This window comes from Thunnus maccoyii, chromosome 4 (genome assembly GCF_910596095.1).
Source record: "Thunnus maccoyii chromosome 4, fThuMac1.1, whole genome shotgun sequence".
NCBI lineage: Eukaryota > Metazoa > Chordata > Actinopteri > Scombriformes > Scombridae > Thunnus > Thunnus maccoyii.
Genome location: NC_056536.1, coordinates 19,668,633 through 19,812,018, shown reverse-complemented (window position 1 = coordinate 19,812,018; position 143,386 = coordinate 19,668,633). Strand labels below are relative to the sequence as shown.

Sequence of the window (143,386 nt, the reverse complement as noted above, 5' to 3'; positions counted from 1 at the left end):
TTTGCTTCTTTTAACTGCTTTTCTATCACTATAACAGAGCAAAAAAGCAAGACTGTCATCCTTCTCGTAAGTGCGCAACATCACTTGTATCTTTTTAAATACAATGTGTTCATTAAAACATTTCCAAAGAAAATCACAAGTCCTGACTCATATATACATTTATCTTGTGAAATATAATAGGAGTAAATTAAATTAGAATAATTGATATATACATGTAATTCCAACTCCAACTTCATACAGCATATTAATAAAGGATTTGAATTGTCTTTTTTAATCCGAGTATCTTTTTTTTTTTCCCCATTTACTTTTTATGCACTGTATTTCAATTTCATTCAAGTGTGACTCACGCACCGTAGAGAGTTTACACAGAAATAGCAATAAAAGTGGTTTAAGTGATTTGATATCAGGCTTTATAGCTTCCATGAAAATATATCAAACTGTCTTTTAGGCTGTGTGTGGGGGGAAAGCAGAGAAAATAAAGGTAATATCATTTAAACAAAAATAATAAAACACTTTTACCATGTAATTTTACCATGAGTCATATTTCAATATCAGAATATAAAGGGGAAACATTTGTGAGCATTATAAAAATGAATAACTAGTGGGTGGGAAGTGTCATGATCAAACTTGTAATGTTGTTTGGGGTATATTGTAGGTGTATTCTTCCACTCTCTCCACCCTATCGGACCAGTATTCCATGTCCTTATAAATAATTCATTTTTTAATCTGATTTCCCAGAGCGATTCTCAGTGTGTTAGTCACATATTCAATAACAGAGCGCGGTGAATAATCTGGCTGTGTGTTTCCGTGATTTCCCCCTATGTTCTGTGGTGGGGTAGGAGGCGTGCGGGGGGTGGGGGGGGTCTGTCGGAGAGCTGAAAGTGACTGTGGAGCAGGAGGAGGAGGAGAGGAGTCAGGTGCATCATCAGTCAACATCCCTACAGGTTGACAATGGACAGATGCATGCACTTCTACTTCACATCCATGTTTAGGATTACTCGTCTCTCTCATCTGGAGCTGGAACATCGGTGCTGTCTTTCCCCAGCGCTCTCACAGCCAAACATCTGGGGGGGGCCGGGGACGACTTCTTCAATGATTAAACAATTTCTTAATAGATACTGAGAGGTAGGAAATTATCAAGTTCAAGGAAAATGTGGAACATGCAGGGTATTGATTAAATATTTGTATATATCGTAAAGGAGGTCTTTTATAGGTATTATTTCCCCCCTTTCTCTAATTTTCTATTCTTGAGGAGTTGTAGGAAATAAAAAATGGATGTATTAACAGGAAAAATCTAAATAAGAAACACACATAAAGACATCTTATTTTCCATAGTTTAGAATTCTGGTTCTGGGAGTATTTCCAGTGTTTCCTCACAAAACCAAAAATGTGGAAAACAAGGCAAATGATTTATAGTGGAATATCATTTATGGAAGAATTTGTCTTTAATAATATAGGGGAAATATTCCATGGCAAAAAAAAAACAAGCTAAATATATTGTGGATTTTTTTCTTCTTCTTCTTCAAAGAACCACAATTGAGAGTGTGACACAAATATTTTGAGTGGTAGAGGGGTGGAACTGCCTCACCATAACATGCCAGTGTCCTTTCCCCCCATAGTGCCCTGGGCGCTGTTTCTTCTAGCCACACTGTCTGGCCACAAACACACAGACAAACATGAAACTGCAGTTCACCAAGACTTCACAACGCAGGCTGATTTCAATATGTTGCCATTTTGTAGCTCTTTTCAAAAATAATTTACGATCATACTGATATGATATTGTTTCAGCCGTAGGCAAAAGAGAGGCCCACAACAATAGAGCTGAAGGTCAATGAGAGGGTTTGTGCTGTGTCAATATAAATGCAAGTAAATGCATCAGATGCCACGAAGATGGAAAATTCCACAAAAAGAAACGACGTGACTAAACAGTGTGCCCGTGAACTTCCACACGAATGTTGTGCTTCAATGAGAACTGTGAGCAGCTACATCGCACTGCATTTCTGCTAAAGGCTGCATGATTGAATGACTGTCTGTAATCTAATCTTGATATTGAAACCAACACGGCCGGCACAGAGAGTTAATAGGTCTGAAAACCAGGATTTTTTTTATTTTTTTCCACTCTGCTTTTAGTGTGTTGAAACTGAGAAGACGCATCTCAAACCTTCTGAATTAGTGTCGTGTGTGTGTGTGTGTGCACAAGGGACAAAAAGGGCAATAGGTGCATCAATAAAGACTGAATTAGTGCAACTTGCTAATTCTGAAATAGCCTCAACAAGACTAAAATGATGTCTCTCAAATATCCAATTAGTGCATTCACTTACGTCCACACAGCAGGTTTGTTCATATTCAGCAGCATTAAGTAACTGACTATAAAGTGATGGAACCAACTCCTGAAAAACCCTCATCTATTAACTCTATTATCATGCAATACTTTGTAACTAAGAAACTTAACCTCTGACCGTTCAGTGTCATAAACAGAGACAGAGAGTTAATGATAAAGAGGTCTTGTGGTAGGATGTGGTGTGATTGTAATGGGAGAAAAGGAAGAATGACTCTTGGCTTCAAATTGGATCGCCCTCTGGACAGCAAGTGCACAGGATGCACAATGCTTCACATGTGCATGCACACCAACACACTTAAACACACACACACACACGCACACGCACACACGCACACACACCTGGAGCTGTGAGCAGTTCAATCTCAACAGTTGGCTAGACAAACCTAGAGCACCCCCTAGTGTTGTTTTTCCATAATCTACAGCACCACAATGATCAACATAGAAAAATGTGTTTTTGACAATAACACACACACGCGCATCAAAATGCTGCAGGTCAAAGTGCTGCAACAGAAGGAACATATTATTGCTATCATAAATAAAAACTATAAAAATAAAAATAAAACTGGATAACTACATGTCTCCTCTATGCAGCACAGAGGAACAGATTTCCCAAACAACTTTAATATTTTGGATTTTTGTTCCAACTAAGCAACGAGTACGTTTTTAAATTATCAGAAACTGCAGGAGAAGTTTATGCTTTTTATGCAGCTTCCCACAGGCCATCATTCAAAATATGTCCGTGGTCCAATCCTGGGAGATCAGATTGGGATGATTTAAGATGCATTTCAACATGTTTAATTATTTTTTGGGAAGTAACATTTCTATAAATCAGTGAGTTACAGCACCCCAAACGAAGGCCGACCTGAGGTCTTTCTCTCAGGCTAACGGGCAAAGTTCCCAGTTAGGTTTTGGAGCGTTGAGAGCGATCCGAGGCCTTGCCTGTCCAAAGCAAACCCTTGGCTGAAGCCTAATGTCTCTTTCCATCTAGGCTCATGTAAATGTTTGTGATTAAAAAGGGGAGATATGAGAGCCGAAGCGTTTCTGCAATCTTGCACATCCTAATTTGGTACTGGGGGAGTTAACACACCTGCCAGCTTCCTGCTGACGAGGGTGATTTCTCAACTGTTGTTGTTTGCGCCGTCAGTTTAAGGAGAGGCGAAGACAGTAAAGGGAGAGAAGTCCGGGCTGGGCAAGACAAAGCAAACACACACACACACACACACACGCACACACACACAGACTAAGGTTCCCTGGCTGCTGCCAATAACAGGCAATCCTAACATGTGAAAATGTTGACTGCTTGATGATTGATGGTAGTTATTTGTGGCTTTCTAACCCTCCTCCTTTGCCTCCACTCCCCCCTCTTCCTCCTCTTTCTTCGTCTTCCTCCTCCACTCCTCCCTCTCATCTTTGTGCTGTTGCTCTCCTTCTCCCCCTCTCAGACAATGTGAATATGATTAATAATGTGTAATGTTGTGTAAGCGGCCTGCTGTCCATCATTCCTGCCTCGTCAGACATTCTTCAAAACGTGAACTCGGAGGACAGAGATGTGCACTCCGAGTGCTCAGTTTCAGGTAACATGTCGGACTCAGGACACACACTTGATATAAATGTAATCAGGATATATATAAATCACATAACCACACAGTAAAATATTAACTTCTAACATATACGCATCTCTGAAGACATTAACAATGTAAATAATTTTGTATTTGTGTATATCATGCACAATAAGACCCATAAACCCATTTTAAAACGTTTAAGTTTCACACTTTTTGTAAGAAAAGGTATATTTTTCATTATAAACATCTATATTTAGATGTTGGTGTGGCGACAGACATAAATGTAGATGCGCATAAGGAGACAAATTAATAAGTGGCAGTGTAGTTCTGGGTGTCTGCTATTACTGCCACACTGCCAGCTCCCCATCCATCACTCGCTAACACTGTGCATCTGAGAGTGTGTGTGTGTGTCTTCGTGTGTGTATGGAGGAGGAAGAGGAGGAGGATAAGGATGGAAGAGGAAGAAGAGAGGACATTGGAGGCCACAGTGCAAGTTCCTCATCCATCATTCTCTGAGACCAAACTTCAGAGGCAAAGGAAAGGGAGAGAGGGAAAGGCAGGGAAGAGATGTTTTCTCAGAATGATTCTTTGCTTCCTTCCCCTTTTCCTCAAGTAATCAATGAAGCAAGACGGTGCCTGCGTTGTTTCTACAGCGTGGCCAGGAATTCCTCCGTTTCTTTGACTCACCCTCTTCAACCAACATTCATCCTCTTTTCTGCCTGACCCTCTTGTCTATTCTTCCTTTGGCTGGTCTACAGACAGACGGGGAACAGAGAGAAGGGAGGGAAGGGGGGGGGGGGGGGGGGGACAAGACAGGACAGGGCCTTTAGTCTAGAGATCATTACCTTTACATTATTAATGTACGGCCAAACCACAAAGGACATTCACAGGCAATGAGGAAAAAGTGACTGCTTCTCTGCTCTCTATAGTGAAACTATGTGGTGTGCACATAAGACAACAACTGACCACATAAGACCACCGCTGGACGGAGCATTCAGGGCTAAATGTTTCAGTGAATACTCAGTTCATCTTAACCTCATAAAATAATAACTGCAATCCCTTTTTTTGGACCAAAATGTGCCCATAAAGATTTCCAAATACCAAAAGCTGGCATTGATTGTTTGGTCAGATTTGTTATCTTTCAGATTTAAATAACAATTTAGCCAATTTTAGACAATTTTATTTTGGCAAAGTTCTTGTTTGACTACTTGTGTTTAGACAATATTTGAGAAGTTTGGCTTAATTGTAACATAAAAAAAGGGTTCACAGGAAAATATGTCTCTATTTGTCAATGTAATGGGAAAAAGTATCATGATGGTATTGGCACTGCTACTGTAAATTTTCAAATGATACTCAGCCCTGTTATTATTATAATCATAACATTGTCACATTTTGTACACATTTTCTACAAAGTAGTTAAGGAGGTACTAATAATATATTATTAATAACACTACTAATCTATTCATCAAAAGATGTACATATTTTGATGGACAAATAATTCCACTATTTATCAAAAGATAAAGTGATTTTTGGAATTAAATTTAAAAAAACAAATGTGTGAAAAGTAAGCATTTGTCTGTGTATGTGTTCACCGGGCATAAAGCAGGTTTGGCAGACACTTTGGTGAAGCTGAGAGCAGAATTGAGGAGTGTGCTGTATGTTTCATTAAATGCTCAATATATCTTGTGTTTTCTGGATCATTTAAGCCCCATTACAGAACAGTGGCAATGCTTTAATTTCTAAAGTGCCTTTCAAAAGGCATCACCTCAGGCGCTTACTCCTGCTCTCACATACACATCTGCATGTACACATGTGCGTTAAGTCGTACACACACTGGCATGCACACAGATGCAAACATGCAAAAAAATGCCAGTGCCCACAAACCTGCACAGACACGTACAAAGCCTAACTCCATTACCTCTGTGTGTTCTTATATATTTAAAGCTTTATTTCTCTTGTTCTCTACACCGTGTCTGCTTGTGTCCCTCTGTGTGTCTTTCTTCTTAACAGATGACAGCAGCCTTGCAGTGGCTGGGGCCGCTGTCTTGGCTGCCGGACCCATTTGACTTGCCAGCTTGGCCGGAGGATGAACCCCGGGACTAACTGGAGCCAAGGTCAGATTCCCTGTAAGTGTGTGTATGTGCGTGTGTGTGTGTGTGTAGACACACAGGGATGCATTTGTCCATTTAGTTCAAGGTGTTAGTGCTGATGAAGTCTGCATGCTTGGTTACAGTATATTCACGCTACTGAACATTACAGGAAAAATCCCTCTGTGCATTTGCAAATTTGACCGTGAGTGCTCGCATGTGAAGGTATGTGAGAAGTGTGTGCTGAGCCAGCGGCAGTTTGAGGGAGGTGGAGGTAAGGGGATTGTTGTTCGGAGCAATTGATACATTGCAAATAGAGTGGGCTTCCTGTCCGGGTTTTGTGGCTAAGGTGCTAAACGCTTCAGGAAACCAGATACACTTGCACATCCTCTAAAGAGATAGAGCAATAGGGCGGGAAGGTGGGGGAAACATGAGGGGTGGAAGTAAAAGAGCAAGAGTAAGGTAGAGGAAGAGCCAGACACACTTACTGGGTTTTTTTAGGAGTCTGACTTTGTTGTATTACCATAGCGCTCCTATACCTCCCTATAATCTGAGATTATTCAAACTGTTGGAGCTACAGCAGCAGTGATGGCGGTTTGAAATCAAGAGAAGGGTTCATTTCTCAGAGAATGCCTTTGTCGTTTGTTCTCTCGTTCTCCTCTCTAATGAGATGGAATGTGGCTAAATTAGCAGCTGAGAGGCAAAGCTTCATTTACAAGACAATCAAATGATCCTTTACAAAACACACTCAATATGCATTAGATGTCGGCTTTGTGAATATAGGATGGCCTCCTTATGCACTCAAATGGGGAGGGGGGTTGTATTTGGATGTTGCACGGTGGTGAAAAATGCCAAACTGAAATCATCCATCACAATGCAATAAAAGGGCCTGCAGCGCTCTGAGTGGGTGAGAGGAGTGAGATGTTTGTATTGGCCCACTGGGTTTCCCTCTGTGAAGGAGGGAATGTGTAAATGAACGTGTAAATGTTAAAAAATGTTCTTTTTATTAGACGAATTGCATCATTAAATCACATTATAAAAACAAAAAATGCACCATTAATTTCCTCCCCAAACAGCCGAAGTACATGTCTCTCTGTCCCTGTGCCCATCTCTGTGTACCCCCATGGGGCGGCAATTCCAAAGCTATTCCATTCCATTATACAGATCAATCAGGTTGGGGAGATCTATGAACACATGTTTGGGGCTGGATGAATCAGAAGGCAAAAAAAAAAAAACCCAACAACTTCCTAATTGTGAGTGGGATTCTCTCTACAGGCTAAACAGAGGTCCCAGCAAACAGGTAGTGTCTCCTTTACACTTACACTTTGCCCTTCCGCCATCAGGACATGAAAGGTAGCATGAATAATAGATGAGGGAGGTGATGAGATCAATCAGAGGCTATCAGTCTGGGAGATAGGAGTGGACAGAGTAGGACGTAGATCTGCGCTGGACTAGAACAGCAGACCTGCTGTCAGAGATAGCAGCGAGAGGTGGAGATAAGCATTGCTCTATAGACCGGGGACAGCTGGACTAGAGAGGCCATAGTGAAAATACAGTTTATGTACAAAGAAGATTGAAAATTATTGGAACCTACTAGAAGCCCACAAGCACATGAAGAACCATCTCATCATAGGCTTGCATCCACACACATCCCTGCATGCATTGACCCCCTGCACCTCTGCTTCACACGTACTCACATCTGTGACAATGCCACCGCAGCATGACAAATGCAAACAAAAGGTTCACCTATTCATCACTGTAGCGAAGAAGGTGGGGCTAATTATACAACTGTGAAAATTATGACTTTCTGTTGTTTTGTTTGTCCTCCAAGAGATTACAACGCTGAGGATGGAGGTGAAGAGGGGAAAAAAATAGCCTCGCAGCTTCTCTGTGAGGGGGCACATGAAGGTGCGGGCACACACACACACACACACACACACACACATACACACACAAATACAGTTTGTGTCCCTGCCGCTTGCAGGCATGATTAATCCTGAGCGGAGTGGGAAGATTTTGACCCTAAACAGAAAAGTCCTGTTGAGACTGTGAGAGGCACTGATTTATTTAGGTACCACTCTGTCCACATTAATTATCCCCATGCAGGTGCAGGCCCAAATTCCTCTTCCCCCAGCTGTAGCCATGTGCTGTGATACACACAAATACACACATGCGTACACACAAATAAATAAATAAAGAACGCACATGCAGCCTGCCCCCGTTGCCTTGCCAGGCTGTACTTACAGTGTCTGGGTGGCACAGAGAACACCGGCTGTCACGGCGGTGAAGGATTGCACACCCCGATTTAGCACAAACGCAAACAACAAACCGATAGCAAACACAAATACACACTTACAGTTCGTCCTGCCATACCACAATGGAGGAATATTCTATTATCCTTTACTCTATTTAAATATTTAATTAAGTAGAAGTTGACATGTTCTAGAGCATTAAACTGGGACCAAAAGTATTTAAGGACCCTTCTTTTTATCTCATGAGTGTAAAATCTTCATCTTATCTTAAATGTAAGCAGCAACTGTAGCTGTCTGATAGTTAGACTGGAATAAAAACTGGGGTATTCCTCTCTGAAATGTACTAGAGTAAAATTATAAAGTGCAGTACACAATTAAATTTACATTTTGACTCCCCACTTCTGCTCCCAAATTAAACTGAATGCGCCAAATTCATCTTTCACCTTCTCCTCCCCGCTTCCTTTCCTCCTTTCCTTTTTGTTTTTGCTGTGACGTTACCTGTGTCCCCAGGTGACACCAGGCTGGGAGTTACACTTGTGTTTGTATCTGCGTGTGTGTGGTACAAGCAGCAGCTCCACCACTTCGCTTCCCCCTAGAGCTGGTGGTGTGTGATGTGTCACTGAGAGCTCCACTCATTATGGCCTACATTAGCACCCTACCTCGCCCTGATTAGTCCCCCACTGAGCTCGAATCCACAGTGCAAGTGTGTTTTTGTGTGTGTGTGTGTGTGTGTGTGTGTGCGTTTGAGACAGGGAGAGCGAGAAAGAGAGACAGAGGCGGTGGAAAAAGAGAGAGAGATACCTCACTCCTCTTTAGGATGAACATTGTCTCTTCATCTCAGTGACAGCTTCCTCATTTCTCTAATACAAATGGCTGTCGGTGCTGGTCGGCATGCATCAGGAGCTTGGGAGTGGGCTCCATCACTGCTCCACTGTCGCTCTCATTTATTACCCAGTTTGTTTGCACTCTTATCCACGGCCTTGCCCTGCCAGCCCATCCATCAAACACACACAGACACACTCAGGCTCACATATACACACACACGTCTGCCCGCTGACTGTCAGCACCTTGCCTTCCTGGACATTGAGACACACATACTTACATACTGCTTTCACGTTTGCGTAAACCTTCACACACTTATCTCTACACCCACATATGCTGCCCTAACAACACACACTTACACATGTAGTTCAAATGGTGAATTCTCCCACACTTCTTTTTTCCTGTCAGACCACTCCATCATTGTCGTCTGTTCTTTGGCTCCATTTCTTCCTGTACTCTTATTTTCATTCTGTAGACACTTCGCCCACTCACAAATCCCCAAGAGGACACGTGTGTATAAGAGGGTGGCATTGATCAAATCCTCATTCATCAATATCAGTCAATATGCATAATCTGATAGATTCATCAATCGATACTTTAACAAATGACTGGCCACAGCCCGTGCTATTCCTCAGGGAGGTTGTGAACACACAGTACAGAGGAAAAGAGAAGAGTGTGTAAATAAATAAAGAAAAACTTATCACAGAAAAAAACACCTTTATTTCACATTAACCCCTTTACGTTAATCTGATGCCAATTTAACAGGTCAGTCTCGTGTCCGAATAAGCACCCCGGTCACTTTTACATTAAAGTCACAATTGCTATGTTACTACTGTAGGTGGGTCAGACTTAGTAACATTTCCATAACACTTTCAACACAGCACCACGCAACTGAATACCGTCAGATTAACATAAAGGCTGCAGCAGCACAGTAAAAAAACATGGAGAGAGAAATGCGCAAATTGTTTCCCTTTCTATCCTCACTAATAAATTTAATATCTCAACTCTTATGCACAAAATCTGTTTAATAAACTTGTAAACACTGTTGCTGATCTTCTCATATCAGATCAGGGAGCTCTGGGTGCAGGCAACATGGAGGGAGGTTAAAAATTGTTTATTTGCATGTACTACTCACATTGTAATGATACAATGCTGGTTGAAATATGTTATGTCTGAAAAGGGCTTTTGTTTAAGTAGCATAGCTGTAGTCATTTTGCTGGCAAAGTCAATTGTTTTAAAGGACACAGACATCACATGTAAAGAGTTTAAGCTGTAAATTAAATATTACTTTTCAAATATGCAAATCCTACATTCACTCAGTGTGGAAGCTTTAAAATCCATAATTTTCAATCTCAAATTGAAAGCAGTTTTGGGGAAATGTTTATCTGCAAATAAGCAGAGAATATCCAGCACATACAGTACATCAGGGTTTAGTTGCTGTATTTTCAAGCATTTCAGTGTGGAAGGTTTAACCAGAATGAGGACTGGGCAGAGCGGATAATCTGTACTACACCGTATGATGCGTCATGCAACAAGATCATACGGACTATTACAAAAACCAACACCAGCAACAACGCTAACACCAAATAACCTGACAGACCACTGGCCATGACAACGGTGGGTTTACCTGTTCAGTGCACCTCTTGTACCAGACAACACTCAGACCACAGCATAGATTTTTCACACTGTCTCAAGGTCACATCACTGACCAAAACCCCATCACCTTCCTGTAAAATGCTACTTCACTAAAGCCATATTTTTCTTTTCCAGGGACGGGGCAGCCAGAGATAATCAATACTGTTAATTGTGTTTACCGGAGGACTCACTTATATTGGCACTTCAAGAGGGAAATGATGTAAAAGTAAATGTTAACATGTTGAGTAAAACAGCTTGCCAAACCATTCAAGATAAACTTTGTTATGAGAAACATCAATTTACAAAAGTAGTTTTTAATATGCACATTAAAATAAACACGGGGGCATAAACATATAGATCAAAATACGGATCAGATTCATAATGCAATAAGATATTTTTTACAAACACTAAAATAAGAAGTCCTCACTCAAACCACTGTGTGCCCACACACACGCAGGCTCACACAAAGCATGTTTGGGGGCCAGCTGCCAGCAAATGAAGGATCTCCCTCCCAATTCACTTGTTATTGTGCTGTCTGGGTGACAAGTATACCTATAGAGTGAGTATTTATTTCCGGAATGTTTTGTTCCGTTTTCCTGCAATGATGAATGTTTCTTTTATAAATCCATCGCCAGGCCTTTTAAACCATAAACAATATTTCTCCAGCCCAGATTCCTTGTGCAGCAGTCTTGGGGAACCTTGAGATTTCCAGACTCTGATTTAATGGCTCGTAATTCTTGAAAGGCAATCCTTCTTCACCCTGCGACGCTCAGATGCACCATCCTTCCGGCAGCCCACCACGCTCGGCCTCTGCTCCCCTCTGGATCCCCAGGCCAGTCCAAACGCCAGTTAAAACTACTCAGTTGGAAACAGCACCACGTCCCTTTTGTCACTGGCACTGGGCTCTCTGCAGTGGGCTGACAGGACAGATTTTAAACATATTGAAAGATTTTTGTACGTTTGTAAGTAGTGGTAATAAGACCCAGGTTTGCTTTTAGGAGAGTTCCAGGATCAGTGCCAACAGGAAGATATTATTTGGAGATGTACAGCATGTTCTAAGGATGCTTGTATCCTCTTTTATTTGTAATATTGATGAGAAAGATTTCAATCCACATATCTTTGGCCCAACAAGTCCCCCAAATTAAACAACAAAATTGTTTTTCCATGCACTCCAGAATGACACGTATGAGCATTTTCTGATCAGACGCCCAAATTGGCAGTATGACATCATTTGTCATTTGCTTTCCAAGCCTGTTACAAAACACTGCTGAAAAATAAATTAAAAGTTTTATGAGGTGACAACGCTATGGTTAGGTTTAGGTACAATGTTAAACATGGTCAAAGGTCCAAAACTTGAGAACATATGTAAAAATGTTCCCTGAAAGTCAAGAGCCCAGGTTTCAGCCTGCTCAGAATGCTTCGTTTGAAATGTTACCTCTACTTCCTCCTTGTGATGACATGAGATTGTTCGCACATGCCGACAAACAGCCGTCCCTTCCATAGCCTTTGCTGCTGAGGCTGTTCGCGTTGTCCACACGCATATTTCAGACACGTTCGTGAACATGTACAGATTTGTTTCAATTTCAAGTAAAGAACGAAAAAAAGAATTGAAATCCTACTAGCCACCGGAAGTCGGTCGAGACGCAGCTTTCGGAAGCTAACCAATCAGAATAGAGTGGGCTCATCATGAGGGGGGGGCTTAAAGAGACAGGGGCTAAAACAGTTTGTTTCAGACAGAGGTTGAACTGAGGGGCTGCATAAAGGGCCAGTATAAGATAAGTAAGGAGTTTTTAATCATGCAAATAACCATCAAATATATTCCAGTTGAGCCCCAGAATATAAATCTAAATCTGGAAATGTGCATGTGATACGTCCCCTTTAAGGTTAAGGGAAAATCACGGTCATGGTTTTTAAATAAAAAAACATTTTCATGTGGTTGGAAACAGGAACGAACAGCTGTCTCCGGTGTTAAAAGTCTGATGTCCAAGTATGGAGACAGGTCATAAAAAAGATGAGACAAGTTAAGGTCTCATTTTACTAGTTGGTCTTCATTCAAACCTTGACCTGAGGAATTCAGGATAGATGGTAAACAACATGACAGCATGGAAACATTTGGGCAAAAATTAGGTCTGCAGATTGGCTGGCCGTTCATAAGGCATACACATTAGAAATCCTGGAGGAGTTAAGCATCGTTTTCTTTGCAACTGGGCTTCAAAAAAGCCAACTGAAGTGGTTTCGATATCTTGTAAGATAAGGTGTAAGTACCACCCAGATAACTCCCACTGGAGATACAGTAAGCACAACTAACTTGGAAGAGACTATGAGGTAAATCCATGACAGACTGGAAGGACTAAATATGCCAGACTGCCCAGTAATGTCTTCAAGAGGAGCTGGCAGGATTCCTAGAAGGTCATTATATCTGAACCAGATAAGAAATGTTTTACTGTATGATTTGCAACTTAACATTTATTTTTTGAATGGAGATCATGATAAATATAAGCTAATGAATGAATAAAGATTATATTTACACTTTTCCAACAATGGGGAAGTTCAGTGCAACAGCATTGCAATGAATGCTGGTCCAAGGTCAAATCTTGTAAAAAGTTACTTAAAATTAACTTTAACTTAACCACCTTTATAGACAGATGGCTGTGTGACGGCACACTGAAGAGGTTAATCTCATTTTAAAATGTCCAATAAATGTACCAGAGCAAGTCAACTAAGTACAAGGGAGAAACAACAGCAAGTTAAAAAAGCAATCATTAGCCTGGTATCTCTAATTGTGTTCCTTCCTCTCCTTATGTATAATCCCTGGTTCCTCGCTTTGCCTTCATTAACAATGGATGAATTAATTAGAAGCCTTCATAGGATTTCTGCACAGTGAACCCAGGAGATAAAACACATCCTATTCCTCAGACCTGCTCCTTTCCTTCTGTTTTCTTTTTTTCCCACTCTCTCCTCCCTCTGCTCTTAATTGTATTGTTTGCTTGTTGTGTCGATAGCAGGATTAATTTCACTATAGATCAGGATTATTGACCTTCTCGTCAATGTTATTTCATTTCTGTAAGGTGCTAATTATAGGGAACAGGGGAAAGCAAATTGCACTGTAACTTGCCCCACTTGCTTTCCAATAAAACAGAAAGAAAACAACATTAATTCCCCTTTAGCTGCCCTCTCTGGTAAGGTAAATTCGCACTATCTCACTGTCCATCTATGGCATCTACAAGGGACATTAGCCAGGTTTCCATCTAAATGTCAAGCGAATTTTAAGCAAACTTTTGAAATGTAGCAAAAAAGAAAATGCAAATTAGGCACATTTCCATCAACTGGTTTGGAGCGAATAAACTAGGCTATGCAAAGGGTAGTTTCATCAGAAGTTGGCGGTATAGGCTACTTTACGCATGGCTGTAATAAACAGAGTAGAAGGAGCAGAGGCTGTGAACCGGAAACAAAATCAGTCGTCATGGCCACCTACTAGAGAAAAATGAAGAGAGGTTTTCAGGGATTAGTTTCAACTGGGCAAGTTGTAATTGTTCTTTCATGTCAACTAGTATTGGTTGCCTAGTTGCTATTACCAGCCATGTTTTTGCACATTATGGGAATATCAGGGAAGACGCCAACAGCGGAAACAGCTGATCAGTCATGTGAGTTAAATGTTCACTGTCAGAACTTATTCAGCAAAGGTGTTTCCATTTCCCTTTTAGCACTTAACTCTTTTTTGAAAAAGGCAAAACCCCCCTCAAGTGAGCATAAAAACGTTTTTTGCAAAATTGAGGAAGGTTTTTCAAATTTTGCCATTTCCATTTCCTAATGCAGTACTTCAAAATGCGCATAAAAATATGTTGATGGAAACACAGCTCCCATTAACGACTGCTTGTGTTTGATTGGTGGACTTTACATTTAAAACACTATTGACTATTCTGACCCATTCCCCCCCCACCAAATGCCATTCTTGTCACACTCGATGCTCTTTCCTTGGTTCCCTCACTTCATTTGAGAGAGGGGGAGGGCACAGTTCATAAACAATTAACCGGCTGGATAAGTGATACACTCAAGCGCTAACAGACCTGAAAAACATTGTGTTATAAATTCTGGTAATTGAGTCAAGGGAGGTGAACATCAGGCCACTAAGACTGAGTAGGCACCATCTTAAAGCAGCGTTTCAGCAGTTGGTGGAAGATCAGGTGGTTGATACTTTTGCATCATCATCTCATGGAATATGAGAGCGGACTCCTTTGAAGGACTGTATCTAAGTCTTTGAATAGACAATCACAGCCAACAAATCAAAAAAGCTTTACAAGTGCAGTCATTTCCCACCATTATGTCCTTTTTATGATTGCATCTTCTTCCAAAAAGGTCTCCGCAAGTACAAGTGAGCCCTAAGACCCTCTTATTCACCCTTTTCTCCCTCTCTCCGCCCCTCCCTTCTCCCGCAGTCCTCTAATGAACTGAAAGGTCAGAGCACTAATAAAACTATTAGCAGAAATGAATCTCTCAGATGTGTTAATGCACTTTTAATTCCTGTTAGCAAATTTCATCCCCCAGCAGTTTGCTGCCCGCTAATGAGAAATAAAACGCCCCGCTCTAGGGAAGGGGGATGGGGGAACGGGTCGATGCTCCGGCTAGTCCACAGTAGACTCCATACACACACACACGCACATAAGTCATATACACTAACATTGTACCTTACACACACCCTGGATGTGCTGGATGTTATTCACGGACCGAGGCCTGTTTTCAGCACTGTGATTCTGCAGGGTTAATTAAAGAGCACATCTCCATCTGTTCTCATTCAGCCTCAGCTCAGTCTCTCCCCATCAAGCACACAAGACACACACACACACACAGATTCACACTTACTCTTCCTCCTCTGTCGCTCTTTGTCATCAGCGGTGGGACAAAAACCTTGACAGTGTAGTGTTCACAAAGATAAACATGCTCTGACTTGAGGACATGATCTGGCCTCTCACCCAGTTTGTCTCATGACCTGACTAATGAGGTACAGGCGGGTCTTGACCCTGATGTCTAGAAGCCACCAGAGAATATCAAGTCATTGCCATGCAAGACGCTCACTGTGTTTGTGTAAAGGCGTCTGTCAGCTTGCTGTCACATGTGACCCTTCAGGGAAGTCAAGGTTCAAAAAGTAGTTATGCCCAACTTTTTCCACTCACACAGCACACACGACAGTGGAAAAAGGAGGGAATTCCAGCAGCTCAATTCATTAGTAAATAATTCATGTATTACTGTTCGTACCAGTGCAAGTAGTAGAAAATGTTTTGTAGCTGACAGAAGTCTAATGTCTAGAATATCAGCAACTAAGTTATTTTCACTATTGATCATTTTTAAATCTATAAAAAGGTATACATTGTCGAAAATAAAAGCCATTATAATTTACCAGAGCCCAAAATCCTGTCTTAAAATTGTTTACTTGATGTGACAAACAGTTTTTTTTTTTTTTTTACATATATATAGTGATGTGAAACAGAAAATCATCTCTCAAAAAAGCATCTCTACTTGATAAAGAGCTAAAATGATGAATGAAAAGTATAACTTATTGCCTCTACCTTCCTTCAATAACCACATCTGATTTGTTTATTCCAAAGCACTTACAGTAAAGCATTACTGCTCCACAGCCAACAGTGAAAAACCAAACAAACAGTTTGGAAGTGACGCAGGGTGCTGTCAGTCAACTTCACGATTCAAATGCAAAAACTAAATTGTGTGATTGTCTGTAATTATTTGTAACTCCACATAACTACAGCTCCTTGCATACACTGATTGTCTTCAGTTTTTAGTTTAGCTGTACAGTTGAAATACCTCAGCTATAGAGAGGGAACTGAAAAAACAGAAAGCAAAGAAAGGCCCAAAGGGGAGGGGCAGAGACATTCTATTACCAAACTAAGCCTTTTAATCAATAAAGAGATAAAAGATATTTTAATCAAAGACATATTTCCTTGTTTGTCTAATGCTTCTGCCGCCACCGTGCACATAATCTTTAAATGCTGAAAAGGATGCATAATGCTCTCCCAGAGAGCCACTCATCCATATAAACACAAAACAGGAGCAGTCAGCAGAAACACACACCAGCCCGGCCCAGCGCACAGACACTCCATAGACGCCAAATTACATTAGGATGGGCATATTAAGGGGAAATTGCATCCTGTAAACTAGAATATTATTTCCACACAGAAACACACTGCTTGCGCACACACACACAAACCATTTTTCAACATCATATTCCCTTGCCCTGTGCTCACTATTCAGTAACGGACCCATACATGTATTGTTTTGTGCATGTGCATAAACACACACACACACAAACCATAAACACAAAGCATGGAGCTATTAGTGTGTGGGCTGTTTGTCGGACATGCAGGCATCCGCTAGCCGCGGCTAAAGCGTTCCAATGAGATTAGAGGGGTAACCGGAGCCCCTCCAGGCCCAATGAACTGAGCTCACACTGGGCTAACAAGTCCAAAGGTGGTGGGCAGGCTGGATCAGGTTCCAGGAGCTAATGGGTCAAATACCAACTGACACTTAATTGAATGATAAAGTGTGCACATTTAGGTGTGTCTGTGTGTGTGTATTTGTTTGTGTGATGGCGGGTGGGTGTGTTTATGTGTGTGACTTATCTTTACATTCCTGTATATGAGCAAGACTTGTTTTACACACTATGTTGTGTGTGGTCTAGACCAGTACATTGTTTACGGTGAATCAGAGTTTGCGCATGTCTGCCAAGTACTGAGGAACAAACAGCAGCTCCAGTAATAGTGATTCATGCTTTCCGTCAGGCCCCCTGACAGGCTGGGTTCGATCCCCTGTTCAGCGCGCTGTAGCAGCAGTAACAGCAGCAGAGGCAGGCGCAGGACCACGAACATCATCATAACTGCTGAGGGAGGGTTGGACTGCTGACATATTGATCGACCCTCAGTTAGGAGATTTGATAGATTGACCTCGGAGTCTTGATTTTAAACAGGAAAAGGAGGAAGGAAAATCGGGAAGTCAGGGAAAACAATTGAGGCAAAAGGGGAAAGGGTAGAGGTACTAATAACAGAGAGTAGCCCAGTGACCTATGTTTCATTTAAGGCTTCCCTTGTTAATTAATCTGCCCATTAAGAGGAAAATTGAAAATAGCAAAAAATGACCATCACATTTTCCAAGAGCCCAAGGTGACATCTTCAATTAATTTGTTTTTTCTAACCAACAGTCCAACAACACAAAGATATTCACTTTACAAAGAGTGAAAAGCACCACATCCTCACATTTTGAGAAACAGAAAACAGCAACTGTTAATTTTTCCTAGATAAATCAAACAATCATTATAATTGTTGACGATACATTTTCTGTCAATCAACTAATCAAGAAGTCCTTCCAGCCTTAGTTTCATTTAGTAAATGTGGCCCTCTCCTAGGATTTTTCTTTTCCTTGACCCCTCAAGTTATGCATATGATTTTCTCTTTGTACAAAACAGACTTCTGTCACAACCTCTCATCTCATGCCAAAATAAAATTATTTGCATATGGAACAAGAAAAAAGGCAAACTAAAATCCATGAGGCAAAACCACTGAGCCAGTTTTCATCCCTGCCCCCACACCAATACTTCCCAAAGCCCAACAACTCATCAGACCGTCAGGCTAAGCCTAACCTCAAGCCTCCTTTGGGCCCTGTGGGGCTCAGGGGCCAGGAAGGACCAGCGAGGGTACGAGCTCACACTAACGATGGAGGAAACCGTGTCCAGTCGGCTGGAGACTGAGATGGAGCAGAAGACCCTGCACCATTGTTCTGCCAACACAATGACAGCCGGTGATTTAGGACCGGGGCTGCCCAGGAGCGTTAGGGGAGGGACAGGAGTGAGGGAGGTCAGAGAGAGGCTCCACAGGCACCCTTCAACAATCCTACCCGAATCCCTCCATCCATGAGATGGCAGAATGAATCATGGCTGACCCAGCGCAAGGCCTGGGCCTGGCCTGTCTCCACCACCCCTTCATCGACCCCCTCCTCTCCCTGGACAAACATGACAAATCTGGTGTTTATTTACTTAAAAAGACCTGGAGAAAGAGCAAAGGGGGGCAGATAAAAAACTGTGTAAAATCAATACAGAGTTAGTAGTTTTTGCCCCACTACTGCTCTTTCCTGTCTGTGCGGCTGAAGAAACCTAAGCTTGGGTCTAATAAGGACCCCAGGTGGAAAAGGGACGCAGGTGGCTTCAGCAAGCTGCACATAACTGGAGGGAAATGCGGAAAAAAGGCCAGCAGAGAATGAAGAGTTGGTACAAAATGCACCTAACATGTACTTTGATACATATCTAATCAATTACTACCAAACAGGACTTTACTACTACTTAATTATATTGACCATCTATAATCACAACCATCTCTGAATAAGTTACACATGCTGAGCGTTGAATGGTGACATAAAAATGAAAACACAACAGCCAACGTCTAAGCTGCGGGTGATGTATGTGCATAGTCGGAGACATGTGAGATAAAATTGGTCTCCAAGTTAGAGTCCAGACAGTGGAGCATTGAATCTACAGAGCCTCTGCTCTCACCACATGACAGGGAGAAAACAGATAAGGCTTGCTCTCAGGGGAAAGGGAGGGTGGCCATCAAGCCAACCCCCTAAAAAGAAATAGCAGCAGCGAGCTGTCAAGGTTTCTGTCATATCCTACATCACGTCAGCCGCCCATTCCATCCCATCGCTGGCAAACCATGCACGCCGTTGTGGCCAAGGATGAAAGTGCTGGAAAATGGGAGTCATTGTAAACCATTTTCTGCCCTGGAGCCCCCACCGCCGCCACCACCATCCCCTCCATCTCCACCCCTCTTCTTCCCGACTCCTCTTTAAGACAAATGGGTCCAGGGCAATGACAGAGTGCCTGGTCCACAAATCACCAGCGGCCGGTCTACACGTCCACTGCTTCCTCCTCCCCCGCTGCCTCCCCCCTGCACCCAACCTCGCCCCTCCCCGTCCCCGGCCCTTCCATTAGTCATGTGCGCGCGGGCAGCAGCCAGCAGCCGTAATTAGACAAGGACAAATCGCCAGCCATGGACACGGACGAGTCCGGCCGCTAAATAAGGCCCCGTTTCCATACCGACCGGTGGGCGGTGAGTAGGGCCAAGGAGAGGACTGGGGTGTGGGAGAGAGAAGCGGGGAGGGGTTGGTACTGTCCAATACACCCTGCGATCCTCTTGGCCTGGCCTGGCCTGGCCTGGCCTGGCCTGGCAACTCATTTATTATCCTACAGGCCCATAGCTTGAACCCTCTCACCCATAAACCCCCAAACTAAACCCCTACTCCAACACCAGCATACCCCTCAACCCCATTCCCAGTTGGAACATGGTTGTATTCATGTCCAGACTAGTCTTACTGTAGTTACTCATCTTTCTCACACTATGGTTTGAAATGAAAAGGTCTATGATACACTTGGCGTAGCTGAGATTGGAAGGCTGTCATAAACAGATATTAATTTCATGAATATTTAACTTTTTACACACTGTCAAAGTGCTGAAAGTGTAAAATGATAACTGGTCTAGTTTTCTATACAGAATCTGAACACAGTCATTCATTTTTCAAGGCAAGGGCGAGACAGAAACCTCATACAACTCTCCATCACATTCCTGTCAATGCAACACCACTACGTCACTTGTTTTTGTGGTGATCAAACCAACTCTAAATAAATAAATTAAGTCAGTAAAGCAAAGCTGGAGCAATAAAGAGCAATAAAGAGGTTTCAGGGTACATTAGGTGTAACATTAGAAAGATGGAATTAGCAAAAATGAGAACCCATAGAATCAGATTACACACGGACGAAGAAACCGGCAGTCAACAAAATATAAATTACAGCCATATGAGGGTAGAGCAGACTGAATCCACAGAGGAGTATCAGTAACAATTGCTTTGGCCAGGTCAGTGCTGCAACACACTCCCTGAGCAGAAGGGGGTCGACAAGAAACTGACCGCCACACACACACACACACACACACACACACAAACGGCATGCTCCACCAGAGCAAACCTTATTGATCTGCCTCCTAATTTCCTAATTAGTTTTTATTGGATTTCATAATCGTCATCAGGACACATCAAAAGAAACTCAAAACCCCAGCAAGATTTTCTGCCCTCCTCAACATAATTTTTTTAAACTGTGAAAATGAAGCCATGTATTCAATTGCAAGTCCCCAGCTGTGAGAGCGACCCTGTTTTGTTTTTTATTTTTTTTAAACTTCCCCACCAGAACTCCTTGGACAGCAAACACTGCACAAACACACCATTTCCCCCATGTGCACTAACTGATGTTTAGCATTGCACATTTTCTGCATGATCTGCTGCTATTTGTCACACTTCTGCTCTCTCCTCAGTTGCCTCTCACTTGTAGCACTTGTTAAACATACTGCAGGATGAGGAGGGCGCAGAGAAATGTGAAGATAAAAGAGAAAACACTGTCCTCAGCTGATGCTAATTGCGGTCATTGGGTGGTCAGTGTTTCCTTTCGTTTCTCGTAAGTCTCCCATGGCCCATGTAACCTCCGTGTGCTGAACAAAAACTCTTCAACTATTCAGATTTTTTTTCTTTATGCCCTTCACTGTCCATTTGACACCGCTTCTGAACTACACTAGCCAGGAAACTTCTTTCTAAATCCTGTGAATTGCATTGCTGCGCCCACATCAACATGCTGAAAGATTGAACATCCAGCAGCGACCAGAACTTTCCAAGAACTACAGCAGCTGGCCAGTGGCTATTACCCGCTAGAATGTTTTTGTAGTGTTATGTGTGTGATGTTGAGAGATATACTGAGTACAGACAGCAAACACGGTCTAGAGGGGGTTCAAAGACAAAGAACATCCAATGCCCTCATTCACACTTGGGGACAGTTAGCCCGCTGACATCTGTTTATAAAGTACTAATAGCATACCAAAACAATGGAGGAGATTTTCAAATTACTGGAATGACTGTCCCTTAGGACTGTGGGCCTCAACTACTCTGTTAGCACCTCTGCTATCATATCTGTTCCAGAGATTCCTTCTTGCACCATCTGGTGTGCAGTAAATGAGGAGAAAACAGGAGAGAAGCTAGGAAGGAGTTAGAAAACTGGTCTATACAGAGATATCCTGCCTATTTACACCACTGCTCTAATGCTAAAACAGAAGTAAGGAACAGGAATAGTACTAAAAACCCTCCTTTCCTATGCCTTGCTACACTCATTAAAGGCCTACTGCCAGATGTTTAACAGCTGCAACAACTGATTTTCCAGTTTTTTTCACTCTGTTATGGCCCATTTTGAGACAAAACCTCTGGCACGACGACACCAACACAGCAGCTTTTAAATGAGGGCAGATGAATATAAAGAGGAATGGAAAGTGAGAGATGTCGCAGGATCCTCAATGTTATTGACAATCACTGACAGCAGAGCACCAGTAACAGTTGATGAGGCATACCTAAAAACTTCAAAAAGCAATTGTTGTGAAGTAGCTATACAGACCCCTTCACTTTTCACATCTTTGTTGTTTCAAATTCAAAACAATTTTGCTATTGACACAAAATCCCATAATGAAAAACTGAAAATATGTTTTAATGTTCATATTATTTTAAACACATGTATTAATGTGGGTTACTTCATAAATGTATATAAATTAAATATTCCCTCCAGACGTGTTTTCAGATGTATATAGAACACTGTACTTTAAATAATGATGTGTCTAATAGTTAGTAGTTCCACAAAAAAAGTTCAATTATCTTATTAAAAATCATTAAAATGACATCTACTCCCTCAATAAAAAGTCCAGAATCTATAATTATGCAAATATTTTTCATTTCAAAAGTTTAACTACTGGATGCAAAATGTCTTACTGTCACTACTTCGCTGTAAAGTCTATTCTCAGTGTTTGTGCACTGGAGGCTCCAAGTTTCCACATCACACTTTTGTAATTTACATATCGGACCATGACTGGCTCCAAACAAGTTGTGATGTCACAAATTGTGCTCAAAGGTACTCACCTTAAACTCAGATTTAAAAAGGTGAGCACAAAGCAACTTTCCCCTTTTAGAAGATGATTGTGCAAACAGCCTTCTAGTGTCAAACTGCGTATGCATCATTTTGCACAGAGAAGCTCAAACATCCAACCGAGGTAACAATAAACAAAACATTTTTGACTGGAGGGGGACTTCACATATATAAAAACTGAAAGAAATGCTTTGTTCTGCAGTTGAATTCATACACTAGTCACTCCAGACTGAGCCGAGGTGCATCCTGTTTGATGACGCATGAGGTATTGATTGTAACACACTTGTTGCAAGTTAAACTAGGGTAATAATTTAGAAAGTCCCACATCTATCTATATAAAGTTAGAGTTTACAGTGCATGTCAGAACAGAAGGCGGTCATAAAGACTGCTAACACGTAAAGGAGCATAGTGGGCCCTGTCACTGGAAATGAATCAATGTTGGAACAACAGTTACACTTCAGATTACAGCCTGCATTACACTTCCAGGAGACCTCTTAAGTAGGAGTCCAGCCCACTTAGACAAACCGCAATTAAATGGCTCAGAGTAAACGATTCTCTTGTCTGAGCCTAAATTTGGATTCATTGGCCTGAATGTAAAGTACAGTTTCTGGTTAAAACCAGGTACCATCAGCTGGTTGATATCATTCATTATAGCCAAACAAACAATTTAGTTGTTCTCATTAACAACTGCTACTGTACTGAGACCGTCTATCAAATCACTAACATTAATACAGTTAACAACAACACCTGTATTGTGTGACTGACAGTCTAAATTATTAGTGACAGGCCTCATCACTAATAATTTATTTTGACTGCCAGTCAAAGAGGAGAGACAAAGTTGCCATCTTAACACTGCATTTTTACACGTCATCATTTTTCCTTATCTACAAACGTGACACCAGTGTTTTCAGATTTATCTACTCTGAGAGCAGATTTGAAAAGCACAGTTTTAGGTTTTTAGGTTTAAGTCAGCTTAGTGTGATTTCGTAGTCTAAATAAAAGATGTCTGCAAACTAAGCCACCTCGGTTTGGACATGGTTTCAGGAGCAGGGACTGGGTCAGGACTGAGGGAAAGACTCACAAAGAGGTCATTGACGAAATGCTGCTTGAGTGCACATGCAAACTGGTGCTATTGCTCAAATGTCAGTGACCCAAAACACACAGCGGACACATCCATGAGATGCTTGGGGAGAAGTCTCTGAATGTCCATTAAACCAAAGCCAGATCTGAAACCAACTGAAAATATAATAATCCCTAAAGAACACACTCTACCCATCCAATCTGACACATTAAGAGCAACCAAAGGGAAAAATCTGACAAATAATATAAATCCAGGTGTGCAAAAAGGCGGTACAGGCACACCCAATAAATACATAAAGGTGTAGATTCTACATGATGAATAAAAGATCTGAATACCAGTTTAAATTATATTTCGCCACTGCACCAGACAGATAAAAATTACAATATAGATCAGGAAAAAAGTAGTTACATTTTAAATTAATTAAAGCATGTGTGAATTAAAGACCACATTTTCTCTCCCTGGTCTCGTTCCTCCAGTTCTCTCATCCAATTCATGCTTCTCCTACACTCTCTCTTCCACAAGTCCAGCCTAAAGGGCCTTTAAGTGACCCCGCCACTTCCATCACGCCAACCTTTGCTCACACTGAGGTGTGTTCGGGGGGCACAGGACAGCAGAACAAGCTTAAATCCCAGTGAAGATGTTTTTGGCCTTGATCACCGTGCACATCGATCCCTGGCTGATTCCCACTCAGATACGTCTTATTTTATTAGTGGCTTCGGCCTTCTGCCGCCCCATTCCGCTGTGATCAATACCAGCATGGGGATGGCCCGTATTTTTCTCACTTTTAGTGCCTTAACGCTGTTTAACCGTGTCACCTGATAAACGACAGGCCCTGCCCAAACACTGATTTCCTATTGATTTCTCCCTCATTCAGCCATCCCTCCCTTCGTCACTCTCCCATTGTTTTTATCTCCAGTTATCTCCTCTCACCTCCCTCAACACGTTCACCCCCCCCCCAACTTAAGTAGAGGATGGACCTGCCACCTTTAACTCGTTCAACCACAGACACCCATTCTGTTAAGAGTAAGCTTAAGTCAGACTAAAAGGGGGCCATTCTGCTGGATCATCATCTTTAAAGGAAATATTATCCAAAAAAAACCCTACCAGTTCACCTTGTTACCTGTAATATGTAACACATACCTAATTTCAAACCATGGGAGGTTTGTGCTGAAAGGTAGGTTTGTGTTTCTCATTTTCCATCATTACCCACCAAACGGCCCGGACACAAACAGTGGTGGAGACCTATCTGTGTGCACGCAAGCATCGACAGAGCAGGATACAGTGAGCACCATGCAACAGATGCTATGACAACCTGGAGGGAGACAGCTCCATCCATCATCCGTTGTAGTCCTGATGATCGAAGCTGCGTTTGGACTACGGAGGAGGATGCACTGGGAGTTCCAACAGGGCAACACACAATCCACTTAAGGGGCCTCTATTGAACTATAACTGCGTAAACACGTTTGATATGAGCACAGTAGATTGTGAAATTAATGTGGAAATAGATGAACAGCGGTGATTAAGATACAGGACTACGGCTGAAACAAAATGGGGGAAAATTATGTTGTGGACATTTGAGATAAAATTAAATGAACTGCAAATGGATATCAGAGAAAACAAATTATTAAAAAGGAGGATCGAACTGTATCTGCACTACCTCTATCTCCCTTTCTCTTCTCAGACGGCATGTTATTTATACAAAATTAAACCTGCTCCTATTCCTGCTTAGTCTGGCTCATCCACTCAGTTACCCCTTTATTGATCTCTCATCTAAGGCACTTCTGTAAATCCAGTCTGTTCCTCCCAGCCTTACTGCCATTAATGCCATTAAAATGTGGGTCCCTTATCACCAGATACTTTGAAGATGTCTGGATCAGCTGTGGCTGAGGTCATGATACAGTCTTAATTTTCTAATCCACAGGACAACACAATTATCTTATCACTGTGAAACTCCTGCGTCTATTTGAAGTTTACGTCCTGTAAAAACATTAGCTATTGAAATTCTCTGTGTTGTTTCGTACTTAAATTGCACACATTTCTCACAACTTTGCTGTTAACATTTTTTACCTGTTGTAAACAGATGAATAAAAAACAAATAATCCACTCTTGTAAATCTGGTGTTATCACACGCCAAGTCTGAATAAGTAAGCCGCCACTATGACCATCTGTTAAAGAATCCACTAACATGACCTGGCATCTTTTATTAGGCCTCTCACCCTTTAACAATGGGTTAAGTGATAAATTGACATTTACAGCACAGCCTGCCAAGTAACACTATGTACAGCGCATACTGAGAAACTGACCGAGAAGTAATAACGAGCAAGTGGGCAAGAGCAGAGATTTTCTATTAACACAAGGGGAGAGGAGTTAAAGGGGTTGTGGGCTATGAGAGGACTGGTTTCTTGAACAAAACTGCCCCGTTTTAAGAGGCACCCCCCTCCACCACCACCACCACAACACCCCTCTGCAAAGTTATCAAGCTACAGCCACGGAGGAGTTTGAGCACCAGCTAGTGGTAGTGGGGTTTCACTGCCAAGACGCCCCACACCAAACACATTAATCATGACCAGGGGAGTGTAAAATTCAATCGGCTCCTTCCATCCATTTCATGTGAAGCAGACTGAAGGCCGGCCTTGTAGTGCCTGAGAAAGGAAGGATGAAAAAAGGGGGGAAAAAAGAAAGAGGAGCTCCCTACACTTCATCAGAACCCCTACTTCATAACAAATGGAGTGTCTCTCTGGCGGAGGAGTGCCATCAGAAACGCGCGTTCTCTCTATCCATTTAATTCCGGCAGTGGAGGAAGGGTCAGGGAGGGAGCAGTGGGTGCGTGTTCTGCTCTCCGCTCGCCGCTTCCCCAGTCACACAGTAAACTACCTTTTAGGAATTGTTTCTCAATAAGAAATGATCAGTCCATTTATCTGCACCAGGCGGGCCTGTCTCCTCACCCAGACCTCCAATATTTTTCGTTTGACCTGATCAGGGCTATAAACTAGACCGAGACACTTTCAATTTGTCACCCGAGGAGGCCTCTGCGAGTCCCATGCTACTGATTGCATCCTCCCTCCCACATGTAAAAATTCCACTTCCATGCTTGAAATCTTTTTTTTTTTTCAATGCATACAGCTACTTGGAAAAAAAAGCCTCTAATTCAAGCTATAACACATGTTCTAAGACACAATAACCACTCACATTCATGCACATTTTCCACATCATAATGTGTTCTATTGATGAATGTAGTCAGGCAATATGTGGATGTGTGAAGAAAAAAAAAGATTTCTCATTACATTAATTGCAGGTGAATGCTAAAATAAAAATCTCTCTCCCTCTTGCTAAACACATATGTATCAAGGACACTAAATAACTACAATTTTTTGCTTATTTTTTCACTTACTAATAAGGAATTCCTAAGTATAAGTTCATATGTTATTAAATATAATGACTCTCATGCATAAAACTTGCCTATCACAAGGTCACTTTTCCAGTTTACAAGCCAAGAAAGATGTGCTTAACTGTCAGTGAGTTCAAGCAGTGACTCCTAATGTTAATGTGTTAACATTAACATCAAATCTCATGTCATGATCACACTAACATAGAAGTGGTTGATATGGGTAAGTATTGTGATATGGTTAATTTTCTAGAAAATCAATTGAGAATAATCTACGTATAAAACAAATTCTATATTGCTGTTGCTCATTGGTTTGCAACATTGCTCACAATGGCTCAATACAACCAAATATATAAAGAATACAAATTGGCTGACAAATTTATATCATCTCACAGTATAATATCATGCAATCCGACACTAACATCTGAAATTTTTACCATCCGTGTGCTACTAGAAATAGAAATCTAAGATAAAACATGAGCCTTTCAACAAACAGGACCATCCAAAAACTGGGAGCAAGCACTTACCACTGGTTGTTCATTGAGGGGAGAAATATTAACCATATTGTTTTCTTTCAAAACATGTACAAACTTTGAACAGGGGGTAATTACAATTCACACATGACTTGCTTTCCCATCAAACCCTTTAAAACAGTTAAACATTCTTTGAATTGGATGGAACATGTCAATGATTTTTTTGACAAACTGAAATATGGCGAGGAACACTCAACCACATACACGCAACCTGTTCAAACTGCTGCCTTGTCTGAGTCACATGCACACGATTAATCACTGATACCTCCGGCTGTCACCTCACATTTATGTGGTTACACAACACTAATGGGCAACTGAGTGGAACTGAAAAACACATGGAGAAATTTAACCTTTCTTCTCTTACTTGTTTGTGTCTTCCTTTAACAAGTTGGGCAGAGAAAAGCCTCCTTCCCGTCAGATGACATGACACAAATGCACCGTGGCTTCAGTCACCATACTTCAAAGGATCCCTAAAAGGCAAAACACACAACATAAACTCCACTGTGAGACATAGCAATGAAGCAAATCGTTGCAAAAATGGTGAAAAAATATAATTCACTGTTTCCAAAAGCCCAAGGTGACTTCCTCAAACATCTTTTGTCCTGACCAACCAAAGATGTCTATCACAGAAGACTAAAGAAAGACTCAAAATGATTTTTAAAAATAACGCAATTAATTTTAATTCAACTAATTATTAACTGATTAATAGTTGCAGCTATAATCAAGGTGCTTTGTTTAATAAACAGTGAATCAGTGTCTGATAAGAGACCCAGTTTGGGTCATATAATAAAAATTAATTGCTTAACTAATTAACAGACAGTGTCAACAGGATTTAAAGCTTTTGGTTGCTTACAGCATGGTTGTTATATTTTACCTGTTTAAATTTGTAGTGACAAGGATCATGTGCAATTTGACCCCATATATAAATAAAAATGTTATATCAAGAATGGTTCACCAAATTTTCAAAACACAAATATCTTTGGTCTTATTGTCAGAGAAAAACCAGTACGCATATAATAAATGTCACAAAGAATGTGGCTCAGCTTCATAAATAATGTAAAAAAAAAAAAATCAAAGACAAAGTAAATGTACTAAAAAGGTATAGTATGAAGTAAGAGTCATTTTTAGTCGGTGGCTCATATTTATCCAGTTCTGTGGCTCTAAACAATGTGCCTCTTTAAACCAGAAAACTCACGAAGGGTACTGCAGTCTTGTAGGTCATTCTGTAAGGTTGATGGGTTTTAGCTACATTTTTTGGTCCACACAAATTGAATTTATTTCAGACAGAATGAATCAATGTGACAGGGGCACGGTCATTCACATAGGCAGAAGCTTGTTTTTCTGACAACAATGAAGTGTAGACAGTGGCTCTAATGTGTATATCTCAGACAACTACAGTCATCATATGTAGGTACGTGGGACAGCATTGACGTAACTTTAGCTGATAAAATAATGGACGTACCCACCGTAACGTCACCCACTGGTTTGTGAACTTGTGTTATGAAGCCTCGAGTTTGGCATTTTGACCGTCGCCATCTTGGATTTTTGGAGCCAGAAGTGATGAGAAGTGATCATATTTGAACAAGAAGATGGAGCTAACCCTTACGCTAGCTGCTAGCTTGGTTAGCGCGGTGCATTTACAGTCTATGGTTAACTGTGATAATGCTAATGCTAATGCTAATTTTGGCTAGCGAAAAACAGGCTTAAAACCATCAAAACAAAATGAACTAACCGGAAAAACGGAACATCCGACTCCTTAGAAGGTCTTTGAGTAAAACCAAACGCTGAACAAGACTTTTTAGGCGACCAAAATATTACAATTAACTTTCATGGACTGAAAACACACTGAAGCAGCAGCTATGCTTACGCCTGTAGTCGGTCAATCTGGGGTTCCGCCATGTTTACGTAACCTAACCAACGTAGTCGCCATAGTAGCGACTTTATCGTCAAATTTAAATTAAATGGGACCATAATTTTCAAAATGAACATCATGCTGTATTGAAGAAGACTTGAAACTAACGATTGAGACCATAAACTCATTAGGAAATTATTTACTGAGGTAATAAATCAAGTGAGAAGTAGGGTCATTTTCTCATAGACTTCCATACAAACGGACTTCTTTTTGGAGCCAGTGGAGTTGCCCCCTGATGGCCATTAGAGTGAAGGCAGGATTAAGGCACTTCCGCATTGGCTTCACTTTTCAGACCCAGAACTACAGGCTTAGTTGACAGTAGAGGATTAAAGATGCCATGTCGTGGTCATGCTTAAATTTAGGCAGATTTTAACTTAAATAACCACAGCTTTATTGATTAACAGGTGACTCAAGTTACTAGATACAACTGCACATTTACACCTAGCACATGTAGGTTTGTGAGACTGACACCCTGAGAGAAATACAGTTCTGCCTGAACTAGTTGTGCAGTAGATTAGAGGACCCATATAAGGGTTGAGTTTTTGTTTGTTGCCTTGTCATGACAGGAGTAGAGAAGGATGTTTGTGTAGCTGTGTGCACATGAGCATGTTTTAAATTTGCAGAGTATTCTTAAATTAAGCTTAGTTTGGTTTAATTGTTTATTTGTTTGTTTGTTTTTTAGCTATGTCCACTTTTAGTTGCACAATGTAAATAAATCACCCTTCTTTTTTTTTTAGTCAAGACTAAGTCTTGTGATGCTGTCCTCTATTACCTTCCTAGACCCTCTACACACCATTGCACACTTGCGTCATGTTGCCTAGTGAAAAAAAAATTGCTGCACTGTGATGATAATCACATATAATAATACTTTTCTTTCTTTTTACTTTCTGTAAAATTTAGGTAAGTGTTTTTTTTCTTCTCTCTTCTTTCTCTGAATGCTTATCGCCACCTTCAGGGGAGCAAAGCCACAACAGCTTCATATCAATGTCTGTTCAGTGTGTTGGTTAGAGGGGTAGAAATGGGCATGCCACCAACACCAAAGTAGGTAACTCTGCCCTTGAGATGAGTAACCGTAAACTGGGGGAGCAAGGCTACATATCTCCTGAGATGCCCACTTATGTCAACCCATTAAAGGACAGGTTCACAATTTTTCAAGTCTTTCTTAAACAACAGTCAGGCTTGCTGTAATCATTCCTCCTGTTCATACTGGCCATTAGAAGATCCTTTCATAATGCACTTGATGGGAGCCAAAATTCACAAGCCTTTCTCTGTGCAAAAAATTATTTAAACGTTTATCTGAAACTAATGTGAGGCTTCAGCCATCCAAATCAGTCAAATCAAGTAGATATCTTTCAACATCACAGTCTTTTGGGTGCCAAAGTTGTTACTGTACCTCCACTGCAGCTCAATAGGGAAACACTGTCCAAAGAAACGCAAAGGAATTTGATGCAAAAAAGACTGTAAATGTGGCAGATATTCACTTAATATGACTAACTCAGACTGCTGAAGCCTCATATAAGCTTTAGCCCCCATCTTTTACATTGAAAGCACATTTGAAATGGATCTTTTAATAGCCAGTATGAACAGGAGGAATGATTACAGTGAGGAAAACCTCTTTCAGTGTTCATATGGGCACCTAACTGCTGTTTTAAGACAGACTGGAAAAACTGTGAACCTGTCCTTTAATGTTACCCTTTGGCAGAAGACCAGGGAGAGACAGACTGTCTGTAAACATTTTTCAGAGCAGACATTTTGATACGCATAAAAGCACAGGTGCAATTAATAACATCAGTGATGGCTGAATCCCATTTAGTTCTTCCAAATTCATGATGCTGGTATAGTGGTTCACCAGTATGGTCGTCATTAATGTTATCAGTTCCACCTGCGCTTTTCTTGCTATGACAAGTAAAAATTTCTGCTGTTGGTGCACTTGCTGTTTAGGACACATACCATATAGCTGCATGGATCATTTTCACAGCAGACATTTTGACTTGTCATAGCAGAAAAAGCACAAGTGAAACTATTAACATGAATGATGACTCTTTTCCATTAAGTGTCCAAGTAAGCCATACTGGTGAACCAGCATGCCCAACAGCAGGGCTAATCTAAATGGAATACAGTTGTTATTAATATCATTGATTACACTTGTGGTTTCCCTGCTTTGGCATGTTAAAATGACTGTTGTGAGAAAGGTATATTTCGTAGGCCTGGGCCATATATACTGGCGATAGACATTTTATAAATAGCAATATGACAATTGTTTGATAGAATGTTTGATAGTTTCATTGCATACATTAAATGCAAACCACCATGAAAGCACGTAACAAATACGTAAAGTTTGGTTGCATGAACAAACCCCAAGCGTGCTCCTTCCCTGGCTCATAAACAGCCTATAATATTCCTTAATAATAGAGAGTGTTACGAGTGACATGCAAACAGCCAATCATTTAACAGGTGTGTTGTTCGGTTGCACCATTGACTATGACTATAGGGCTGAGCTATATCGCCCAGCCCTAATAGTTCAGCCGCAGACCTGTGTTGCAATTTCTACCCCTCTCTCTGCATTTTTGACTACTGAGTAAAGGCAAAAAAGTTGTTTTGTTTTTTTTTAAACCTGCTGTGAAAATCTTTCACCTGGCTGGCTGCAGAAGTAACCAATACTCTAACGCTAATGGTCTCATGTTTAAATGGTAGTGCTGTCTTGTCAGTGAGTTATCCATGTGAATTTCATGACGCATATTAAAATGTGTGTCTGTAAAATCTTGCCTCTGAGAATGACAACAGCTGTGGCCAGTCAGGACTGCTACTGCAAGCCATGCAGAATGTACCCGTGCATTTATTTCTTCCACCAATTATACTATTCAAACTCTTTCTCAGTAAGCTCACTAATCCATTTTGTTATCTGAAAAGAAGGTGCTGCACTGACCAACAAATGAAGTGAAATTCTACAACAAAACAATGTCAAGGACAGATGATGGATAAAGGTTATTTGCCAATCTTAAAATGTCAAGTACACACTTGGCAGAAATTGGAAATCCCAAAGCCAGCTGGGGAAAAAAAAAGCCCTTCGTGCAGTCAGATGAAACAGCTGGGAATACTCTGTTGTGTTGTAACTGATGGCATGATCTCAAGTGCTTCTTGAAAGATTATCTGTTCACAAACCAAAAAATAATTGGTTGACACAGTGGAATCAACAGATACCTGGAGGAGACCATTTTAGGCCTCAAAGTTTACTCACAGAGAGCCATCAACTATTAAATCAACTTTTTTGGGCTCAAAAGAGGCTAAACACAATAAGAGTAATTTTCCATTAATCATTTTCATTACACCTCCTAGTTTCTGGGGAAGGTTTCACTTCATTTTATGTGAGAAGAACAGCAGCCCTCTTCCTGTTTTGAGCCATAGAGCAAATATAGTACTTTCCATTTATATGTACAGCACCAGTCAAAAGTTTGGACACACTGTATTTCCCATGAATTCTGACACAGTGCTGTACAGTCAAGTGTTAAGGCAAGTAACTTAACCTAAAGATTTATGCTTCAGGGTTTAACTTTATCACACCGAACAGTCTTGTTATATGTAACCTAGAGATAAATAAATAAAACAAGCAGCAGCATTACCAGTTTGGCTAGCATTAAGCATAAAATTATGGCTCGGTATCAACTTAATTAGTGTTTACCAGGTAGAAGGGAGCTAGCTAGCTGGCTAACTTTGCTGTCAGTTAAAAACATTTACAAACTTGCATAACTTACCATAAAGAACTCATGTAACACTGTGTTCAGACTAACATATTCAGCGTTTGGTAGCTACAAGGTCGCTTAACAAACAGTAAACGTTGGAAATATGAAATCACATCACTACAGACGTCACACTCTGGAAAATTGGCGCGTAATCCAGTGTTGCTTAGCAACCATGTGTTCAGTGCTTCCAGGGATGGCTGAAGGCTGTACTGCAGCAGTCTGCAACATGGATGTTTAATAAGAACTACTTCAACTTCCTATAATACATCCATAGTCTGTACTTAAAGAACCGTCTCTGAGAGCTTCACCTGCCATCCAGTGGACATGGCCGGAATAACCTGAGAATTTGGAGCTGCTTGGCTCCTATTATTGACCCCTCAGTACTGTCATTTAATCCTAGCAAGTATACTACACACATATAGTTATATATAAATAACAATAACATAATAATACATTTCATTTGTACCACACTTTTCATGAATCTCAAAGTGCTACAGAATTAAAACATACAACACACAGCATAAAGAAAATAAGAGTTAAGATGAAAAAGCCTTCCTGAATACAAAGGTCATTAAGGCCCACATGGTCTGTACTGGGGGCCCGTACCAAACTGAAATAAGTTAGGTCTTAAAACTATGTTGTGACACAGAAACACTCGGGGCCTCAAGATTAGCTAATATAAAGCAGGACCCACTTTTCAGATCCTTATCATGTTAGCTGATATTGTGCTTTAGTGTTACATATTTACACAACAAATAAATCAAACACGGTTTACACACTGCAAGCCTGGAGCTCACAAGAAGGTAGGTTGCTCACTTAACTTGGCAGGTAATCCAGCATTGCCAGTGGTCCTTTTCTTTGTTTGTTTGTTTTATAGTAGTCAGATAAGTAGTTTTATTATCAAAAACTATGCCTGTAATGGGGTGCTACATGGCCATAGCAGGCCATGATACATGGATACACACGACTAGGGGTCAACAAGTGAATCTTCCATTTATCCACCATTCAGCTTTTTTTGCATTACATTTTCTTGATTGGTTTGCACTGTGTGGTACTTATTCTCACATGAATGCAAAATATTCTTAAATTTTGACTGCAATACTCATGCAGTGTCAAGTTGGTATATTCACTGCAGTTAAGCCCATATGTGTATCATACCAGCTCTTTAAATGGGTAGATTGCTAAAAATAAGTCACTCCTCCTGCCCATGTGTGAATAGAAAAAAATATTTTAAGGTTACACACTTACCAAAGGGAGAACTAATACATACAAACTCTCATAAATGGCTTCATACTTTGTGATTTTCTGAATAGTTGGGGCTAAGCGTTGTTTGTGGTGCAACAGTGACACCCTCTGGCAAAACTATACGCTGCATAAAAAGTAGTGGTACAGTGAATAAAGGCTAAAAGGCACTGCATGACAATAAGGCTTTATTTGAGGATGTGAGGAGGAAATGGCAGGTGACAGTTTTTTATCTCAGAGGTGAGCAACTACACAGGTCTACAGATTACTGCTTTGGCTGCATACATATTCAGAGTGTCATCACAATTGATAATAAACAAGTCATTTCGCAAAAAGTTTTTGTTTGCAATAAGTCTAGGAGGTAATCTTAAGTGTATAGGTCTATGTCAGAGTACCATCTAACATGCAAGGGTACTTCACTTTTATATATCTAATTTTGTGTTGGTTTATCTAGCTACTGGATGGTGTGCTGTTTTGTGGTTTAATTAGTTTCACTGAATCTACAGTAGTAACCTCAAGAACACACTGTATGAAAAAAACATGCAGGCATAAGTAAAATTTGGTGATCATACTGGTTTGAAAGTAAGTCCCAGAGTAAAATGACAAACCTTTAATATACTGCTCACTGACACTTTCAGGGCCAAACACCTCTGAAAGAAATAAAACAGTAAAGTACAAATTTTAAGACAAAAAAATAAAAAATGTGGAACACAATATGGAATGGAAATCACAAATACTGTAACTGGCCATTTTACTGAACACCTGGTAGATGATGTTGATGGTAAACAGGGAACAAAAAGTACAATAAGGCTTCAATACTGAGACAAACCTTCAGAGGAAAAGCATATTATGATGAAACAGATGGTAGGAAATAGATAAATGCTACTGTTTGAGGCTTCGGATGCATGTCTGAATGCACTTTATGTTGTCACAGGAACACATGGCACTTTTTTTTGGATTTCACAGCTTTTCATTTACAATGCTTGGGTGTATTTGCACATTCCATTTGAAAGTGAAATGTGATATATAGGCTGATGAAGTGAATTGGCACAGAGTGGTGAAAAGGCCACTATGTCTGATCTAGACTGTCGTTAAGTGGCGATACAGAGTGGAAAACAAGGATCTAAAAGTAAAGCAGTCTTTTCACAGTATCGTTATTTCGATGCAAGTTGACTGAAAAAATAAAGTGATGTATTTCCATGGGCAGCAAAGTCCTGAAAATATGTACTACAGCATTCTGTGTGAAGGTACGGAAAGAAATCAAAAATAAATTGGAAGTAAAGTTAAACTAATTATAAACATAAAGGCACCCAGGTTATGGGGGAATAATCAAAAAACCCAAACCATAAATCTCTCAAAGGGAAACATCCTCGTATACAATACCATTGTCTTCCATTATTCATCATGCAAAAGGAAAAAAAAAAAAAAATACAGCAATTAAAAAAATAATGAAGCCTTGAACCAGGTATGAACGGGCCTGTAGCACAGGAGCCGCTCCCTGGACCTGAGCCTGCTCTCACTATGTACAAGTACAGATGAACTACATGACCATGTTTGAATGGGCACAAGTCAGGCACAGCCTGCGCTCGTCTCACATTCATCACCATTCACTCTCACAGGTCAAATATAAACTAGATCTCTGTTAACATGTTAACATCAACACTAAAAATATACCTCTAAATCCCATTCTAGCATGGCCACACAGTGCGGAGGGGTTGTACAGGTGGACATGGAGAATAAATATATATTACATCTTTATATACAATGAAATGGAGAGGGGCACAGTGGCTAATTGAGAGGGGTTTCCTCCTGTTAATTCAATGAGTCTTCTTGTCTTACAGTGGTGAAAAGCTGGTAAGATTTAGAGGACTCGGGATCTCTTGCTGGCAAGTGAACCGTGCTGAGAGAGAAAAGAGAAAAAACATAGTTAAAGTCAAAGTGATCCTGTTTGCAGGCTATTAAAGCAACCAAATAAATGGTGATGTCAGGAGCTCAGAGAACATTATGAACAAAACACAGAGACACAAAAACTCCCTCTCCACCTCAAAAATGTGTTTTTCTTCTTGTTCCTTCAATCCAGTTTGACGTTAGAAGGCTGTTTTCAAAGTTCCTCTGTGCTTAAATCTGAGTCCAGTATGAAACTTACAGAATTGTGATGTTTATACTTGAAGCCTCCAGTGCACAAACACTGAGAATGGATTTTTCAGTGAAGTAGGAAGCATCTTTTGTGTAGCAGTTAAACTTTAATGTAGATATTATGGATTTTTCAAAGAGGGAAAAAGAAGTTGGTGTAATTTTAAGACGTTTTAATATGGTAATTGAACTTTTTAATGGGAAAAACATATCAGATAAAAATTATAATCCAAAGTGAATTATATGTCTTTAAACATGTCTGGAGGGGATCTTTAACTGAACAATATGACTGGAGCTTTTCAGAACATTCACAACAGTTAGAGCCAAAGAATAACAAGCTGGAGTGTGGGGATTTCTTTCTTTGGCCTACCTTCGCCTGCTTGTAAAAGTGAGGGGCCAACTCAACCAGCCAGGACGACTCCACAGCAGTCACATCACGCATGTAGTATTTCGATGTCTGCACCACTTCATTGAAGACAACCCTGTAAGATAAATATAATTCTCGGAAACAATTTTCAAACAGGAGAAAACTAAAATGTCTGTGAATTATCTGCATGTTTTAAACTGACCATTTTGGAGGTTTCTCTCCAAACAGCACCGAGTTGGGGTGGATGTGAAGCTCGCGGTCGTCTCTTAAAGTCCTGGCAGGATGAAAAACATTAGACAGTGTTATATGTGATTTGAAAGTGTATGAAGACAGAAGTCATTTGCTGGGAATATTAGACATATAATAGAGGAGTGATAAACAGCAAAGAGCTCTCTCTCACCTGTAGGAGCCAGAATGGTGAATGCGGGCTGCATTAGCAAAAAACCCAGAAACAATGCACTTCAAGATCACATCAGGGTCACCTGTGCAAAAGAACAATGAATATGTACTTTAGTTATATTTAAGACAGTGATGCATGTTAGTGGCAGATGGCTTTTCCATCTGTTTTACTAAATTTCTTCAAAGTAGCACAAAACAAAAAGATGACCCGACATATTACATAAGCACAGAATCATTCAGTTACACATACCTTCACTGGAAGTACGCGGCACCTTAAACTTGTTCATGAGACGTCGGAGCTGCTCTCGTACGGTCACAGTGCGCAGCAGACCCTTGTAATTGAGAAAATGTTCCTGACACCACTGGGAGCTCTTCTGGTGCTGCAGATTAGAAAGAAAAAAATGTTTCACAGTCTTGATAAGCAGCAGATTTCCCTGACCTCCCCGACTTTTGCTGCATTCACAAGCCCTCCCCGGTGATGTGTTCACTGTCACAGACTGAGCTATATACATATGTACACACACAGTATACCTTAATGAATGCTTCATACACATTCAGCATTGTGAGGTGGTCTCCCTCAGCAACTGCAAATTTCCTGTGCTCACGGACCTGCAGGGTGAGATAGCAAAAACGGGATAATTGTTACGCTGACAAAGCATTTCTAGCAAATATACAACACGTTCCTTTTGAAAGCCTCTTTTCACTTACGGCAGCTTTCTTCTGATTGGGTGGCACGACAAATATATTCTGAATCTGCATCATTGCTGCTATGGTAACAATCTCTTTGGAGCAGCCAAAGTTTCCGGACTCTAGGAGCATCTTGGCAAACATGGGGCTGAGAGGAAACTCTGCCATCCGCACACCCATGGGATCAGTCAGACGGCCGTAATGGTCCAGACCTGCCAACAGACACGCAGCTGATTGAGATTTCTGTGTCACCTTAGCTTGTAGATGCTTGCGGATACATAATTTTGAATGCTAGTCTGGCAGTTGAAGGACAGTTTCCTTGCTTACTTTGCCACCCTGCTGACCCCCTTGTTTCTTACCTCCCAGAGCATAAAGCAGTTCCAGAGCTTGAACCATGGTCTGAGCCGGAGGAGGCTGTGAAATTGTAAAACATGAAAACTCATTTTAAGTCTAATAATAACAATATTTACTCTAAAAGACAGAATAAAGTGACAATCTGGTGTACTAAGTCTTGTCATTACATCTTTAAAAGCACAAGCAGAAAATGACTGCATTCATTTTATGGTTTCTATGCATTTTTATCCCAGAGGCCAGAGGCTATTCTTTCTAATTAAAATGTAAAAGTACACTTTCTTTCACAGTGGATGAACACAGCACAGCCACCCTGTGGATGCAAAGTGAGCTACTTACTGAAAGGAAGGAGAAGCGCAGCACGTTGTCAATGCCTAATGCTTTGAGCTGCAGGATGACAGGGGCCAAATTGGTGCGCTGCATCTCTGGCACAGTGGAGGCAGGCAGTTTCTCAAAGTCCTCCTCTGAAGAAAGGAACAGAGGTAATAAGAAACGCAGCGAGAGAAAGACAAAGAGTGACAGAAAAAAAACAGGCAAAGAGTGCAGAGGGAGGAGGATAACCAAGTACAGCACTTTGCCATAAAGGTTTACAATGAACAATTCCTCTCACTGACAACACTCTACGACACTTATCGTACTTCTATTTCTTGTAAACCCACACATACCTGTGTACAATCTAAAGCATTTCCCAGGCCGGTTTCGTCCGGCTCTCCCGGCCCTCTGGCTGGCTGAAGCCTTGGAGATGGGAGTCACCACCAGTGATTCAATAGCAGTGCGAGGATTATAGGCTCGCAGCTTCACAAATGCACAGTCGATGACAAATACAACTCCATTTATGGTGATGGATGTCTCAGCTATGTTAGTGGCCACCACCACCTGGAAGAAACATTAGACAGGAATAAGTCAAGTTCTTGGTAAATAGGCCTTTTTTCACAGCAGACAGTTTGACTTATCATAGTGACAGAGAGCCAACGTGCACAATGCCAGGACCCTGACACCGGAGCAGCTAAATGGAATTCAGTCATCATTCATTTTGATATTTAGAGCTGTGCTTTTCCTACTCTGACAAAATGTCTGCTATGAAAAAGGCCTTTTAAACTGTTTTCCCAGCTACTGTCAACACCTGCACTGTTTGTGTTGTGTGTTCACTCTGGAAAATCTCTGTAAGAACGGTGCCTTCACTTCCCTGTTTTTCACTAAATCTTTGACTGGCCCGCAACAGAGGTAATAAATGGATAAATGGAAGCCATGATTTTGCTTTATTTTGCAAGCTATAAATTAGCATCTTTAGCATTTGGTTATATAGTCCAAAAATTACCATATGAAATATAAGTGGGCTTTTCAAAAAAAAAAAAAGACAAAAATAAATACTGTGTCATGGTTTGTTCCAGCCATTAAAATAGATCCACTAGCAGCAACGCTACAACAAAATTGGCTTCTGATTTTATGCAAAGTGATACAAGGGCCAGAATCACCTCTATCAATACGTGTGTCATGATTTACAAAGTGAATTCCTCATTGTTAGGCTACTTCTAGATGCATTTTACTTACAGCTGAATGAATTACCAAACATATTTTTCTTGTTTTCACTATTCTCAATTAATTACATGCATGTTAAAACACATCTAACATGAGACGGATCCATTTGTTTTTTGATATTGATCCTAGTGAGGAACGATACTCAAAACAAGACTATCAGTATCCCCTCCCTTGATTTTTGATATTGGTTTCAAATTCCACTCATATTCCCCACAGGGATTTTGGAATATATACCAAATCGTAGAAATGTAAATAAGATAAAATTTCTCCTCTATGAATACACAAACACAAAGGCAGCATATTTACCTTGCGAACAGAGGAGGGCGTCCGCTCAAAAACTTTCATCTGCTCAGCGTACGGTAGACCAGAATACATTGGCAAAATTCGCAGGTGTTTCTTCATGCCGTATCGTGACAGAGACCTGGCCTGTTCCTGCAGAAGGGACACCACCTTCTCCACCTCTTCCTAACGGGGGACATTTACAGGTTACAACAATTAGAAGACGATTAAGACAAAGAAGCTCGACTTCACTACAATATAATCATAAAACGAACACATGTGATGCTGTTGCATTTATGTACAAGCCAAGCCAACAAATAAAGGTTGAGTAATGTTAAAAATATGGCCACCAACCTGCCCTGTCAGAAAAGCCAGGACATCTCCGTCATCTTCCGTCTCATGTATCTTCAACACTGTCTCCACTGTGGCCTTCACGTAGTCTGGGACAGGACTGAGAACAAACCAGAGATATTTCTAAGTTAAAAAGCAAATTACGCACCATTTCCTCAGACTGGATCATGTCGTTTGACTACCTGACAGTGTAGAAGACGTCCACTGGAAACGTGCGTCCCTCCACTGTCAGAATCCCACACGTGTCCTTGTTTGGATCCCCGGACTCGTTCAGGTTGAAGAACTCATGGAATTTCTTCAGATGATAGTGATATTATAATTAGTAATGAGTATACGTTTTACTATGTAAAAAGAGATCACACAGCTTCTTACAAAGTCATTGTGAAAAGTAACATTTACTGGTAAATAAAGTGAACATTTGCAGTGGAAGTTAATATCTTTTTATCAGCTGGTATTTTCCAGTAAAGTAATGAAATACTCTTGTTGCCCTCAACCTGACATTTAAAAAGTATGCATCGTACTACTGTGGTACGCCTAAATAATTTGCATGTGTCGATAAAAGACTTTTTAAACAGAAAGTAGATGCCCGATATGGCATTTCAGCTGACTTGCTTAACGCTGAGCGGAGCCGTGGCCTGATTGTGTCTTTCCTTCTTTCTTTCATCGCTGTATTGCAGATGTCGGTACAATGTGATCTGACCTGACATCAACTTTTCCCTCTACCCGTCTTTGTTTCCCCTTGTTTCTCACTACTCAAGCATATCTGTTCATCTTAATGATGCAGTCACCTTGGCATCCAGAGTGGCAGAGGCCACGATCAGCCGCAGGTCTCGCCGTTTCTTCTGAATCTACAGAAAGGAGACGGGGAACACGTAACAGCGGGAACAGAGAGGGAGAGTCAGCATAGGAATGGAAAACGAGTCACAACTTTCTAGGATGATTATAGATTGAAGTTAAATCTGAAGTCTGTCCTAAAATGATAGTCAGGTGCCCTAACGAACACAGACACATGTTTTTCTTGCTGGAATCAATCCTCCTGTTCATACCGGCCATAAACTTTTAAACATATTTTCCCTCATCACTTCCATCGTAAGCACCTTTGGAGGAGATCTTCTAATGGTCATTATGAACAGGAGGAATGATTACAACGAGAAAAACCTGTTTCAATGACTATTGTTTTAGGACAAACTTGAAAAGTTGTGAATCTATCCTATAATTTGTTCCAGTGAAACATTGCGCTGGCATTACCTTCTTTAGTAGACCGATGGCTATGTCTGTATACAAGGTTCTCTCATGTGCTTCATCTAGCATCAACACACTGAGGATGACAATACAGAACATTAGAGTTACAAAGAGAGACACCCAACACGTTTCAGCAATAGAAGCCAGTTTTTGCAGTTTAATGTGATAAGTACCTGTATTTTTTCAAAAGAGGATCCGCCATCATCTCTCGCACCAACATGCCATCTGTAAGAAACTGAAGCACACAGGCACAGATGAGCACAGAAAGGAGTGAAACACAGGGAAGCTCGTCATGAATACTGCACGCATGTGGCGGGAGAATACCTTGATCCTCGTAGCGTGGGGATCAGAGCAGTCATCAAATCTGATGGTGTAGCCCACCTCATGTCCTAGCAGGGCCCCCCGCTCCTCTGCGACACGGTTGGCTACCTAGCATCAGGGGTAAAGAGGGGGAAAATTACAGCATTTGAGGCCGGGCATGTCCTTCAAAATTAACAGCTTTATCTTGAAGCAAGATGACATTGGCGCGGTGAAATAGCGGGACATCAGCAGAGCTCTTACAGAGATAGCGGCCACGCGGCGAGGCTGTGTCACTCCAATCACCTTCCCCTCTGCTGCCCAGCCAGCCTCCAGCAGGTACTGAGAGCAGAGAGATGAAAAGAGAAGGTGGACATAAATAAGAGAAGAGCACAAAGGAGGTAGAGACATTGATGTTGCAGAACAGCAGAGTCTGCATAAATTAAGCCCTGGCTGATGTGGTCCAAACCTTGCTGAAAGAGGCTAATAATAAGCATCAAGACAAGGTCGTGTAAAGACCACTATGGGAGTTAAGCCTCATGAAGGATATCAGTCCACTGCCGCAATGCTGTGTGCCTTTTTAGCTGTTAGATTTGGTGCATGTGTGACTTTGAGGGTGTGTTTTTTTTTTTGTCCTTTACAAAGAAGGCTGAATCTAATCATTCATTTTAAACTGTTTTTAATGATGCCACTAACCTGAGGTATCTGTGTTGTCTTACCGCACCCGGTTTCACCAACTATGACAACAGTCTGGTAGCTTTCCAACAAGTACAAGATGTTGTTTCTGTGCTGGAGAGGGAGAAAAAAATACAAAACAGTTCAAACACACATCAAACATCAGTCATAAAGTACTTTACTAAAATCACTCAAGTGTGGGATGTTTGGGAGGAGGATTGAGGGGTAAAACCTTGAAAACGGGGAGTTTCTGTCGCTGCTTCTCGATGGAGAGGGCGGTGTGCGGGTTGAAGATGATGGGGGAGCCGGTGGTCTCTGTGTTGAGCTCCCGCTCCTCTGAGATCCCCGGTGCCTCAGACCCTGGAGGGGAACGGATGATGTTATTGAAATGTAAGCAGGTTGAGGATGTAAGAGGATTAGTGCAAAGCCATGACATAAAACGAAGGACTTATAGGTGAAGAAAGCCGTTCACCGTAGTGCGATTTATTAATTAATTGCTATTCATTGTACTTTGTGCCTTACAGCCTGAATGTTTAATGCTGGCAGGTTATACTTTGGTTCCGCAGAGCAGAGCCGAGCTGAGCTGAACAGGCTGCAGATAATCACGTAGCTGCTGCGTTCACGGCCGCATCCAAACTGTCTCACTTACATCAACAGCTGCTAATTAATCTGTATAAACCTGGAAATGTTTGCATCAAACACCTTATTCACGCTATTACTTACCCGGCTTCCAAAATTTCATCGTGGAGAGGGGAGCCGCCATCTTGGCTTCTACGTCACATGTGATTTTTTTTCTCTCTCTCGCTTCTGTGAGGATGACGTCATAATCCTGCCTCTCGTTGGGGGGTTTTTATGAATGATGTCAACGCGTTTTTAGAAAACAACTGCAACAGCAAGTTCAAGCTGGGTGAATTTCATTCTTCTACGGCAGGTTCACACAAAGTGCAAATAAATAAAAGGAATATGTGCAAATCAACTGACTACTATGAGGAAATATACATGTAGAAGCAAAACATGACAAAAAAAACCAAAGATCCCCTCCAGACATGTTTTAAGATGTATAAAAACACTCTGCTTTGAATAATAATTTGTCTAATATGGTTTTTCCACAAAGAAAGTTAAATTATCTCCTTAAAATGATATCTTCTCTTTCTCCCTCATTAAAAGTTTCACTACTGGACACAAGGTGTCTCCTACTTCACTGTAAAGTCCATTCTCAGTATTTGTTCGCTGGATGTTTTCAAGCTTCCACGTCACACTTGTGTAAATTGAGTATTGGACCAGGATTGGCCTTCAAACTAGTTGTGATGTCACAGATTATGCTCGTACGCCCACCCCTTAAAATTGGTTTTTCAGTGAGCTCAGAGAAACTTTCCACTTTCAGATCATCTTAAAAAATATGAATCTACTAATAGTACATTAAATTGTTAAAGATCCCCTTCAGACATGTAAGATGTATGAAAAAAAAAACAGTCTGCTTGGAATAAAAACAAAAAAAGTCAGATTATCTCATTAAAATCCTTAAAATTACAACTCATTGTCCCTCACTGAAAAATCCAGAATCTATGTAAATATTTTCATTTCTAAAGTTGAACTGCTGGACACAAGATGTCTCCTACTTCACTGTAAAGTCCACTCTCAGTGTTTGAGCACTGGAGGCTTCAAGTTTCCACATCTAACTTGTGTAGGGGGTTTGCCCGAGATTGGATCAGCCAAGACAGACGATTTACGAAACTCTCACAAGATTTGTAGGTGTTGTGTTTCTTCACTGTGCACGTGACCCTAACAGTAATCTTAACCTCAACCATAAGTCTAACTGCACTCACAAGAGTTCATCCCTCCGGCTAATCCCTTGTTTAAGTTGCATATTGGACCATGTAGACCCGACCCTTAAACTCAGATTTTCAATGAGCACAGAGAAACTTTCCTCTTGCAGCAGATTAATGTGAAAACAGCCTTCTAGTGTCAGACTCTGCACAGTGAAGCTCGAAACATCCAACTGAATAAGAAAAACACATTATTGAGTGGAGGAGGACTTTCAAATTAACTCTCACTAGCTCAATTAGCTACAAAATTCAAAAGCTGCTTATACAGTAATGTACTCTTGATAGAGGGATTCTGCAATCTAATGAGTGCTTTTAATTTTTATACTTAAAGTACATTTTGCTGCTAATTCTTTTGTATTTCTTCAGTAAATTTTCATATTCTGCTCTTAAACCTGCAATGGGATACTTTCATAGTGTGGTATTGCTACTTAAAAGTAAGAGATCTCATTAGTTTTCCACCACTTGTCATAACATTGATTCTACACCTCATGATTTTGATTTACCATCAGTATTTTGTCATTTCTATCATTTGATCTATTTTTGTTTTTTCCTAGTGGAAATGGTTTAGCAAAAATCAAACTAGGGTATAGGTTGGTGAGGTGAAGAGCCTGCACAGAGCCCAAAGGATACTAAAAGACAATACCCACCCCAACCACAGCGTGTTCACCCTGCTGCCATCTGGCAGGAGATACAGAAGTATCCGCTGTTGTACCACCAGACTACAGAGCAGCTTCTTTCCTCAGGCTGAGACTCCTCAATTCATCCTCTGCACCCCAATATAAAAGTAGTTTTATTTTTATGACTTATTATTTATTAATACATTTATATAATTTCTGTTTTTGTGAGTGGCATTAAGGGACTACAAACTACATTTCGCTGTACAATCTTGTGTTGTAAAATGATAATAAATGAATCTTGAATTTCAGTAGAAGGAAACTCTGTGTCTTTAAAACACTGGCATACAGTCCAACGTGAGTGCACTTGTTAAACGGGAGCACTAAAGCAGTTCAATTAAAAAAGGAAAAAAAAAACATGTACCATCTCTTTGAAAATGGAGGCCAAATAAAGCCCATGTTTAATGATTCCTAAAAGATTTGATCAGAAAATACAATCCTTTCAAACACCAGCTGCGTATCTAATATAACAGTATCATTACAATAACTTTGCAAGAACTGTTTTTAAAAGTTCTTCACTATAAAATACTGAGAAATATGTTACATCAAACAAGATATAACATAAGTACAAATAAATCTGTGTAATACAAGGTGGATTTGACAAAAGGGACATTGTACAGAATTTACAGACAAGTTTAAATTAATTTCAGAACAACAGGTAAGACTTTGATCTGGAAGCTACATGTGAGAAAAAAAATTAAATTATTTCTACACTAATAACTAATGTCATTCATAAATGACATCTAGATATACAGACAGCAAGTCATGGCAGTGCACAGACCAGGTTTAGCTTAAATCTGTGAACATTTGCATCTGAAAACGGCATGCATGTTTCCTCGCTCTTTGCTTTTGAGAAAATTCATTTGGATGGACAGATAACTTTGATGGTTTTTAGTTCCTGACTGAAGTAACAGCGCATCGATACTAGTGGCAGATACTGGCATTGGGATTGGATATCGGCTGATATGTGTTTCTTACCACCAGCATTTGTTTTGATGTTAAAATTAGCAGGATGTGAGATTTCAGCCGTAGTTAGTTTGTTAGTTTTCCACATTTGTTGAACACCGGAGGGTTTAAAAGAAATAACAATTGACAGATTTAATTCAAAAATGCTGTTTATATCCAGTAGGCAAAAAGAAAAGCACCTGATGACTCCACTGCTAAGACACATAATGTAGCTGCTAACCTTTAACGTGTAACCATTTAACTGTAACTGATAACTTGCTTTACTGCTATGTCATTTTTTTAACCAATTATTTTGTCAGGCTCAGATTAAACTTTTTTTTATGGAAAAAATATACATTTTGGAGTGAAACTGCAGATTTAACAGTGAAGCCACACAATTATATTAAAGTTTTATGCATCTGATTGGAGTGTTTTGTCCTGAAATTAAAGCTAACACATCACACTCATGGACTGAACTCTAATGACTATATGACAAGATGTTGTTTTTATTGCCCAGTTCCTGTAACTGAAGTGACCAGCTCATGAGCAGTGAATACACACACAGGTTGTTAATCTTTTTAGTCTAAAATCTGTGTTCATGTCACTCTTCTAAAACAGAAGAAAGGCCTTGTAGTAAGCCGACCAATAGAAATCATCCTTATTCTGTTTTATATCAAGGGACTGTTCCAGCATTTATAGAACTTCAACCGATCTCATCTAAACTGTTTGCTCTCTGTATTCTTTAGTGTTTTGTCAGCGATGATGATAAATGACATAAGGAAGGAAATATAACATATGGGAAATGTAATGGAGGGCACCTAAAAAAGGAACCCTGACATAAGGGGGATGTATTTGAACATGTTCATCACGGTGGTCTTGCAGGAACTTGTTATTCGATCTAGGATTTCCATGACGCACTGCACACTGAAGAGTCATACTGTATGTAGGAGCATCAACACTCCCTCGAGCCGTGGAGTTCCTGTGTCTTGACAATTTACTTCAAACAGAAATGTTCGTATTTACTGTCCTACGGATTCCTCTCAGTCAAAATGTAGAGCTGTGTAAAAGATTATCCACACCACCTGGAAAAGACAGAGAATGACTGATTAGACATTAAGGAGTAAATGCACACAGAACACATTGTAATAAGAGATGCGATCGGATCAGCCACAACACATTTGGAGATAGTTAAGCTCTCATTGTGACCACATTCATAAGAAAAAAATCGTTACAGTAAGTTGAAAGATCACTAAGCTCTGCCTCTTCCTGCCAGCTAAGGCAAGCCCTGCAAAAAAAAGCTACAAGTAGGAGTAGCTAGAAGTTTTCCCTTACAAAAAAAAGTGGATGACATCTGTTCATGGCAGCAGTTTCTTTGACCTGGGACATGCCATAAGTCTATATAAGTCTGCCAGCTCTGTCTAGCTAATTTGCATATTGAGATCAAATCACAATGCAAGCAAAGCTGAGAAAAAAAGAAGCATTTAAATAACAGGTGTAAATGCAAAGACCCATTGACTGGATGTCATTATCCACATAATGTATCCAGATACAGATCACATGTTGATACCAGGAGTAAATGGGACCTTATGGTTTAAATCACTTTTTTTTTTTAAATTTAAAAATGGCTGAATTAGTAATTTCATAGCAATAAACACAAACTGACTAATGATAAACTAAAATAAAAACACTTACTGGCACCAAACTAAGAAACCTCAAACACAAGAATCTCATCTTAAAATGACAATATACTCCTATTTACTTAGTAGTTAGTTGCCAGTGCCAGTGTAAATAATCTCCCACCCAAACCAGTGGTGCTCAAATGGCTTCTCAACTGAATCTGTTATGCAACATGAACCGTATTCTTTTTTGTCTCCACTCAACAGAAATAAACAGGCCATTTGCAAACTATTTCTAAAGAAAGTCTCACTGAATTTATCACGTTTTTTCAGAAAGTCAATGCTTCCATAAATATACTGAGTATATTCCCACCAGAAACAGAGCAAAAGATGTCATGAAGCCTTCTTTGGTGAGTTCCCACGTGCCACCATACTCTTCCTCATCGATCTGCTGAAAGCTGCTGAAGTATACATACAGGACGCCAGCGTTGATGATGCAGAATCTAACGAGGCAAACACAGGAAGATGTTAGATTTTAAGTGAATTCTTTAATACAATCAGATATGAGGAGCTGCAGAGGTTTAATGAAAGGTGTACAGTATACTCACATGGCTATTCCCAGAAATCCTTTCAACGGTGCAACACCCCATATCACACCGAGGATTACTGCAATAATTTGCCGGAGCCAGTAAATCACATCTAAGAACTCGTCCTGTAAAGATAATACAGATTGATTGATTCAAAGAAAATGAACTGTATAAACTGGAAATGGTGTGATGATAATACTGAAATGAGAACAACACCACACTTGAAAGCATTACATGTTTCATTTCATTTCATGTTGTTATTCTAAAGTTTCTTACAAAGGAAAATAATTTTAGGAATGTGTGTGATGGAAAAACACAAACACATCAGGGCTTGTTCAGCTCTAGTTCCTTCAACAGAAAAAAACAACAACAAAAAAAAAAACAGATAAGCTGTTCATAATAGGAGGAACACATGATCTAATGTTTTGACTAAAGAGTGAGATGTGTTGCCAGTTTTGTTTCAAGCTCTGTTTCTCTTTCCAATAGTGTTTCCTGCAGCTCAGCCCTCTGCTTCAAGGTGAGGACTTCATTTAGGTTAAGTGTTGCAGAGATGACTGGCTGGGGTTTGGATTAATGTTGAATGTGACTATTTCACACAATTAATCAATTGGCCAATCAACACATAATTAATTGTCAAAAAATGTCAATTGAAACAAATGTTGGAAGTAATTTTTCAAGGAGAAATGTCAAACAGTCAAATCTATAATATATTATAGGTAGGACACATGCACACCACACTTTTCATACATGCACTCATATGTTTTATATCCCTCTGGTTGTTTATACTTATTACTATTGCTTTTACTATTTTAATTTTTATTTTCCTTATTGCATTGTCAAGGAGCTGAAACTTAAGATTTTTACTCTCTTATATTTGTGTAATGAGATATAACAATAAAGAACTGGACTAGACTTTACTTGATTCTCTGGCTCCAGACTTTTAAATGTGAGGATTTGCTGCTTTTCTCTTTTGCACAACTACTATCAATATCTTTGAACTGTTGGTTGGACAAAACAAGCGATTTAAAAGATGTCACCTTTGTCTCTAGGACACTAATGGGCATTTTCCACTTTTTAAAAAAATATGTTACCAACTAAACGAGTTTAATATAATATACAGTTTAATATACTATGATTATCTTTGTGTATAACTTAAGTTGCAGCCTCGGACGTTTCAAATGCAAAAGAAATTGAAGATTAAACACTATTGTGTGGGTTTTAAAAGTCATTTCTTGACTTATTTCCTTTACTTTCGTGTGGCAGACAGTCAAAAACTCTAGCACTATTTAACTGTCGTCAGTATTTCAAACAACCGAGAAAATTAACGCTATTCCTTTCTTCATTTCTAGATTTGACAGTTTGTTAGTCCAACAGAGCCAGATTAATCCTTAGCAAGGCAGCTCGCTTCTCATAACCGTCTTTATTAACACCTGCCCACAAATTAGCTGCACGGAGAACTTCAGGGCAATTATAGTGGCTGCAATAATGTATCAGGCTAAAATTTCAAAGGGCAACTGACTGACCTTCTCCTCCCAAACAGCATTACTGTTGAACGCTTTGCTCCATGTGGATTGTTTTACACCCCCATTCAGCAGATGACTTTCTTCTTTCCGCTTTGAACTGCTCGTCATTCTTTGCTGTTTCTTTCTGCTACAGACGTCGAAAAAGTAAAAATCCAAATCTGTTGACAGCTCGAGTTAGATTAAAGTATCTAGCGCTGACTAGGGGAAGAAAATACTGTGAGATATTTGAAGGTAGGTGAAATGTACGCTCCGCTGATCTGACAGATTTCAGTCGCTAACGTTAAAAGGGCATCTGAGCATGCGCAACACTGTTTGACCCCGGCCCCTAGCAGCCAATCAGAGAGTGCGACGTTTCTGCGCCGCAACTGCCAGAAACTCTATGAAATGTACAGCGACACCCAGTGGTCGAGTCTGTAAACGCCTTCAATTCAACCACAATCAACAACAGTGTTGACAAAACAGGTTGTACTGAGTTTACAAGAGGCTTCATAATTCAGAATGTGACGAAAAATAACATCAAATGTTTTTCACATTACGATATAATATGTATTAATGATTATTGTATTTTTTGTGCTTTGATTCTGTCTTTAAATGTGTGTGTGTGTGTGTGTGTGTGTGTGTGTGTGTGTGTGTGTGTGTGTGTGTGTGTGTGTGAGTGTGTGTGTGTGTGTGAGTGTAAGTGTAAGTGTGAGTGTGTGTGTGTGTGTGTGTGTGTGTGTGTGTGTGTGTGTGTGTGAGTGTGTGTGTGCGTTTGTATGTGCGTTTGTATGTATGTATACATTTTTCAAAATATATATAAATTTATATATTTTTTTTTTTTTGCTTTTATATTTTGTTATTATACTTTATATGCCTTTTTATATATATTTATTTACTGTTTAATGGATAATGGATGTAATGGAGTCTCCCAGACAAAGTATTTCACACAGTTGTATTTTTATAACCAGGGTGAACATCTTGAATCTTGAATACTTTATCATGAAAATGTTTTTATTGTGAGCCACATAAAAGAAAATTCCATCATCTTATATATATTTATTTTAGTCTAAAATACAAAATGTGTGATACATTTCAGTTACTACTGTATATCTGAACAGGGCTGTATATAATGTACATTACCACCTACTATATGTATATAAAGTAACACTTGTATTTTTTTTTTTTTTTTTTTTTACCATTTAATATTTATCTCAGCATTCTGTGCGATCTTCAATTCTTTGTACAATTTGTATCCTGTTCACAGAAACGGTTTCACATGTATACAGTCATTCCTTGTGTGTGTTTCAGAAGATTGTTGTGTTGTCTGTGAGTACATTGAGAGCCACTAAACCAGAGTCAAACTCCTTGTATGTTTGAACATACTTGGCCAATAGAGATGAATCTGATTCTGATTGTAATAGCAAGAAATAGTCGAAGTGTACACACACACACACACACACACACACACACACACACACACACAACACTTTGTCTTTAGTCTCTCTGCTGTTTTGTTTTGGTTTTGCTGTGTGTTTTGTTTTCTGCATTTATTCAATTTTATCTGTCTATCTTTTGTCATGTATATTATATATGTATAGACTTTATTCTACAGGTATTCTGTTTTTGTTTCTGTTTTTTTAACGTAATTTTGTATATTAAGTATTATTTCGGCCCATCAGTGTGGATGGTGGGAGGGTTATTGGTGGTGGAAAGGATGGGAGGGGGTGAGAGAAACAGTCTGCAGTTGTGGTTACAGCACGATAAACTACAGTCTTACGGTATATGATGTACTTAAGTGACTTGTTATGCATCCACCTGTGGATATAATCATGTAAAAACTCAATAAAGAAATAATCACCAAAAAAAGAGTATTCACATTTTATTTATTTATTTATTTATTTTTATCTCCCACAATGTTTTTTAATTTATTTTTTATTGTATTGGTGCAATATTTGAATAGTCATACATCTCCACAAAATATTTATTTCCACAAACATCACATTATATTGGAGCACAATATACTTAATTTGTGTAACTAAGAAAACAGATTTTTGTCATGTTTTCTGAAAAATAACTAAAAACAATTAATTAGCTGGCAATATTGTTGCAGATCAATTTTCTTTCAATTGACTAATCAATCATTTCAGCTCTACATTATTATTATTTTTATCACAGATATCTCAAAAGGATGACAACAAGCAACAGGTGTCTAGCTACAACCCAAAACAATTACAGTGAGTTTTGATTTTAATGGGACTATGATCGTCAGCTACAGGTAACAACATTAGAAAGTCAGTTAAAACCCCAAAATAATTTTAAAAAAAGAAAAACGAAAGGAAGAAAAAAGTGAGAAAGGTAAATAAATAATAAACAAATCCTGAGCATGAAAAAAAATGACATAATATGATGTTGAACTGGTTTTCTCTCAGCCTGACATACTCTGACACAGTTTACTGCACCCATGTCAGGTTTTTGATCATTGCTACAGTGTTTGCTTCACATGTTCAAGTATTTCATCAGACATCATAAATCTGAACATGTCCTTCATGTTTCGTGGAGTAAAAAGAGAAGTTGTTCCCAACCTGGGAGTCAAGACCCATCACTCTTGTCCTGCTGCATAAATTTAGATCCATTTTTCTGACTTTTCTTTAATATTTGTACATTTGGGGGGGGGGGGGGGGGGGGGGGGGGGGGGTAGTGGAAAGTTTCACATCTTCAGGCCTCTAACAGTTATTCAAATGAAACAAGCTGAGAGTTTAGAGGAGAAAATCACTCTTTTGTCAAACTACTCACAGCTCATGTACTGTATGTCTGACAGGTAGAGAACCCAACCTGTGAGGAGGGGTCACACAAACTGGTCACCAGACAAAAAGGATGGGAATCACTATGTTAGAGCCTACAAATATGCACAAAATCTTACTGCAGTTAGAGAATGTTTATATTAGGGCTGCAACTAACAATTTTTTCCATTATCAATTAATCTGTCAACTATTTCCTCCATTACAATTAATCATTTTGTTTCTAAAAAGGTCTGAAAATGGTGAAAAATATTGATCACTGTTTCCCAAGGTGACATCCTCAGATGTTTTCTTTTGTCCTGAACAACAGTCCACAACCCAAAGATATTTAATTTACTGTCACTGAAGACTAAATAAACCATAAAATATTCACATTTGTGAAGCTGGAATCAGAGAATTGGGACTTTTTTTTTCTTAAAAAATTACTCAAAATGATTAATCGATTATCAAAATAGCTTTCGATCGACTAATCATTGCAGCTGTATTTGATATTCTGACATGCAGTTTTCCTGATATAGTAGCAGACACAATAATTGGGTTTGTCTTTGTATTTTGTTTTTTATAGAATAATCAGATCAAGCTGCAGATTTGATGTTTTATTCAAACAAATGATGAATGAACAAATATATGAAATAATCACGTTAAACAATATGAATTTTATTACTGTCCTTTTTTACTCTAACATCTAGTGTTTTGACAGTAATTGAGATCTTTCCTTCTGTCCTGATCTCCGCTGTCCAGCAGAGGGCGTCCTTATCGATGATGAGCTTCACTCCACTTAAAGTCTTATGAGCTTCTTCTAATCAACACTGTCATTTGAGCCAATCATCATTATTTAACCTAAACTTAATTGATGTACAACTTAAGTAGTGGAAATTGGATGATTTGGCCAGTAATCGACTGGAATATTTATGTGGATCACTTTCACATACAGCCTTGGTCCTAAAAGCTGGATAAAAATTAATGATTGACAGAATTATTGATTTTTGAGTAATCAGCTTTGATGGCGGGAAAGAGAGCAGATGTAGTTAGTATTCAAAACCGTCAAAAATAGCTTTGATACATGATAGTGGATACTTAATCTGATCACACATGTGCAAAATGAACCTGAAATTAAATCTAATTAAGATTTCATTTGGGAATGAAAATAACAACTGATTTGTCATTTTTTGTGTGTTAATGTTAAGACCATAAATTATATTTCAATACATTTTTCTGTACAAGGACATTATTGTATGTATTTTGTTGTGATATCACATGTAATATGCTGTCAAATCTGTGTAGTTATAAACAACGTAGCTTCACATTTTCTTCTACAGTATATATGAAATAAAAGTAAATCCATTTCAGTTTCTCTTTTGAGTCCTAAACTTGACCCACCAAGCACTGACTCATTCAGGAAGATGTGGGCGATGTGTCATCGTCCGTAATTTGAGTCTACATCTACATCTATATATCTTAAACATGATGTGGCTGCAGTAATCAGTTGTATGTTTACAGTTACAGTGACCCTGTTTTACTACGTGATACATCTTTTGTGATACAGTATTCTCATGAGAAGTGGTGAAAAGTAACCACATGTGATTTTGCTGCTGTACTGAGCAGGTTTTCAGCTTAAACGGGGGCCCACAGTTTATTCAAAGATGTGTAGTATTACTTGCACTTTTGTAGATTTTTGTAAAATATTGTGCTCTATTTTTGGAAAAAGCTAGAATCCTAAGTACACTACTGTCACAAGAGCATCGCTGACTTGGGAATATTTCCAGTTTGTTAGCTACACACAGCTGGAACAAATGCAACAAATCCTACCTTCATGAAGGTTATAATATGAACACTTTAAGAAAGGCATTGATTCAATTTTATAGTCATTTTGGAGGCTTTATTTTGTGGTGCTGTTGAACTGTCAAGTTTTAGATTGAAATAGCTTAAATAGCTTTTTTTAAATTTAGTTTAGCAGCTGTCACAAAAGTAACATTATTTGTACACTACTAAGTTACAGTAATTCATAAATATTTTCTACTCCTATGTATGATGAATTTAAGTGTGTCTGTGTGAGGCTGGATTACCAGCGGAGTGAAGCAGGCAACTGCCCTGGGGTCCTAGACTTCCAGGGGCCCCAAAAGGGCTCCAGGTTCACTGTGTTTACTTGCAAATTTGTGTGGGATTATGCAGCTCTAAGAAAAATATAAAATGGTCCCTGTATTATTACACATATTTTAGTGGAATGCTGTGTCAAATTCTGGTTCTGGTAGTGTGTAGTGTGGTATTCCAGTATAGGAGCACTGGTTTGTTTCTGTGTCTCTATGCAAAATATACTGAATCTCCCATCACTTGTATTTGATGGGAAGTTGGTAAAAACTGGGACCAAACAGCAATATATACATTTTTTTTGCCTCGGTCCCCCAAACAAGTTCATCCAGCCAGTTGTATTTTTCTGTGTGTGTGTGAGTGTGAGTGTGTGTGTATTAGCAGCCTATGTGCACGGTGGTTGTTTTGTGAAGTTTGATGGTTTTCATGCAGAGTAACTTTTGAGTGCCTGTATGTACTATCTCTTTAAGAGAGGTCACCTGGGAGGAGGGGGGGGACAGGTGTGAGTCGCTTGTACCACCATCACGTTGAACCGGGACAGTGAACGGTGTTGTACCTCCACAAAACTTGACCACGACCTCCCTTCACCCCCTCCCCACCCCCTTGTTGTGTTGCTGGCTCAAAGTCAGGACGGGATGTCTGACTCACTTCTCTGCTCTCTGCGCGGCGGAGCTCGAGCTCTCACGCCAACTCCACCGTCAGTGACGTCTGCGTCACGTGTCCGTCTCTTCCCTCGGTACGTCCGTCGTATTTTCCTCCCCTCCGCTGCCTGCTTTTTCAACACTGGAGCCACTCGAAATAAACAAGCGCAAAACAAGGGGGGCCGTTGTAGGGACCGGTCTGGCTCCGGTGTCACGTTTATCACCGGCGGATGGACAGAGGGGGCTCACACCTAGAAGTTACCATCAGTGAAACCCAGACCTCCCGTCACTCACTGGCTCCACTGAGCACATATCACTGTAAACTTTTTAAATCCTGCGCTGCATACACTGAGCTCCGACAATAGCGAGGTGAGTCTGGGGAGGGGGGGTTATGTGTTTCACCTTTCCCAAACTTGTGTGAACCGTTGTGGAGGTTTACCTCTGCGGGCTGCGCGCTGGCTCAGCGGCGCTGGCCAGCTGCATGTCGCCTGCTTAAAATGGCGACAGCCAACCGGGGAGGGGGGGAGAGAGAGAGAGTAGTTTTTTGGGCAGGGGGCTTGTCTTTTCCTTGACTCTCAGCTGCTTACGGCGTTTCAAACATAGCTATAATGTAGACAAGCCCATTAAGTTGAGGCTCACTCCGCCTAACTTGAGCGGAAGGTGAACACGCATCATTTTCGGAAATGTTTGACGCTGCTGCGCTCAGGGACGTTACAGTCCAGCCGCTCTGGCTTTGTGTCACAAATCACCGCTATTTGCTCATATTTATAGAAACATTGTTTTTATATCGGTGCTAATTAGATGTTGTACATATTAAAGTAAAACCTGTAAGATTTTCTTGTACGCTGCCGGCAGATTTCCCCCCAATTTTTCCAGTCTGTGCTATGAATGAAGAAGTTAAAAATCACTTTGACCTTATTATATTGAAAGTTGTACAAGTAATAGCCTACTACGGGTTATGTAACATTTTTTAATTTTGTTAGGACATGTTTGTGTCATGTTTTTCTTTTGGTCGTAAATGAAATCAGGATTTTCATAAACTGAAAGCAGAGTTGAGGTTTTATTATTCCATGTTGCCCAACAGCCAGTTGTGAGTTTGCACGCTGTTGTTGCCTTGGTTATCTATCCAGGGATTAGAGCAAAGCTTTCCCAGACAGCTAATTTGTGTCTGATGTCCACGTGAGTCCCAGGCATAGACATGCAGCTTAATCCAGCCATCTATTTATCACCTGTGGTACTCTGTTTACTCTTAAAACAAGCCTGTTTACATGTTGATGATCAAAAACACTCAGTTTGGCCATGTGGGAGTTATTCTTGAGTATGATGAGGAACTGTCAGTTTTGGATGTCTCTGACAGCTGTACACATTATTATTGTTATTGTTGTTATTATGCCTCATCTTGCTGTATGCAGTGCTGATGTGTGAGCTCAATGGCTGTACATCTCACTGAATAGCCCCCGCCCCCCCATCACAGTCACCACCCACCCCTCTTTCTCCTTCTCTCCTCGTCTTTCCCTCAGTTTTAGATTTTCACCTGACACAAGTTCTTCTATTGCTTTTGTAATCACATTTGTACTTTTGTTCATTTCACACCTTGAGAATCTGTTTTGTTTTGCGTTGCTAGTTTCCTTTTTGTTTTTAAGCATGTAATGATCAGTTGATGACTTGAAGAAACTGAGCTGTGTGTGTGTGTGTGTGTGTCAGTCCTTAATGCAAAAAAATAATGTCATCTAAGCAGTGAGTTTGGTCTCCTCTCCCTGTGTTGACCCATGTAATGACATTTCACTTGCAGATCTCTACCAAGTATGACCACAAAAACCACCTCAGAGTCAGCTGCTTGTCAAGAGCCTTTTCACAATCTTGGGGGGAGAGCAGAGCGATCCACACACACATCCGGAGCTAGCAGGTTTGGGTCAGCAGCAGTAGCAGCCTCTGCTCTGCTTGGCTGGTTAACAGCTTGTGATGTCAGCCATTTTAGGTTGGACAGCACAGAGCATGGTGCTCCGCCATTTTTCTCTCCCTCCCCTACTCAGCAACCCAGTTTTAACGCATGCCCTGGCAGTGGCCACAGCAATGCAGCCACTCGCAACCCACGCAGCCATCCGCTCCCTGACCTGAGAGAAACCCAAATGGGACTCAGGAGCAGATGGAATGACACTGTAGGAACATGGTCATGGAGGTTTTCTTATTGTTGCCGCTATTGTGTGAGAAATCGAAATGGCAATGAGAGAACAAGTGGAAGTTCAGACGCACAAAACATCTAAAGCGTTTAGTTTGGCGAGCTGTGGTTGTCAGTGGTGGTATGAGTGAGCGAATCCCTGGAGTTGACTGACAGGAGGAGGTTAGCTGGAGTGATGTTTGTGTAAGGTGGGATTGAATTAAATAACTGGCGAAAGATTCGTGTTTTGGGACAGAAGAAAACATGGCGATGGATTTCTGTTTTGGCACAGAGAAGAAGCAAATTGGTTTGTGTTCTGATGAAGAGACTAGTAGATGGCGAAGGGGTTTGAGTCTTGATGCAGACATGATAATTATCTTGAATACAGTTGGAGATAAAGGTGTTTTTGAAAGAGATAACATCTGCCAGGGGTCCGGCCCTGTTTATGAACCCATGCCTGCGTTGCCTGCAGTGAATTTAGGAGCCCTGCATACCTCAGGCCGCTGCAGGCCAAACACAAGAGCCACAGAGAAGCAGGGAACAGGGCAGTAGCCCAGGCAGATGTCTGGACAGGGACTCGGGCACTGAGTTAACAGGAAGAGACTTCATCAGCTCTGGCCAATAGCATGCCTTGGCGATGGCGACCACACCTAGCTGGGAGACATCAACACCGCTTGAGGGAGGCACTGAAATAGGAGCAGGGCAGGGACTCTCCAAATACCACTCACAGGGGTGTGTGGAACAAACAAGCCCCACTAGAGCCAGGAACTGGATGGCATAGGACGTGTGTGTGTGTGTGTGTGTGTGTGTGTGTGTGTAGGTCTGAGTAACCATGTGTGTGCGTGTTTACCCACACGCATGTGCTCTAGAGAAATGAGCTGGTGGGAGAGGGAGAGAGAGGGGGTAGGAGGTGGTTGCCATGGGGACAGTAACACACCAGTGGCGCTGCCGACCTGTCTCCCTGGGCCAAACTTGCTCAGAGAGGGAGGAGAAGAAGGAACAGAGGGAGGGGAAGCAGAAGGTGCAGTGAAGGGTTGGAGAGGGAGGGGGAGTGAGGGTGAAGAGACAAGGGGGAAGAGGGAGGAAAAAAGACGAGTGGGGAAGCAAGAAACGGAGCAAACAAGGAAAGGGCTGCCTGTGCTGTACACCTACTCTCTGTCCTACTAAAGAGAACATTTGTTACACACTGTGATATCAGTTTACACCTGTACTCTCAGCTAAGTGATGAGAGGAGTAGTTTAGTTAGCATGTAGCTACGCTATGCAGCTGAGCAGTAGGGATTGTAATGTGTGTGAGCGCTATTATTGGCCTGTACTCAGAGGATATAGCCGAGGCCTAGACAAGAGTCAAGCCAGGGGATGAAAGGAGGTCATGCTGTGCTGAGCCATTGACGTGGCGTGGATAATATAAGTTATGAACCGTGAGGACAAAAACATTGTCTTTGTGTGTCACAGGGAGATCTCTGACTCTCACACACAGAAAAATGGCAGCCTCAATACCTCAGTAAACAAGCCTCACACACAGGCATGCAGGCATCCACCCCCGCACGCCACATACACACACACACACACACACACACACACACACACACACACACACAAACGCAAGCACACATGCGCCCCCGCCCACCCCACCCCACCTCCCTCTCTCCACTCTAAATCTCACAGGAAACCCACACATGCAAATGCTGAAACATATAACAGACACAAACCCACCATCACCACATGGTCAGTCAACCTATGTGCAACATTCAAATTAAAGTTATTGGCCGATGCGCTCATAGCGATGAGTCAACAGCTTGTCTGAGCCTGGCATTGCCAAGACATGAGCAGCTCAGTTCGACTCACCGTTAATAGCTCAGCTTGCATTGTGTATTGTTTCGGTCGTCACCTGTATGAGGCCTGTGGGACTCAGCTGGTTACTTTCCTTACTGAGGCACAACTTTTGTCTGCAGATGTGCTCTCACAGTTGTGGTTTTTTGATGTCTTTTTTTTTTTTTTTTTGTATAGTGTGTGGTGTGAAGTGAGTCGCCTTTGTAGCATTGACTGTCTACACTTGCAAATGAGGGGATTTTACACTTTGTGACATGCAATGTGTTCACCATGTATTTTAGTCTGAGTACTTATTCTGCATGAAGCAGTAAAACGCACGTATGCGTGCACACACACACACGCACACACACACACACACACGGACACTGAAGCTGAACTTCAGGTTATGTCCACTGGCTGAAGAGCTCGGGTTGGAACATTCCAGTCTTTGCAGTGCAGCGAGGAGGGAAGGAGGGAGGGAGGGAAAGGACTGTGTGATTGTAGTTTGGAGCAAGAGGGGGGCGTTGAAGAGCGGGGGTTGGCAGGGTGGGGTGGGGTGATTGGAGGGGGTATCAGGGAGGAAAAATTCCTCACTGAAACACCTCAGTGCTTCCTCCACGACAGTTAACACCCCTCCTTCCCTTGCCTCCTCACCCCAAACCAGCTGCCCATCCCCCACCATCCTCTCCCGTTCGCTCTCCCTCTCCTCTCCTCTTCTCTACTCTCGCCTGCCCACCCACACCCAACAGAACCACGTGATGGATGGCTGAGACTGCCCACCCATAAGCCTTTGTGTTGGTCATGTGACCAGCCTGCCTTGGCAGAGCGGTGCCCCCTGATGCAGAACTGAATGGCAGGGGAGTAGGAGGGGTGCACAACAGCCCAAGCCAAGGGCAGTTACTCTCTCTGGGGGGTGCATGAGGGAACAAGGGGCATCACGTTCCCTCCACAGTAGCAAACTTCATTTGCCTGTTAACCCCTCACACTCCACTCCAGCCTACTTGTACTTCCAAAGAAACAGGCAAAGATAACAACGCCACTTTGCAATGAAGCCAATTAAGTTTTCATCACAGGCTTAGTGGAGTATCTCACTATTGTTTGATGCTGAACTTTCAGAGGAACTGCACATGAAATTACTGAAAGTCTTGACTCAAACTAGAACTAGAGTTTGCAAGCTTTGCAGAATGCAGAAAAGTGACCTCTGTATATCTTTGCTCAGTTAGTGTGTGAAAGGGTATCTGTCACACCCAAGTCCTGTGAGGGGTTAACTGGGCTTTTAGCTAATGTACCATGACCTCTGTGTGTGTGTGTGTGTGTGTGTCTATGGGTACAAGAGAAAGAGCATTTGCGGTTGAGTAAGTTATACTTGATTGGAGAAGAGCGGGTTTATTGTATGATGACACTGACTCGCCGTATACCGCTCACCTGACAGAAATAGTGGTTCTGTAGCAGCATTGTGCACAAAGAGGTTATGATTTAGTCTGAAACTAGTCTCAGAATCTCAGAAATTTGCATGAATCTGCTCTGTTTGTGCTTAAGAAGGGTCCGATTATTTTAGATTCGGGCTGCCTACCAGAAAGCTGCATTTGGTTTGCAGAACTGTCTTTGAATAGGAAGGGGCTGAACTTAGAGAGGCTTTAGGGTTTTCCTGTTGAATTTACGTGAGCCGTTGAACTTTTGTGAGCTTTAGCTACTCTGTGCGTGAGGTGTCATGTCGGTGCAGAGTGATTGGGAGAGTAATTGCCCTAGAGCTGTCCTCTCAATACTGCATCACTACCTCTCTTGTTAGAGGGAGGGAGCAGAGGAAGGAGGGAGGGAGGGGAGAACTCCTCCACAGGAAGCTTCGCCATTTTATATGGAGACAAGGGATCTAGAGGTGGTGTGAACGTTCACATTCACAAAGATTCACATTCTTATGCAAGTCTGTGTGTTTCTATCTGTACTATCTGGACCCTTGTCGGGCGAGAACTCCATCTCCCCGAAGAGCATCTGTTGAACCACCCACTTGTACAATTGTCAGGTAGACCCTGTCTTAAGCAAACCATTCACAAGTGTGTATTTCTATAGCAATCTTTGGAAAAAGGTGTTCAGTGAAGCTATAGAGGCTCTGGATTTAAAAAAAAAAAAAAAAAAAATACAGAATGTGCTCTCTCTGTGGGGGTGTGTCTGAACGAGGGGAAGTGAGACAGAGTTGTGTGGGGGAGGGGAAAGAAGGGGGTAGGACAGGAGCTCTCCCCAAAAGCCTTCAGTGAAGAAGCAGACTGAGCATGTTTGAATACCCTCATAAAAGAGATAGCCTTGAGTTTCATGGGGTAGGAGAGTTGAAGAGCAGGCTTGCTTTTTTTTAGATTGAAGATATGCGGGCAACTCTGCATTTTAAAAGCTTCAGCTAGATCTTTTCACCAGACTTTATCATTACCTGCACTGTTGATATTTTACCTGGAGACATCCAGCTCTGCACCATTTTCATCCAGCTGAGGAGAAACTGGCTTGTACTACGTTGAGTAAGATATCCTGTCTCATTTCTTCTTGGCACAATCTGTTCTCTCCTCCCCATTTCTTTCCTCATTTGTACATGAAACTAAAAATTTTATCCAACCAACCAAACAAATTGCAGATGTATCGTCTTGTATGGTGACTAATGACTTGAACTTAAACATGTTCTCCTTTCTCTTTTTCAGGTTTTTCCCTCAGCGAGAACTACAAGTGGACCTATGGACATGTCCTGCCATCTTCCTTACCCCATGCCTGGTCTATAGTCCACCAGAAACAACCCATATTCTCAGTCACACCCCTCTCTTAGCCATTTGACCAACCCTCCCCACCCTGCGGTCACACCATGGCCAGCAAGAGGAAGTCTACAACTCCTTGTATGATCCCCAGCAAGATCATACGCTCCTCGGAGGAAGTCGAACAGGACTCGCCTGTTCTCCGTCAGTCCAGGATTTCTGGAGGGGGCAGACATAGCCCCCTAGAGCCAGGAGAGTCTTCCAAACCACAGGCGGGGGATGCTGTTAAAGAAGGTGCTGGCACTTACACCTGTAAGCCTTGTAACTTTGAAACCCATGACCTTAACTTGTTCTTGGATCATGTGTACACTGGGCACCCGGACTTTCGTGCAGACCCCAGCTTCTTTTGTGTGAACTGTGGGGTTTCGGCACCTAAATTTGAGGGGCTGGCCCTGCATAATGCCAGAGTTCACCCCAGCACGTTAAACACCACTCTGCAGCTGAGGAAGAGGGACAGGAGGGTGGTGGTGGAGCAGAATCTGGTGACAGGGACAGAGACGGGGAAAGATAACGAGATTTCCATCACCAAAACTCCAATCATGAGGATGCTGAAGGGTAAATCGGAGCCCAAAAGGATAGTGGTGTCTCACCCAGTCTCTGACGAGCCCTCATCAGACCCACACTCTAGCTCTGCCTCCAGAGAGACTGAGAGAAAAGAGACTGCTGCAGTGACAGTCACCCATGTCCCCACAATTGTCCACAATGGAACGACCAAGGTCACTGTGCCCTCAGCGATCCAGATAGTCAACGGCTCTGGAGCGTTACCGATGCTCAAGACCCCCATCACACAGGTAGATTGCTCTTCTTTCTGTCTCTTAGTTTCGAAATGTTGGAATAGTTTTATGATTTTACTTGAATTGTTTAATTCATATCTTTCATGCAGATTATTTTAAATCTACTTTTTCAAATTTAGGTGGTCTCCGTTGTTCAGAACAGAGGCCTTCATCAGTCTGCTCCCATCACAGCCTCCTCAAATATGTCTTCATCTCACTCTTCTTCCAAGAATCTCCCCAAGGTAATTTGTTTTATAATGTTTATACATTATCTCAGTGTTTTGAAAGGTTCAACATAATTGGATAACAATTAATACATTAATTGTTCCTTTTTGTATTCCCTCAATTTTCCCTCCCAGGTGATGATTCCTTTGAGCAGCATCCCCACCTACAGTGCCTCCATGGACTCCTCTTCCTTCTTGAAGACCTCCTTCAGTAAGTTCCCGTATCCCACCAAGGCTGAACTCTGCTACCTGACTGTGGTCACAAAGTACCCTGAAGAGCAGATCAAGATCTGGTTCACCGCCCAGAGACTTAAACAAGGCATCAGCTGGTCTCCTGAGGAGATCGAGGAGGCCAGGAGGAAGATGTTCAACACCATCATCCAGACTGCACCCTCCAGCTCGCAGAGCCAGACCCAGAGTCACCACAACCCAGCGCAACACACAATCACAGTTCTGCCTGCCTCGCTGGGGGCCGCTGGGATCCCTCACATCCTGCAGGGCTCTCTTGTCGGTCAGGGAGGTGTAATCGTCACACAGCCTGTAATGGCCAACGGTATTCAGGTCAGCAGTGCTCCGGTGGCACTGGCCGTCACACCTAAGCCCCAGGCAGCAGCTCGCCCCATGATGCAGGCCCGACCTGCGGCAGCCCTGGTGGCAGACAAAGGAATCAGCATGGTGGTGGGGACAGTGGGCAGTAGCAGTACAGGGAGCAACATCATTAGCAGCAGTAACAGTAGTAGGAGTGGGGGAGGGGGCACTAGCAGTATTATTAGTAGCAGTCAAGCCAGTGTCATCAACCTCAGTCTAGGAAGCAGTAATCATAGTAATGCTAAGGTGAGCAGTGTCAGTGGTAAACACAGCAGTGCTTATGCAGATTCCAGTGACAAGAGCAATAGTTATGTTACCAGCCATTTGAATGCTGCTAAAGGCAGCAGTGACAGTAAGAACTCTGATATCAGCAAAGCCAGCAACACCAGCATCGTGCATGGTGACAACAAAGTAACCACAGATAGCAAAAAGACCACAGACAACAAACCTAACAGCAGCAGCAAAGCGGGCAGTGATGGACTGAAGAGCAAAGACAGTAATGGTAGCAGCAACAAAAATAACATAACTAGCACAAGCACAGACGATGTCTACTCGGCCACAAGTGACTCCCCAAACATCAAAATGGAGGATGCTTCCTCCCCTGCCTCCAAATCTTCTTCTCCCTCTCCTGCACCTGCTTCAAGCTGCACACCTGGCTCCCGGACACCTGTTAACGCATTCCTGGACCCTAGTTTTTATAAGGGGAAGAAGTCTCAGGAGCAGCTCAACGCTCTGAAGGACAGTTTTCAGGTCAGCCAGTTTCCCGACCAGGAGGAGGTGGACCGCCTCATTGCTCTGACTGGGCTCACAGTACGAGAAGTCCGCAAGTGGTTCAGCGACAGACGCTACCACTTTCGTAACCTTAAAGGTACGCGCTCCAGCACAGGTGGACAAAAGTCTGCAGCGGGAGCAGGAAGCGGTTCAGTTACACCAGGGAGCGGCGCCGCTGGCAGTGCCAACCCTGTTGATCTGTCAGAAAGTAGCAGCAACTCTGGTGCAAAAACACCCCAGCACAGCTCCGCACCTCTGAGCCCGACTGCAACACTGACTCCCACCTCTCCCACCACACCTTCCCGCCGACTCCCCAGACAACCTTCTCCTGATTTCACAGCTATCCGCTACAAGGAGAGAGAACCTCACCAGGTGAGACATGGACATTACTCGACAAAATGTTTTTGATGTGATCACTCATTCCTCCAGTTTATTTATTGACTGCTATTACTGTCTTATGTTTAGGTAAAGGCGCTAGAGGCCAGCTTTGCCCAGGACTCTGACCCCTCAGGAGAGGAAGTGGACAGGCTGCGATCTGAGACCAAGATGACCAGAAGGGAGATCCATGGCTGGTTCGCTGAGAGGAGGAAGAGAATGGCCGCTGAGAAAAAGAAAGAGGAGGCGAAGCGGGCATTGAGAGAGGAGGAGGAGGAGGAGATGGACGTTGATGGAGAGGAGCGACAGAAAGAGGACGGTTCAGGAGAACTGAAAGTCAACCCTATAAAAATAAATCTGAAGATGCTGAAGGTGACTGAGGCTAATGGCAAACCAGAGGGCGAAGGGTTGGATAGTCCTTCTATACCCCTTCAATCTAGCAGCACACCGGCCTCCTCACCAGGCCCCACCCCGTCCTCCACCCCCAAACCATCCCAGTCCTCCGCCCTAACACCCAAACCATCGCACTCCCCCAAACCCACATCCGTCCGAGGTAAGAAGACAGCGGAGCAGCTGCACCTGCTCAAACAAGTCTACGCCCGGACCCAGTGGCCCAGCGCCTCTCAGTATGATGAACTGATCTCAGCTACCGGACTGCCCAGACCTGAAGTAGTGCGCTGGTTTGGGGACTGTCGATATGTGCAGAAGAACGGCCAGCTGAAGTGGCTTGAGGCTTACCAGAACATGGCTCTGGAGGAGGACCTTCAGAAGGGGAACACGCAGATCCTCCAGGCTCACCTCGATGTCCGTGGCAGCCAGGAGGAGTCACAGGTATTGACAACAAGTACTGTTTATTATAATAGCACCATAAAAATCTACTCTGAATAGAGTTTACACATTGTCTACACATTGAAAAAATCAATTCCTCCAAACAAACTGAAACCCGAGAAATACAGGATTAATCTGTGCGGCTGTGAGATTAAAGATATACGGGGATGTTTTTGAGTCTCAACACTCAGTTATGTTGATTCTAGCTAACTGCTCTGAAGGAGAAAATGTACTCGTATCCAAGGAAACGAGTCGCTCCGGAAAGCGCCTCTTGTTGACACACTGACACTGTACCTTTTTTAGGCTTTGAGAAATGCACTTTCTTAACTGCTTCAAAACCACTTCAGCTGTTTTTCTGTGTGTAACGTAGAAGATATTTTGAAGCTGACATGCAAATTACTCTGTAGCTACATAAATGAGTTTAAAAAACAAAACAAAACATTGAATTTCACTTCCTAATTGAAAGTGCATTATCAGGGGCAGCAGCATGTTCAGCACAGTAAATAAACTCACAGCTTTTTTATTTGATTTGATTTTGATAAATTATGTATATTTTGTACAGTTTGAGACCTATTATTTACCAGTTTTGGTGGCTATGATTTGTGGATGTTTGTGTTTTACTTAAAGTAAATAAAACAGTTCCTTCAGTTTTAACCAGCTCAAGTCACCTGGGTATCACATGAAAATGCATCCTTAAATTGTATAATTTTCAAGACACACAGTTTTAAACAAAACTTCATCCACTTTGAGCTGGACTAAGGCTCCTTTACACTTTTCCACTTAGAAGACTGTGTGCCGGGTCTTAAAGACACCTGGAAGCTCCTTGTTTGCAAAGAATGAAAAGAGAGAGTGTTGGTCAGGCTTTCAGCTGAAACGCACTTGTGTCCAAGAGTGCTTTGTTCATTAAAAAACACATTTACTTTCTGTGAATAAAGTAAAGATGCACTTAAGCTTTTTTTTTTTTTTTTTTTTTTGAGTGACAATATTTATTCTAGCTTCTGATATGCTGCCTGAGGAGAAGCACTGAGCCCAAACATGCCTGTTCTATTATATCTACTCTTATGTTCATTTGGCCATCCTACTGATGTGTGTGCATCAGAAGAATGGAAATATATTTTTACTTTTATTTTTTTGCAACTAAGGAGCTTTCCAGTTGTCTTTGTTTGGGTGGGGGGAAATAGACTTCCAGTGTGGCCCAGTGAGAACACTGTATTTGACATGGGGACCTCGGTAAGAGAAGTTTAACTTCAAGGGGAAATTAAAGTGTCAAAGCAGCAAAGGAGGTATAGATAGATGGTATAGATAAGAGAAGTCAACTAAAATTAGAATACTATAGACATACAGTGTGAGCCTTTATTATAGATAATGTGAAGTATCAAAGTAGAAAGAGACACTAAATACACTGTTGAGAAATGAACACATGCTCATTAAAGTAGGTAAATGTCTGTGTGCAGCTGGAGGTCATGATGTTCAACAAGCTGTGAAAAAGAAAAGTTGCAGAGTGACAACAGAGAAATGAGTGATAGTTTTGGATGCAGGGATATAATCTCCTTATGTTTGATGGATTCACACTATTTATCTTATTAGTATGATCATTATTGACTTTGCCTAATGCATCCAAGTGTCTCTCTTTGGGTTTAGATGATTAGATTATTACTAAATGTAGTTATTGCTAAGTAAATTTGCACATACTTGAAATTCATCTAGGTGGTTAGTTCATATTAAACAAAAACAAACTTAAAATGTAGAGATTGCTTTGCTGTCTTCTCTGGTTGAACGTTCCTGGTTGTACCACACCCAACAATGATGTAACTGTCCTGGATTACACCTGTTAAACTGTGTTAAATGACTGTTAACAGCAAATAAAAAGGATATCAGTCTATCAGGCAAGAATTCACTAACACACACGTGAGTTGGATGAGTCTTGAAGATAGAAATTTAATCTTTTTTTGCGACATGTTAAATGTTTTCTCTTTACTATTTGTACTATTACAGATGTTAGTGGTAGAAAATAAATATTACACTGGTCTGGAATATAAATTGGGAGTTTTAAAAGGTATAAATATGGAAAGGTTTAAATATGTGTGTGTAAATATTTACATCCATAACAGGGTTCAGTATGTGGGAGATATGACAGCATAGACTTGAGATACCAGCAGTGGAGTGTTCTGGTTGTTGTAGGTGCTATTGTGCATTTTAGTCCAATTATTTCCATTGTTCTAATTAACAATATTATAATTAGTGTTCTTCTCTTGAGCTAACGCAGGTTTTTCTTTCTGTACAGTTGCAGGAACTGGCTCAGGCTAGCGGTTTGACAGCAGACTTGGTGCGACATTGGTTCTCCACCAAGGCGTCTTTGCCTCAGATGGAACAAACAGGTGCTGCTCATACGACAGGACCAAGACCAGTTGCACCGGTCGCAGCGACCGAGCCATGCACAACAGGATCCTCCCCTTTGGAGCCACAGACAGAGGGAGGAAAGGAGGAGAAAATGGAGGAGTCAGAGTTTGGTGTCGCAGAAGAAGAAGAGGAGGCCGATGCTGAAAAAACTGTGAATCCTACTAAAGGTAGTCTTCATGTCTGGAGTCGTCTATAGCGTGAGAAATGATAAAGTCTCCCTAATATTGCACAAGGAGGGTAAATAAACCTGTTGTAAATAAAGTAAAATAAAATATGAATGACTATATTTAGCTTTAGAATGAGTTTTTCAGTTTTCTTCTCAGGTGGAAAACTGGTCATTAAATGATGATAAATGGGAGTGAATAATAACCATAATGTGTAATTGTCTCTCAGGGTAGCCTAGAAATGTTAATTTGGAACATACAGGCACACATAATGCTCATAATTATAAGTAATGAGGCATGCTGTGACAGGTATTTGTCTTAAACAAATGAGTGTCTGACACCAGCACACTGTTTATAATCATGAAGGAAGTATATGCTGTTCATAAGCAGGAGCGCGTTGTCTGGGTGATGGATTTTTAATTTCTTTTTTTTTTTTTTTTGTTTAATTACTACAGGAACAGATTGAAGAGGCCTTTTGTCTGAGGATGGAGTTCACAACGCAGGTGGTCTTTGTGCTGGAAGACGGCAGATGCGGTTGTAACAGGATCACTGGATGGAAATGGGCCTTGAAACCATCCCCACCCATCCCTCTCTCTCCTTCTCGCTCACATCCCTAGAGGTAGGCATGACCTCCCCCGCTACGTGAGATGGACGATAAAGCCACTAGCTCCCCCACCCCACCCCTCCAATCCATCCATCCACCCACCCCCTACCTTCCTCCTTCTGTTTAGTCTACTCCTCCGCTACACACTCACGCCCTCTCCAATATCCTCCCGTCCGCCATTTTCCCTTTTTTTTTTTAGAAGGAAGTTCCAGTAAAGACATAAGTGCAGGAGTGGAGGTGGAGGGAGGGTTCTGCCTGCTGGGATGAGAGAAAAGAAGAAAAAAAGAGGAGGAAGAAGAGGAGGGGAGGAAAAAAAAAAAGGGAGAACGTGGTTGAGATTGAACACTCAGCAGATGTTGATCAGGGGTGGGGGTTGGGTTTGAACACTTATCGACAAAGCCAACCCTTCAGACGAGGATCGGCGGAGTGTTGAAAGACTTGTTTGTTTTTTTGGGGTATGAAAAACTGCACAGCTCTTTGCTACAGGGTGTTTGCCTAGGCCTTAATGTAAAACAAATAATCCTTCTTTCTCATTTGTGTCATCTTCATACTCCTTTTTTCCACCAACATGCACTCATACACTTTGAATTCATGCTTGCAGCTTACCTTTAAAATGTGCTAGCTAGGCTGTTCATAGCGTCTTATGTGAACCACAGCACTGATGTTCATTTGAATCTTGTCTTGATGTTATTTCCTGACATCTCTTTGTACTTGCTTTCAATTTCTTATCTGTACATAACTTTTGGTTAAAATAGGACATGAATTCGCTCAGTGCGGGAAAGCGTCTGGAATTCAGTCATCCAAAGAAGGCAAGCACCCTGTTGTGTCTAAACAAAAAAAAAAAAAAAGTGACACAATATATTAGATTACGGAATCTTGTGTGTGTTGTAGCATCAAGTGCTTCTTTACGTCACTGACGTGTACGTACATTTGTTTTTATGGAACTTTCTTATGAAATAAATTTGACTGTAAAAGAACTGTGAACTTTTACCAGAGTTCCATACTTAGGCTTGATGTATAATTTTTACAGATGGTATTTGCAGAATAAACAGAATGTAATAAACTTGTGGCTTCGAGTGTCATTGGCCTGAGTCCTCTTAGTAAAGTCTTCCACATGGTGTAAAATATACTGTAGGAAGGTACTAAAAACATTATCACTTCTGCTTGACCTTGACTATAAACTAAAATAATGCTCATGTGGGAGCCAACACAAAAGCCTCATAACCTGCAATCAAAGGCTGCAACTAATGATTATTTATCATCGATCTGCTGATTCTTAAGTGTTCAGTGAAATGTCAGAGACGGGGTGATGACAATGATTAGCAGCACATTTGGATCTTTGTTGCATGTCACTTCCCGTTTCTGTCTCCTGTCAAGTCTCTAATGATGCATAAGATGCCCCAAAAATACTTATTAAAAAGTGAATAATGGTTATTACACTTTCCTAAAGCCAAAGGTGATGTCATACATATTGTTCAGGTCAAATTTGACCCAAACACTTTTTTTTTTTACCTGAAATTTTATGACTTTTCCTAAAGTGAACCAAAATATACAAAATGGAAATATTTCAACTGTTTTTTGTTGTTTTTCTGTAGGTAATGCACATTTTATACATATAATTTGATCCATATTTTTTCCAATTTAAAAAAAATCACTCATCAAAAATGCTGTTTATGAATGAAACAGACTTTTTATGAGGGGATGCTGAGAAGGGTCAGAATATGAACAATATGTAAGGGTTAAAATCACTTGTTTTGTCCCAAAGAAATTAATTTCACTTATTATAAGACAGAAAAACATCAACTGAGGAGCTGGGATGGTTTAAGTTTAGTCAACCTACCGTGCAGCTGCTTCTTACACATGTCAGACTGAAACTAAAGTACTCTTCCTGTGGTACACTATCACAAGTTAATGAAACCAGATATCTTGTCACAATCTGCAGTCAACATTTAACTTGAGAATAAATGCACCTTATCGAACCACATTTTGATGCAGAGGAAATAAGACAGTAGTATAAAGTAGTAAGTATTTTATTTACTTTTCAGGCTTGAATATGTTTCATATGAAAGGCAAAAATAAAATGAATACTTTTCCTCTCCATAGTTTTAGGCACATTACAGAAAGGCGTTTGTAAATGAGACCATCAGTAACAAAACAGACAAGATTGGAGAAAAAAAAAAAAAAGAAGAGAAGATATATGACATTTAGGGGCCCTGCACACCCACACAGGTGTTCTTTGTCATTCTGGTTGATTCGACCTCTGTACAGGTTGGTGGGAGTTTCCTAAAGTCCCCAAACTACATGTACACCAAACAATCAAAGGTGAGTTATCCAGCTACAACAAACCAGACAGGAGAGTCAGGGATCTGTCAATCAAGTATGGTCCATACATGTTTGCACAGTGCTGAGAGATCCGATCAGTCAAAATAACTGAGAACACCTGTGTGGGTGTACTGTGGCTGTGCGGGGGCTTTAAGCCCAGCAGGGCAGGTGAATGATGTGGCTTTAATGTGATGTGTACGCAGACGGAGGCACGGAGACATTTAGCAGACAGGTCAGCAATAAGAATAATGCAGCATCGGAAAGGAGAGGCTCTCCACAAAGACCATTTATGAGACAACGGGAGGAAAAAATGTAATATGGGGGAGCTTTGGGATTAATACTGGGGCTGCAAACACAACGAGATGCTAACAATTTTCGGTGAGACCTCAAGTATTCACTCCCGTCCCTGCTTTTACCTCAACTTAATCATACCATATGGCTTAGGTGTGTCTCAGTGGTCAAACACTGAGTGAGAATACTGAGTTTACATCATATAGTCGTCACATACGAGTAGAGAAAACACTGTTTCTGATACAAACCTGGAAAGAAAACACCATTGGTTATACACGAGCTCTGTCTGGGCTCACTGAAGGCCCAGACCACAGACCTCTTACCCCCCCCCCCCCCCCACCCCACCCCCAGGCACCTTTGTCATCCATCAGCCACAGAAACACAGCTACAACAAAGCCTGAGGCACCAGCTCAGATTCAGCTCGCTCCTCCCCAAACACGCTCTCACACCACAAACACAGGAAATGAGAACTCCCTGCACATTTAAGGGCACCAACATTTACCTCAAGTAAGGTCTTAATTACCAAGTCAGACAAACATTTATGAGTAGAAGCCAGAATAAGAGTCTAAAGTTGGGAATGATGAATCGTGATGTGTAGCGTTTGACATTCACTTTGAGCCGTCAGCCGGTTCTCCTTTTTTTTTTTGCATGTTTCAAGACAAATAAAATCATGGGCAGTGGCAATTTAACTATATATCATGGCAGTGTAACTTAAAATGCTTGCAGGTTTCTGGAAAGCAGCTTGGTGCTGTAACAAAACGCCCCAGGGCATCATGGCAGCACAAAACACAAAAGGTCCCTTATGTCTTTGTGGTGCAGCAAGACACACCAGAAAGATGTAAAAATATGGCATGTTTTCTTTACGCCTTACACCGGTAATGCAAACTTTCTGTTTGGTCAACCACACTGAAATTTCATTTCTATTTCAAAACACTGAAGACTCCTATCGTACAGACAAATAAGAAGTCTGACACATTTGTTGAGGAACTCAAAACCACTTTTAAGAGACATCTGTTGGAACTAAAACACACTAAAAGTCACTGAATTAAAATAGTGGAGGTCTTTCTTTATAATCACGATTATCAGAGAGCTGTGTCAGTTAAGGGAATAGTTATGGTGATCGAATTAAAAACACTGAATTAAAAAAAAAAGGGCCCATAAATTCTATTAAGACTTGAAATGTCTTGTAAAAATATCGAAATCATTTCCAACAGAAATCCTGGTAACACAGGGCTGCACAGTTAATGGTTTAATCGTATTGCAATACCAATTTCTATAATCAATTATGGTATTCTGACACATTTAATATATGTATAATGTTATCTATAAAATGTCAAATTGTAGCCACAACCTTGCAGCCCTATGAACATCAATACAACTCTTTGTTGTCACTGAAACACCCTTAAACACATGAGATGGTACGAGCAAAAATCAACAACTTTTAAACACAATTATCATCTCTCACATTTATCCCTGGTCCTGCTTTATCACACAGTGTGGTGTCAGATACCCTACAGACATGATCACTGAGGGGTGAGACTATCAGCGAGGGAGACAAAGAGTTTTGGATGTGTCGGACTGGCTTATAAAGGCGCCTGCGATGCAGGAAAATGGAATGATGTGCAGTTTTTAGGAATGTAAGTTAGAAATAAAAAAAAAAAATCCTGGCTGTGTGAGTGTGTGTGTGTGCGTGTGTGCAGACATAACGTATGATGCCGCCTGCCCTCTCACTGCTTCCAACACAAACAGGCTATGACTTCTTCCTGATGCCTTCACAAAAAAAAAAAAAAAAACATTAAATATCGCTCCAGGATTAGGGTGTGAGTTAGACTGGAGGCGTATAATTTCCTCCACAAAGCAGAGAAGAGAGAGACATTAAAAATAGCCGTAGAGAGCCCTCGTGTTTTACACATATACATAAAAAAATTGAAAGGTCACATTATGAATATTTAAAGGTTTAAATAATTATAATAATTAAAAACATGGAGACAGGAGCTCTTTGAGAGCAGGTCAGCTGCTGCTGTTCTCTGGCCAACAGCACAGCAGGAATAAATATATATATTCATATACGCCAAATAGAGAAGAGCAAAGAAACTTAACCGGGAAACAGTTTCAAACTGATACCTTTTATAGCTCTCTCTTTCCCTCCTCTAAGCAGCTGTTGTTCACACCTAAAAACACAAGAGAGGACAAACCGCCCCACAAATGACCAGTCCAGAGCTGGAACTTTTTCAGCCTTGTGTTTGTTCTCCTGTGAATGTCTGTTTCTTCTTCCTGTCCGCAGCGGTCAGCTTCCTCTCAGCTCCCCCCCCCCACCACTCCCCCTCCTCTTATGTCCGAGTGCCTCCTTCTCATCAGCGGTGAGGAGGCTGGGCGACAGGGAGGGGTGCAGGGAGAGAGAGACGGGGTGGGGGCGGTTGGAGAACGGAGGGAGGGAGAGCTGCCTGAAATGTAGGCCAAAGCGGTGGTGGGCGTTTCCATGGAAACAGTGTTCACAGCAGTCAGTGACATCATCAGTACGGGGAGAGGCGACTGGGTGAGGAGGGAGAGGGGTGGGGGTGGGTGGGGGGAGAGAGGGTGGGGGCGGCTAGGGGTGCAACAGAAATGCGTCCTGATTGGCTTGGACTTAGACACGGTTCTCTCCGCCCACTCTGGTCCTCCGCAACATCCTGAGGTAAAGACAAAGACAGCACGATGTCTGGAATCTTCTACGGCTACCAAACTTGCTGCATAGGCATGCAAAAACCTCAAACCAACACGCCACGCACACACACATACCTTCTGTTCTGTGGGTCCATGTGGTCCAACAGGGCTTCCTGGGACACCCTGAAGTCCTCTAGAGGCGACTGGTAGCGGGATTCAAAGGAGCCCTCTCTCCCTCTGTAGGCCATGGCCTGGGCTGGCGACTGGGGCAGAGGAGACATGTTGGAGGAAGTCGACGACACTGAGCTCATATCCCCCAAACGTTCCCGCCCAGCTTGGGCCGATGCCGCCACTGATGTGGCCCCGACTGCGAGGAACGGGCTCAGAACCTCTCCATTTTCATCCTGAGAGTGGGAGAGAGGAGAGGATAAGAACAAGGAGGAGAGAGAGAGATATCAGTCAGTATTATTACTTGTGCTGCCCATACTGGTCATGAAATGTAAACAGACAAAATCCACAGTCCTTGTTCGGTGCAAAAATGCACTCAAGTTCAGCTGAAGCTAATATGAGGCTTCAGCTGTCACTTAGTCAAAAATCAAGTGGGTATCTACCAAAGTTAGTCTTTATAGTACAAAATTCCCACTTTTTGTCCACTAACACACTGGAATCACATTGGAGAAGGATCTCTTCATGGCCAGTAAGAACTGGAGGAACAATTACAGCAACTAACAATAACTGTTTCATAACGTGAGCATTATAGTGAGTATTTAAAGGACAGGTTCACTATTTTTCCAAGTCTGTCCTAAAATAATAGTCTGGTGCCCAAAATAACATTGTTTTTCTTGCTGTAATCATTCCTCCTGTTCATACTGGAGGATTGCTTCATAACGCACTTACAATGCAAGTGATAGGGGACTACAGTCCTCCTTCCCTGCAAACATTTATTTGAAGCTAATATGAAGCAGCTTCAGCCATCTAAATTAGTCAAATCAAGTCAGTATCTTTCAAAGTTAAAGTCTTTTTAGTGCCAAATTCCCTCTTTTTGTTACAATCCTTCAACTGCAGCTGAACAAAGAAACACACAGAGAGAATTTAATACTAAAAGGACTAACTGTGGATGAGATTAACTTTTTTTGGCTAATTCAGACGGCTGAAGCCTCATATTATCTTCAGATAAACTTTTAAATACATTTTTCCTTTAAAGCCCATCACTTACACTGGAAGTGCATTATGAAGGGATCTAATGGTCAAGTGCAGCAGTTTCAAAAAGGCTCAGTAAAGTGCAGCAGTTTACCCTTCCTCTGCTTATGTCCATGTGGACTAACAACGAAGCCAACTCCAGATCCTCATTGTAGCTGTTCTTCAGAGGTACTGACCGGTAGCCTGGTGTCATACAACAGAAAGAGGCAGAACACGTAGGAACTGTTAATGCAGTGCAGATCCTCAACGGGATTTTAGGTAATTTCGTGGTCCTAATTCATTACAACGTGCTTGTGTAGCGATGCTTGAAACTCATTCAGAAACCACATAGCTGCTGTGCGTACCTGTCTTCAGGCTGTGGATGGGGAATGTGGCCTGAGCCAGGAAGTTTTGGTCGTTGAACATGTCTATCTCATAAACCACAAAACGCAGGAAGGCAAAGGCAGAGTTGCACACTGTGAACTGGAACGGCTTTCGGGGCCATGTGGGGTTCAGACCGTTATCAGCTGCAGCGGGGAAAAAAAACGAGATGTAGAGAGAAAGATGAGAAATGTTCGATATGTATCCACCACTGGTGCTGTTACTGTAATAATATTATTTTCTAAAGTAACAACGGTGAAAAAAGTTAAAATGTTCAGTATTTACATTACAGTCACAAACTTGATCACAGTGTTACCCCATGAATTTCAGCATGATTACACTATAACAAACTGAATCCAAACCTGTGTCAAAATATATCAAAGACAATTGTTTTGGCACCGCTCATTCCTCTTTCTGCTGGAAGAACCAGAGTGCAGGAGGGAGAAACATAAATAAAAGTACAAAATAGAAAAGGAAACTGTAAACACACTATTTTTAATTTATGTCACATAAAAAGTTATGCACATCACTGTAAAATATGAGATGTGTTCAGGTCAGAATCAGCTGTTTGGAGCAGGAAATTCCCAAAGCAATCTGCTGACCCAGTTATGAAAACACGGCCACGTCAAACTGGTGGTAAAAGAACCTTGTTCCACTGTGTTTAATGGTGAGAATGCAGCAACCTCTGCTTAACAGGATTCACTTTTATTACTTTGGGGGTGCTCTGAGGTTTGCAAATAACACAATAGAAACAACATAGTGGAGGAAATGCAGACAAATTGAAAAAGATATAAAGCTAAAATACCAGTAATTAGTAAAGTGAGTGCTTTCCTCACTGATCCCTGATTTTACAATTTTAAGAGAGTAAATTATGGGTTATTTTTTCCGTGTAAACATCGTCCAAAATCTGTCGAATAAAGCTACAAAATAATTACTTAATGTTTATTTTTTGGCTAAAACTAGACCATAAAACCTGATGAGAGCTGTGCCAGAACTATCTTCATACTATGGAATGTTTCCCCATTGTATTCCCACACATTGCTAAGTTGTTTGTACAACTTCCTGTTTTTCTAGGACCAGACGGAAAATTACACGAGGGTGATGTATCCAGTAAACAACGACGACTCATTCCTTCAGTTTTGGCATATTTCTCCCTATGTGTTCAAAAAAAACAAAAAAACAAAACAAAAACAGAGCGGCTCTCACCTTCTGAGTCAGTTTTTTGCTTGGCACTGTCATAGTCCGCCCCACACACCTCAATCTCAATCAGAGGACAAACGATGCCTCGTCCGTGCTTGGGTAGGTGCCGGGCGCCCAAAACCTTCAGAAGAGAAGAGGAAGAATATAAGGAAACTCCTTTAAGTCGTCTCACTTGTTTGTTTCTGCACACAAATACGAATGATTCTCGCTCTCACTGTACCTCTATCTCTAGAGTGACTTGTTCGAGGCCTCGGAGCGTGTGTCGGTCAAAGGGATCAAAGTTATCGTCCCTCATGATGGGTGGCTGAAGGACGTAGCCGCTCTTTCCGTTCAGCATGAACAGGGCCTGGTTCATCTGCATGGGCTTGTCTGCATGTGAGTGACGGGAGAAGAAGGTTAAAAAAAAAAAAAAAGTTCTACTGTCTACACCGTTTATCTGCTTTCATCGAAGGTAGATACCTGCTGTCTGGAAGTTGAGTGCTACCAGCTGGGACCCACAGAGCCACATGGGCAGAGGGTCGTAATTAGAGGAGTCTAGTCTCTGGCCTCTGGGGTAGATCCTGGACAGCTGTAGTCGATTGTACTGCAGGAACTTTTTTCCCTTGATCTTATTGACGTACTTCTCTGCCTTGGTCTCGGGAAAGGATGACATGTCCCGGAAACAGGCTCGCTCTGTGCCAATTTCTGCAGAAGGCAGGGAGAGAGGACAGACCTGACCTACCTGTATTTGTTTTGGCTACTTATATTACGTCATAGGTATAAAATCAGTCACTTCTCTGCTGTGTATTAAGCTACATGTTCACAGTCTAGTGAATGTGCATAATCCTTACTGTCTTCATCAAACGGCACAGGCCTACAGTAGATGACCAGTTCGGATAACTCCAGTGCAATCTTCTTCCTCCTCTCCATCATCTTCCCCTCCTCCAGCTGCGCACAGAGACACACAACTTTAATATAAACGCACCGACAGTGAAGCACGTCTCAGTTTGTATTTTTACAAAATTAAGTACGATGCTAAAGCTTTTTCCTTCCCACGACAGCTACTGCTACAGGTGGTTGTGCTAAGCAACACGAGAAAGCCTCCAGCTGTGGGTCTGCAGAATGGCATTACTGACGAATACCATATGCATCCACTGCTCAGTCACTGTTTCCTAAACACAGGTTATAGGTATGACAGAGCAAACACAAGTCATGACTGGCCCGTTGAGCCTGCGATGTGGCATGAGCATGGTATGAGTCTTTGCCTGCGTTTCCTGTCAGCCGAGTGATATACATACCTTGGCCTCTGAGGTCACAGTGACCTCACGGATCTTGAGCACCCACTCCTTAAGTTCTTCTGCACTGCTGGCAGCGACGTCCAGCACCATGCCCGTCCGTAGAGAGTTAGTCGGCACCAGAGAGAAGACGTGAGGCCTGGTGCCTTTCCCGTCGGGGCGCTGGACTGCAGAGAAAACACAGAGAAAAAGGGTTGGAAAAACAGGGATGTGGAGGACAAACATAGGTATCCTTTCTTATTTCAACTTGAACTGAACTTTTCAAGTGTAACAGCGCTCAAAATTTTAAAATGTGATATGATTTGAATTTGCTTGCATCTATATAGATGACTTGAGGCTGCAATAAAATAGTAAGAAAACATAATCACAAAAAAATAAACCAAATAGGAAAAGTGGCAGATGAGCTTCAATCACAGCTGGGTTTGGCCGTCAGTGCAACAACTGTTAAATTTATGCTGAATAAAACCCAATATGCCCATATTTTTTTGAATCAAACTAAGAATTTATCACTAAAACCTCATAATCGCTTTCTCCGTGTTTCAGCCTCTTGATCCACTATAATCTGATTGGACGCGCTTTACAAAAAAGGTCAGAAGCAAACAGCGTTAAAGTTAAAATAATCTAAACTCCGAGCACAGCAATGAGGTGTAAAATCCAAGTACACAGCATTACTGCCATCACTTTCTCCACAGGGAAACAAGCACTTAAACCTTTGCAATCCTGCCAGTGATCATGTGCAGGTCACCTTTGGAACAAAGTGTACAAGAAGATATAATTAGACCTTTCTCAAGCTACCACTAGATGGAGCCAAAGAACCAGCCAAAGACACAGAAACGGGCTCAGGTATTAACTGTGGTTAGCAGAGGCAACAACAATGCATGACAGCATGTGCCAACACTAATGGGTGTGTATTGACTGCACTGTAGGATGTCAATGAAATACCAGATACAGAGCTGCGAGAAAAGCGAGTTATAATAAACGAGGAGGAATTATTAATATAAGACTGATAATGGACAAATAAAGACAGCAAAGCAAGTGTTGCCTGTGTCCTTTTGAAATTAAAAAACAAAGAGTGCAGAGAAGATGTGCATATGTACAACAGAGCCAGAGAAAGAGGTTGCCCTCTGGCAAGGTGACTGCCAGCTCTGCAGCCCTGCAGCGCAGAGTAGAACAGGAAGCGGAGGGGCCACTCACCAATCTGACAGGAAGAGACATCCACACTTCCTCTCAGCAGATCTCCCAGAGGGCTGTTCTCTGTCATCTCCTGCTTTACAGAGAAGAGGGCGATCAGGAAATAAGATAAGCTATAATCCACACTGCAAATGCATCTGTGTGACAGTGAATAATAGACAGATGAGTGATGAGGCTGATGCTGAGGTCCGACCTCCCTGCGGAGGAGGCAGGTGCACTCATTTCGCTTTAAATATACAAATGTGTGGTTGTAGCTCTCTCAGTTTTGTGGGTGTGATGCTCACAGTTCTGTCGGGCTCCGCTGTTGATGGACTGATCTCTTCCACGTAGTTAGCAGGAAACCAAAATTGCTTCTTCCCGCCACAGTCACCCTTCCACCTGAGAGAGAGACGCGAAAACGTGTTCAGAAGGAGCGTGGCCTTAAAATGAGCCGACATTAAGTCGATATTATAACAATGGTTTGTTTTTATATGAGCCTTAATTCTCTCACTTCACAAATATGATTGTCTAAAAGGATACTTATCAGCTCCTGAATGAATTAATGTTTTGCAGGTCACTCACCATCCTCCTTCCTGTTTGTCCACATTAGAGATGATGGCGTTCTTTGTGAAGGAGAGCTCATCGTCCCTTTGGGCTTTATACTCGTACATGGCTTTCACCGTGCACTAAAAAGACAGAAAGGTTACAGACATGCATGTTCACCATCTCCACTATATGCAGGCCCAAACTGTCCTAAACTACACGTCTCCACATTGGACACTCACCTTAAATGTAGGCATTTGATTGGCCTCCACGTAAAAGCCTGGATTCCTGCCCTCATACAGTGACCCGTAGTCTGGCTCCTGTTGGACGGCAGATTGTGTGTTAATAAGTCTTTGCACGAAACATTGTGTCAAATTTTTTTTCAGACTGGTACTCACAGCAGTGCCTATTTTCTCCAGTGTGTCCTCATTGATGGGATAGCGCAGCTTCATTTTGCGGTACAGAGGGTGCTTCTCATAGTAGCTGATGAGATCTACAAGACTTTCAAACTCTGAGGTGCCCAGCACCACGTTCTGACCCTCCTGCTGCACGCGACAGTGCTTAATTTTACCCTCGGCCCTGTGAAGAGACCACAGACATGATATAAATCACTACAAGTATTTTTCTACGATTAAAATTATAATTTGTCTTTCTCTACACTAAGGCTCCAACTAATGATTTTCATTGCCAATTATTATTCTGTACCAAAGCGCAAGATGCAACTGAAATGTCTTGTTTTATCCTGTCCAACAGTCCACAACCCAAATATATTTAGTATTATAAAAGACTAAAGAAACCAGAAAATATTCACATTTAAGAAGCTGAACTAGAGAATTTTAGTATTTTTTCTTAAAAAATGACGCAAAAGGATTAATCGATTATCAAACTAGTTGGTGGTAAATTTTCTGTCGATCAACCAATCTACTGATTGACTAATTGTTGCAGCTGGCTGAGAAGATAAACAACTTTAATTTAGTCAGGTAATAGGACCGAGTTACCTGAAGGAAATGGCGAACGAGTTGGGTTCTGCCCTCTTCCTGACAAGGAAAGCCCCGTCACGAGGAACCCTCATCAGCATGTTCTCTGCATGGCTCCGAGAGAGGTTGGCATGGTACCACCTGAAACAAACAAACAAAACATAGAATAATAGCGGATAATTGCAGGGACACATTCTTGACTTTTTCACCTCGCATTTCACTCTGAATTTAAAATTTAATTCACTCTAAATGAGGATGTGAGCTGCAGGTCTGTAATGTAAACTGCAGTTATAAAAGGTTATTTAGAAATGAAGCAAAAATGCAAGCAGTCAATCTCCATACTTAATGAATGAGGTTGTAAAGCTGCCAATTACCTAAAAAAAAAAGCACATCGCTGAGGGTCATCATGGCTTTACAATCTTAAATGCTTTCTAATCTGTGTGAATGCTGCTTGAGACTCACTCTTTGCTCTCGTGGGCATTGGTCTGAGGCACGGGCTCAGTGAGCTTCATCTCAAACTCGTTGCAGCGCAGCGCCACCTGCTGGTAGTGGTTGATTAGGGCAAAGAGGGTGTCGAACACCAGGTTGTCAGTCAGGTAGAACTTTGGGCTGCCTGCCTCTTGACGGGAGTGAATACGACAGTGCTGCACGCGCCCTGAACGCCTGGCGCAGAGATGGAGAAGATGCAGAAGATGCAGAAAAAGGGAAGGTGAGAGATCAACAATTTAAGAACATTTTTAATATATTGTTTAGGGGTCATTATGACTACCGAGTGTAAGCTTTGTCTTTCTGAAAACATTGAGACCCTTCTTACTGCACTTGAGAGCATTTATACATTGTTTCCTGTGTGTAAATCACATACACACAAATTGATAAGCCTTTAAGTGACATCACTCATGCAGAGCTCAGGGGTTAACGGAGAGAAGGTGAATGATCACACTTCAGACCGTGACAACAACTACATTCAATCAATGATAGAGATATTGACATTGATTGATCTGCAAGTGTGTCACTCTGTGATTTGCATGTAACCTCACACAACACCCAGCGTGAGTAAAGTCCACTGATAGGCAACAGAGTCTGCCACTACCACATGCAAGTTAACACATTCAAAAGTGTTGTTTCACTCAACCAGAAGTCCAAAACCCCAAAATATTGAGTTTATTTTCATATATAAGAAACAAAAGCATCAATTAATCACATTTCACAGTGAAACTTCAGCTGGAAAAATGACTGAAACGATTATTCAATTATCAAAATAGCTGCTGTATCATTTTCTGTCGAATTGTTTCAGCTCTAGTTAATATGATATACCACACTGTTAGTTACAAAAAGAAAATACTAATTAAACACTAACTGTAAATATATGAATAACATTCCCAATCAATTTCAGTGTTTACTGTGAATTACCATACAGTTAAACTGCATTCAACGTCCACCTCCTTCATTACCATAAATCTAGTGTTTATTACGTGGGTGTAATTTAATATAATTGTGCTTTTGGTGTTGTATTTAATAAAATTATCAACAAATTTGATTGAAGTCTGTGTAAAATGTTTAAAGATTTACCAGAAAGACAGTGTGTAGTCTCCCACAAAGGTCTCACTCTCTCGGACTAGGAAGGAGCCATCAGGAGCTCCAGTCTCCAGGCAGTACTCAGACAGGAGCCTTTCGGCTATCTGCCGCCCGTCCCGCCCTGCGCCCAGCTTCCCATGGAACCATTTCTCTGTCACGTGCTGGTCCATGCCATTGGACACCTGGAAGATAAGCAGGAAGAGGGAGATGCTATTCAACTCAGCAATCACAATTATCACATTACCTCATATGCACAAACCACTGATTTCACAGTTTAAAAAATCCTGGAAAAAACACTCCCGGATCCCTACAGAAAATCATTTATTTTTCATGATATATGTGAATTAAGGGTTAATAATGTCTGTTATTAATGTCTGTCTTGTTTTGAGCACCAGGACTGTCATCAGGCCTACTAACCTCTCTGTGCTCCTCCTCATCATCGTTCAACTGGTTACTGGAGGTCTCTTCTGAGTAATAGATCTTACTGCTGGTCAGGACAAAGAAATGAGGGTACCACTCCTGAGGGGGAAGAGAGAGAGAGAGAGAGAGTTTGTTGAAATATTTAGAGGATCCATGTGTCACACTGAAAAGTGGCCCAAGATAGCAAGAATGTGTCCTCTTTCAAAATATTCCATCACCTAAAACACTAAGAAAAGCACTTCATGAATAAAGGCCTGGTTCTAAAAAGAAGCAGGACCCAGTTTTAAGTTGTTGAATGTTTAACAGAAGAGAACAGAAAAAAAAAAACAGGCACTGGAGAACAGACACAAAAGCTACTTCATTGCATCATATTTCAAGCTGAGCGTTCTTCCACAGGCAGCATCCAGAATCCAGTTAGCGTGCTTACATGGTTGATGGGGTCCTCCAGGTACAGGATGCCGTTTTTGAGGGAGTTGCTGATATCGTTCTCTGAGTAGGGAGTGGAGGTGGACACCTCCTCATAGGCACTGCCTTCTGCGAGCTTCTTATGCTGCAGCACGTGAAGGGAGAAGGGGGGGAACGCGGTCAGAAACATTACACTATCAGAACGCTGCATATAAAATATCTAGTCACACTTTTGCCTGAAACCCCCCCCCCCCAAAAAAACCATCCAGGTGGCTCCTGACCTTGATGAGGATCTTCCTCTTGAGCTGGGTGGGTGAGGGCAGGCCATCTGCTGCGATATCCACCGCCTTGGTCAGCAGCATATCTCCAAACACCTTCTTAAAGTGAGTGGCCATATTCCTCTGCTGGACAATACTACAGTGATCCTCAATGGACAGGATGATGGGATACCTGCGGAAGGATTAGAACGTAAGAGATGCAACCTCACAGAAATTCCTTCTATGTCTCCGCTTAGATGTGATTTTCTTATCTTATTTTCTCATGCTAGATTGATGAGTAATGCCACTGCAGCCAGTCGACATTGTTTCGTCTGATATTTCTGTGTGTGTGTGATGTCTCTTTATCTATGTCATTTCTTATCCCTTTATCATCTCGCTACCACTGATGGCTTTAAAAAGAAACTGAGTAGGCAGCACTCGTGGAGAGACTCACTCGGATGTGACGAAAGCGTGTTCTTTGATGGTGTTCAAGACATCGCAGAACTTGATCTTTGTTGTGAGGGTGTGTCCGTGGTAGATGACTGGCATTCCATCTGGACCGTCCCAACAGTCCACTGAAAATAAACAAAACACACGACGTCATGTCATGTACTGTACTGCCTAGAAAAGAATGCATGAATGCAGATGTATTACAATTACAGGAGAATTTGACCTTTAAACCTTGAAGACACCCAAGATTAAGTCATGTCTGTTTATTTTTTTATGACGTAAAGTGACACTTTAACCCATTCTCGACCTGTCCTATTCATAGAAACCTGCTTGACGAGGCGGTGGTTTAAAGGCAATATACAGCAGTGTTGTGTAACAGAGTGTGTGTGTGTGTGTGTGTGTGTGTGTGAGGGTGTGGTGGCTGCATTAAAAGTAGAACTGAAAAGGATAAGAGGAGGGGGTAAAATAGTGTATTACGAGGTTGAAAGTCAAGTGGTGGTGATTTACTGTACGTGGATAAAACACTATGTATATGTGTGTGTGTGTGTGTGTTTACCCACATTCAATACAGCGGCAGCCCATCCTCAGACATCGAGCGTATGCCTCCAGGGACGACTCGCTGGAAAACTGGTCTCCCGTCAGGTAACTAAAAATAAGCACGCAACGTCAAAGTACGCACATACACACACACACACAAAAAACAACAACAACAACAAAAAAAAACCCACACTCCTATCTCAAATAGTCTTTCAAATAGGATTCACACACAAGGGACTGCACCACACACACACACACACACACACTTTCTTTGGTGGCAGCACAAAAACGTTGATATGTATCAAAAGGGCTTTCTCTTTTGTTGACTGGGGTAAACACTTCTTACTCATTCAGTCGGTCAATTCAAACTTTATCAAAGCGACATGGGAAGTTTTCATTCTGCTGCTCCAATGAGTATTGTTTCACATCTAGTACAGAAGGTTATCATTTCAGCTGCCTTTCACACACTTTTCAATAGGCGTAAAACTACATTTTCCTGCAAAATACCAGCCTGTTTGTCAAATAATACACTTTTATCTGATGTATGAGGTCAGTTCAAAAGGCCCTCTGGCTGTAACGGGTATTTTCAAGAGGAGATGCCAGACTTCAGTGTTCCCAAAGGCCTAACAACAAGTGGTTGAAGCTTGACATTTTGAAATGTATGCATGAAAAGCTTCGGACTCCATCCTTACGTGTTGTGCGAAGAGGAGATCCAGTAGTGGGACAGGGGGTTTTTCATGTTTTCAGGACACACTTGGTCCAGGGTGCAATCCCAGATGGTGTTCTCTTTGGAGAACAAGTATGTCAGGAGCTACAAAGAGGAGAAGAAAGCAGTGAAGATGAGGCTGAATCCAAAAGTACAGACTTTCCTGCACTTGCAGACACACTTTCTGCAGACTTTACCACTAATTCGTAGCAATATGAATGCAAAGACGTAAAACTAAAATGACTCATTACTGCCCACTAGTAACTAGTCATTTTAACTAATTTGTATATTTATATATATATATGGATGTCTGTTGTGCTGCGCAACTTTCTCATCCTTTAAATGTTTTTTCCTTCTTTTTTTTTTTTTTACTGAGTAAGGCATGCACTGGAGTGTCCTGATCAAGCCCCTTTGAGGGTTATTTGCACCTCTCCATCACATTATTTGTTGTTTCTGTGTATACTGACTTGTATCTTTTGCATGTGTAAACAAATCAAATCAAAAAGTTAAAACATTAGAATTGTTGTGTTAATGCTCATGCATTTCCACTATTATTTATATCCATTTTTCTATGTAAAGAAGCAGCAGACCGTACATAAATGGGTAACATCAATATCAGAAGGAACCATTCAGAAACAAACAAGCTTGAGATGGATTAACAACTTTCATTCATATCATGGAAACAAGTGAAGTCAAGTCTCATAGAGCAGTTTTATCTGTTCTTGCAGATGTAATGTGATGACAATGAGCGTTTTAGGCATGTTACAGTCTGTATGACCGAAGTTGGCAAGTCCAGAGAGAGAGTATTTGGATTCAGCCTATGTCAGAACAGTAGCGGTGGCATTTTCTGTCCTGTCAGGATGCAAAAGTTCTGAATCCCCAACAGCTCCAGCAGCACTGGATTCACCCTGCACTCTGACCTTCAATAGACTTCCCAGTGTGGGTCAAAAACAACTATTTTTCTCCTTAAGGTGTTATTCTTAGCATGTACCCCTGCTATGTAACATAACATGACCTGAGACACACAGAGAGACAATACCAGCTCCTGCAGGCTGGTTTGCACCAGTTTCCTCTTCTCTTTAGTCAACCATAGCTTTATGGTGACCACAAAAAGCATCCCTCGCTTTTTGCAGAACTGTCACGCAGCACCACAGTCAATGACCTTTTCTATCTGTGTGGGAGGAGGTGTTTTAGGCCGAGATCGTGGCCATCCATGTCAATTTCTGTGCGTCTCCCACCCACACCGACAACACAGGGGGTGCATCGGAAAACATAACTTACAAAAACACGTTTACATTTTTTGATTAGTGAGCAAAAAACTGATGAGATGAGATGGTGAGTGTGCGTGTACCTCGTCCTGGTGGAAATAAGGCTGCTCCACTTCTCTCAGGGGGTCTTTCAGGTAGCCGAACATAAACTCCTGAACCTTGTTCTTGTCTGTGGCCCACATTTCCTGGATTTACATACAGCACGTAGAAACACAGATGCATTAGAGCGTGCAAATGAAACTAATCTGCAATAAGCTAGATGCCCGCATAGCCCGGAGAGATTACCTTTTGAGACTCCAGAAGGAAGCTCTTGAAGTCCTCTAGGGAGATTCTCTGTTCTGGTCTGTCAATGAACCTGGCAGAGAAAGTAATGGTTCACTTTACTGTGACGCTGCAGAGACACTCACTGAGCATGTGTACGGTGTTTAATTTTGGCTTACCTCTGTAGAAACGGGATCTCCATCTGAAAGAAAAAGAAACCTTTCAGTTAATTAATCAAAGTGCTGTCCTTTCAGTGTTTATAGTACTAACCATGAAGATGGACACAGACATCCTGTAGGGGGCTGAGTGGTTTGTCATGGGGGGGCACTGAGGTCATTCATCCATTTAATCTGACCCCAGCCTGCCTCCTCATCTGTGTGAGTGTGTGAGTGTAAGTGTGTGTGTAAGTGTGTGTGTCCTAATGGCCTCCACCAGAGGGGTTTGGTGGGTTTTTAACTGGTCCATATTGATCTTGAAGCCATTTGAGAACAGACAGAAGGGGGGGAGGAAGGGTGCTTTGGCATCAGATGAGGTGCTGAGAGATGAAAGTGCTGGGACAGAGCAAAACATGATTGCATAATGTAAGCTTACGTTTTTCTGAGCATCAAACATGAGACTGCGATAGAGCTGGGCAAACTGGCTGAAGGACACGTCTCCGTTCCTCATCTCTGAGTCCTGTAAAAACGAGTAGAGATGGAAAAGCAAAACTGTAAAAACAACAAATCATAAATCTTTAAGCCTCTAACAACATCGTACTGAAAGGGAAGTGGGCAGGGAGCTGGAGTGGAAGCGGGACTGTGATAAGTAGAAGGAGGTTACCGGAAGTTTCTCTCGGAGGAACCTCATGTTGGGCACCCTGTAGTTGACCTGGCTCAGCATGCTCTTCAGATCCTTACAGGATATCCTAAACACATACACAGGTTTTGTTGAAAAATGAAACACAAACATGGATACGCACGTAGACTAACGCAAGACTTCTACCAACTTGCACACGTAGACATTGTTTTTGTGTCACTTTTTTTTTTAAATAATTTAAAGGCACCCTGATAACTTGCAAACGCACGTCCTCAGTCATCTGGTTAGACATTTTGGCTTCACTTTTACTACACAAGCCTGGAATTTTGGCCAGGGAAGACAATACCCCTACTAGAGCTACAAAGGCTTGCTCTTTCGTCTAGGATGTAACAGACAAACATCTCTGTGCATCTCCTCCATCCTCTGCAGTCTGTTTCCTGCTGCAGGAAGAGGTGCTGGTGTGTGGCTGAGAGGTTAGTTCCTTCACTACACCTCACCGTAGCTCTCTCAAAGACACCTAACAGCCTGATAGCTAGTCTGCCTGCCCTAGGTGTTACACTGGTGAAAGGGCACACAACTGGTGGTATTTCTTTATATTTAATGACGCCTTTTTCCTGTGAGGATACATTTTGAAACTGAGATGACTTACCTGTCTTCTCTGTTGCGATCAACGGCGTAGAACTGCTTGCGTAACCACCTAAAAAAAAAGAAAATTAAGACATTGAATGCGTTACAAAGCAGAAGAATGCTTCAGTACACCCTTCAGTAGCTCCAGCTTTAGATATGGTGTGTATCTACATGTGTGTTGTTTACCTCTCTATCTGGAGCGGTGTCGGGGACTTCAGTGTGTCAGCCACCAGCCAGTTTAACCCCTTCACCCACATGGTCATCTCCTCATCGGACGTTGCTGAGGACAAAGCAACACATGACTAAATACAAATATTGTCAGATAATGTCAAACTCCATCAGCTTCTTTTGGTACCGTGATACATTTACTGATAAAAACAAGACACAAAACACAAATTAAAAATTGCTGGCGGTGTTTGAATGTACGTAAGACATTCTCTGTGTGTGCGTACCTGACAGGCTGAGGGATTTAAGGCGAAACTCGGTGCCATACAGAATGACAAAGCAGTAAGTCTGGTCCAGCCGCACCGACGAGTCCTCCACATAGCGCTCAAAGTCCCGTGACTTCTGTCCAGTACGGATCTCCTTGATTTCTCGAATGTCGACTGGCGAAACAGACACACAAACAACAGTTAGATTAACACAGAACCATCGTGTCCACACACATATAAAGTTGTGCTTAGTTGAGCCAGACAATGCAGATGGAATTGAAATCATGACAGCAGTATAGATATAGATTATAAATATACAATAATACAGATATCCAATATACAGCAAATCCCATGTAAAATAATGAGCTGCAACTCATGTTTTTTTTTAATTCGTGATTTATCTATTTAAATGTTTCCTCAATTAATCCATTAGTTGTTTTGTCTATAAAATGTATAAATAGTGAAAAATGTTATAATTTCCCCACAACCAATGTTCATGACTTCAAATGTCTCGTTTTGTCCGACCAACAGTTCAAAACTCAAAGATATTCAGTCACGGAAGATGAAGAAAACCATTCGATTCTCAAACACGAGACGCTGGAGGCAGCAAACATTTAGCATAAAAAAACACAACAACACTAAAATGATAAATCAATTATCCAAATAGTTGCAAATTAATTTTCTGTTGATCGATTAATTGACTACTCGTTGTGGCTCTAACTGTTAAACTTCACATTAAGCAAAACTTTGATATGTGTAAAAAAAAAAAATGCTCCAATGCCTAATTTTTAGTCACAATTTGCTTGGAAATATTAATTTAGACAAAAGAAGTCTGTCAAATAATAACACAATATGATCATATCATCACAAATTCCATGAACAATCATATTAAATGATCTCCAGCTCGACCAAAACACAGGCTAGACCTAGACTACACACTATATATATGACAATTTCAAGCCCCGCGACCACATAAAACGAGTGAAGCTGAGGCTGCGAGCTAAACCACATATACATGCAGTGAAAAAATACAGTAGAAAGGTATTCTTAGATATAGATTAGAGTTGTGATGAAGCTTACAACCCAAAATTAACCTTGGTTTGTCTTTCACCACTGAACTCCACCAAAACAACGAATTACTAATCTTCAAAACAGGAATCTTGAGCCAGTCGCACAGTCGGCTTGTCCCTTCACAAGACTGCTTGTGAAGGGACAAGTCGGGTCTGTGAGTAACAGTAAAACAGTGATTTCATATATTGCAGAAATCTTATTTTGCTGTGCTGGCAAGTGCAGAACTTGTCCCCATAAGATGGGGACTATAAAACTGATTCACCACTTAAAAACTCAATATAGACTATTCAAAGCTCAAACATAGTCTATATAATCTATATATATCTCCTAATATCCTAACACTGGACTGATCAAAAAAGCCCTGCTATATGATTGTTTCATCTTTAGGAATGAACATCTGAAAAAAAAAAAAAAAGGCCTGGTACAATTTTGTCTTGACTGCATTAACAAGCAGACTGAAACTTTACGAGTGTGTAGGCTGTGAAATAGCTCAACAGGTTCCTATCAGCATTGTATTAGCAGCAGTTTAAGAGCTAGGGACTCTCCTGCTAAACACACACACACTCAGACACACACACTTCTTTCAGCTCCTGCTCCTCTTCCTGCCCCTGAACCACACATCCTGTGCTTTTGTCGCCTACACACCACATCTGTGCTTGCGTATAGGTGAGCATGTGCATGTTCTTTTCTCAAGCATTTATAAAAAAAAAAAAAAAAAAAAAAAAAAAAAAAAAGTATGTCTTCTTCTCTTCTCACGTAGAATTTCACCAAGCTGAGCTCTCTGATCGCACATCATATCTCAGTTTACTTTATCCGCTACGCAGGCCAGCAGACTTCCGCTGAAAGCAAGGCGGCTTCGACGGGCTGATTTGTTAGACAACACTTTTATTTTAGTCAAAATATTTGGAGCCTGCCTCAGACAGATGCAGGAAATAAAGAGATAGCCAGAGGTGTAACCTTACCAAAGGAGATGAGAGGAGGTATCCTGCAACACACTCCCACACTTCCTCCAGCACTCCGCTCTGCCTTCCACACTATTTCCAACACTCCTCACCAGGGCTCAGCTGCACTTTACATTTTTTCGATACTAACAGAGTTTCAGTACTAAATATGTTCTCAATGTCATACTTTGATTCTCTTGTTCATTTAACAAGAGAACATTAAGTTTTATGTTAAATGTCTAAACACAAGCAGCCATACATGAACTTTACCCTGAGGAGTACAGTCACAGTACAGTGAAACAATTTTTCTTGTAATCAATTACTCATCTAAGTTGCTTCTCAAGAACCAAAGTCAAACATTTGCTGGTTTCAGTTTCTGAAATGTGAGAATTTGCTGCTTTTCTCTGTTGTATATCATTAAACAAAACATTAAATTGAGTATCTTTGGGTTTTGGACCTTTGATCAGAGAGAACTAAATGTCACCTTTGGGTTTTGTGAAACTGAACAAAAATTTTTAGAGATGATTAATTGTGAAATGATTCATTGATAATGAAAGTAATTGTCAGCTTAAACCCTTATACAGACGAAAATTGTGAAAATGTTGATTTAAATCAGTAACTAAACAACATTACAAATCTGAACAGACATTGATTGCCAGCTTTTGATACTCAGTGCTACAGAGAGCGATGGGAATCAAGAACCAGTTTGGAACTGGTTCCAAATTGTCCAATCCATCAGAATCGTATGCCTCCGAGTTTATCAATTCGTCTTATCAACTGTGAGGGCAGTGAGGCCTCCGGACTGTCTACACTGCACACACACTAGATTTATCTTCAGCTATCCTGTAATTCATCCTTAAAAAAGGCAGCAGTTGCAAGTATTTTTTGATTTAATTAGTAAATAATTATCTTTGTAAGACAAACGTGAATTATACTGTGAACTTTCTACGCCTTCACTCAGAGACTAACGTTAGCAGAGCGGAGCAGCCATCAGCAGTAACAAACGAGACTCACACACACTGCGGCATTTAAACAACCAAAATCAACTCTGACGTGGGAAAAAGAAAAGAGAACAGAAAAAAGGAAGAAAATAACTCTGTGCTCAATCTGTCTCACCTCAAAAACCCTGCACCCGCTCAGTGTCTTAGACAACTTAACCCAGAGCTAACGAAGCAGCAGAGAGGCTGCTCTCCACTGCTGGAGACATGATATTAATAACACAGCAGAGCAGTCTGCTTCCCCTTCATTTTGTTATTCTCATACAGACAGGAGATTATAAGATGCTTTCAAATCAATTAATGCAGTTAACTTTTTGTTTCAGACCGTTTATCTTATCTACCAGTTATGTTTCATATATATTCATCAGCACGCAAGGTCATAGATAAACAGAGGAGATAATAAAACATTTATGTTGACACTGAAACCCTGCATAGGCCTACTTTTTTTTCCCACACAGAAAACTGATCAGGAATCGATAAAGAATCAGACGAATAAGCAGAATTGATAATGGCATTGGTATCGATAAAATCTAAACAATTCCCATCGCTGGCTACAGACACGTTTCAGTCAGCAACAAAACAAGACTAGGTCAAACCTAGTATATGGATGGACCGTGTATGAAACGCTGGAGGGCTTCTAAAGACCCAGTGAAATGAAAAAACATTTCCCCACTTCTGATCCTGTGTCCCTGTGTTAACTGTTCAGTTATCTCTTGTTATATGCAATTATATATTTAAGAAAATCATTTTTCAAAATCCTTGTCTTTCCAGTTCCTGTAAAATGGTTTCAAATGTTTGATGATTCATCTTGAACTCAGCGGCGTTTACAAAAATTCATCCAATCCCATGTGACTTTGGGGCGACTAGCTAACCGCATCCATCATATAAAACCACATTTGACTGCTTGTGGGTTGTAGCAGCTAACAGAGCAATATGGAGAGAGATGGGAAGAGATGGGTGTTTGGATATCAGTGAGCAAAAACTTTCCAGAACAACGTGGCTGAGGTCTAAGTCATTCATCTCTCCCTCGTCCTCCTGATCTAACAACAGGTTTGAGTTTGTGTGGAGCCAACAGTCCTCTGTAGCTGTTTCTCTCTTTAGCTGCGTATGACGCTAAACTGGCTAAGCCCTGCCCACATTTAGCGGTCCAATCAAATACGAAGGATTTGACTTAAACCATTAAAATGAAAGATTAAAACCATAAACCACCCAACATTGGTTGACCGGCATTCGGCTGACCAATGGTGTAACTTAATCACTCCGTCAGTCAGTCAGTCAGTCAGTCAGAGACATTCGTGCTTATTGGGCTGGCCCCGCTGTTGCAGTGCAGCCAGAAAGTGGTTCGATCGATACTCAGCCCTTAGCTTCGTTCAATTCAATTTAATAACCCTCATCACATATTCCATTAGTTAGATGCATTACAACAGAAGCCATTAGTTGTCTGTTGCAGTGGAAGCAAAATGCTGAAAAAATAATTATCTTCCAATTTTTTTTTTTTATAGAATTTTGCAATTGTGATATACAGTAAATTACAAATTAGATCAATATTTAACATATTTGAGCACAGAATAAATAACAAACAATCAATATAAAAACTAAAGCGGTCCATTTTCAGATTCCTATTTTCAGATTTTCAGACTGACTGTGCAGCCTGTTTCAGTGCGCACTCCCACCTCAGCTGACCCACAACAGTTCCTTTAATATCACATCGGATAAAGTTAAGCAGAGGACTTTCCCCCTGACAAATAACTGTCATGCAGCTCCATGAATTCTCTTTCCTCTTTTCAACACATTGTAAAAAGGAGCGAGTCAACTGTGGAGGCTGTTTTCCGACAACAACCTGATTTTCTACAGCGGGGTGTTTTCATACGGACATAAACGATCTAAAAGCAGATACTGATTGTGTAACCCTGTTGCTGCCCGTAGTTTAAGGTCCAACTAATTTGTTGATATTTCTCTCATAAATAAACCGGGCTGACAGCCAAGTGTGTAACTGAAAAAAAAAAAAAACGTAGCAGTGTCAACTAGAAATGACATCACACGTCTGGGGCAAAGAAAGCATGTGCGTGTCCTTTGCGGGAGGTATGGAAAAAGCAGGTCAGAGTGATGACAGTTTCCACAGACGTGTGCAGGTGATTCCAGTCACATTACTGAAACAAAACAAAACAACAACTATTATTTACAAGGTTCATTCCCAAAAGAAATTCCCCAGACGCAACCGACGACATTCATGTCAACTGCCGTGGAACGCAGGTCATCGTGGGCTCATCCAGTATCATGACTTTGATTTACACGAAGATACAAAAAATGTGTGAGACTTGCTCATTCACACTGAAATACATGCAACACCACAAAGTTTACCAAACTCCTCTCTACACTTGAATCACCCGACTCTTTCTGGGCTGAGTGCAACATTCAAATTACAGCTGCAACTAACGATTATTTTCATTACAGACTCATCTGCTGAGTATCGTCTTCATTCATCGTTTAGTCTAGAAAATGTCAGGCCGCAGCATAAAATGTCAACCCGGTTTTGCAGATTAAAAACAAGGTTTCTTCTTCTTCAAATGTCTAGTTTTGTCCAACCAACAATCTGAATCCCAAAAGATATTCAGTTTACAATGATATAAAACAGAAAAAAAAGCAGCAAATATTCACAATTGAGAAGCTATAACTAAGGATTGTTTGGATGTTTTGGTTTGAAAAATGTATCTGCCTAATTGTTTCAGCTCTAATTCGAACAATAACGGATGCCACAGATAACCACAACTATCTACTAACTACAAGTTAGTACATATATGTGCATCGTCGTCCTGTGACATCAGCAGATCTATTCTGCTGTGTGAACAATCTGGCGTCTTGTCTGTCCAAGTTAATTTGGTGTCGGGCGTCACAGTTGTGTGTTAACTAACTGGTTCAGTTAGTCTTGCAGGGAGAGCTCTGTGAGACGGCTGACAACGCAGTAAGTGTGACTGGGAACTGATTTACTGTTCAGCATGAAAGCCTTTGTGGTAAAGATAGAACAACATACATAACAACACAAACTCATGGTGTGTAAATCATTACTCACCACGGGTCATCATGTGTATCTGTTACATTTAAACCTGTTAAGGAGTTCATATGCTTGTCATGTATCTTAATAAGGAACTGAAGAAAATACTTAAGAAGTGGTGACGCTCTGTCTTGCTTATTTTGTGCAGTGCTACATGTTCTATGGCAAAACAAATAAAATCTTCCAGCACGGTATTGGTAATTTATTATTGTGATATCAAAATACATTGTGATACGCTTCATTTTCTGAGAAATATTGTACTGTATAAAGGGATAGATACCTCTGTGGACATACAGCAGCATACAATAGAAAAAGCGCTGCTGGTTATCACATTTCTATCATCTCACAGTATCCGCTGTCATATCGTCAAACCTAATAACGCTAGTGACTGAAATATAGCCTTAGTTTGAAACGAAAACCTTCATCCTCAAGACCCCTGCTTCACTGCTTTCAAAACGAGACATTAAATCATCGCTCGAAAGTGTAAAAAACACACGTGGAAGCTCATTCATAAATATCTAAAAACTGACACGAGGATGATAAAAGTAGCAAAATGATGTGTCACATTCAAACATGATTCTGATTCACGTCTAACTTGCTTTGTTATCAGTCACATTCTCAGAAACCAGAAGCTGCAAAGATGATTCGTGCGATTTACTGAGCGCACTATAAATGATGTTTCGCAACAGACTCCGGTGTCCGAAACAAACTACACGCTAATGTAAAAATCTAAATAAGAGTTTGCACGTGAAAAACACCACACCAGTAAACATAATACAATATTTACGTCATTCTCTCCCTATAGGTCTCACCAGTCTGCTACCACATCCTGCTTTGTCAAGCCATGTCTACGTTTTACTGCATCGTATAGCGAGTGACTTGTGTTATGAGGTTGGCAGGACACTGGACAGGCAACATATGCATACAACAAGCATCTTTATAGAAATTATTCAGTCAAACAAGATCACTAAAAGACGAAATCGATCGGAGAGAGAGGGAACGAGCCAAACAGGTACGCTTCTCGGCACTTTATATTTAGCAACAAGCTCAAGTGTCGTTTCCACAGTTAATGGACATAATTCTCTTAATGCCATTGATAAGGGGGTGAATACAGCCAGCCAAATTGTTCCCAAATGATCACACACTTCCAGTAAAAACCCTCATATTCTATTTCTGTGCATTAATGAGACGTCTAGGCCGGTTTCACTTCTCCAAGTGTATCAAATTGCAGCTATGAGCTCATGTGTGTATGAAGCCCTTCATTGCAGAGAAGATGATACTATTGTGTAAAAAAAAGAAAAAGAAAAAAAAAAAACCCCTAAGCCTATCATCTTTTGTGTGTGTGTGTGTGTGTGTGTGTGTGTGTGTGCTCTTTTTGCTGCATCCGGAGCAGAGTGCAGCTGTGCACAAGGCATCCTGCTACCCGAGAGACAGACGACTAAACGATTCACTGAAGGCCTGCGTGGCCTCAGTTAGATACAGTGTTTTGTTGAACATGAAGCTAAAATACCAGCCTTCCTGGTAAATTACAGTATATTCCTATTAATAAACAGTTCCAGGTATGGTTCCTTCTTCTTGTTGTCAACCCCAAAGAACGTATAAAAGAAGGAAAGGGTCATTACGTCATGATACTAACGTTGTAATGCTCTGCTTGGTGCCAGTTCTACTGAAACCTTTGGGAGATGAACTAAAACCCAACATATCTACGGCGTATGACCTTTGATGAAGAAATGCCTAAACCAAAAGAAGAAGGAACACACTTCAGAGAATACTGACTGATTTTTCCAAAATGTGCGTCATTCATTTGTTGTCTACAAATAGTATCCAAAGATGATTATTAGGCATATTTTACAGGGCTCATGGTGAGTCAAATTAAAATGCTTACCATGGCAATTAAAAAAAAAAAAGTTGCAAGTGAAGTGTCCCTTGAAAATATTGAGCTTAGGATAAATAAATATTGTTAACAACATCTGTATCCTTCATTCCTTCTCTCTTCCTTTTATTTCGATCCAGAGGCTGCTTTACGATGATTGACAGGGCTAATAATAGCTAATGTTATGGGAATATCATGTATTCAAATGAAATATTTAAAACCTCCTCTATACATCAGGATATAAACTAACCCTTAGCTATAAAACAACAAAGGCATACATTTCATGGCTATCAGAAACGTTTAACAATGAACTTGATCATCAGAAAATAATGCATCATAATTATGAATGAAGCACTCTCTGCTGTGATAAAATCAACATCTGGGCCGTAATCCCCGTCGTCTGGTGACCTGCTGTGGCTAATCTACCTAAAGCCTGGTCACCATACCAAAAACTGTAGATTACGTTACACAACGCTAGCTAATGGGCTCACAGTTAGTTTAGTTAGGGTATTATCACAGTTTAGCTAACTTACTAATGTAGTCTGTTATTAACCTCAATCACATCTGCATAAGAAGCTCCAGTCCGTTATAAATCTAGTAAAACTTTAATGTAACTTGCATGCAAGTAAATGATTGAATTATCATACAAAATCAAACAAAATGTACCTTGAAAACATGACACATTAGCTAAATAACAACACACCAAAATACCAGTGCCTCCATCAGCCAGACTGATAACCTGTGAAACTGAGAGGGGAGAGATGAAGGTCTGCCCATTCACCGCTACACTAACTGCACCGAGAGCTTTCAAAGTGTGGCACCAATTTGCAATCACGCACTAAACAGTGACGTAATGACTCTTCCATCTTTTATGGTTTCCTCAATCAACCCGGGCTTTGTACCTGAGATACGATTCAACTACTTCTAGAAAACAACCAATTGTTCCAAAAGAAATTATTTTAATGCTGCATTAAAATAAGAGGCTTTTGAGAATGAACGAGTGGTCCAATCACCTTTTTCAACACGGGCACAACTGAGGGACTTTAGGCAACTCGAGTAACAAACCGGATCCGACTCATTTGAGCAATACTAAATAAACTTCACGGACTAATCAGAGCTGAAATATAAATTTGTATTATTGATATCGACAGACGCAAATCGGATTTTATCTAGTAATATTGTTATTTAGCTTGAGTGCTGTCTTTTCTTGGTCTTGAAGGCTGCATCGCAGTTAAAAATTAGGTCATTAGATTGTTCTATCTGAGTAAAATGAACAATGAATCCCTCTACCTGTTTCACTTTCATCTTAACATCACTAATCCTTGTTTCTCCAAAATTTCTTGCATGTAAATATGCTGTGAAAGCACCCCTACTCACCTTAAAACTTATATTTAATATATTTAATTTCACCCCGGCCCTCAACTTACATTTTTTGGGATCTAAAACATTTTGGAATTGACTTGTTCAGTCCGAACTTACATCATCCACCAGCTGCTGCCATCATGTCACATCATGTTCACACATCAAGTCTTTTGTGAGACATTCTTTGTACTTTTCATATTTCTGAATGTATGTAAACAAACCAGTTCCAGCAAGGACATCGTCGTCTTTCAAGTCAGCACTCAGGAGCAGAACTATCTGTTTGTGTGTGTGTGTGTGTGTGTGTGTGTGTTTGTGTTTGCAATGCTACTCACTCTCTCCCTCTATTTTATCCGTGCCACGAGTCCAGATAATTGTCCTGGTCTCGAGCTTGACTTGAAATGTCCTTCTCTCTGGCCGTTGGGACTTCTTAGCATAAAACAGTGTCAGTACTGTCCCCAGCTCCAGGTCTCGGTACAGGTTGTTCATCTCCGTGTCGTTGTCCATCCACGGGCCAGGTCCGTTGGAAAAGAAGCCCGAAGTCCCAGCCATGTTCACTTCCCCTGTTTGTTATCCGTTTCCTCTCAGAACAATCTGCTCAGTCCAGGCCTAGACAGGGATACCTACAGCAGGAGAAGAGGGGAGGGGGGGCGGCGGGGAAACCCATGAAACAATTCTCAGAGGACTTCTAGTGTGTCTGTCCTGTACACACATTATACTGCAGTAAGAAGCTGATGCTGTCAGCAGGAGACATGTTTTAAAAATACTGAGAACTCTACATATTTATACACCTGCAGATATACTGTACACACTGTAAGAGAGAAAAATGGATTTTCCGGTATCGAAAATATGTTTAAACTACTCTCATGTTTATGTATAAATACAATATTTAATTTAAAGGTTCTCCAACCTCTATTTTTAACATATATGTGAAATATAAACATGAGTATTATGAGTGTCTTTTTAAAAAGTATGAAATATGGCCTTTTATAAAATTACATAACATGCACAAATAGTAAATAGTCATGAGATTTTAAACAAATTCATGGAAACTTTCAGAGATAAAATACAGACATTAAAGACACTCAAAACAAACAAAAACATATATAAACTATATATTGCATAATGTAGAATTTGAAAGCTTTGTTTATTAACATACAATGTTTATTTTATCTTACATAATTATGGCCTAATTTTACGTTTTGTACATGTACTGAAAATACATGTCCCAAACCTACAGAATAAACATATCATATGATACTAAAACAGCACACACATACAATATGTATATACTGTATTAAATCTGTAAAAGAAAAGTGGCCATATTCATGTGAAAAGACACAGTATATGTTGGTGAGAAAAGCATTCAATTTGAACATTTCATGACATATGTGGATGTATTGATTTTTCTATATGGGTAAGGTTACTCTCAGTATTGAGTAACAGAAGCAGTACTGTGATTTACCATTAACAGTGATGTAAATAAATGACAGCTGCAGTCTGGCAAACGTGTTGATTAAGTTAATCACACCGGATAACTTTCACTCCGAGAATGATTTTTAGCTTTAATCCATCAACGGGGAGGTTTAATCTAATTTGGACTGATTTCTCAAACTACCAACAGGCCTGTAACCTGCTGCTGTCCGTCCCGGTGGAAAACAAAGTTTCCTTTGGATACAAGAAGCAAGAAGGCATCACAATTTTTTTTTGGAGGTGGGGAGGGGGGTATACAACTGGTGGCGAATGGCAGCAGAGTGGGATAACACTGTAACAAGAAACGTCTGGTTATTTTCACAGCGTGGAAACGGGGCCGGTGTGTGCTAGCATTCCGCTGGGCCAAAGGAAGAACCGTGATTAGTTTCAGCCCCTTGGGGAAAAAAAGCCCAGGTAGCAGCAGTTATTCTACCCTTTCCTGCCCGCTCTGTTTTTGGGAAAATCAACTGCAAAACAACACGTCGCAGGGGCTGCTGTGTTGTACCTACCGCCGCAATCTCGGCCCCGACCGCACATCTCCAACGGCTGCGAGGCTGCTCCTCTCTCCTCTCCCGTCGTTTTTCTCCTTCTCCGTGTCTTCCCCCCGCTCCCCGGTTTTCCGTGATTAAATCATCGCTAGGCCCTGGGAAAAAGGCGCTGCGGTCCCGACAACAACGATCCCCGTTTCCTCTTCTCCCCTCCGGCCGTCCATAGAGAGGCACAGGCAAGACAAGCTAGAACCGTGGTAAGACTACGCAAGTTTGTCTGCTCTAGGATCCGGCCAGCACAGGCCCTTCCCCCCGCAGCCGAGCACCAGCGGCGTCTCGCGGGGTGCCATTTCCTAGGATGGCGAAGTCATGACCCGCCCTACTCTGTCTTTGATTGGCTAATACCCGCTACCTTCGTTGATTGGGTTGGTTAGATTTAGGCTAAGAATATCACGATAAGCCAATCACAGGTAGATTAGGGCGGGTCATGACGTCGCCATCCTAGTAAAAAAAAAAAATCGCAGCCGGGCTGGAGTCAAAAACTAGGCTTCCGCTGCAGCTTTTCATAATAAAAACACGCATCGAGGAACTTGTTGCACTGATTTGTAAAAGGCAGGTTTTTGGGGCTAAAGGGTTTTAACAAGGATTAGTTTTAATCTTGCAGATATATTATACACTGAGGATTATATATGAGTCACACAAAAACAATTCTGCTGTTTTCCTCAAAAATAAATAGCAGACAAACTTTGAAAATCCTGGAGCATCACTTGACATCAATTATTGTGTTTTTGAATTCTTGTCCACAGTCATCAGGTACTGCTACAAAATGTCCCTCCAATGTACAATGCCAGAATGCCAACCTGTTTCAAAAGGTGCATCTTAATCTAACACAAACTGTACTATAGACAGCAGTCATTTACATTATTATTTTAAAAATATGCATGCAAATAAAGGTGATTATTGGTTACATTATTACATTTTTTTCAACTGAACTGTGGTAACATCATGAAGGAACTGTTTTGCCACCACAGATGCACTCAGTGCTGTAAAATGGATTCATATTCCTATGCAGGAACTATAATCAGACTTAATGAGACAACAGGGCTTTTAAGATTTCTTCTTCTTCTTCTTTTCTTTGTTTTTTTTTTTTTTGTTTTTTTTTTACCTTTTGGCCATTTGGTGTTCATCTTAGCCCCAGATGTTGGTGTCCTCAAGCTTCAGCCAAATAAACCAATTCAGATGTAACTTCAGTAGATAATAAAAAAGTGAAAGATGATTTGTCAGACCACATCACTTTTTTCCACCACTCACGTTTCCTGCTCTGTACATGAAGCTGTGTGGGAAGCTGTTTCTGCGTCAGGCTTGTGTACAAGTAATTTACTCCACTAATACGAGCATTATCAAAACCACAGCACAGGAACCTTGATTCATTTGTTCAGCATACTATCATGTCAAATAGCTGCATGTTTTTGGCATTTATCAATTGGTCTCTACATAATTTGCCCCTGTGACTGTGAGCTACTTCAAAGTTAAAGCATTTTTCATTTGGTGTGTGTTTGATATCCTACATCTACTGCCCTCTCGAAGAAGACATGTAGTAGCAAACACTTTTATACAGTTATTTTGGAGATTAATACCCCACCTCCTGTAGAATCTGTGTGTGTCCCGGTTGCTTGACACAGCTCATCCCTCCCCTGTTGGAGCTGGTTATTGGCTTCTTAAAGACACAGAAACCCTGCTCATACTGTACCAGAGTACATCTCAATTAGCAGTCTCTCAAAGCAACCTGTGTCAGAGTTATCAAGCAATAAATAACTTGGTAATTTTGCATCTGTAACTAATATTGTCTGTACTTCATTACGTATATATTTCCGAATTAACAATCAAAACCTAAGCTGATACTTTTGTTCTAATCCTTACTAAGCTAATTTGCTTTTCTTCTCTATATGAAAACAATTGATCTAAATGAAGATGCAATATGAGTAAAAATAGAAAATAGTGATAAATTAAGTGTTTGTTTTTGAGACACATCACTAGGAATTGGACTATGACCCGTGATGTCACTGATCGCTGTTGATTAGGCTCCTTCTGACATGATTAATGTTTCTCTTTGAATACTCAAGGAATCAACTCACATTTCAATCCCTATTTCACGCATGCACACAAAGAAAATATCCACAAAAAAGACAAGATTGATGTTTTATTCCGAAAACTACAAAGCTTAAAACAATAAGCATCCAATCAATCAGGACTTGTGTGATAAATGATCAAATAGCAAGAAATATCAATGACAAAAGTTAGAATATCCATTCACATTTGGAAATTTATTCAAAGAAGACACTTTCAGCTTAATCACAGCAATACAAAAAACAGCACACTACAATGATAGACTTATGTGATCTTTTTTTTTTTTTTGGCAAAATCCACATCCCTCTTAGAAAGTCTGAAAGAACAGTCTCTCTTAGCGCTTAACACACATGACGCACTCTGTACTTCAGCTGTTTCAAGTAACCAAGAGGAAAAAACTGTGGACACAGACACACACTGGTTGCATATGAGCAATGAAGAGCTTTTTGTCGACAATGCATACAGCAAATATTTTATAAAAACACTGAATCATGATGACTGAAAAATGACAAAAATATGTACATCCCTGAAATAAACTGCAAAATCAAACTAAATGGGAAAAAAAGATGACATTCTGTGTGCTAATAATTATATGAGCATAGTGTTAGTGTTTCTACTCTTCACACTGTCATCAGTCTGTCAGGCTCATTTTATTGTATCTATCTTTCACATAAAAATTTCACAAATTGAAATTCATCCTTTTATTACCTCTCTCGTGTTGTTTCTCACAGTCTCCCATACAAACATTTAGCAATTCATTATTCTATGAGAATATAGAATTTCTCAATAAATCTGATGGCTTAAAAATTTCAGCACAGTTGTATCTGACAAAAGATAATACTAACATGTTCACAGGTGTTTGATCATGGGCAGATAGCTGCAGCTACATACACACTACTGTAATTTTTTTTAAAAGAGAGAGATGCCGTTTGACAGCTTGGTCAAATGACTGAGGAGTTTATTTTACTATATTCACAACCAATCGTTATATACAACACAATAAGTAACCTGGGTCATGGCTCAAACAAAGTATTTGCTTTCTCCTTCACAGCCCTGCAGTAACCACACAGTGGAATCATTTGACATCAGCTAAAAACCATCTGTATTATCAAAGGCATGGGTAGAAAAGGTAAAAACACTAAGTGTGTTTAAAACTCATAGTCCTTTTCAGCCATGTCGATTGCCCAGGCAAACTTCTCTCTCTGGGTTTTGTTGTAGATCTTCTCAATGGGAACACCCCATTTCTTGCACCTGGAGAGAAGGGAAGATTGATTATTTAATGGTGAAAAACAGCAACGTTCACCGACTGCATTACTGCTCACTATTCACTTGATAGAAAATTCCAAGTAGAAGACTAGACAGTGAGTCAGTTGTCAGCACAAAATCTAAAACTATTTGGCTCATGCCCATTGCGTTAATGTTGTTGGGACTTGATTAGTGACCATCGCTTGTTTACTGCTTTTTAGGTTGAACTGGGGAAAAACAGTCCACTATGACCGATCAAAATGTCTGCGGAGAGCTTGGGTTCAGTCAAGTCAAAGGTGGTCATTGTGAACTTTTGCCACACTCTGAATGTGAAGCCCTTAGCTTTAGCATGTATCAGTTAGCGCATCAGTCTGCAGGACCAACATCGACCCCACACAGGGTCTGACTGGACAGACCAGAACCATTCATCATTCTCTCTACACTGTCCCGCAGATCAACCCATTCTAGGGGAACACTACAAGTACAGGTACATCGTAGCTGCTGTATATCACTCTAATGTTAAGCACATCATATAAATATTAACATTTAATTTAATAAATTTTAAGTAGAGAAATGCATTAGAAAACAAGGGATCGCATGAATCCAGTGTGATAATGGTCACATTTTAAGGTTCTAATTTCAGACTAAACACAAATATTAACTGTTTTTTGATTATGTAATGAAATCACACTAGAAAGAAGAATGCCTTAAAATGCTAACAAAACACACTAGACGTAATCACTTGACTGTTGAGTGCAGCATTAATAAGAGAGCACTGTTCCACAACATAATGTCTAGCAATAAGGAGCTACTGATATAAGAGGCGATACAACATGTAAACCAAAGTCATGTTTTCTGAAAAAACAAAAACAAAACATAATATTATTTTTTGCATCTAGCTACATTTTACTGTTTCTTATTAAACGGACTTACTGTTAACTTTGTAAAATTATCGCACATAGCTCTCTGGCATATACTTTTAAGTATTAGTAGATATAATATTATGGACTTTAAAATCACTCAACATATTTGGCCTATATGAAACAAATCTAAGTAGCTAGTTAATAGCTCACTAAAAACCACATAACCTCCCTAATGAACTGAGGTAAAGGTTGTAGCTGTTGTTCAGAAATGTTTACCTAATTTGAAAGGGGTTCTTAACGCTACTTACTTTGGTTTCTTAACTGTGCTAGCAAGGATTACAAATGGTTTTAGTGAATCTCTTTACAGTTTGAACCCACTACTACTGTATGACAAAATAACGCAGCAGCCCGTCTAGTAATCCAGCCAATGTGTCTTCATCTCTGTTACACTTATCACACACATACAACTACATTGTACAACAGGTTCCCATGCACCACCCTGAAAGGGGGGACCCCCATCCCTTATGCCTTACAACCAGGCAAAACACGGAGCATTCCTGTATCCATTGTGCTTGAGAAGGAGGCTCTCCATAAATAGCTGTGGGGCATGGGTTAGGGAGGGCGGCCCACTGTTCCCCTTCTCTGTGGCATGGCTCTCCATTCAGCTACAGACAGCTCCTCATTGACTTCCCACATGGAGGAAGGAGTGCTGTTTGGGGACGCTCCCTGGCTTTCAGAAACAAACCCCATTGTTCCTCGCGCTCACACGCTTTTCTTCCTCTTATTTTCCTTCTGCAGCCGTTAGCTTTTTTGCTTGTGCTGCTCCTTTTCCTACAATGCAAGAGAATTTCCTGCCTTTCTGTCACAGAGGTAGATATTATGCACCCCGCGCACCCACCCAGAGAAAGTTGGCATATTAAACAGTAGGTGGTCTACTATTTAATGTCACTGTTTTTTTTGTTTGTTTTTTTTTACTGTGGTGACACCTGCGATCAAACAATATAGTTAATTAACAGAGATAATCAACTGCAATACCATGCAACAGAGATGCGTGGATCCAGGTAGTTGAGCTTGGAGGTGCCCAGAGCGATCTGCTTATTCTCCTCTCTGTCTGTGGCCTGCACCTGGAGCTTCATCAGCTGCTCCTCTATCCTCTGTACAGCTTTACGCTTCACCTCCACAGCCCTGACAGAGACAGGAGACACGGACACACAGAGGGAGGAAGAAAGAAAGATAGATACAGGAAGAGATCCATACAAAGACAAAGACATATGGTGACTAACTGTGAGAATGTCTTGCACCAGTCAACAGCAGTCCTTACAAACGTCCTTACTTTTTGCTCTTGTCATCATGGGAAGCCTTGTGATCACTCTTGGCAGCCTTCAGCTGCTTCCTGGCTGCGGATAGCTGATTCTGTTTCTCGTCGATCTGCAATCAAAACAAACCGAGTGAGCCATCTACAGTACATCACATTGAGGGGGAATAACTTTACCATTCACAGTGATAATGATAAATAAAATACAAATATTCTTCAAAACAAACAAGATGACAGCAAGACACCATTGCTTGTGGTGGGACAACAAAACAGTTGATAATGACTGAACAAAATGAAAAACAAAAAAGAGCACAGGGGTTTACCTTGGTCTGAAGGTTTTGCATGGACTTCTCGAATGTTTTGGGTGGAGCTCTCTGGTGGTTACAGAGGATGGCCACTGCGCGGTTGGCCCGGTTGTATGACAGAATCTTAGCTGGGATGCTGTCATCAGCTGGAGATCCAAATACAACGCAGCAATGAAGGAGGAGAAGTTTAAAATTATTGAAATTTAAAATCACTGAACCACATTTTGCAGTGTTTATGTATTTAAAGGCACAATAAGTATTAGTCACATACAGTAAATCATATTGGTAACCGGGTCATCTGTACAGTAACCCGCTGTTAATATAATTACACAAAATCTGTGAAAATATAGTTATTACCTGACTGGGAAGGCCTCTGAAGTTAGTGTAAGTGTGTGCCCTTACATGGAAATTCTACTTAATTATTTGCCCCTGCCAGGTATTTTTTTGTACAATAATTTATGTTCCATGTTGGATATTTTATTACGAGGCACTTTGTACACTTTGTATTATTCTCTTGTGGGAGAGGAGCTGGAGCGGGCAGTTTTATTAACAAGGAGGTTCTGCTTCATTATTAGGGTAACACAGGGAGGGAGCAGGGAAATTGTCAGAAACTGGGTAGAGTGATTATGAGTTTCATCTGTGCTCAGAAACTACGTGGCTGTGATTAAAGTGAGGTGCGTGTGACTGGCTGAAGCTGCTGTCACTCACGGCTGGTAAGTTCCTTGAGCTGCTGTTGAAGCGTGATTGAGGCGTTGTAGGTACGGAAGACCTTGGCTGTCAGGCCGTCCATCAACTCTTGTAAGTGCTTGTTCAGAATAGAAGTCTGGGGGAGACAGAGAGAAAGAGAGAGCGAGGAGGAAGGAAAGAGGGTACAGTCGGGCAGAGCATAGAAAAAGAGTGATACAAAGTATTTCAATTAGATTAACATCAACCTATTTTTCTTTAATTTAAACAAAAAGCTCTAGATGCAAATATTCATGTCTGTTTCTTACGTTCAGTCTGTCAAAGAGGTCGTCTTCAGGCTGCTTGTTCTCCAGGAACAACTGCAGGTTTTTAAATACCTGATGAGAAATCAGCAAAGATATCATTTATTTAGTGTGAAATCACTCACATTTAACACTTTGGAGTAACAGTATTCATGAATGCACCATCACATTTCTGTCAGATGGGGGCGTTATCTTGCTTCTGTTCATAATGACAAGTGCAGCTGGTTTATTACACCTTAGTGTATTATTTGTATGTACTTGTGTACATACGTTGTGATGTGTCATTGGGGATGCAGAGAGGAAGTGTAGCTGAAAAGACAGTGCCCAGACGTGTTTAAGAATTTGTGAAGGAAAGCTGAACATGTCAAGCATGTTCATGTCTGTGTATATGTTTTTGTGTGTTATGCGTGCGAGTTCACTCCGGTAATAGCAGGAAACAGACCACCCTCTGAGGCAGAGCTGACGGAAAGCTTTTAGTGCCTGATCACCTGTCTGTGCAAACATCCTTCTCAGCGCAACAACTTCTTATCTTGTTTACACTGAATTCACATATCAGACAGATATACAAACAACTCTGCCCTCATAAAAGATATCACAGTTTTGTGCCTCAATGTGTCAGCCAGAGTATTTAGTTTCACCATCTTCTCTGCCTCCAGTCACATATTTCTCTCCTCTCTCCTCCCCTTCCCTCTCTTACCCTCTTCTCCACAGGGATCTTGTTATAGTAGCGGATAGAGTCCTTTCCCAAGAAGTCAAACTCCACCACGTACTCCTGGTCATCCATCTTGGGGTACAGTTTGATGTGCTCCACCCGCAGCGAGCAGCAGCCGACTGTGTCTGCAGTCTCACCTTCCTCCTTTTCATTACCCGCCCTCAGTGCAAGCTACAGGGGGGAAAACACAACACGTCGTCATCATCAGTATCGTCAGTATTTCTCCAAGCGGGATGAAAGGTGCCCTTGTGGTTTGTGAAATGATAAAATGGCGTCCGTAGTAAAAATTAATTATAATTTTCCTATATTTCTCCTCACCTTATCTATGAAATAAAGTGCCACAGCTCTCTGCCTGATCCTCATCTCTTTTGACTTCCAGTCGTCTCTATACTGGCTACGGATGCGATCCACACACTTCTTCAACCGTCGGGCAGTTTCATATTTCTGCCAGTCCTTCTCCCCCTGCATACACACACACGCACACACACACACAATTTATTCAGTAGAGAGATAGATTGTTTTTGTCAAGGGATTAAAGGTGAAATATCGAAACTCAGATATGCTTTAGGATCAAGATATGATTGAATGTGACGTTGGGGGCTTAAGTTATGAGAGCACCTTGATCCTGGAGCTAGGGTTAAGCATGATGTACTTGATGGATCCCTGGATGTTCTCTGTCCAAGACACCAGCCAGGTCACTTTGTTGTCATGGCGAACTTCCTTCCACTTTGTCCCTGGGGGAGGTTTAGGGTGCTTGGAGTCCCTAAAGAAAAAGAAATGGGTTTAAATAGGAGCGAAACATATTGACAACCTTTGACAGCTATGTTTATTTATGTTAATAATAGATATACAGTTTAAATACCAACTGAATCCATCACAGACCTGAAATCAATCTACGACAAAAGATTAATTGGGCGTTTTTTGTTTGTTTTTTTTAACTTAAGGGACCAGTCCAAGAGAGACTTTATATGGTAAACACTACTACAACTATGAGACAATAGTGTACAGAGAAATGTCATTGAAAAATAAACCCTCTTGATGACCAGTGTGCCGAGGTCAACCTGTCCTCCTGGAGTCATGTTATTCTTGGAACACACAGAGTATTCTGACAGGAAGACCACCTTTGACACAGTGCCGGCATGTGTGCAACAGTAAATCCGACATACTGTACATGCCACATGAAGCACGTACATTGTTTTGCTGGTGTCGCTTTGATGGCAACAGAATGCTAGAAATAAGCTTTCCCATAAACCCTGTCACACTCATTGCCCCTGAGATATGGAAAAACAGCGATAACAAGAAAATTATTCCAACTGTCTTTACATAAATTCAGCAATCACAAGGTGGCAGTTAAAATGAAAAAAAGAGGAAAAATCAGGTTGGATCAGAGGATAGGGAGTGAAAAACACAACAATGAAGTCGACCTACAGTATATGCCTTTATTTGACCTTTTGGCAGACTAATAGCTTCCACATGCATCCACATAATATATTCCGTTTACACAAGCACACACGTTTACACATTACCCTTACCGTACAACTCAGAACTAGACATAATATTAATATCAGCTTCTTGACGGGTTTTATGTTTTTTTTTATGCATCCAAAAACTAAACTAAAATAGAAAAAGTGAGGCAGTGAGGGTGCTCATGCTGGTGGTGGTGAGATTACTCACTTGCTGCAGTTGATAATGATGTCTTCAGGTCTGATGCGGCGTTTCAGCATGCCCATCTTTGGGTGGTCACCTCGGCCTCGGAAGAGGCCTGGCGGCTCAATGCGGAAGTTTCCGATCCTCTCCTTGTGGTTGTCCATGATGCAGAAACCGTACTCCTGGAGGGTCCTCTCATTCTCCTCTTTGATTTTCTACAAAGAGTATTAAAATATGTAAATACAATGAGAGAATCCATGATGTTTTCGGACAGGGGAAAGTCTGCGTGAACGCAGGCATACCTGTTTCTCCTCCTTTGACATCTGTTTCCGAGCTTCTGATTGGGCCTTGAAGTACTCACTCATTTCACTGAAGTTGCACTTGTTCAGGTCAGTGATCTTTGACTTCTCCTCTGAAGTCATTTCCTAAAATAAAAGACACGACATCTGAAGTATGCCCGACGTAAATACTTGAACTTCATACCCTCCGTAGACTCCAACTCGTGTGTGCAACTTGAGACTCTATTTTTCGTGTCCTCACCTTCCTCCAGTCCTTAAAGAAGTTTTTCCTGAAGATGTCCTTAGTAGTGTACTCGTGATCCAACATCTTGGCAAAGAATGTGGCTACTTCTTCAGCAGGGGCACTAAGTTTCATTGGTTTACCTACAAACACAGACAAACTACATTATAGTCTTTACAAAAATCCGACACAAATATATTACCAGTTACTTTTTACACAGACAAACTTACCATCATAGTAAAATTTGACTTTATCAGGCAAGGGTTCATACGGAGGCGCAAACACCGGACCTTTATGTTCAAGGAAGCGCCATTTGGAGCCATCAGTATATCTTTCCTCCTCCCACCTAATTACCACAAACAACAACAAAGTACAACCCATGATAGAGAAGAAAAAACATGGTATCTGCTTCTCAGTAGCAAACTGTCCTTGGTTTGTAATTTCCTGAGGAAAAGATCTATTTGTCCCCCAAAATTATCTTACCATTTCCATTTCTCCTCTTCTTCTTTTTTGGCTTTCTTTCCCTCTGTCACCTTTTTGTCTTTTGTCTTCTTTTTGGGCTTTATGTCCTATACAAGAGTGAACAGAATAAATCTGGAGAATACAAAGAGTGGCCACTCCAGCCTGGAGAATGTATTCATCAAAATAATGTTGAAAAATTAATGAACCTCATCCTCCTCGTCTTCTTCGTACTCATGTTTCCTCTTTTTGGCCTTTTTGTCATGTTCTGTCTTGACTTTTTTGGGCTTGTAATCGAATCTAAGGAAAAAAACAACAACATAACATTGTTAATCAAACTTTATCTCAGAATACAGAAATGTAGACAACCATATCTTAAATGTAACTACAGTGACATGTGAAGCTTAAATGTGAATTTGCAAGATACCCACTCTTCATCATCATATTCTTGTTTGGTCTTGTTGTGTTGTGGAGAGGAGTAGAAGCCATTGCCTTCTTCAGGCTCGCTCTTAATGGCAGCAGGGCTCATGTCTCTAATTCACACATTGAAAGCATTGAACTGCATATTAGTAAAGCAATATCCCATTAATCATAACCAAGAAATAACTAAGCTCAAAGTAAACTCAACAAAGTGATACTGTCTACCTTACATATCCATTTTCTTTCTCCTTTTTAGGCTTGTCTATGTGGGATGATTTGATCTGTGAGAAACAGGGAATATATTAGCAAATAATTAAAATGTATTTCAAACTCTTTCACACCTTTAAACGTTGACATTGGAAGACATGAATAAACATGAGAAGACAGTTTGCGTTATGTCAAAACCACACAATAATTATTTGGTGATCATGACAAAACAAAGTTTTTAAGTTAATACCACACAATAATTATTCTGTCATGGTGAGAAAACTACATATAATATTTATGCCAAAGGTCTGTATGGCTTCTCATAAAAAGGCAGACTTGGTCTCTATCTATCTGTGCACAAACCTTTTCTTCTCTCCTCTTCTCTTTGTGTTTTTCCCTGTGCTTGTCTGAGCTGCCGTCGCTGTGCTTCAGCTTCTCTTTGTCTTTGTCTCTGTGTTTCTTTTCAGAGTGGTCCTTATGTTCACTGGGACACAGAAGCCACAGAGGTCAGAGATCAAGTTCGAGAGGTCAGACGTGGTCCAGATGCACAGACACAAAAGATGTCATCAACAAAGCACCAACCACCAGTAATGTGAACTTGTAAATTTTTGACAAACATTGACAGCATCATGGATGACTGCTGATTAAAAAAAATGGCCAAAGTTGTGACTCTAGTACCACACAGCAGCCCACAAGTATTTCAACCAGACAACAAGAAAATCTAACAAATGTTCCAAAACGGTTCAAATTACAAATGCACTGCAGATGCCATTCATAAAAGTGGATTTCAGGAAGTCCTTGTGATGTATGTTTGCTGATTCAACACAGCAGGGTGCTTTATTAGCTTCAATTAAATCAGCAGCACTCTGTGTGATTCTTTCATGTTCTTACTGAAAAACTTGTTATTTTTTGTGCTCATACTGGCAGAATCTGTATCCAAGTTAATTGACTTTGCCATTATTCTCCTCATTACAGATTCTGTTATAACAGATTCATAACAGACTTCATACTGGTAAAATAAAGTATTGTGAGGATATGTACATGTTACAAATACTGTAAATATTAGTGTAGGGCTTAACAAAAGTTTATTTGTAAGTTCACATGCAAAAGGCTTAAGTCGAGTATAGAGTATTATCTTAATCAAAAAAGTGAGAGGAAGGTGCAGACATGGTATCCTACCTGTTGCTGTACTTGAATTTCTCTCGCTCTTTGTCTTTTTTGTGGTCTTTGTGTCTGTGTTCCTTGTCTTTGTGCTTGTCCTTATGTTTGTGAGTGTCTACGATACAAAGGAGAGATCGATTTGATCATCAGCATTTTAAAAATCAGAACAAAAAATAACTTTGTGGAATCTGAGATCAATCTTTTACATCTGGTTGTCTACACATGTATATTTAAATGTCTGTTGAGTTTATCTGTGCTAGGAAATATATATAAACACGAGCTGACAGAGAGAAAAAAAGCATAATTTATATTCATTCTATATTCAGCCCTACTAAAATATATTACACAAGGTTTGTTGTCAGAAAGTGGGACTAAACAAACTAGGTGTTTAGTGAGACCAAAAGGGCAGGCAGTGGATTTAGGCTAAATTAGGTCTATATTATCTAGCATCGAGCATAATATAATAATAATAATAGATGCACTCAGTGCCCGACATACATTTGCTGCAGCTGACCCACAATCCCCCTGAGGTAACTTTATCTTCTAGGTCACATCTATAGTATATGGTGATGTTGGAGATGGCAAGAAACTAAGAAAACTAAATATATCTATGCAGACTTGACAATGACCTTGTCATACTTTGCCAGAATTTCTACTGCAATATTCAAATTGTATCCAACAATATTTGTGTATTGTCTCCAATATTTAACATAACAATAGCTTTTTGTCGCAGGTTATGATTCAACTTTTGATGTAGTGACCTGATTTTCTTTAATGGAAAAATATGATTAGTTTTCATAGTCTCAAATGATTAGGATATGAGTATGATTTTACAAGAGTCTTCATATTAAAATGTTTCCTGCTGAGTTATCCCTCCTGGAAGTAGACCTGATCATCACCTCCTGGCGCCCTGTTGTTATGGCAGTTTAATATCGGCTATTACCTGCTATTGTCTTATGAAACAGTAACACACATCCCAGTTATTTTTAAACCAAAACTATTCCCACACACTGGTTTTCTTTCCATCACAACCGGCAGCAAATTAAGCCTCCAAGAAGAAAAGTGCTCTGAACTTCGCAGGAGTGATTGATCCTCCTGTGTAGGGGCTATAAATTGTGAAAAAAAAAAAAAAAAAAAAAAAGATTCCTCAGGGCACATGCTTTTTAAAATAATGCAGTGCAACTTTCTTTTCTGTGACTTAAAGTTTTTGTGTGTGTGTGTGAGGATTCCCTATTGACAGTGCAGATAAAAGTCTCTAGCACAGAGATGCAGCAGGCACAGTGCAGCTGGTGGTGAGATACGGGCAGGGAGAGGCGATAAGCTCCCCGCTCTCGCCTCCATATCACGGCAGACAGTTGGCTCACTGATCGGCGCCCTGGCTGCTACATACAGAAAAAGAAAATGGCGCAGAGACTAAGTCCTCAGCCCCAATTCTGCCACTTTCGGCTCCAAAATTCGTTATGATTGCACGTAAATACTATCCAACTAAAGCATGCATAATAAACACGATGCCAGGGGCTTTCGGAATCTCCCGTCAGATTAAAAAACCGAGGGGCGCAAATGCACAATTCAGACCCTCTTTTTGAACAATAGCCGCAACAGAGTGGAGGAGAAGGGACTTAGTCTCTGGGACGCCATTTCTGTCCTTTAAAAACTAACAGTAGACAGGTCACGATTCCGAATGGAAACCAAAGTCATTATAAATAAAATCAAACATCAGAGGACCTACCGCTTCCTTTAGATCCACAATTGACCTGAAAATTGTGAAAAAAGAGAGTTTTAATATTTCAATTTTGAAAATGCCGGTAGCTCGGTTATTCAAGTTTCAATTGGCATACAAATGTACCCTACACATATATTGTTACAGTAAAAATTCAAATAACGCACATAATTTCAAAGTTCTCACTGAAATAACAAAGAGAACGTCGTGGCTAACTTATAACATCAGCTAACGTTTCTTAACCATTATTTCATATCATAACAATAAATACTCGTCAGTTATGGCCAATGAATTGATACAAATAGACCCCCTCCCGCAAAAAAAAGGACAAAACATTAATTATTGATCAAGAGGTACCTGAGAGTCTCCGTGCCCATGATCCCCGCTCATGGTCAAGTTGTTTTTGTTTGTAAAGCAGGTGAAGTTGTCACAGGAGACAGCTGTTCAGGATGCGAGTGGTGCGGATGCGAGGCTCAGGGAGCCTTCACTGGAATGGAGTCCCAACGTTTACTGACTGCGCATGCTCGCACCGACCTGAACGCAGAGAATATACTCTGCTGCGTGGTCTCTGCCTGACTGAGCATCAAAATATCATCGATTGAGTCAGATATGTCTTTATCTGTTCAAACTATACTAATCAATATTTAAGCTAATTCATAGAGGATACGTGTTTCTGATCCAGTTATGCTAGAGTTCAAATATACCCATCTCCTAGAGCATATAATGTGTTGTCACTGCCTCAAATTTCCCCTCACCTAAATTGAGTCCTGTGTTTACATCATATTCTGCTTAGTGTTTATCAATAATCTAGGAGTTTAATGCAGCTCTGGTAAATTAGCAAACTGAGATTCATATGAACAAAAAATGATCATCAATCTAAGAAAAATAGATTAATCATATTACACAGTTTCACAGAACAAAAGCAGTAGAAAATTTAATTCAGTTTACAACATAATTATACAATCATGACAAGCTCCATTATCAGTCTTCACATGATTAATCCAGCATTTAATATAAAAAGCACATTCACACAAACACATACTGTATGCACACATTCTAACTACAATCTCACAAAAAAAAGCATGGACAAAACAATACCATAATTCTTTTTTTTTTTTTTTTTTTAAACAATCTGTACACGGTTTCTTCCTCTGATGAAAATTCATAATCTGGGACAGGGAAACCGACATCAACTGATTCACAGCGGGAAACAAAAACATTTACAGTACAGTTCACAGGTTGCCGCAACTTCAGTTGCACCTATTTAGACTTCCTTCGTTTGGCCTGGGTGGGGCTTGCTCCAGTTTCTGTTAAAAAGATAATACAAGTTAGCAATGCCCTGTGTACAGCTTGGGTGTAGTTGTAGACATTATGCCTGAAGTTTATTTTGGAGCTGCTTGTGTGTTTATGTTACCTTTTACAGCAGCACTGGTTCCAGGCCTGGCTGATCTTTTCCTAATGCCACTGTCCGCTACCGGCTCCTCCTCCACCTCCTTGTCTGCCCGGGAGCTGCGTCTGCTCGGTCCCTTGGGCTTCTCCACAGCAACTCTGGGAGGACCAGATAGAAAAACAACAAACGACAAGGAAGGGAAGATAACACAGCGATGTGTTAGTAAAGATGCAAAGGCATGAGTTAACTCTGCTCTACTCAGAGAAAGATATAATACCACTCAGGACTCTGCTGTTTTTCCTCGTCTACCACAGATACTGTGCGTCTTCATCCCGACAGCATCCACTACGTCGACATGATCACTGCTTGTGTCTTTGCAGCGCAAACATGTTAAAATACATACCTTGGGACTAAGTTGATGGGCGTCTTTCTTTTCTTTGCCCATCTGTGATAGAAGTGGAAAAACAGCGGTAAACTATAAACTGTGCTGAACAAACATGGCTTCACTTCCCCACGATATTATGACAATCCCCAGGAAAAGAGATATGGCCATAAAGGTCAGTGGGGTGGTACAATTTGCGTTGTGATAGGCTTTGTTTTGATTAAACTTCGGACATGCATTGGTATATTTATATTGATGCATGCTAATCATACATACCAAGTGCTGAGGCCACGTGGCTCATTGATTTCACCATGTACCCCCTTGGCCAACCACATGACCTCCCTGAGTTTCAGTAGAGTTAGAAATGTCTAAGCATTTCTCCTTCAAGAGCATGAGTCTTAAGACTAGGCCAACTTTTCCGAGATCAATAGTAAGGGATACCTTAATAAACCCCAGCACATGAAGCAATACATAGTCAATTAGCAATACAGCAAATAAAAGAATATAAATGTTATCGGGAATCTTACCCCTGCTCAGGACCTGTTGAGACCTCTTCACCTAAATAGGACAAAAAAGGAGATATTTATTTTCCACCTAGTTCCAAATGACTCATATGAGATCATTATGGAATTGCTCCTTTCTCTTTCAAAGACAAGCATTGTTAAAAATGTCTGTAACAAGGATGACCATGCTTACCTGTCTTCTCACTAGCAACAGGCTCCTGTGACTGTGAAACTTCTTGTTGAATAGGTGCTGGGGAAAAAGGATGAAGTAGTTCAACTGACACATTTGACTACATTAAACAAATTAGTGACTGAACAGAATGGCTATGTCCATGTATTCAGGGTGCTGAGCATAAGTCTCTCCTCCACCATGGCCACCAATCACCAATGGTTTTGCACATAGCAACCGTTGTCCTCTTTAAACAAAGAAAAACAGGAATACCAAATACTCTTTGTAAATGTTAAAACCCAAGAAAGCTTTATACTTAAAGTTGCATGATACTTGAGGTTGCATTACATGTATTGTTATATGTTACTATGGCATGTACTGCAGCAGTAACACAAGGTATATAAAAGATACTCTTAGTCATCAGCTTGACCTGACCAAGGATCATGGCCAGAATGTGGCCATCATTTTGTTTACTTGATGCATGTATACATTCCTAATGATTCTTTTAGCTCTCAATTGTGTGTTTACCTGGGGTGGTCTGAGTTGTTTCGGCAGGTCCTGCAGCTGATGGCATGGGAGGCTCCACAGCTGGGGCATCAGACTGGGCTGGTGGAACTACGCTGGGGTTAGCAACTGGAGAGGGTATGGTGGGAGGAACCTCCTGAACAGGTCCAGGCACAGTAACAATGGGAACAATGGACGGTACTGGACTTTGTGCAGGTGTGACCGTGGAGAGCACGGTAGCAGAGGAGACAACAGTAGCAGTACCAACTACAGTGACAGTAGGAGTTTGAGAAGTTACAGCCTGGGCTGGGCTTGAGACTGAAGCTGGTACAGGCAACGGAGCCTGGGTAACAATCTGAGTAGGAACAGCAACTTGGCTAGGAACTGGGATAGGAGAGGAGACTGTAGGCGAAGTAATGATGTTTGAACCAGCAGTAGTAGTATGGGGCACTAGTGCTTCAATCTGAATGGCAGGACTAGCAGGAGGATGAAAGACCTGGGGTGGAACAGCCCCAGTGGGCCCCTGTGCAGGTCTTTCTACAGGATTCTGCTGGGATTCAGCTGTACCAGAAACAGGTGCAGCGGCCTGTGCAGACTTACTTTTCACCTGGGCAGTGGAAGATGGAGACATGGGGCCCTTTCGGAGAGTGTTCACAGCTCCAGGACTAGAGCAGGGAGGAGGAGAAGCCAGGGGTGGCTGAAAGGGAGATGATGCTGAAGGGCTTGGATGGGGAGATGGCTGCTGGACTGGGGGACTAGATTTCTGACCAGAACCTGCCTCACCTAGATTTTCTGTTTTGAGAGCCCCAGGGTTAATTTGCTGAGGAGCTGGGAGAGTACCAACTGAGGATGATGAGGACACACTAGTGGCAGTCTGAACCTGTCCAACAGCACTTCTGGCAAGCTGAGTGCTGGCCATGGTAGCCCCTGTTGATTGGGTGGAGCTTGGGGCAGGAGGAAGTTGGATGTTTGTAGTGGACACTTGGATAGGACCCATCATGGTGACTGACTGTGATACCACTGTGGTATTGGGAGCCACAGATGCATTCGGGACCTGGAAAATTGGATTGATAAATACAGGGGTGGTGGTGATGAACTGAGGTCGGGACACAGGGGTCTGCTGCCGAATATCTTGAGGTCGAATGTTCTTGTTAGGGACAGCCACCATGGTGGAGACCATAGATGTGGGTACTTGAGGAGCGGGGGCAGAGGTAATGGGGTTAGACGTTACAAACACAGTGATCTGGTTTGGGGAAATGGTGCTAGAAGAGGCAGGGATCTGTATGACTGAGTGAACACTTGTCACAGGTTTAGGATTAGGGCTTGGTTTTGGAGCCGAACTAGCTGGGTTTAGGGCAGTGCTGGAGTTAGAACTGGTACTAACAGCTGGGGCGGTACTGCTCTGACTGGAAGTGACAGGGTTGGGACTTACACTCGGGGCAGCATTAGTGTTAGTACTGAGAGTGGGGCAAAGGGTAGAGGTCGTGTTTACATTCAGACTGGGATTGACACCAAGACTCGAGATGGGGGTTTGGTTAAGACTGGGAGTAGTATTGGAGTTTACGTTAGTGCTAGGGTGCAAGCTGGGCATCGCAGCAGGCTGCAAGTTAGGACTGCTGGTAGGGACAGGGACAGCAGGTTTGGGTTTAGCTTCTGATTCATTTATAGTGGCAGTAGTAGCAACAGGAGCTGACATGTCTGTGCTCTGGGAATTACTGTGGGGTGGTTTCTCTGGATCCAAAGCAGACTTGGGGCTGTCCTTTCCCATAACATCCCTAACAGTATTACTCTGTATAGGCCGAAGAGGCATGTTTGGGATACCCGTGTTATCCAGTAACTGGTTGAGGGAGGTTGGAGCTGCCCTGAGAGCAGGTGAAACCTCAGAGTCCTGCAAAGGTGCTGTGTGTGTTGGCTGCCTATCAACTGTCCCTGCCTGCAGTTCCAAGTCAGGTTTAGGCTGCGTGGGGAAACGAGGACTTGCCATTCTAGGAGCTGATAACTCCCTCAGAGGCTGCGGCTGGGGTTGAGGCTGAGGCTGAGGCATCTGTCGCTGCTCTGCTGTCATCATTGCCTGACTTTCCCTTACTCCCTCAGCAGGGTTACCTTGCATCCCATGGAAGGGACTCTGGGTCTGTTGTGCCTCCATGCTCCCACCCAGTTGTGCGGGCATAGACATTGGACTTGGAGGTACTGAGGTAGGGCTGAGCATCATGGTTTGCCCCTGAGGGTTGACCAACTGCTGCTGATGGGGAGGGCAGGTGATGGCCATCTTTGTCCCCTTTTGTCTTCCGGGGCTTGGGGTGGCTGACTTGCGACTAGAGGCTGGACTTGACCTCCGACTATTGCTAGGACTTGCCCTCTTACCCTGCCCTCCAGACTGCTTGTCCTGTTTAGCACCTGCACCTCCTGCTCCAGTGCCAGTGGAGAAAGGTTGTTGACTGTTGTTAGTGTTATTTCCACCCACACTACCATTGTTGTTGTTGCCTGGTAGAGATAAGCTAGGAGGGGCCTGCCCAATGGCTTTCAGAGTTGTTGGGTTGAGACCTTGCTGGTCAAATCCCCTGTTTAGGTTAGGCTGCCTGGGAGGCAGAGGAATGTTGATTTTGGGAGGAAACAGCCCTGCAATAGACGCATTTAGCCTTTCAGGTGAAAGGTTGATTTCGGAGGGCTCAGTGCTGGGTGGGCGATTAGTTGGGGTAAGGGGATGGTGGTACGGTCTGGGGCTGGCTCTGTTGGGGGTTTTGGGCCTAGAGCTCTGTGAGGTTGTGGGGACATTGGGGAAATGAAGGCCAGGCACAGGGCCTCCTTGTTGAGGCTGAGCGGGTAACTGTTGCTGGGGACTGGCTCCAGTGTGCTGGGGCACTGGTGAGGGACCAGGGCCTTGCTTCATCATGTGAGTGTTGGAGCCCTGGTTGGCCATCATCTGTTGGGTCCCATTTCCAGGCTGTACCCCCATTTCTGGACCTCCAGGCCTGTCCTGCTTTGGGTGGGCCCCTGCAGGGGCCTCTTCAGATCCAGTGCCTTGGGGACCCTGCCCTGCATCAGGAAGGGACATTCTTCGTGCAGCGCCTGCAAGCTACAAAGGAGGACAGATACAACAATTTAGTCACAAGAAAATAAACAGTGCACAGTTCGGATCATGAGATGTGAATGTAAATATAGTGTTATATATTGTCATCACATTAATGTTTTTGACTAATATTTACAATTTATGTTTCTACTCTTATTACAATTATGTGCATGGCTATTTTCTTTTATTACTGGTTATCTTAGCTTATTACCTATTACTGTAATGTTTGCTACTTGTTTATTTCTTTATTGTTTGTTTTTATGATGTAAAGGGGGCTCCTATTCCTCCGAGTGTTAAAGAAATGTATTTATGCCTCAGTATTTGGACCTCACCTGAGGGTTCACCATCAGGGGCATCCCTCGGGGTTTGTCAGGTGATGGTGGTACTCCTCCATGTCCTTGAAGGCTGATCATTACAGGCATATTGCCTTGCTGTGAGACAGGCAGCCTTTGCACCTCAGGTGGATTGCCCATGCCCCGAGGAGGGAGCTGCCCTCCTGGAGGGATGGACATGCGATTCTTAGCCTGCTCCTGCTGCATCTTCAGCATCATCATCATTTGCTGTTGTTGCTAAAATATGAAATGGGGATCAATGTTGAGTATGAATAGATAAATGAATAACCAATGTGTTGATTTTAAATACTGCCATTCATCAATATTACCTGTTGCTGCAAGTGTGGTTGTTGAGGTTGCTGCTGTTGCTGTTGTTGCAGCTGATGAGGGTGTATCTGTGGCTGGCCTTGACCTGAAGTCTGCGGCCCCGTCATTCCCTGCTGCCCTTGAGCATTCTGGAGACCTTGCATCTGCAGCTGTTGCATCTGCTGCTGTTGCTGAATCTGCTGCTGTTGTTGTAATTGTTGCTGCTGTTGTTGTTGTATTTGCTGCTGTTGCATTTGTTGCTGCATTTGTTGTTGTTGTTGAATTTGTTGTTGCTGTATTTGTTGCTGTTGCATGTGCTGAATTTGTTGTTGTTGTTGTTGTTGTTGTTGCTGCTGCTGCTGCTGTTGTTGCTGCTGCTGCTGTTGCTGCTGCTGCTGCTGTTGTTGTTGCTGTTGCTGCTGCTGTTGTTGCTGCTGTTGTTGCTGCTGCTGCATAAACTGCATGGGTACCTGCTGCAATACTCTCTGGTCTCCAGGTTGGCCAGGAAAGCCTAGGGATAGTGCAGGGGTACATAAATACAAGACAGATAAAGTAAAGAATACTGGAAGGTTTATACAACTTAAGAATTGGCACTTGAATGGAGGTACAAAATAATTGCCCAAAACTGATTATTTCTTTTTGCTCAAGGTCTTTTTCTTGGTATTTAAAGTCACACAAAATACAATAAATTACAGATACAGTTGGATAAACACCATCTTTCTGCTTCAACAGAGCTGCATCCCTACTACAGTATTATTGTGCCATTATTGTATCATTTAGTAATCAAACAGAATAGATTTCACAATTACATGTACATATAAATAAAGTCAATGTGACAAAAATCATAGGTGAGACACAAATAATAATAAATAAATAAAATTAAAAGATACAATAAACGATAAAAAACAAAAATAAGTAATAATAATGAGTGGTAAGAAACACAAAAAAGTATTACAAAACTGCAATATCAGTGGCATTCATTTTTTTGCATATAAAGTTAAAAACAGTTGCCATATAGCATAAAATTTCTGAGCACACCCTCTTGTAGTGAAGCGGTGCATTTCCATTTCCAATGCAGATGCATTTCCTGAAGGTAGACTATCCCTACATTAAGTTTTTTCCAGATAAGATAGTACCATTTTACGTTTAACAGGGTGATTTAAAGATTTGACATTCCAGCTGACAAAGGTCACATCGCAACTGGCTGATCCGCTTGGAAAATGTAAATTAACCATGATCTTATTTAATAGAAGAAAAAATTAAAGGCTTATTGAGATTTAACAAACTTGAGTTTTCTAGAAGGCTGAAAGGACCCCTCAATATGTCCAACCCCCATCACCTACCAGAACAAGGTGACTCCCAAAGCCCTCGCAAAAGTATCCACACTTTTAAATGCTTGTGAAGGGATGCACTAGCCCTAATACAGAGTACCCCACTATATACAGAATGTTGTTTAATGTAAGGCACATTGAACAGCAATAATAGCAGTGATAATAATAATACATTTGTATTTAGGCTCAGTTTGGTTTACTGGTCTCCAGATGTCTTTAGATATATTGGACTCAGTCCAGTGATAACACCCCCATACCAGTATCAATTTACTGAACACTTGGTTATGGATAAGCATGTCAAACATAAATCAGCAGTTTACCATCTCCTTAATATTAAGGTCAAATCAAAGAAAGGAAAAAATTGGCCTAGTGACGTTGCTGTACAACTTACAGGAATGAAAAGTATTACATATCCACCAGCCAGAGTTGCATGGCTAAGTAAATGTAAGTGTCATAAGAGAACAATGATGAAAAACAAAGGGTGGCCAGTAATAAGTGTTGCTGACATTCATCTTCCTTCCTTTGACATAATTTACTGCTGAATTGGCAATGTTCGTAACGTCTGTGATATCTCAATATGAAAGTCAAACAAAAAGTAATGGTTAAAAAAATAAAATGCCTAATTACACCATATGTTATCCATAAAAAGGGTAAGGTATCATACTCTGACCAGCTATAGTGATATGTCTTAACAACTGTAAACATAAGAAAAAGGGAGGGAAAAAAAAATTATATAGATAGATAGATAGATTATATGTGTTGTCCACATTCGACACAATCAACAAATCAAATGGGTGAAAATTATAACTTTTGTAGTCACAGTGTACATTGTTTACTCACCAGAGAGGTCAGCATCAACAGAACTCTGATGTGACACTGAATCACTCTTATTTGAATCATGGTCAGTCCTTTGGTGTTTCTTGTAGGATTTTGGTTTTCACATAAACAATGGCGTCCTCTGGGCTTTGAAACTGTCTGTTCCACCATGTGTGATGCGGAGTTGTGCTGGATAGGAAAGGCCACACCAAATGTCTTCTCATCCACGGAGCTGTCGCTTGACTTCACTGAATGCAGATCTAGCTTGTGCAACACTTGGGTGTGGTGGTGGTGGTGGTGGTGGTGGTGGGGGGGGGGGATACCGGAATATGGAGATGGCAGTTCCTGGGGAGGAGAGGAGCGGACTCCCTGGCACAGCGAAGGACCTCGACACAGCCTTGGTAATAATGTACTTTCGCCACAGTGACATGGGGCTGGTTTCCTTGCCTTGAGATCCCTGTGTGATTTGTCGATCAGAACGTCTTTGTCCATGTTCAAAATTTCTTTTAGTAGTTTGGAGGCTGCGATTGGAGTGTCTCTGGGACATTTAGTATTCGTATGTTGGAACACCTCATCCTTCCCTCCATGTCAAGGCATTTTCCCCATGGACTGGTTACCTCTGTCTCGAGCTTACCTGTCTTGGTTTGTAGTGAAGTCACGTTGTCTGAGAATGATACTAACCCACACTCCCTTGCTGATATGGTTATTTTCATCGTCTCCACATTGAAGCGAATTGTTGCAGCATTATTTGCTACTTCTGTTTTTACTGCGTGTAGTTTGGATTTGACAGCCTCAAATTCCTTAGCCAGCAGTCTTTAGCTCCAACCTTAACAGTATAGTGATGTCTTTTTTCAACGAGATGAGGATTTCGACTTTCAGATCTGCTGCTTCCATTTGGTTATCTGGTGGGTGGGAATCGCTGCTGCTCCCAGTAGATGAAACACTCGAACTTATGGCTTTAGACTTTGCAGTGGAGGTTCTTCCAGTGAATTTATACTTTCGCAAATTGTTGGTCATTGGCATGACAATACCAAAACTAAACTAAGGAAATGTGGAAATAACAAACTTAGAGCAGTATTTTGTAGCCTTTTTTGGGGTGTAGAGCTGGGGCACAAAATTAACACCAGCTGCCAGCCAAATACTGGTAAAATATGCAAGTGGCTGGTAGATTTGCTTCACTCATCAGCCAAAAAACAATGGTAATCTATTGAGTGGCTGGTAAAATTTGAACATTCACTAGCCATTTGGTCGGTGGACAAAAAAGTTAATTTTGCATCCTGTGTAGAGCGCCTAAATAAAATTTTAAACCAAATTTCAGCAGAAATTATCAAAGACACAGCCGTCTCCATTGCTGCCCCCCCAAAACTGATTATTTCAATGTCATTTACCTGCAGGCCGGTTGGGAAAATCAGGGAGTTTTGGGCCCGTGTTGTCTAGTCCCAAACTCTGTTCACCACTCAGATTTGGCAGTTCAGAATCTTCCATACCACCAGCCACATCAAGACCACTAGGAAAGAGAGAATAAAAAGATAAAGTTAAATCAAAATATTAATGTAACAGTGATACAACTTACTTCAACTCTTGCTGCCAAAATGGAAAAAACAAAACTGTATTAAATACAAATTGTTACCCAAGTCCCTCTACTTGCTGTTGTCCCTCTCCATCTTTGGGCTTCTTCTTGCGTGCTGGTTTCTTCTTTTTGGGTTTGGCTTGATTGCCCCCACCTGCTCCTTGTTTTCCTCCTGGCCCGAACTGGCTGGCTGAGATATCACTCTGCAGCAGATTGACCAGCAGTGGACTTGTCAGTGTTACGTCCTTGCTGACAGGAAAACCACCTGCCTGTCCACAAGGTCCCCCAATTGGCATCTGACCTGGGAATTGTGAGTTGAAGTTCATGCCATGACCTGCAAAGTGACCATTTCCCATCTGCATGTGCTGAGGGCCAGGCATCATGCCTTGCTGCTGCTGTGCCTGCATATCAGGGACCATCTGTTGAACCCCCAATTCCCCTGTCCCACTATTAGGATCTCCCAAAGGATGTTGGTGTTGTTGAGCTGCCTGTTGTTGTTGCTGTTGCAACATGGCCTGTTGCTGTTGTTTCTGCTGTTGCTGTAACTGCTGCTGCTGTTGCAACTGTTGTTGGATAAGAGGATGACCAGCAGGTAGCCTCATCTGTTGCCCGTGCATGCCCATCACTTGATTAGGATTGCCAGCAATGGGAACCTGTTGTGGCTGTTGCTGGCTCATCTGTTGGTGTTGTTGCTGCTGCTGTAGCTGTTGCTGTTGTAACTGGTGCTGTTGCTGCTGTTGTAACTGCTGTTGTTGGAGTTGAGCCATTTGCTGCTGCTGTTGTGGAGTCATCTGCTGTGGGCCAACCTGGCCCTGGAACTGAGCCATGTTACCTGGAACATTCGGAGAAGGGCCACGCATCATCGGGCCAGGCATGACCCCAGCCGGAATCTTGCCTCCAAATGCCTGCTTGTTGCCTTGCATCTGGTTGGCAACCATTTGTTCCATCATGGAGTTTTGTTGCTGTTGCTGCTGTAGGAGCATGGCCTGGTGCCCTTGGCCTCCAACCATCTGACCCTGCCCATGCATCACCCCCTGGCCTTGCTGAGGCATCATCTGCTTGGGTGGGGTCATCCCACCTCTCTGCCCTTGACTGAGGGGCCTTGAGAGGACAGTCTGACCTCCACCCTGGCCTTGAACCATCTGGCTGGGGGAGGAAGACACGGGTTGGGCCTGATGCTGGAGGCCCATCATCTGGGTCTGGAGGCCAGGCTGTTGCTGGCCCATACTAGGCCCAGCAGTTGTACCAGGGGGCAGACCTGCCATGCTACTTTCTACACCCATAGCATTGGGTTGGGCATGGAGTGGGCCCTGCATTGAGTTTGGCGTGGAAGCTGATGGCTGAGCTCCTGATGCAAAACGGAGAGGGAAAAAATATGGAATTTACTTATATGGGGATCACAACAGGTAATAAGCTGTTATGCCTTCTGCTTACTGTTAAGCGACAGGGTGTCAAATGTGGCTGTCAAAACATAAATGCAACACAGTAAGTCTAAACGTGAACTACCAACAGTCTGTATAACTGGGACTAGATGAGTTGAGTGTTAAAATATTAGGGCCTCTAGTTTTAAAGCAACATGTTGGCTCCCTAAATGGCCAAAAAAAGTTTTCTTTGTTTAACTGAGCAACAACAAAGTGTCCCATTAACACAAAACTTGTTCAATTCCAGTTTTAAAATATTATAGTGAAATCTTAAATTAAGACAACCATGTAATAACCAACTTTAATGGATCTTTGCCAAAATGTTTGCATTTGTGTAAACAGCAAATCTGTTAAAATGTTAAATATTGATTAAGCCTCTTGATCTAGCACTGGCCTCTTCTCATTTCACACTATTTCAATTTCCATGACTCAGCCAAAACTTTAGTTTCCCCTCAGATCTACATCACTTCTGTGCTGAGGACATTTTACCTGTATGAGTCATCGCTTGGCTGCTCTGTAGCTGCTGACCGGATCCTCCACCAGGGGTTCCTGGAGCACTGGCACTCACCTGACCTTGGACAAAGTTTGGATTTGGAAAGCCCATGGGACGCTTAGGCATGCCTGTAATCAGTGTTCATTGATTTTGTTATCTCAACATCAGAGTGTTAATTTTATAGTTACTTCAAGATAAAATACTCATGTTGGCAAAAATGTACTTTTCTTCTGTGTGCAATCAGTCTAACAAGAAACTGTTACCAGCAGTTACTGACCTGGATGAACTTGGGCCCCAGGCTGTCCATGCTGGGGCATTCCCATGAATCCTTGTTGCATGTTACCCTGTTGGCCGAGGGCTGCTCTTCCTGGTGAACCAACACCCTGGGGAAAACCCTGTGGAGTTGTAGGTCTCTGAGCCATCATGGGTGGAGTCCCAGGTGAACCCTGCTGAAAAGGAGACGAGGAGGAACCTGGAGACTTGGCAGTGAGGTTGCCCTGCGGTCCAGAAGTTGGTGGAAGTGGTGGAGGGGGTCTGGGCTGTCCTGCAACACCTCCAGGGCCAGCCTGTGGGCCTTTAGGCTGGGGAGCAGCAAACTGACCCATTCCTGCCTGCTGTTGCTGCTGTAATTGTCCCTGTCCCATTGCATTGAATACCTGTCCTGCCTGCTGGCTGCCAAATGGATAAGGGGGCGGAGGGTGGCTGGGAGTCTGAACTGTAGCAAGGGAAGGAGGGCGCTGAACCATCTGGGCCTGGGGTGGAGGCTTCCTCCAGGCAGGGCCTCCTTGGGCGGCTGGTGTCTGGAGGACTCCAGAGGGCAACTGGTTCCAGCCAGGAGGCACAGCCATCTGGCCTGATGGGTTGAATGGAGGTCTAGGTCCAAGCTGAGAGAGCTGTGCTTGCTGTTGGGCTTGTTGCTGTTGGTGATGCTGTTGTTGTAGCTGCTGCAGTGCAGCAGGGTTGAGTGGTCTTCCAGCCTGCATAGCCTGCATGTGATGGGTGGCCTGAGGAGGCATAGGGCCTGAGCCATGGGGACCAGTCTGTTGGTGCTGGAGTTGCTGTTGCTGCTGAACTGACATACCTGGCATCATTGGATCCATCACATCTGTGAGAGAGTGTTTCCATTATTGCACTGACCAAGACACACCATATTCAAAATTACAACATGCATCATTTTTAAAAAAAAAATTAAGACCTGAACCTGTCTGTGAAGACGGTCTTGAAACACGAGGATGCATCTGTCCACTGCTGCCTGGTACCATAGCCTGACCTGCCATGCCAGGTCCAGGGGGAACCATTGACGGATTAGCCATCCTCACCCCTCCTTATGGAAATATGTGCATATTAAAGCATTTTGTGTAAACAATAACTAATATTTACCAAGTGAGTGATTATTGTCAGGTGATAAAATGGCACAAGACTGGATAAAAAAATAACTACTGAATGGCTATGACAAACTAATGAAAAGAAGAAATAAAAACAAACAAGCATACATTCAACTAATGTTTGCCTTTACAAATTTTCATTTCATGTTTTTATGGATGCACATTTGTCATAAATTAAGCAGAGAAAAACAATGAATGTTTGCATATTAACTACCACTATCTATATCACATAATTAGCACAAAAATGGTGATCGTAACAACTACTATTAAAGGAACAACTAACCAAAATTAAAGCACAGTTTCAGTTTAGTTTATTTATAGTGAACTTGTGAAATCAATTCAGTTAACTTATACCTGGACCAGGTTGACCTGGAAAACCAACATCCATTCTCATCTGGCCAGGTGCTCCAATTGGTCCATTCACTCTAACTTCTTGTCCTCTATTTGGTCCCACAGCCACGTTAATGGCCCCTTCCCCTGAACATCAACAGAGGGAATATCAGCACTCAACAGTTGAGAGTTTCGTGAATCTGACTTGAAACACTCATACAAGCAAGCCTCATGGAAAAAAGTAAGGTAGATTAAGGATAAGAATAGGAAAACATTCTTGCATGTGGCCAATTTTCTCTTGCATCCCATTTTGAAGGCTGTGCTGTTACCTTCTATCTGCACGGAGAGAATCCCCAGTTCTCGGAGCTGCTGCTGGTTGTTCTGGGCCAACAGTCTGAGTCGCTCTGCAGCGTCCCGAGGAATGTTGAAGGTAACCCGCACACTGTTCCATGGCTCTACATGCTGTGGCTGCAGCCTCTCTGAGCCTAAGAGAGAGAATATGAATGGATACAAGTTGGAATTACAGTGTGAAAAATTCTAGACATTATTAATTAGAAATGGATAGAAATAGAAGACTGTTGCTGGAATATCCAATGGAAATGGGTCATGTTTCAAATGTACATTTACAGTTCCTGTAGAACTCGTGCACCCCCTTGTTATTGTTTCACAATACTGAATCACAATGGCTCTAAGAGAAAAAGAGATTCTTCAATGTCAAAGTGAAAACAAATCTCCATAAATTGATCTTGATTAGATACAAATGTAAATACAAAATAAGTGATAGAGGTATTCATCACGTTAATTATGACATGCCTACATAACCACTGGTGCAGGCTGTTGTTTTTAGAGTGGGACATTGCTGTATCTGGAAAGCCCAACGATGAGTCACTTTCCTGGGAAATCAACATAATGAAGACCATGGAATTAAGAAATAACTTTCTGACTAATTTAGTCAAAAGAACCTTACAGTGTAAGGAAATAAGAATGTTTCTTAGGATCTGAATATCTCTTGGTGTGCAGTAAGGTAAATCATCTTTTATTAACCAGTGTCAATGAAACTAATTGCATCTACTGTGATTAAATGTTGCAAACAATAAAACATAGAAATGTCCAAGGGGATGAATGCTTTCTCAACAGCAAATTAAGTCTCCCAGATTGACAGTGAGAGCTGTACAATCGCCATTGGTAGACAACTGCACTTTGTTTGTTTGTATGGACGCAGGGTGTCTTCAAACACCAACTGTACTGACTTATTCCAACACTAAGAGAAAATTAAACAAAATTAAACTAACCCATATCAAGCATGTTAGGTATACCACTGAGGACAGTGTCAAGTTTTTGTGTGAAGTCCTCATCTTCCATATTCCCTTGAAAGGCAACAAACACTGTAAAATCGTCTCCCTCCTTGCTGTTTTCTTCTGTGCCATCTTGCTTGTTGACTGTCTCTTCCTCTATTACTGCGCTTCCATGGCAACTGTCAGCATCCTCTCCTGCATCATCGCCAACACCAGAGTCCCTGTCGGAGTCATTATCAGCTTCCAGGTACTCCGTCCTCTGGGACAGCTGAGGTGGGGTGCGTCGATGCGCCATCCTCCTCTCTTACTAGGAGTGGCGTTTTAACCGTTTTATGCTGAAATTCCACATAAGAGAGACATAGATCACAACTCAATCATATAAGCCACCATTGTCACGGTAAAGAAATGACAGAGATGTTTAAGTAAAGTGGATACAAGCAGGATTTGAGCAATAAAAACTAACTTGTATAGTTGCTCGTATACTGAATAAATAGACAGCTACAACATTTTTGTTACAGGTTGTCCCATTCAAGCCTCAGGTGAGACAAAGTCTAACATAAAATGTGTTAATTAGTTCTTCAATTCCAGTGAATAGATGACGTTATCACCGGATAGCTAACGTTAAAAACATAGTACCCTGTTTGTTAGTGACATCTCGATGACCGGTGGTGCAGCACGTACAGTAGAGACATGTCAAACAATTATTAAAGGGACTATGGGTGGTCAAGGGTCTCTTAGCTGTTGTGTGATGTGCATTAATGTCAAATACACTGAATAAATTCACTACCATAAACAGTGGGCAGCTTGGTTAACATGATCGGCCCAGCAGTAACTTAGCTCGGGCCTTAGCGCAAACGTAAGCTAATGTGAAGCGATCGGCAGGGAGAGCACAAATAGTCCGTTACCCATGTCACCGTGCATTTATATGCCGATATGAACATTATTTACAACTCAAATTAATGCGTTTTAAGCACATGCTGCTATGAAAGAGGATAAAAGCCATGTCAAGGCGGGTCCTGCTGGCTTCTTCGCAAGCTCCAATTAGCAAACGTTAGCAAAGTTAGCTGGTTAGCACTGCAGGTAATTCATCATGAATGCATTGGAAAATAACTTATTAACTTTCACTTTTGCTAGCTTGAACTTACTATATATAATCAACAGTATATTACGCATGAAATGGGCAAAAGCCTTACCACATATATTCATCAGAAAATAAATTCAACCAGACGACATCTGCTAGCCAGATTAGCTAACAAAACATGAATCACAAGTCAAAACGGCGTTGAGCTAACCAGAATGAAGAATACTTCCGGCTTTGCTTTTCAAAATAAAGCCCTACATGAGGAAGAGTTTGAAACTTTTTATTTTTTTTTATTTAAATTTTTTTTGAGTACTTCACCCTTTAAACCAGGTATTTGTCAATGTAAATATAAAATACGGGCTCCTAGCATTATATCATCCCACACATTTGTGTTTAAACTATAAAGTGTTATCTTGTACATTTAGAGTCACTAAACTGGAGTCATATTCCCTGTATGGTAACATACTTGGCTAATAAAGATGACTCTGATCCCACTTAAATACACACTTACTGTTCAAAGCTTACATATAAATGTATACAGCAGACTCTTGATCAGTGTGTCCTTTCATCGATACCTGGCATTTATAATTAATAACAATAAGCAATAGACTGTGGGATTTATAAAATACATCACTTTCAAAACTCCTATCAGTCACCCACCCTCAACTGCTAGTGTCTGAATGCAGCAAGCTACTTAATCATTCTACAGTAGGTCAGATGCTCAAAATGCCCGTGTAAGGAGGAACAAAGGGGAAAACATTTTTCATTCTTAGGATGTGTGCAAACATTTTATTTCTTGGGTTTGGACGGTGCTTATTTTTATTAAAAACAAATGCACATGGAATAAAACATCAGGTGTTGTGCAAATGTGTGCTGGTACTCTACAGTACAGAAAACAAGCATCAATAGCCATATTGCACTAGTACCCAACAACACAGACAGTAAAGTTTGATCAGTCAGCATTGGCCATTCTGGACTCAAATCGAAACCATTTTTAGAATGCAATGCTTTACAAAAGCTATTTGTTCTTACTTCAAATACACTACCTAAAATAATTTCACAAATACACAAAAAATAAACATAACAGCCTTTTCTAAAATGTCTGTTTGTATGCATTGTGATACAACAGTAGAAATCAAACGTTCATATAAAAATAGACAGATTACATTCAGTTTATCTTTAAAGATCCTGATTGTTCCCATTCTAAAAACAAGTATCCCCACTCTAAAAAAATGCTTTAAGCGACAAGCTTTAAATAGGAACAAAATCGTGCAACAACTAAAATATCTTAAATTAAATATCTAAATACACATATTTTACCATTACTAATATTTAACACCTGTTGAACTGAAGCAAATCCTCATGTTTAAAGGAATCAATTTAGATGTGAAGCTCTTATCATATTTCTGTGGCATATTTTTAATGTGTTAGTCTTAACACGCACCAAATGGTCCCAAGGAGCTATTGATTGTTCGCAACAGTTAAAACTCCAGTCACTGTACCAAACAACATCTAACCACTGCTAAACACCATATAAAAAGCAGGAGGGTAAATGGTTGAGCCTCTGTTCAGTTTAGGATAGTCTGTTCCACGTGTGACAATGCCTGGCTTTATCACTGGTTTAAATATTATTTCCTTCTTCCCTTTTCTATGTGATCTTATATGTTATTAGGAGGAATGGTTAAATGTAGTGGAAGAATTGTAAAGCAGAAAGGTGGAGTGAATGCGCAGAGGACCATGCACGTGTTTTAAATGGTGGCTTCACTGTGTGGCATCATTGCTTATTTTATATCTGCTCATTCGTGCAAAGAATCCATTTATTTACACCAGGACACCTGATATATATGTTCAGAGTGTAACACTCTTCAGTACCCCACAGGCCAAAAACTAGCTGCTACTCAAAGTTTCATTGTTTGAATATAGGGGGGGGGGGGGGGGTGCACTAGGGCATGTTGGACATGGTGAGGGCTGAGGCATCAGCACTACGGGGGTCTTTCACCCCAATGATGAGGTCATTAGTTCTCCGGGTGCCCTCCACCAATGACAGAACATCTATCCTTTCAACCTTGTGACCTTTGGCCTGCAGCAGCTCCACGTCTTCATCTAGAAACTCAGCTGTAGGAGAGGATGAGACAGTGGGAGAGAGGGACAATGATCTGAGGTTAGTGGGAAGAATGAATGATGAATAATAAATGTCAAACCGAATAAAACTGCATTTACACCTGGTATTCAAATTTTTTTTTCCTGTAAAGGAGTTACATACTGAAAGTGTAGCAATCACAGTATGCTCAGAATGCATGTCTGAGGATTTTCAGTCATGAAGGACATAGTATTATGTTTAAAACCAAACACAGATCCAGTGGCCTTTGACTTAGTACTTGAAATGAAACATTATGCCTATAATTTCTGTTCCCTGAAGGAGAGGAACGAGGTACAACACATATAGTATGGGATATCACGCCCCCATGTGGCCTGACTGAAGACACTTCTATTTACGCATTTGAGACAGATCTGTGGTGATGTATGTGAGGCCCCGCCTGCACATATATACATCCATCACCACGGTCATCCCACCGAGCCCAACTGTGCAGTGGGGCAACCTAGTGTTGTACCTCATTCCTCTCCTTTGGGGAACAGAAGTTATATTCATAACATTTCATTCCCTTTCAGTCGATTCACCCGGTACAACACATAGTATAGGACATGTACTCAAACCCCGCAGAGCAGCCATCAAGCTGGAGTCAAACTCCTGCGCTCTAGTGCATCATAGACCCAGCAGAAAGGAAAGAATGAGCCACTGAAGGGGCTGTCACATCCAAATGGTAAAACCGAACAAAAGTGTGCGGTGATGACCAACTGGCTGCAGCACAGATTTCACTCATAGATACCCCTTTAAACAAAGCCCATGAGAAATAGCCTCTACAATCCAGTGAGAAAGCTGCTGTTTAGACAGGGCTTTGCCCCTGGCTGGATTAGCAAAACAGACAGACAAGTCACATAAATGCACACGCACTTACATAGACAGAACACAGGGAATGAAACCTCCTCTGCTCCTTGGATGCAAAAGGACAGGAACAAAAGCTCAAGAGCTCAAAAGCCATAAAGCTATAGGCTGCAGGGATTATTTTGGGCAAGTACACCATATTTGGGCACAATGTAACCTTGGAGCCATCCAAAGTGAACTGGGGTAACAAGAGGGATACACAGATAAAGCCCACCCACTTTGCGGAGGTCAAAGCAAGAAGCAGTGCTGTCTTGTATGAAAGAAAATTCATATCTGCAGACTCAATGGGTTCAAATGGGGGACCATAAAGAGCCTCAAGCACCAAAGCCAAATCCCATGAGGGGACACTGGATTTAACCATAGGCCCCAGCTGGTGGACTCCCTTTAAGAAATGCATGGCAAGAAGGTGAGCTCCTGAAGAAATGTCAAACAATAGAGCACTCGAATGGGATTAAATTTCGGTCCTGACACCACTGCTCAAACACCCACCATTTATAGGCATATAGGCCTCTAGGGCCTGCCTAGAGACCTACTAGGCAGCTGTGGCACAGGAAGTAGAGTGAGTTATCCACTAATCAGAAGATTGGCAGTTCAGTTCCTGACTCCTCCAGTCCGAATGTCGAAGTGTGCTTGGCCAAGATACCGAACCCCAAATTGCTCCCAATGGCTGTGCCAGCATCCTGCATGTTAGCTTGCCGAGTGTGTGTGTGAATGGGTGAACGTGGCTTGTAGTGTAAAAGTGCTTTGAGAGGTTGGAAGACTAGACAGGTGCTATATAAGTGCAGTCCATTTACCGTTTACCATCTAGTGGATGATACCCTTGCACATTAGATCTTTGCCACCACAATTGGGGGTAGACCCTTAGCTATTAAAATGGACTTCTCAACAGGTAGGCATGCAGCCGCCACAGTTCTGGGTGAACTGAATGAATCACCTCTCCTCCCGCTTGAGAGAGGAGGTCTCTGCGGAAAGGAAGCTGCCAGGGCCTCGCTGCCAGCAGACTGATTATCTCAGCGTACCATGACTTTCTGGCCCCCGAGGGGCCATCAGGATCGGCGTCAGATCCTGTTGGCACACCCTCTCCAGAACAGGCAGTATCATTTCTACTGGGGGAAATGCATACAGGCACATGTTGGACCATGGGGGCGCTAGCACATCCATTCCAAGAGGTGTGTCGTGGTCCGTTATGGAAAAGAACAGAGGGCAGTGGGTATTTGCTCCGGGGGCAAAGAGGTCCACTTCTGCCCTGCTGAAACGTTTCCATATTTGAGCCAACACCAATGGGTGCAACATCTACTCTCTCACAAAAGGTCACGGGCGGCTTGGGTATCACGTCATGACTGGGAATGATGCTGTGCAGAGCTTCTGTTTGCTTCTCTCTAAGCTCAAACTTTGCCTGGATGGCATCAAGTGACTGGCCAAACAAACCCTGAGCAGATACTGGTTCATCCAAGTAAACGGCCCTGTCCCTATCCAGAATGTCAGAGATAGTCAGCCGCAGGTGTATTGTGCCACCACTGTAGATGCCATCACTCTGCCCAGGGAGAGCGCTGCACAGCGGGATATACGGAGAATGCAATCCATGACAATTCTGACCTCGTTGAGGTCAGCGGACCGTCGGGGGGCATCAGTGCATCAGTGCTCCGCCAGACACATGGCTTGATATGTCTGAAGCATGGTGACGGAGTTCAGCCCACGAACAGTGCCTGTCTGCGCTCAGTAAATCTTCTCCAGTTGCCCACACTATGATTGTGGGACACAGCCAGATAAGATGCCAGGGACAACTCCATAGGCAGAGGATTGACCAAACTTTTTTGGCTCCATCCAGATCCAAATACTGTCCAGCCACCATGTGACATGGGTAGACAGCAGTTTGTTCCATGTCAAAGTTAACTCCGAGACAAAGTCCAGGAACTTGGGCAGGCAGTTTTTGACCATTGTCAGTTTGGGAGGAAGGAAAAATCCTGCAAACCGCAATGGTTTCTGAGCCAGTGGAGGAGAGGGCCACTCCACCTACAGTCTCTCGGCTGCACGGTGGTAAGTTGATAAGAAGGATGTATTGTACTGGCCAAACAACAAAGTAATGGCAGTATACTGGCCTGACGATAAAGCCCCCTGTATACCCTCCAATAAACCATATATGTCCAAGCCGATGTCCAAGCGACCAGCCCAAGCTGCAGCTGGCTAGCACTCCATGTGGTCAGCCCAGTTACCAGCGGGGACTTAAACCAAAAGCTCCTCGCCGCAAATGAGACATGTCTCATGATGGTCCTTGTCATGCAAAGAGAAGCCGCACTCCTGAGGACAGGGGCAGACAGAAGACTGTAAGAACTGAGGATGACCATGGTGATGGATGTATATATGTGCAGGCAGGGCCCCACATACATCACCATAGATCATCTGCCTTAAATAGCATGAATAGAGGTGTCTTCAGTCAGGCCATGCGGTGGCATGATATCCCATTCTAAATGTGCTGTACCAAGTGAAATGACTGAAAGGGAACCACAATCAGATTACATTTATAGATCTCAGCCAGATCCAAAACTTCAGATGCAGAAACATCCAGATCTTTGCTCTGTACTGCATTATAATGTAATATACCAAAAACTCATTTCTCATTCCTCAAACCAGCAAGAAATTAATTTTGAAATTTGGGGTTCACAGTATTAACACCTGTCATCATGAATTCCACTGCCTCCCACTTAGCATTGCAGAGGATTTGTCTTTTCACAGCACAGGAAGTCTATACTGAACCATGGTAACCCTACACCTGTCAACTTAATTTTCATTGACAATGAAATGACTTGCTGCCGTCCCACCTATTCATCTGTTTTCCATAGTGTACACAAACATGTAATCTGATGACAATGTAAATACTGCTACAAGGGCACAATTGGATTGTTCTTTGTCTAGTTTGTATATCCAGATGCATATTGCATGTTAATAGCAGGAAATTACAACTGTAATTGGAAATTAAAAAGCTAATCTACTTAAAGCACTGAATTCAGAGTTTTTGAAGGGACTCTTATATTTGGACCAAACTACACAATAGAATAGTCAATAGGAAAAACTCACAGTCCACCAGTAGAGTGTTGGGCTGCAGCTGAGGGTGCAGTCTACCATATGCTAAACTGTCACTCATGTTTTTACGTGAAGACAGAACATTCATCAACACCTGTGAAGAATCAGAAAACAGAATAAGATATACTGAATATTTGCGCATTAGTAAATTAATTGTTATGAATAACATGGGTCAAAATGCACCTCTAGAAAAATGTATTTCCACATGAATATAAACTCAACAATCAATCATGAAATTAATGTATTATTCTAGTGAGTAAATAACCTGTGTGATGCCACTAAGAGCTTTCTCTCCATTGGAGGATCCAACTGCTACATATGTGCCACATAACCCCACCGCTGGCCTCACTGCTGTGGGCATCAGGAAGGACATGGGCCTCTTCCCAGGCTGGAGGTTGTTATGCTATAGCCAATGAGAACAAAAAACATGGACCAAGAGAAACTACAACGATTCTTTCAATAAGAAAACAATCAATACTGTAATCAATTAAACAAAAAACGGCACACTTACTGGGTTAGGTGATGAGTTCTGTGTTTTATTAGGCCAGGAGAAGTCCAGGATCTGGCTATTCAAAAGGATTCCTGAAGGAGTCAGTATCCTGCTGCCAAATGGTTTGTTTAGAGAGCTACAAGAGCCAAAAATAGTAATAAAAAAGTCTCAGTTTAAGTTTTCCAGTAATTTCAATCCTCTCTTAACTGTCACTGGAATTTTACTTGAATAGACAATGTGTAATAGTAATTCAGTTAAAGCATGGCATACCTCACGACTGACACGATGTGGTCGTCTGGGCCCATGACCATGACCTGTGCAGCTGCTGCACCCTCCTCCAAGGTATATGATGGAGTGTAATGGCTGACAGGGAAGGCTTGAGAGTCACTGATCATCTGGCGGAGTAGGGAAGCCTGCGATTTACTTGGAGATGGGAACAACAAAGGGCAGGGTTCAGTGAGAATGCCTCACTGAATTAGGATGGGTTTATATAGTACATTATATATTTAAAAGACATCGGGGAGGATCTCTACCTCAGCATCTTGGCGACAGTCTCTGAGACAGAAGTGTCAAACATGGGGTCTCCAAGCCCACTCGCCAGGCCCAGAGCTATCTTCACAGACTGGGAGAGTAATACAAAATTAACACAACGGTACATATTACATGAATTGCTGCACTTTGCTCACTGTTTATGCTGTATAGGGGTAAAACAGTTAATATACTACCTCTGCAATCCAGTGGTAGGTGCTGTTCCTAGGCATCTGGCTGGTAATGTTATAGCCCTCCAGGATACTGAGGGCAGTGATCAGGGCGACACCTGCATGTGGGGCTGGGGCCGCCATCACGTGGTGTCCTTCAGAAACAACAAATTATGAATGGAAAATTTAAACTTATAACTGTAACAATAAAACTACAGCTTGCTGCTCTACAGTCATACAATACACAAATAAAACAAATGTCTATGACACAAAATTGATATGAACAATCTACATGAATAATTATTTAAAAAAATACAATATGTGCAATATATAACAGAGGAAACACACGAGGAAACAGAAAATTTAAAAATAACAGCATATCAAGATGGGTGTCATGACCATTGTATTTGCACTGCTGCGTTAACAACAACCCATGCTTATGCAAACAAATACTTAGGTGTGCAGGTGTACATTGTTAACACACTTTCCCTTGTCAAAGTGCAAGTCTGTCATTATCAAGTACAGATTTCAAGGACATAATGTATTTGTGGTAAGCACTAGAAGAAATTGTACACTTGATGTATACAGATTCAATAGTAAATAGTATGGGATCCTCCTCTAACAGCTCTGATGTACTATAAATAGTAACTGATAGTATTTACCCTGGTAGGTGATCTCTACTGGTTTCTGTAGAACTGTGCTGTAGTTTCCGAAGTCATCCTCTGTGAGCACCCCACCTCTTGCTTGCACCTTTAAAAACAGCAAAGTCTTCTAATTTACTATACTCACAAATGTATTGATAGTCAAAGAAAGCCTGACATGACATTGTAAGTTGTTTTGACCTCTGGTTTGTAGCTAGATACATGTACTTAAGTTTGAGTCACTCTCTTTTGAAATTAAAGGACAAAGCCCAGGTCCCTAAGAGTAAAGGGAAGTGACTGCAATTTGAGAGACTGAATCATTTGCATTGCACACAATGGAAAGTGCAGAAAGAGTGCAAAGGTCACAGTGTGGTGTGCCATGCTATAGATTGCTACCCTTTTATGTTCTGCGATACCTGCCCACATCCTAACCAACCTCATGAGTGAACTACTTTATATAGCTGTAATGCAGGTATCAAATTTAATGTAAAAATGTGGTCTTTAATGGAATCATGTCCAATTTTAATGCAATAGCCCTACAAGAAATATGACCTCTGAGAATCTTTAAGAGGACCTATTATGCTTTTCCTCATTTTCAGTCATATAAATGATTTATTCATATTAAGAGGTGGCCAAAGTGTCAAACAATGAGGTAAGCCTATGTAGAAGTGATCCCAACTATTGAATTGATCGCCAACTATTTTGATGATCAATTAATAGTGTGGAGTCACTTAATGAGATTTTTTTCCCTCAAATTCTCTGATTCCAGCTTTGCAAAAGTGAATATTTTCTAGTTTCTTTAGTCCACTATGACAGTAAACTGAATATTTTTGGGTTTTGGACTGTTTTGGGTTTTGGACATTTGAGGACATCACCTTGGGCTTTTGGAAACAGTGTTCAACATTTTTCACCTTTTACTGACATTTTATGGACCAAACAACAAAGTGATTCATCAAGAAAGAATCAGTGAACTGACAGATTCACTGGTAAAGACAATAATCATTAGTTGCAGCCCAATTCCTGTGTGAATTCATTATTACAGTGACATTAGTCAAACTCTTGTTTACGGAATCTGATCATTTTCTAATTTACAATCACCACCTTTGAATGTGTTGCACAGTAAAGTTTTCGGTTTCACGATTGCTTTCAGTAAAAAACCTCAAAGGCAATCAACTGTCCTCAACCTTTACTGGAAGCGTGTTTACCTCGCTGCATAGCTGTGCACCTACACACATAGTGAGGAAGAACACTATTATTTATAGTGTATTTATGTTTTGTCACCATGCTGCAGTAACATCTGAAATAATTAATAATATAAGTTATTTGTATATGACAATTTCTGCTTACATATGCAAAGAACAAATTATTAAATAAGATAAATTTGTTTGTGTCAAACTGCATGTTAACTACAACTCATTTTCTAATGTTAATATTCCTAATTTGGTTTCACATCTCATTTTGTGGGATTTTTCTGTGAGACTAAAAAATATGGTCTTTTTAAATCATTCATTTAGACCACAGACTAATGAACCTGACATCATTATTTCATCATGATATGATCATGAAACATGATAAGAGTACAGTACTGAATCATTACCCCACTCTAGCCAAAATGTAAATAGCCAAGAAGAAAGCACAACTGGGACTTAGTGTTTGAGGGGTGAAAGTGACTTCCAATGGAGCTGATGCAGAATTAATGACTTATATAATCATTCTTGGAGATGGGGAAAAGAAAAAAATTCTTCCTTACTGCAGCAGCCATTTCCTGCGTCAGGTTTCCACTGTAGAACTCGGATATCCCCTTAACTGCGACAGCATCCAAGATGGCCGCCAAATCAAGACGTCTGCTGAAGAGCCCAGGGAGGGGAGCATGGCCGTTGGGGAGGAACAAATCCCGAAATCCATCCGAAATGTTTTGGTCCTTAACTTTAGCCAGGGCTTCAGCTGGAGGAGACAAGAAAGGCAGATGACATCACACCTAATCTTTAAATGGGGCTGGGTGACCATGCAGCGTTTTTAATCACAGTAGAAGTGACATTAGTGACAGAGGCTTCACCCAGTGATTTGCACTACATTACATTATACTTACCCAAGTCATGCGTAACATTAAATCCATTTCTGGCCACATCTGCTGCCATGGTAACAACATCCTTCCACGGTATTCTGGGGAATTCAAAAGTCATGAAAGATTGGTTTTTGGTTTACAAATGCTTAAAACTTATACATACACTCTGAACTGATTTTCAAAGAGAATATTTTGCAAATAACTGTCCATCGCTCTGGCACAACAGCCTAGCATTACACTTGATCTTCAGGCTTTAACATCATCCTCTTACCAGATGAAGCATCAGTGATAATTACACAGCATCGGTGTAATTGCAGCCCGACACTGGCTAAAAAAAGCAACAACATTGTCTTTTCTTTGAACACAGCTGGTGATACTTTCACTATGAGATCTTACTCCCTTCACTCTGAGAAAAGCACAGGCTTTATCATAGCTTACGTAATTATCAGCTTTTACTATTCTTGTCTAAAAAGAATTGGATAAAATGGGGGGAAATAATATTGTATATCAATTAAATTTCATTTATGAAGGGCATTTGAAACTATTCATGATTGCATGAGGAAAGATTTAATTAATAAAAGTAGCATTACATGATAGATACCATACCTGCCATACAGCTGGTGTGCTTGATGCATCCCACTGAGCATGCCTGGTACTCCCACCAGACGACCAGGCTGAAATGCAGCAAGAAGAGCAGGTTGCACAGATTAATTGCAGCACCAAACAATAACAATAAAATGGTCTTCTGTTCTCTTAGTGAACATCTAACAGGTAGAAGGAGATGCCTTACACTGAGATCAAGATTTGTCTGCAGCATCTCCTCAAGGATGCCAGACGGTGCGGTCTCTCTGAAGTCAATGACTCTCGTCTCATTCTTTCGGATGTCATGCACCAACATAACTCCACCACTAAACATCAACAGAACACAAAGCCAGCTTGTTAATCATATTCAACCAAGCCTAAGAAAATCAGTGTTTAGAAGAGATGAATATGTTCTTACAACTCACCCTCCTAAACCAGAGGTGTGAGGGTGGACAATCCCCAAACAGAGGGCAGCAGTGATAGCAGCATCAACACTGGACCCCTGCTTCCCCAAAACGTCAAACCCAAGAGATGTACACTGAGCCACATCAGTCACCACCGCTCCTTGGTTGAAGACCTTGCAAGAGACAGGACAAGCATGAAGGAAGGGAGAAGCTGCTGATGTCTTTGAACTGACTTGGTGTTTTGTGGGAGGGATCAAGCATGTGAAATTGCATGTAATCCTATAATCAATTGTCATGGCTGCAAAAGTACAACGGCAAATTACATGCATATAACGCTACCTGTGGGTCGCCAAAGTAGATCTGCATGATGAGTGCTACAGTGACTCCAGTGGCGAAGGTGAGACAGGCTGTGATGATGACCGTCAGCCCATCTCGCTGGCAGGCACACTCTTCTGTAAAGGGGTCTCTGGTGGTCTCCTGCAGGGATGCGATGTCATGGCTGGCCAAGTCAGAGGCTGAGGAGGGGAGGCGCTGGAGTCGAGCCGATTTCAAAAACAGATCCGGGTCTGAGACGTGCAACACAAACCAAAAGGCTTAGATTGAACAGGAATGAGTAGACACCCAATATGTGCTGTTTTCTCCACCAAACCCCATTCACAAAACTGTCAGTTTAATGTTGCCATTCTTACTAAGAGGCAAAAACAGATTTCTGAATTCTGCATGCATGCTATGCACAAAATAGCACCTATTTGACTTCAAATTCAACCTTCAAAAATGATCTCACAGAGAAACAATGCAGCTTGATGATTCCAGGCCAAATGACCTCTTCTGAACAGCAACCTAAAAACACACACTCCAGTATATTTTAGCGTATTGTGTCTGATCTGGCTGACTGACCTGTATCTTGCTCACTCAAGACGTTGTCATCATCCTTGCGAGATTTTAGGGTGTTTTCTCCGGACATCACATCATCCTCTGGCAGCCTGGGGAAGCTGGTGATGCTCATGTAGTCCACCGGAGAGTAGGCACTCCCCAAGGTTGTCTCTGGATTAGCATCTTTATCCACCACACATCCACTAGAGTACCCTGCCACAATTTCAGGGGCAGGGCTGTGCATGACTACTCTCGATCGTGCAGTCACACACGTAACTTATCCTATATTTATCTTCGGGGTATAAGGGAGTTAGAGCAGGATATCCATGCTTCCTGTCACATCTGTATTTTGTCTGGGATGATCAGCCACACACCTGTCATCCAGATAAGAAATCACTGTAATATATCCTTATGGACCACTAGTGTTGCTGTGCTGCTGAAGAATTGCTTCATCTAGTTATCTTATGGGATCCCAGTATATATCACAATTCTGCAGGGGGGATTTGTAGTTTTCTTGCGTTATATTGGACACCTTTGCTATCACTGCAGCTGCTTCTTAGCAAATATTTTCGTTAGGCCAGGACACGGGTGTGTTGCTCCGATGATGATGCATTTTTCCATTTGTCATGTAGGAAGCCACCTGCAAAAGACAACAAACCATGTCAGCTAACTAGTTTTTGACAATGCATTTCCTTCGAGAGGTGTTTGTGTAACCTTTGAGGCTGCATGCATGGCCATTACACCAGGCAAACCGCTTAACTTGCAGCAAATAAAGACGATAATGTCCGCCTCTGTGGCGCAGAGAAGCGGCAAACTAGCGTTAAGCTGATATATATATTTCAAAAAGACAGCTTTACCACCATTATAGCCATTTAAAACAAAGAAAGGCTGCTATCCTGCCTGTCCCGTGTCTGTTTGTATGTTAACCGCGCTGACACAAGCTAGCAAACACATCTTTCTGTTCATTCTGTGCTAAATGAGCAGCTACCAATAGCTCAAGCTAGGTTGGTGTTACTTACCATTATCGGGGAAAATACTTGTAGTCAAATAAAAATCCTTGTGTTACGGTGATATTTTGTATTTTAATGAGAGCAGGTGCAGTGATCTGAGCGGAGCTCTCCGTCACCAAGACTACAGGACTGAGCGGCGAGAGCACAGCGCAGGGAAGTCAGTTTCATATTACAGCCTTAACCCAACCGGTGTAACTTGTCGTGGAAATAGCTGAAATTTAGACTTTTTTTTTTTTTATCGGAATACGTATTTTACTTTGACCTGAAGCCTAAGAGTAATTTAAATTATTTTTCATGTGAAATTTATGATTAAATATCTGTCGGCTACACATATCCATCAAGAAAATTATGGGTATTGATTGTGTTGTCGTGTATGTACCAATGTCAGACTAACTTTATACTTGGCAGCCATCCACTAAATCAGTGGTT

At 41.4% G+C, this 143,386-nt stretch overlaps 7 protein-coding genes across 14 annotated transcripts; 1 reads left to right on the top strand and 6 right to left on the bottom strand.

The window, feature by feature from the left end:
- Nucleotides 1–34,767: 34,767 nt before the first annotated feature.
- Nucleotides 34,768–43,725, bottom strand: dhx35 (DEAH-box helicase 35). The gene is made up of 21 exons (XM_042410112.1): nt 43,640–43,725; nt 43,149–43,276; nt 42,938–43,030; nt 42,506–42,583; nt 42,269–42,373; nt 42,118–42,179; nt 41,951–42,020; nt 41,491–41,550; nt 40,885–40,997; nt 40,706–40,802; nt 40,379–40,537; nt 39,199–39,409; nt 38,873–38,997; nt 38,542–38,596; nt 38,204–38,394; nt 38,027–38,104; nt 37,746–37,875; nt 37,497–37,578; nt 37,299–37,370; nt 37,100–37,211; nt 34,768–36,496 (listed from the first exon to the last, which is right to left on the bottom strand). Exons 1-21 carry the CDS (start codon nt 43,677–43,679, stop codon nt 36,458–36,460), a joined length of 2,100 nt encoding a protein of 699 aa, XP_042266046.1. The 5' UTR covers nt 43,680–43,725; the 3' UTR covers nt 34,768–36,457.
- Nucleotides 43,726–45,784: 2,059 nt separating this feature from the next.
- On the bottom strand, nt 45,785–50,406 carry rab5if (RAB5 interacting factor). Its single transcript, XM_042409089.1, has 4 exons — nt 50,088–50,406; nt 48,586–48,689; nt 48,351–48,480; nt 45,785–47,443 (listed from the first exon to the last, which is right to left on the bottom strand). The coding sequence occupies exons 1-4, from the start codon at nt 50,193–50,195 to the stop codon at nt 47,402–47,404; spliced, it is 384 nt and encodes a 127-aa protein (XP_042265023.1). The 5' UTR covers nt 50,196–50,406; the 3' UTR covers nt 45,785–47,401.
- A 5,049-nt stretch (nt 50,407–55,455) lies between these two features.
- zhx3b (zinc fingers and homeoboxes 3b) lies at nt 55,456–70,160 on the top strand. 4 transcript variants are annotated; one of them, XM_042409374.1, is made up of 8 exons: nt 55,456–55,962; nt 57,386–57,499; nt 62,244–63,142; nt 63,265–63,366; nt 63,484–65,079; nt 65,173–65,913; nt 68,195–68,477; nt 68,930–70,160. In XM_042409374.1, exons 3-8 carry the CDS (start codon nt 62,402–62,404, stop codon nt 68,938–68,940), a joined length of 3,474 nt encoding a protein of 1,157 aa, XP_042265308.1. In that variant the 5' UTR covers nt 55,456–55,962; nt 57,386–57,499; nt 62,244–62,401; the 3' UTR covers nt 68,941–70,160. The 4 variants fall into 4 exon arrangements, with proteins under 4 accessions (XP_042265308.1, XP_042265309.1, XP_042265307.1 ...); XM_042409375.1 differs by lacking the exon at nt 57,386–57,499 and having other exon boundaries at nt 55,456–55,688; XM_042409373.1 differs by lacking the exon at nt 57,386–57,499.
- A 4,090-nt stretch (nt 70,161–74,250) lies between these two features.
- On the bottom strand, nt 74,251–100,389 carry plcg1 (phospholipase C, gamma 1). 2 transcript variants are annotated; one of them, XM_042409027.1, is made up of 33 exons: nt 100,067–100,389; nt 98,420–98,707; nt 88,812–88,964; nt 88,546–88,639; nt 88,382–88,429; nt 87,757–87,841; nt 87,529–87,612; nt 87,117–87,139; nt 86,962–87,031; nt 86,760–86,861; nt 85,395–85,513; nt 84,726–84,811; nt 84,170–84,290; nt 83,740–83,908; nt 83,481–83,603; nt 83,051–83,152; nt 82,628–82,815; nt 81,521–81,721; nt 81,080–81,199; nt 80,480–80,660; nt 80,324–80,401; nt 80,121–80,224; nt 79,844–79,937; nt 79,563–79,635; nt 78,372–78,535; nt 77,925–78,021; nt 77,554–77,778; nt 77,315–77,463; nt 77,101–77,215; nt 75,879–76,040; nt 75,629–75,717; nt 74,470–74,738; nt 74,251–74,360 (listed from the first exon to the last, which is right to left on the bottom strand). In XM_042409027.1, the coding sequence occupies exons 2-33, from the start codon at nt 98,634–98,636 to the stop codon at nt 74,318–74,320; spliced, it is 3,948 nt and encodes a 1,315-aa protein (XP_042264961.1). In that variant the 5' UTR covers nt 98,637–98,707; nt 100,067–100,389; the 3' UTR covers nt 74,251–74,317. The 2 variants fall into 2 exon arrangements, with proteins under 2 accessions (XP_042264961.1, XP_042264962.1); XM_042409028.1 differs by having other exon boundaries at nt 74,252–74,360; nt 79,563–79,632; nt 100,067–100,388.
- Nucleotides 100,390–102,350: 1,961 nt separating this feature from the next.
- Nucleotides 102,351–114,245, bottom strand: top1b (DNA topoisomerase Ib). 2 transcript variants are annotated; one of them, XM_042410146.1, is made up of 21 exons: nt 114,089–114,245; nt 113,741–113,765; nt 112,030–112,126; nt 111,214–111,334; nt 110,869–110,924; nt 110,655–110,756; nt 110,433–110,523; nt 110,248–110,333; nt 109,995–110,110; nt 109,786–109,907; nt 109,548–109,670; nt 109,273–109,460; nt 108,217–108,361; nt 107,917–108,060; nt 107,584–107,769; nt 106,893–106,961; nt 106,609–106,723; nt 105,919–106,046; nt 105,614–105,708; nt 105,316–105,465; nt 102,351–103,423 (listed from the first exon to the last, which is right to left on the bottom strand). In XM_042410146.1, the coding sequence occupies exons 1-21, from the start codon at nt 114,119–114,121 to the stop codon at nt 103,321–103,323; spliced, it is 2,295 nt and encodes a 764-aa protein (XP_042266080.1). In that variant the 5' UTR covers nt 114,122–114,245; the 3' UTR covers nt 102,351–103,320. The 2 variants fall into 2 exon arrangements, with proteins under 2 accessions (XP_042266080.1, XP_042266081.1); XM_042410147.1 differs by lacking the exons at nt 112,030–112,126; nt 113,741–113,765; nt 114,089–114,245 and having other exon boundaries at nt 110,874–110,924; nt 111,214–111,232.
- Nucleotides 114,246–114,638: 393 nt separating this feature from the next.
- Nucleotides 114,639–130,325, bottom strand: ncoa6 (nuclear receptor coactivator 6). 3 transcript variants are annotated; one of them, XM_042408848.1, is made up of 17 exons: nt 130,222–130,325; nt 129,026–129,363; nt 128,063–128,218; nt 127,758–127,880; nt 127,220–127,342; nt 126,296–127,123; nt 126,015–126,146; nt 124,165–125,452; nt 123,923–124,041; nt 120,411–120,898; nt 120,082–120,318; nt 116,704–119,755; nt 116,200–116,256; nt 116,031–116,061; nt 115,525–115,566; nt 115,146–115,279; nt 114,639–115,038 (listed from the first exon to the last, which is right to left on the bottom strand). In XM_042408848.1, exons 2-17 carry the CDS (start codon nt 129,321–129,323, stop codon nt 114,992–114,994), a joined length of 7,155 nt encoding a protein of 2,384 aa, XP_042264782.1. In that variant the 5' UTR covers nt 129,324–129,363; nt 130,222–130,325; the 3' UTR covers nt 114,639–114,991. The 3 variants fall into 3 exon arrangements, with proteins under 3 accessions (XP_042264782.1, XP_042264783.1, XP_042264784.1); XM_042408849.1 differs by having other exon boundaries at nt 127,220–127,339; XM_042408850.1 differs by lacking the exon at nt 115,525–115,566.
- A 559-nt stretch (nt 130,326–130,884) lies between these two features.
- LOC121896336 (glutathione hydrolase 7) lies at nt 130,885–143,088 on the bottom strand. Its single transcript, XM_042410156.1, has 16 exons — nt 142,967–143,088; nt 141,972–142,587; nt 141,414–141,640; nt 141,096–141,247; nt 140,879–140,996; nt 140,695–140,762; nt 140,113–140,186; nt 139,774–139,967; nt 138,045–138,132; nt 137,410–137,537; nt 137,218–137,306; nt 136,955–137,107; nt 136,706–136,820; nt 136,460–136,597; nt 136,189–136,288; nt 130,885–132,224 (listed from the first exon to the last, which is right to left on the bottom strand). The coding sequence occupies exons 2-16, from the start codon at nt 142,189–142,191 to the stop codon at nt 132,052–132,054; spliced, it is 2,037 nt and encodes a 678-aa protein (XP_042266090.1). The 5' UTR covers nt 142,192–142,587; nt 142,967–143,088; the 3' UTR covers nt 130,885–132,051.
- Nucleotides 143,089–143,386: the final 298 nt, after the last annotated feature.

Coding starts and splice junctions, on each gene's coding strand:
- LOC121896336 (XM_042410156.1), bottom strand. CDS start 142,191: ATGCACAGCCCTGCCCCTGAAATTGTGGCAGGGTACTCTAGTGGATGT. Junction 136,821..136,954: donor CACATCGTGTCAGTCGTGAG/GTATGCCATGCT, acceptor TGGCTCTTGTAG/CTCTCTAAACAAACCATTTG. Junction 136,598..136,705: donor AGAACTCATCACCTAACCCA/GTAAGTGTGCCG, acceptor CATTGGCTATAG/CATAACAACCTCCAGCCTGG.
- plcg1 (XM_042409027.1), bottom strand. CDS start 98,636: ATGGCTGGGACTTCGGGCTTCTTTTCCAACGGACCTGGCCCGTGGATG. Junction 78,536..79,562: donor TGTCTCTTCCTGTCAGATTG/GTGAGTGGCCCC, acceptor TTTTCTCTGCAG/TCCAGCGCCCCGACGGGAAA. Junction 77,464..77,553: donor ACTCAACTTCCAGACAGCAG/GTATCTACCTTC, acceptor ACTCACATGCAG/ACAAGCCCATGCAGATGAAC.
- top1b (XM_042410146.1), bottom strand. CDS start 114,121: ATGAGCGGGGATCATGGGCACGGAGACTCTCAG. Junction 110,334..110,432: donor AAGAAGACGAGGAGGATGAG/GTTCATTAATTT, acceptor ACTCTTGTATAG/GACATAAAGCCCAAAAAGAA. Junction 105,466..105,613: donor CATGATGACAAGAGCAAAAA/GTAAGGACGTTT, acceptor TGTCTCTGTCAG/GGCTGTGGAGGTGAAGCGTA.
- dhx35 (XM_042410112.1), bottom strand. CDS start 43,679: ATGGCGGCTCCCCTCTCCACGATGAAATTTTGGAAGCCGG. Junction 43,031..43,148: donor AGAAACTCCCCGTTTTCAAG/GTTTTACCCCTC, acceptor CTCCCTCTCCAG/CACAGAAACAACATCTTGTA. Junction 37,371..37,496: donor CACCATTCTGGCTCCTACAG/GTGAGAGAGAGC, acceptor TCATCCTGCCAG/GACTTTAAGAGACGACCGCG.
- ncoa6 (XM_042408848.1), bottom strand. CDS start 129,323: ATGGCGCATCGACGCACCCCACCTCAGCTGTCCCAGAGGACGGAGTAC. Junction 128,219..129,025: donor ACCTAACATGCTTGATATGG/GTTAGTTTAATT, acceptor TCTCTCTCTTAG/GCTCAGAGAGGCTGCAGCCA. Junction 119,756..120,081: donor CCCTGATGGTGAACCCTCAG/GTGAGGTCCAAA, acceptor CCTCCTTTGTAG/CTTGCAGGCGCTGCACGAAG.
- zhx3b (XM_042409375.1), top strand. CDS start 62,402: ATGGCCAGCAAGAGGAAGTCTACAACTCCTTGTATGATCCCCAGCAAG. Junction 63,143..63,264: donor TCAAGACCCCCATCACACAG/GTAGATTGCTCT, acceptor TTTCAAATTTAG/GTGGTCTCCGTTGTTCAGAA. Junction 65,914..68,194: donor GCAGCCAGGAGGAGTCACAG/GTATTGACAACA, acceptor CTTTCTGTACAG/TTGCAGGAACTGGCTCAGGC.
- rab5if (XM_042409089.1), bottom strand. CDS start 50,195: ATGACGAGCAGTTCAAAGCGGAAAGAAGAAAGTCATCTGCTGAATGGG. Junction 48,481..48,585: donor GGATTTCTGGGAATAGCCAT/GTGAGTATACTG, acceptor TTGCCTCGTTAG/ATTCTGCATCATCAACGCTG. Junction 47,444..48,350: donor CATCTTTTGCTCTGTTTCTG/GTGGGAATATAC, acceptor TGTCTTTTCCAG/GTGGTGTGGATAATCTTTTA.